General features: G+C 40.5%; 1 protein-coding gene across 1 annotated transcript; it reads left to right on the forward strand.

The window, feature by feature from the left end:
• The first annotated feature begins 13030 nt into the window (after nucleotides 1-13030).
• On the forward strand, nucleotides 13031-60622 carry LOC145413170 (sulfotransferase 1B1-like). Its single transcript, XM_080282897.1, has 10 exons — nucleotides 13031-13207; nucleotides 18535-18686; nucleotides 23734-23935; nucleotides 29293-29419; nucleotides 36417-36583; nucleotides 39910-40018; nucleotides 43985-44084; nucleotides 46852-47002; nucleotides 57908-58018; nucleotides 60470-60622. Exons 1-10 carry the CDS (start codon nucleotides 13031-13033, stop codon nucleotides 60620-60622), a joined length of 1449 nt encoding a protein of 482 aa, XP_080139023.1.
• Nucleotides 60623-144179: the final 83557 nt, after the last annotated feature.

Here is a 144179-nt window from a genome sequence, read left to right on the forward strand (position 1 = left end):
TTTGATGTTAGGGGCCGGGTTAGTGGCATGTCGGCAGTTCTGTTAACACCGGAATCTGAGTATGATCCTCTGAAACAGTTAGAAAAAAAATGTAAAGAAATAGATGCAACGGAAAAAACGAGACCCTGCATAGTAAGGTACAGGTTTCCACGTGAGACTATACACAGCTGTTAGGTTGGTTGCCATCAGCCGAGGTTTACAAATAGTCACCTTACTCAAAATACTGGGGAACTGAGCCACCCAGTAGAAAGTGTGAAGTGAACTGTTACAAACCATGGCGGTCAATTACAACACATGGCAGCGTCATCGTAACGTTTCATGATCTGACTGTAAAATTCCATGTTCTCCAGGAAACAATGATTTGGCCCGGTCATCACCTTGTAATCTATCCCCCCTACTGTAGCTCCTGTCGTCTACCAAAGTCCACCGTCCCACATGCCCTACCCCAACGCCCCTCTTCTCTAGCTCCTAGTTCGACCACTCTTGCCCCCCTTCCTCACCCACCACCCTCCCCTTGTCTCCCAGGTCCCCCACTCCCACCCTGCGGCCTCTTGAGGCGCTACCCCCTGTATGTAGTGAACTTGCTTCGATTTCAGAGGTCTACCAGTGTCAAGTTCAAGGTAGGAAGGATGGACGTCACGAAAATTTTCTGTTCATTGATAGTTGTGGGGAAGCTGATAACTGTGATTTATATGATGAACTGTTAACTTTTGCATGGTTCGTGACTCGAAACTATACCATCATAGAATCCGTGTCATTCATAATAACTGCCATTATGTAGACGGTGTACTGTGTAACATAATTTTAAAAACTTACCATAATCATGACATGCTAGTACCGTATCAGTATAATTTCTGGCGAAACATCGCTTATATAATTATTATCACCTCATGGCTGACATTAAAATTTCGTCAGCTGATGTATTTTCTGCCATCACTGGCCTCAGTACTAACAAGGCATATGAGCCTGATGGAATCTTTCCTGTTGTCCTCAAGAACTGTGCTTCTGTGCTTACACCTTGCTTAGGTAAACACTTTCGCCTTTGTCTTTCAACTTGTACCTTTCCTTCTTGCAGGAAGTTTGCTCTCATTCAGCCAGTCCCAAAGAAGGGTGACCACTCCCAACCCTCTAACTATCGTCCATTGCTTTAACATCTTGTGTCTCAAAAGTTTTCGAGTCAATTCTTAACAGAAAAATTTTAAAGCATCTTTCCTATCACAACCTTATTTCTGATCGTCAGTATGGGTTCCGTCAGGGACGCTCCACTGGTGATCTTCTCACCTACCTTTCAGACTCCTGGTCATCCTCCTTTCGGGACTTTGGAGAAAGCTTTGCCATTGCACTTGGCATCTCCAAGGCTCTCGGTCGAGTCTGGCATAAATCTTTAATTTTCAAACTTCCCTCTTACAGTTTCTATCCTTCTATCTGTGCCTTCATCTATAGCTTCCTTTCTGGTCGTTCTATAGCCGCTGTTGTAGACGGCCATCGTTCTTCTCCTAGATCTATCAACACTGGTGTTCTTCATGGCCCTGTCCTATAACCAACTCTCTTCCTTTTATTCATCAATGATCTTCTAAATTGCACATCTAACCCTATCCACCCGTACACTGATGATTCCACCCTTCACCTTTCCATTCGGTTCCTGCAACGTCCATCTCAGCAGTTACTTCAACAAACAAGGGATGAGGCTATGGCACACCAAATGTCTGACTTGGTTCGTATCTCTGACTGGGGTAAAAATAAACTTGTTGTTTTTAATGCATCAAAGACTCAGTTTTTACACCTATCAACCAGCCATATCTTCCACAGGAGTACCCACTAATGTTTAATAATATCTATCTCAATTCTGCATCATCCTTGAACATGTTTGGGGTTTCATTCACTCGAGGTTTGTCTTGGAAAGATCATAAGATCATATTGCATCTCTTGTGAAATCTGCTTCCAAGAAATTAGGTGTGCTAAGCCGACTTCGTACCTTCTTTACCCCTGCACAGTTGTTGACTTACATGGGTTTTATTCAGCCCTGTGTAGAGTACAACTCTTATGTGTGGGGAGACTCCTCAAATACAGCTCTTCTCAATAGGATGGAGTCAAAGGCTTTTCGTCTCATTAACTCTCCTCCTCTTACTGGCTCCCTTCAACCTCTGTCTCTTCACCGCACTGTTGCCTCTATCTCTTTTCTATCGCAGCTTCAATGGTCAGTGCTCCTCTGAACTGTCTGCTTGCATCCCTCCACCTCTACGGCGAGTGCATAGCACCCGTCTAGCAACAAACTCTCATCCCTTATCTGTCCAGCTTTCTAATGCAAGAGTTATCAGTTACTCCCAGTCCTACTTTTATGCAACAGGTCGACTCTGGAACTGTCTCCCTCTGTCTGTATTTCCTACTTCCTATGATCTCCAGTCTTTCAAACGCAGTGTGTCCAGGCATCTCGAATTGAGCGGATCTTGAATTTGGCTGTCTCTTGTATTAGTTTTGTTTTTTCTTCGAAGGAACTGTTTTGCGGGCTCCTAGTCTTCTTCCTCCCATAAAAAAAAATAAAAATAAAAATAACTGATCACAGCAATGATCACCGCGTTCGGTTCGTCATAGCAATTGAACCAAACCTGGTGAAACTCCAATCCTATTAGTGTTATACCAGATGCAGAGAGTATTACACCACCTCGCTGGTGGGCGAGGTGTTCTTGTTTGATATTTATGTCCGCAACTGTACGGTCTGTAACTGTCCATCCATCCATCTCTCTCTCTCTCTCTCTCTCTCTCTCTCTCTCTCTCTCTCTCTCTCTCTCAGGAGAAATTAAAACAGAAAGTGCTTTCGTATATTGCAGCATCAGACAGTGACAGAGACATGAGGGTGGAGGCCTTGTAAAGACACATTTGGAGGGGAAGGGCACGCAGAACAAAGGGGGGATTTTACGTTTTGACCACTAGAGAAAGATAAGGACTGCAGAGTAGACTCCTCACACCTTTTTAATCTTCTCAAAACATTAATCAGTTTTTTACCTAAATCCTGCTGCTTGTTTAGGTCACACCCCTTACCATATGTTGCGTCACGTCACCCCACCTCGGCTGACCTTACATCCTAACCACAACAATCCAATACAAAGAATGTTAGTTTGGGAGACATAGCTTTACAATTAACTCTGTTAACAATTTGTCACCTTAAAATGGCCATAGCTCATGTTTACATTATTCTCATATGTGCCAGAAATTAAGCATTCCATTTCTTTGTTCGAAGCTTTTTTACTTTGCTAGTATCTTAGAACCTTCCCAATAAATGTGGTGATCACTGAATGCTTTGTGTTGGAGTAAGCCACTATTCTGTTGATCCGTCCTTACACCATATTTATGCTGTGAGATTCTGGTTTCCATGTCGTTTCCAGACTGTCCTATGCAAAATTTATTACAGTTTTGGTATGGGATTATATACACAACACCTGAATTGCTTAATGGAATATTCTTGATTAGGGTTTTCTTGATGGCGTTCTCATACTTGAAAGCTACATGTGCATTAAAATTTTTCTGTATGTGAACGATATGAAGAAAATTTTCAAGGGAAAGAAAAACAAGAGCTCATTTGGCTGGTCAGGCATTTTTCCCTAGTAGTTACCTTGCTGTATTATGACACAGGGTTAGTATGCTGAGTGGATATTTACGTTCCATCCATTTGCACTGAATCATTTGTACATCATCCTGAAATTCGGAGTCTGAAATTCTATATGCTTTCAATTACATAGATATGAAGGCAGATTTGTTTTTGCATTAACGTGATAATTCGAATAATAATGCACATAAGACATTATAGTTGTAGGTTTTCTGCATACTCCTTTATAGTCAGAACATCTTTATCCCTGATGATCTCTACATCCAAGATGGGCAGTTTATTAACCATTTCCACTTACTGAGTAAACTTTATGGGTGGGGCTAAGAAATTTAGTTGAAGTAGAAATTCATCAGGGGGAAGATTGTTAGGCCAAAAGCATAGGATGTCATTACTGTATGAGAGCCAGGCTATGTTTTCCTCCTTTACAGTGGTCAACAAATTACTCTCAAAGTGCTCCTTGTAAATATCTGCCAGTACAGGGGAGACGGGATTGCCCATAGCATTGGCATATTTTGGTGTGCGACGTTTACCCTCAAAAAGCAAGTGATGAATTATCTACACACAACTTAATTAGTTTAATGATATTTTCACAAGGAATACCATCAAAATCATTACTCTGAACTTTTGGCAGAAAAGATAACACGTCTGGAACAGTAACATTAGCGAATAATGATATTCCATCAAAACTACATAGTTTGTAGGGGTACATGACATTAAGGGATTTTAGTTCCTTAACCAGATCCTCATTATTTTGTACAAAGGAGTTAGAAACAGTGCCAACCAAAGGGGACAACAGTGTCACAAGCCAATTGGAAAGCTTATACGTCACAGAACCCACAGCACTTGTGATTGGCCTGAGGGATTTTTTTTTTTTTTTTTAATGAGGCCATACATATACGGTGTTGATGGGATTTGCACTGAAAATTGCTTGATCAGATCCTCTCTCCCTTTCAACAATATCTTTATTTCTTTGTGGAATATCTACATTGTTTTTCAGTGGGATCGTTTATTATTTCACAGTAGGTATTGCTATGTTGTAGGAGTTCTCACAATTCGTGATAAAACCTATGTTGACTTCGTATTTTTCTCCTTATGAATATTGAGATCACTGTCGACGAGGATATCTGTGTTATGTAACTGGTGTTAAAACAGTTCCATTTAATATTAGATTGACCACTGTAATCTTGCACGTCCGTAGTCAAAGCACAAATAGACACAATTATTGTAGTAATTTTCAAACCCAGTACTTTTGAGAGATTCAGTACTTTATCTGTCAATACTTGTAAACTTGTAGCTAAGGGTGCCAGTATGGCCTTATCATCTGGGTAGGTAATTTTACATAGCTGTAGTCCAATTCTACAACCATATTTACACACAGATCATCAAGTACATCATTAATTACTAAAGACAAAAGTAGTAGTGATAATAATACATCTTTTTGCACTACCACGACACTATGATGTACAAAAAAAATTCAAAGAAAAGTCATGCTTAAGATTATTTATAAGTTAACACATTAACTTTATCAAATGCTTTATGACAATAAATAATGCATTAATTTACATTTGAACCTACACTTATATGTAAGAAAATTATTTCCTTCATCATTTAGCAAGATATTGAAGTAGAATTTTTCTCACTGAGGTCATGCTGTCAGTCATTTAATTATACATATTTAGGACATTATTCTGTTGGTAATTTTCAGTCAAACAAGTAAAAAATCTGGAAGACAATATAACTGGTCAATAATTACCGTCAGAGGACTGTTTTATTTCTTTATCTTTAATAAATACCACAACCATTACAAAAGCCATCCTAGTTGCCATTTAGGTCTGTGCAGTTACGGTAGGGAATATCACTCCACTTTTCCGTCGAATATTTAGCAAGCTCATACACGATAATCTGGGAAGTCTGTTGGGTTCCGATGGTCGCACTAATGGTTCCAAAAGTCATCGCTCACTGTCTTGTTATTCATCGTAAGGGGGTGCATGGAGTGAGGCCTGTGAGGTGGAAGCAACTGCCTAGGAATCATCCAAGTCCCATCCTTCCTCTCAGTTCTTCATTCGCAGTCCTAGCCTCCCCAGGCTTTTCATTCAAGAGAGCACTACACATCCACCTAATCATTATCATTTATGTACTTTTGAGCCTACGAATATCCTCTTCTTTTATTAGCCAGGTCTCACTACCGTACAGATTACACTCCAACACATGCCGCATACAAAGATCCCTTAGAGCGGAAGGAATAGCCACAGAATTAGCTCCATCCCCAAGTCCTGCACATAGCTTGTCCCCCAGATAAAAAAAAGAAAAATAAATAAATAAATAAAGTCCTCCTCACACTTTAGGCTCTCCAGCAAGATCAGTCCTTTCACGCTTCTCTGCTTCTGTTTGTCCTCTCTTTACATATCGCACATTCAAAATCAAAATTATTTGGAGCCTACCTCTAATACCACTACAACTCTTATCCATCCACTTATTACAAACTCTGTACAAAATGAAGGTGCTTCACTCATATATAGATATAAACACAATAACACAAATAGATATGTCCAGTGCACGCTGATACACACTGACCCACAGCCAAGGACGCAGACAGAGACGTAAGCACCAACACACACACACACACACACACACACACAGTATACCATTCCATATTTCGGTCTCTCTCTCTCTCTCTCTCTCTCTCTCTCTCTCTCTCTTGCTATCTCTCGCTATCTCCAACACTCACCATGACTCTGGACTAACAATCCATCCCCCCCCCCGTCACTCTAGTCTCTCCCTCATGATTTTATGTACGTATTCTGCATCAGTCTCGCTCTGCCTCCCTTCCTCACTCCAGCTCCCTTCACAACAGAAAATCAGTTCTTATAGCGTGAGTAGTTTTAGTGTATTGGTGGCCTGGATTGTCAATGCTTAAGTCAGCTCCCTGTCATAGCAATAATTGGTTGATGGAGGAGCAACAAACAGAGTGTGAACGCTTTCCACGTACTTCGTTTTTCCCTTATACAGACTATTTTACGATCAGGCAAATCATCATCATCGTCTGCATCATCATCATCATCATCATCATCATCCCATCTTCATTTTCCTAGCTGGAAGTAGTGTAAGGTAGGTACAGAAAGATAGGAAAAGGGAAGGTTATGATGGTGGTAGAACTAATTTACAGCATGATCAGTGAAATGGGCCACACATTCATTCATTTACCCTTCAAGCTCCCTGAATCCTGGCTCTACCTGATCTGCCCACGTTGCTCATAATTACTTATCAGTCAGTCAGCCCCATGACTGACAAGCCCTTGTCATACATTCCGTGCAAAATTTACCAAACAGCTCGATCCCTTTCTAGTTCCCCAGCCTCGTCCGCTTTCAAACCCCTTTCCTTCACGCACTTATTTAACATATTTATCCTCCTTCTTGGCCTACCAAGCCTCCACTCACCTTCAAAGTCACTCCCATGTACTTTTTCACCATCCTATTAATATTTATCATCTCCACAAAGATAGATAGATCTCCGCGTGACCATAACAGCTAAGCACTCTCTCTTCAACTCTATTGTCCACGGACTTCATTATTCTACATCCTTCACCAATCACAGTATTTTCTTTTCCTGTCCACTATCAGCACGCCAAAAGAATCCCATTTCTACCTCTCTAACTCTTTACTATTCGTTTTCATGCCACATCAGAGTGTAACACCCTTTTGATAGTGTGGGTACTAATACTTCTTCAGGCAATTCTCTTGCAACTGCCATGCTCAGATCTCTGTTTCATATCAGTACCTCTTTACCGCCAGTCATTTCCCTTCCCTGTGCCACTCTACTTTCCGCCATCTTTGAACATTTACCTCTCCTTTCTATCACTGCACCCAGGTACTTAACTCTGTCACCAACGATTCTCTCTCCATTCATGAGAACATCACACTGGGAGTCAACTTTTCCCAACAATTATCGCTTTGATCTTTTCTACTCACAGACATCAACAAAACTAAGCAACGTTCTGGAAACTTCCTCTTCATTATCTGCCAGCAGCACAGCATCATTTGCATTCATCAGATATGAGATTGTCTTATCCTTCCATACCCATTGCCACTCTCATTTTTTTTTTTTTTTTTCATTACTTGAGTTTTTTTTTTTTACCTCTCCCACATCCTCATCTGAGTCACCGGGACATCACACATCCTTCTCTTACTCCAACATTGATGTTAAACCACTTGCTGCGAGAACCGCCTACTTTTGTACAAGCTTCCGTACCATCAGAATCAGGGTTGCAGGAATCTCCCGGGAGAATGACTCGTCACAGTGACCATCAAGTCTACCTCACACACCCTGGCCATCCTATCATAAAACGTGTGGGTGCCTACGTCACATGCTATGGCAGTCCTTCAAGTCAAACAATGTTGGCCAAGACAAACACACCCACAGCTCTCTCTCTCTCTCTCTCTCTCTCTCTCTCTCTCTCTCTCTCTCTCTCTCTCTCTATCTGATAACAAGACAATACTTATGGGAAAGTGAGACAATACTGTGGCTCTTCATCCTTTCCACAGCACTTCTTCATTACATGCATCATACTGTAGGCGTTAGTCTCTTGTTACAATTCAGTATTCTGGCTCTGAGCTACATGAAAGAGGCTGCGAAGGTTAAAAGGACAATAGGCCAGTCTCCTTGATCACATTACATGGTTGGGAAACCTCTGGTCACCACTTGGTAATGGAACAAGTGGGTGGTCAAGCCACAAACACAAGTACTGGACATGGTGATTGTAGGAAACCGAAACTCTGGGTTCATATTATAGACTGTGGACAGTGCTGCCTCCACATTATCCTGTACCATATTTATATCAAGGATACCATTTGGTTTTAAGGATACATTGTCATGTATTGCGCAAATTACTTATAAGAGCCATGTTTGTTGTTGTTCAATCCCGGTCCGTCTGATCAAGCAGATCCGTCAACAGCAGGTAAGCAATCGCCCCTAAGGACTTGTCCCATTAGTTCTCCACACTGTTGATGCGTCTTAGGGCCGTACTATAAAAACTAAACGTCAGTACTGACGAACGTGAACGTCTGATGTTCCCATTTTTCGTACCATAAATAATTCTGCTGTTCAAGCCAGGTGTTCGTCACCTGGTTATGGCGTATTTTTAGTACTGGAATGAGACAGGAGGATTAACGCCACCAGAGGTCCCATTTCATCTAACAAACTTAAATAATCATCATCATCATATCCGGACCTAATTCTCACCCAAGGGCGGGGTGAGGAGTAGGCCCCCTTTCATGTAACAAACTTAAATATTCATAATTATGATAGCTGTGTTTTCTATTTATAAACACTGAAGAATGTAGAAACATATTTTTCCTAAACGGGCCCCCCCCAAAAAAAAAAAAAAAAAAAAACGAGAAATACAGTACAAGGCTGCTGATTTTTTTTTTTTTTTTTTTTTTTTTACAATAAAAGTTTTTCTAATGCAAGTAAGCAAAACTTCCATGGTGATGATGCGGCGCATGATGTTTGAAGTTATTATAATAACTGTGTTTCCAAGTTAATTTCAGATTACCTGTGCAATTTCTCAATAGGTTTTTCAAACGGAAACAATCTTAAAGTTTGTATGTTAGCCAGCTCTGTGTATAGTCACATTTGAGGGCAAGCCAATAAGTTTCTGTTTCTTGCCCAGCAATATTGCAACGTCCCCAGTCCCACACTGCCACAGGCTTCAACAGCAGTACTTCAGTATAGGAAGGACGTTGCCCAGTGAGCTGTTTTTCTCATGGTCTGCTTTTTGGTGCGCAACAACGAGATCAGCATAGGCGTTGTAAATATACACTGGCTTCTTAAGTTCGCTTTCTTTTCCAAATAATTACACTTAATGCTTCACTGTTTTCACTAGTACCAGAGCTGTACAGTCTGCACTAACTGCACTGACACTGAACTGGCACTGAACTAAACTCAAACGGAACTGAAAGCTCCTCTAGTCCCTTCCCCATCCTTATATAAGCTTCCTTTATACTAGAATAATCTACTTTCTCGGAGAATCAAGTTACGAAGACATCCAAAATATCCAGAGTTTCCTTACACTACATAACACTCTAAATGCTTTAGCATCATGATTTAACAGTCACATAAACAAAACATTATAGAGAAAAAGAGCAAGAAAATTAATGCATAACTTTACAAGAAAACTCGCTCAAAATAACAGGCTAACTGGCAACTCTGACACATAACGGAAAAACATGAGAGGTACTGGGAACCCTCCAGCACTCCCCATCCAGCAAATCCCAGATCTCAGCAACATCCTTGTGAGACAATCTTGTCATTGAAAAAACATGAAATAAATGTTTTTTTTTTTTTTTTTTTTTTTTTTGAGTGCGTCTTGAAGGATATCATTTGCAGTGTGTATAGCTGATTCCCGCAGCAGCTGCAGTGGTTACTAATAATGAGTCACAGTACTCTGCTGGGTACGGTACTACTTTTCCTCCATATTTCAGGCTAAATTAATACATAAAGTATAAGAAGAGTATATATACAATATTATATTACATGGCAGAAGTCACAGATATTAGGTCAACGTTTGTAAATGGTTAGTTAGGTTTGTATTTTTCACCAGCTTTAATGTTCCCATATACTGTCACTTACAATAACGGGCAAAAAAATAGAGTATATAAATATTTCATCAGTACCGGCAAAGAAATGCAATCACTTCAATTTTTTATTGAAATATGTAGTTCGTTTTCTCACCAAAATGAATTAGTAAGCTGATTTAGGTAAGATAAAATTAGGTAAAGTTACCACAGGTAAGAGTGAACTGGCTGGTTAGGATGCTGGCTAAAATATTAACGCATCTTAACCAAACGCTCAGATTTGAGCATAAGTGTGCTGGTTTCAGTACAATATTTGTCAGTAAAACATTGCTGATTATTTCCTGACACACACACACACACACACACACACACCGCTCGCTGGTGCAGAGGTAACGTTCTCGCTTGCCAACTGGTGGACGGGAGTTCGCGCCTCGCTCAGGTTGCGAAAAGTTTCACTGACGAAGTGGGTGGTTACTGTCCCCCTGGAGCAAGGGGACGGGTGTGTGCGTATGTGAAGGTCACAGCCTTGCCCTTAAATCGGACTATATAAGCTCTCAGCTCCCTTCCGGGAGGGTAAAAGCTGACGATCATGACCATCAAGTGATCCTGACCGACCTGGTGAATTACACACACACACACAAAGGTATCTTCCTATTGTAAGGGCTGATAAATGTAAATAGCTACAGGAGTAAGGAAATGTACCATGCATATATAACATAAAAAATAGTTAATTAGATGGAAATGACTGTTACTATAATGGAGACGTAGATGGGTGTAGGAACGGTAGGGAATATTGGGTGGAAGGGTTATACAAAAGCATGAAAGGAATAATTAAGCAGTGACCGTGAAAAACAGGAAATAATTAGATAAATATTTAGTGAAGGAGATCAGCATCAAGCATATGAACAGTTTGGGAACAAGCTAGCAAAACAGGACAGTAAGCACTCTGAATATGTTTAAAGCAGAACTGGATGAAAGTACTGTGGAGCTGGAATGGTTTTTGGGAATAGAGGTAAGACTTACCTAGCAGTCTGGGATAGAAAAAGAAATGGTGTACCAAGTAACTTCAGAAATCATTACATACTACTTGAAGTGAAAGGTAATAATCAAGAATCCAAATACCAGAGGGGTATAATTACTGAGTTAAATTGGAAATTTACTAGACGTAACTGAGACAGGGAAGGTGACAATAGTATTGAGAAAGAAAATTATAGTCAGATATATGAACACTGAATAAACAACTGTGACAGTACACACATCTGATAACCTGTATTTTCTAACATGGTCTGCTGGTCGTGGCTGGATGATAGATGTGGAAAGAAGTTGCTGGTAAAAATGGAGCAGTGTTGCTGCAACCCTCATGTGATGCTGCTGCAATGAAAGTCACCATTCAACCAGCTTGTTAAAGAAGCAAAGCAGTCTCCATGCTAAAAATAATTCTGCAATTATGTATTTACATCTTGCAATATAAATTTAGGAACATAAGATGTCTTGCTACATGAGCAGAGGTGCACATAATCAAGATACCTGCTTTGTAGTTCCTAACTGGTGGGCTGGCATGAAATATGCCATGTAAGACAATGAAGTATGCAATAATATGTATTCTTTACTCAAATAAACTCAGATTTAGATATCTGCAACAATAATTTCATCCAAATAATGGCATAAAGAGGCTAAATCATAATTCATGTTTAGCCTATACAGTATACTGTATATTGCTCGTAAATGCATCCTCTTCATGCCCTTCACCGTCATTTTTTACCAACTATAACTCATACATACGTATTTCTTACGTAAAAATAACAGCTTAGAATGGGTTAGCGATGTGTCAGTATTGTCAAACAGAGGAAACATTCCAAACTCGCGCGCTGTTGGTGCTCATGCAGTGTATTCTCGCCCAGTCTAGCGACTATCGCGGTATTCAGATGCCTGAACCGAGTTTCGCCGAGGCTGACGGTCCAGATTTTTTAGAGTAAGGATGTTTGATGCTCAGGAACGTTTGACGACTGAACATTGCCGTTCGACCGCCTGAATTCTTGGTTTTTGTAGTACGGCCTTTAGCAGGGCATATGCTATGCAATACTCTAATATGCGTGTTATGGTGTGTCTGAGTCTTACTGAGGCAAATGCTGTGCAGTGCTCCATTATGTGTGTTATGTTGTCATAGTGTGGTATATGCTGTTCAGTGCTCCAGTATGTTTATTATGTGTGACATGTGATGTGTAGCGCACTATTATGCGTGTTATATTATGCGGGCCTGTTATACAAATAGGGCACAGGTCATCTATGATTCCACCTAACCCAAACCTAAGCTGAAAGCTAAGCAGGGCATGGGTGATGTCCTGATCTGAGTCTAGCTTAGTGTCCTCAGTCTTATCTATCAAAGTTACACTCAGGAAAGTCAAGTATTATACAATTGCCCACCAATTTGAACCTCAAAAAGTGGGACAAGTACTTACGAACTAGTAGCCAGAGACTCATCTGTCTGGTAAATGAGTGTGAGTAGGGTAGAGTTGTAGAAGCAGGAGGGTTAGAGTAGGGTAGGGTTGTAGGAGGAGGAGGGTTAGGGAACATGTTGGTTCCTACTTTTCCTTCTGTCCCTACCTCTCTTACAGTTACCAGATATGTGATCATCTAACCCTTGATTTGCTACCACATGTCTCAAGAGTACTTGTTCAAACTGGTGGGCGGAACTTCCTTTGTGCGTATTTGGTGTTACAGATAAATAACGAGCGTTCAGCTTCCCGCCTTACTATTTCCCTTCCTGTCCTTCATTCGGTGTCTGGACACACTGTACACTCACCATTCCACCTGTCTATTCGCAGCCTAGATTGTGCTTGGGTGAATAAAGAAGATGAGTCAGCATCGTCTGGTGAGTGGACATGAGATCGAACTCCTGAACGTTGATGAAATGGATGAGGAAGCAAAGAACCGGTTGATGTATAAACATGGTATGGTCCGCATCCTGCCCGAGGGATGGGTGTACCCAGCTATTGCAACAACCTACCTAGACCGCATCCAAAACATGAAGGTATATACAGCTCCGTTCAAAGCTCCAAGAGACGCCAACATTCAGTTCATCCCACCCTTTCTTGGCGGTTGATCAGGGCACCAATCCACCTCCCCAACGCATTCTGACTCTGAGAATGGAAGAGCTTGATTCGTATGAAGGGCTGTTAAAAAGAGATGAGTGATTCATTAATATTACTGGTCACCCTTACTGCAGACAGATACAGCTAATGTGTCAGTAGCCTAAAACACCATAAGAGAAAAAGTGTTGGAGGTACTGATGTAATATGAGCAAAACTGTTGGAGATACTGATGTCATAACAGAAAAGTGTTGGAGGTACTGATGTTGTACTAGAAAAGTGTTGGAGGTACTGATGTTATACTAGAAAAGTGTTGGAGGTACCAATGTTATACTAGAAAAATGTTGGAGGTACTGATGTTATATGGAAAAGTGTTGGAGGTGCTGATGTTATATGGGAAAGTGTTGGAGGTATTGATGGTGATTTCAGTATACGCGGGAGAACCTGGACGCGAGTTAGCAACAGTATGAAACTAGTGATTCATCAGATGATCGATTGCTCTCATAAATTCGGATAAAGAGGTTTACTGCCATTAACTATGAATGTAGAATATTTAATGTAATGATAATATGTTTCTTAAGTAACTGTAAAGGATGTTCAGTCAATGTAACCATAACCAGGAAAATGACCGTTGATTTGAAGAGAGAGAGAGAGAGAGAGAGAGAGAGAGAGAGAGAGAGAGAGAGAGAGAGAGAGAGAGAGAGAGAGAGAGAGAGGAATCATTTTTCTACTTTATTTGCATAAGGTGGGCTCTCCACCAGTGTTTTCATTTTTTTTTTTCAAATTTGTAAGAAACCGTATGACCACTGTCTGTCAGATCCTATGTGCTGTTTTAACTTGAGAATGAGAGACTGACGAGGAGAGTGTATGTGAGTGAGGTGGAGGGGAGGAGAGGGAGGGGGAGGCCAAGGATGAGATGGAGGGATGGAATGGAGAGGTATATGAGAGAGGGGGGGGGGGTGAGCTGGGAGCAGGGCAGTGAAATGGCGGGGGACAGAGCGACATGGAAGCGATTTGTTTGCGGCCACCCCTTACGGGATTAAGGTGTCTGGCAATAGATAGATAGAATTTATGTGTGTAATCCGAGGCGATAATATTCATTTGAAGTTTATCCTGATGGTTAAACAATATTTCCAAGACAATAAGAGGTACGAGAGTTGTGAAGCCAGTGACTGCCATACCATAATGCAGTCCTCAGGATTAGAGGATGAAAGTATGAAACAAACAAAGGTACTTTCAACTAATCACAGTATTCGATAATGTAATTATGCTGTTTACCTGCTTTCCTTTGCATTGGCATGACAGCTCAAGAATGTGTTCACTAACCAAACTGAATATCGGTATTATGGGGGAGGCGGTGGCTGAATCGGTAGAGAGGCGGCTTGCAGTCCTAATGGACCCAGGATCGAATCTCGGCTGGGGCAGGGAACAGTTTAAGGATTTGAATTTCCTAATAAAAAGCAGACTTTCCTGATCTACCAGATGACCCGCCGACATGTCGTAAAAGTACCCCCGCTAATACCAATACACCAGTCCTGTATGAGACAGCCCTAGCATGTATTCAGTATGGACGGTGGGTGTTAGCGCCGAAGTGGTGACATGTGGAGGTGTAGGAGGACTACTGGGCCTTGGGATAGGCAACTGCCCCCAAGAAATAGGCCCTGAGCCTTTGCCCAGAGTCGGACACATAAAAAAAAAAAAAAAAAAATCCTTGAATCACTAAGTCACAAGTTAAAACTCTGCCTTAACTGTCTCACCACCCACATTTATGACAACCCCAGTTCTTGTCAACTCCACCCATCGATAAATAATCATAATTTCCTCTGAACATTGTGGTAAGATTGGTGTGATAGTGACTCACTATGGTAAAGAGTGATAACACTATTTAGGTGAATGCGTGAAAGGAGTCTGACAGTATAACTGAGTGAGTTTATCTTCTCACTCATTTTTTATTCCTTTGAAGTGTCCAGTAGTATGAAGCTAAAGGAGCCATCATTCACGTCTAAAAATGCCTCCCCCCCCCCTCTCTCTCTCTCTTACAAATCGACAGCCATTTCTCTGGGTATGGTTTCACTGACCTAACTTCATGTACAGTTCACAAAGGATAAATATCAGTGCATTAAGCATTCAATATTCGTCATTAAAGAGAGAGAAACACCTTTATCTGGATGTACGAGAGGAATCAATCACCTGATGAATCACTTTTTTTTTTTTTTTTTTACATGTCCGACTCTGGGCAAAGGCTTCAGGGCCTATTTCTTTGGGGGGCAGTGACCTATCCCAAGGCCCGGTAGTCCTCTTACACCTCCACATGTCACCACTTCGGCGCTAACACCCACCATCCATACTGAATACATGCTAGGGCTGTCTCATACAGGACTGGTGTACTTGTATTAGCGGGGGTATCTTTACTTATTCCGGTCCGGTTTCTCCTGTGTATATTGAAATTATCACGAGTACTGCTAATACTTTTTGTTGTATAACATCAATACCTCCAACACTTTTTCTTGTACCTCCAACAGTACCTCCAACATTTTTGGTCCTATAAGATCAATACCTCCAACATTTTTTCTTGTATAACATCAGTACCTCCAACATTTTTTCTTGTATAACATCAGTACCTCCATCACTTTTTCTTGTATAACATCAGTACCTCCAACACTTTAGCTAGTGTGACATCAGCCTCCAACACTTTTTCTCTTTTTGATTTCTAGGCTACTGATAGTATACCTGTATCTGTCTGCAGTAAGGGTGACCAATAATTATACTAGCGAATTACCCTTCTTTATTTAACGGCCCTTCACAGGAGTTAAGCTGTTCCATTCCCAGAGTCAGAATGTCTTGGGGAGGTGGTCCGGTGCACTGCCCAACCGCCAAGAAAGGCTGGGATGTATTGAATGCCGGTGTCTCTTGGAAATGTGAGAAATAACAATTTTCCCTGTTTTGATTTATTATTATTTATAACTTTCAAAACATATTTGTTCGATTTTTTCTCGTCTTCCCCAAATCTCGAGAAGGTACTTATCTTAGATTATACACCCAAGAGCAAAAGTTCAGCGACAGTTCTCAGCTGGCTTTGGCATAGGAGAGTGTGACATGAGCTGTTTGTATGTGCTAGCAATATGAACCAGATGAAAAGGATTTTGAAAATGAAAGATACTTTGTCGTTTGGGTCGGAATGATAAATATGGAAGGCAACCCACAATGCCTGCAGAGGATTAATGAAGAACTTTTGTTCATGGCTGTACTCTCAAGATCATTGGCAACTTCCTTTACCGTAACCATGACTGTTTTACTGCAGTCTGGCCAAGATTTTTTTCCTTTGCAGCTTCTTTTACGTAGCTTATTGGCAGAATAAGATGACACTGGGACTCTGCTTCCTTCACATGGGATTTTTTCACGACTTACACCATAATCTAGCGTTAATCTCTTCTTGGGATTCGATATTCAAGATGGAGAGATGGCAGTTTCAGGCCAAGGTAGAGTGAACAGACTAGAGATTCACGCATCAAGGTTTGAGATAAGCTTATCAAGATTTCAAGATAATAGCTGCAGTTGCAAGTAATGAAAAGGTGGAGAGCAATGCAGTGTTGAACCTCTGTGCCTGTAGCTGGTTATGCATTTCTGGGAACTTATGACAGTACGTGTGCATCAGGAAGGTAGTGTATAGTGGTTATGATTATGGTGACGGTCAGCCTTCTTGATGAAAATGTAGCAGATGGCAAACATGACTACAATGACGAGGCTGAATTTGTTGGAACTGGTGTTACTTATGACCAAAACATTTGTGGTAATTACGATGATGATGATGATGATAAGGATGCGGTCGGTGCTGACAGTGTTGGTAATATCTAGGATAGCAAGGAAAGTGATAATGATGATGATGATGAGGATGATATGAGGATGAGGATGATGATGATGATGACGTTGATGATGACTAGGATAACAAGGACAGTAATGATGATTATAACTAGGAAAAAATGGATAGTGATGATGATGACTAGCATAACAAAGATAGTGATGATGATGATGATGATGATGCTGATGATATTGATGATGATGATGATTACGATAAAAATGAGTGATAATAATAATGATGACTAAGATAACAATGACAGTGATATTGATGATGGTAATGACTAGGATAAATATGACAGTAATGATGATGATGATGACGATGATGATGATGACTTGGATAAGGACAATGATACTGATGAAGATGATGACGACTAGAATAAAAATGACGATGATGATGATGATGACTAGGACAACAATGACAGTGATAATGATGATGTTGATTAGGATAACAAGGATAGAGACGATGATAATGAATATAACAAGAAAATGATGCTGGTGATTAGGATATCAACTATATTGATGCTGATGATGTCTAGGATAAACGAGGACATTGACGGTGACTAAGATAACAAGGACAGTGATGCTGATAACCAGGATAACAAGGACGGTGATGCTGGTAACCCGGATAACAAGGACAGCGATGTTGATAACTCGGATAACAAGGACAGTGATGTTGATAACCCGGCTAACAAGGACAATGATGATAACTATACCCTATTTGACTGACTGAGGCACCTGAGATGTATGGGGCAAGTAGGGTAGGTTTGATTCGGGGCTGCAGATTGGCAGCCTATGATGTCATCGCAACAGACGCCAGATGATTGCTAATATTTACTTTTAAATACTTTCCTCTTGTGTTCCTAGGAATAAATACTCGGCTGTTAATCAAAAAGACGAAGATTATGTCTCTTATTTCCTTAATCTTCCGTACTACCAAAAGCTTCTCAGAGAGAGAGAGAGAGAGAGAGAGAGAGAGAGAGAGAGTTATGTTCATAGCTTCCCGCACTTGCCATTTGAGTGTTACTATCGACGTAAAGATGCAAGCAGTTATTCCTCAAGGCAAGTACCGGCACTCTTTGCTTATTTATAGTAATTAAAGCGTACAGACCGTTATCTTCTCTAATAGAAGAACAGATACTCAGCTGTTTTTGATGATCTGCTGAGACTTTTATTCCCAGGGACACAACAGGAATGTATATAAAAACAAATATATCGATCACCTGGCGTCTGTTGTGATAACATCAACTGCGGCCAATCAGCAGTCGCTAATCAAACACACCCTATCGCCCCATACATCTCAGGTGCCTAAGTCAAGCAAACAGGGTATACGATAACGAAGGCAGTGATGTTGGTAAGTAGGATAACAAGGACAGTGATGATGTTAATGATAATGATGTAATACTGGCCACAGTTCCGAGCCGATGATGTGATAGTAATGACGTTCCCCAAGAGCGGGACGACATGGATGCAGGAGATACTGTGGACAATGCTTAACAACCCAGACCTGGACCCCAACAACAACGAAGCTGAACAGCTGCTTTGGATCCGTTCACTAGATATGAGGTAATTATCTATGTACAGTTAACAATCCAAACAACAATTAATTATCACTTTGGATTTAACAGTAACTCAAACAACAGCTCATTCTCTGTTGAAATGTAATTATAACCCAAACAGCAGCTAATTATCTACCTAAATGTAACTATAATAAACGACAGATAATTATCTAGCTATAATAACTCAAACAGGAACTAATTATCCGTCTAAATCTAAAACAACCCATACAACAGCAAGTTATCTATCTGAACCTAATAGTAAACCAAACAACCGCCAATTATCTATCTAAATTTAATTAGAAACTAAAACATAATTACGTGTCAAAATCTAACTATAATAAATTGGATAAACATCTATCTACATTTAACGATAATAATCCAGACATAATTATGTCTAAATCTGTGATAACTCATAAATAATTATATATTTAAATCTAACTATAATAACTCAAGCAACGGCTAATTATTTAAATCTTACTGTACATAACAGCCTAAACAACTGCCACTGCTGGTCCTCTAACTGGATACAAGATAATTATTTGTATGTAACTACGACAGTCTAAATATCAAACCTGACAATAAACAAACTAAACAGTTACTATGTCTGATGCCTGCTGGAGTAGAGGGCATTCCGTGGGAAGTACTTCTGCCGCCCTAAGTACTTCGTGAACTATACCCCTTTTACTTTAACTTGGCTTAAAAGTGCAGTTTCTCTGTCTTTAATACTGAGTCATAACAAGAGATTAACGCTAAAATAGGGTGCAGGTCATGAAGAAGTGCAGAAGAATAGAAGCACTGTTATTTTCTGCCACTGACCTGCGTGACCTATGCTGTAAAAAGACAAAAATCTGAGCCAAGCTGGAATTTAAACAGCATCATACCTATAATGACCTGGGTATTTGAAGGAGAATCTGCACCAGAATAATAGTGAACATCACAGATCATGGGAATTCTGAAGAAGCCTGGAACGACTAGAAAGTAGGATCATCGAAAGATCTCTTTGATGTCATGTGCGGCGAAGCTGTAAAATAAAGGTGTTTCTGTAATGTAACAACTCATATTGGATACCTATTTAAGACCAGAGGATAGAGAAACACGCACTCAGCTCTCAGTATTCAGGTGCGCTATGCGAAAACTGCAGTGTTCATGAAGCCTCAGTATCTTGATTTTCACATGGCGTTTGAACATTTTGACTCAGTATCTAGGATTTTTATTGCATATGTTCTCAAAGCCTTCAGTGAACAATGTAACTGAATACCGAGGCACTATGTAAGGATAAACAAGCTGCTATAATAAATCCTTGTGGGCTGACTCTGGGGTGTTTCAAGGCGAAACATTGGCACTTTTTCCATTTGCCTTTCTTCTGGACTGGGTGCAAAGAGCTGCAGTTCTGATGTATATGGACGGGTATCATTTATGAAACAGAATTAACAAATCACTCCAAACCAATACTTGTCTCTCCCAGCTATTCCGAATACTTAGCCTGTTCTGTCTTTAGTAGCTGATTGTGCTAAACCAGATGTTCTTAGAGTAGTGTCTAAATACCCCTATCAAAATGGGTTCATTGGGGGTATCCAGAAAGCCGTCCTAATAAAAAGAAAATAGTTTTGTGTATGAGAGACCAGGTTCTCCGTGCTGGTCCAGATAAAAACAAAGACAGTAGAGGTTGTGTATCAGGCTGGCTTGGAACTGAATCTGGAAGTATCGGGGCTGAAGAAAGTTTAAGAAGCACTGTGCTGAACATGTGGTCAACAGCTTAATTCGTACAGCCTGTGCTTTGATATGAATGGCACTAAGGTAAAAATACTGGGAATTTCTTTAGGGAAATATATAACGATTACTGTCATCTACGCAAATGGACAAATTTGTGAGCTCTATCAGTGCCGTAAATTTGTGTACCTTAGTAGTATAGTTCCTGACAGCTGCAACGAGATCTTCATCTGCCCTGTTGTGCTTCAAGGAAAATGAAGCCAGTCTTTAAGTCTGTTATGGAAACAATGCTCCCGTACAGACAGGCACACAAGTATCTTCACAAAGCGTGGCGAATACACAACGGAAAGAATCAACCCGTCTGAATCATACACCAGTGGAGATTGGGTTTCCACCGTATTTCGCCAGTTGTATATTTTCTTCAGATGTAACTGGCAAAAGAGTTTCTTTGTGCACTGCAGACACATGCACGCTGACGCTTTCACTCGAATGGGAGTTGGACGCCACTCACCCTTCTAGGTTGTGAGTGGCGTTCAACACACAGTACATTGGTCAACACACCTGGGTACTGCAGAATCGTATCAAGAAGCGAGTCTTCAGACACCTAACAATGCCCTTTGTGAGAAAACAATGTGCCAGGCAGGACATCTCACTCGTTCTGAAGAGTACAGGCCCCGTGCAGCTCAACAGGGGTGGAATTCTCGAACGATCGATTCCTTGCCGCAACTTGGGTTTGTTTTTACAGGACTAACTAAAGGCACGGGAAAATTTTGCATTCCCTTTGGAAAATTGTGCATTCCCTTTTACTTTTTTCCCCGGAAACAGCGCCACTTCAGGTGATTTTTCTTGAAACTATTATTTGTAGGAAATAAAAGAAGTACGGAAGAAATCTGCATTCTTCTATTCACTGTTATTCCTGTAAAAGCAAATCATGGTTGCAGCAGGGAATCGATCGTCAGTATATTAGAGACTCCCTGACCAAGACAGCAACAGAGCCTCAGGGACGAAGGACGAAGACGAACAAATCCGACGCTAACTTGCTGATTGAAAATGTGGCGCCCTCGACCAGGTTCACACTGTACAATGCCTGAGAAAACAAACTATGGAATGACATATCTGAAAAGGCAGAAACACTGTGCCTGCAACACTGTAAACATTTTATTGTATAATTACCCGTAAGAGATCCTGTGCACGATACTCAACAACCCAATTCCCTCACTCCAGCAACAACTAAACCAGCCATGCATTATCTAATATACACTAATCTTTTGTGTGTGTGTGTGTGTGTGTGTGTGTGTGTGTGTGTGTGTGTGTGTGTGTGTGGTGCAGCCAAAGCCGGGGAAAAATGATGAAACTTGCCAGGATAGATGCAGCTGGGTCCCAGATGGTCCAGTCTCAATTTCATGTCGACTAATATTTTCTGAGGGGATGTTTTGGCCACTAATAATTGTCTCCACTGGGGTTACATATCGCTAACGAGGAGAAATACGGCGGGGCATTTCCGCGGAGTTTCATGAGAGAGAGAGAGAGAGAGAGAGAGAGAGAGAGAGAGAGAGAGAGAGAGACGGGTTGCACACCTAAAATCCGATGTCTGTCACTTCATTGATGTAGTGAACAGACTATTCAACAGAGAATGGTGGTAGCTGTGGTTATGGTGGTGGTGGTGGTGGTGGTGGTGGTGGTTGCTCTGGTGGTTGTGATGGTGATGGTGGTGGTGGTTGCTCTGGTGGTTGTGATGGTGATGGTGGTGGTAGCTATAGTGATGGTGGTGGTGGTGATAGTGATGGTGGTGGTTGCTCTGGTAGTTGTGATGGTGGTGGCGGAGGTAACTGTGGTGGTGAAGGTAACTGTGGTGACGGTAGTAGCTGTGGTGGTGGTGGTGATGGTTGCTCTGGTGGTGGTGGTGGTGGTGGTAGCTGTAGTGGTGGTTGCTGTGGTGGTGGTTGCTGTGGTGGTGGTTGCTGTTGTGGTGGTTGCGGTGATGATGGTAGCTGTGGTGGTAGATGTGGTGGTGGTGGTGGTAACTATGGCGGTGATGGTGGTAGCTGTGGTGGTAGTATGTGGTGGTAGCTATGGTGGTGGTGGTGGTGGTAGCTTTGGTGGTAGGTGTGGTGGTAGCCGTGGTAGCTATGGTGGTGGTGCTGGTAGCTGTCGCGGTAGTAGCGGTGGTGGTGGGCAGAAAAGTATCTTATTTAGGACAGTGCTTTGTGGCCTGATGGCAAAGCACTTTCTACACAGGGAAGCGACCTTCACAAACGGTTCTCATTCAGATAAGTGCTGAGTGGCCTTATGGCGCCTTGAGGCACTTGTGGGTTCTCTCTCTCTCTCTCTCTCTCTCTCTCTCTCTCTCTCAGACACATGGTGTATATATATATGGATAGATAGATACTGTATAGACATGTATACATATAGGGATATTCATCAGGTTCTTCTATAAATGTCAGGGTAGATTCTTGAGGTTATTTTAAGACAACATTACTCTATGAACCCATTCCGATAACAACGCCGTTGTCACGTAATGTCCATGCAAAATACTGTGGATGTTAGTACCGAAATGGTGACATGTGAAGGTATGTGCCACGTAATACTGCTGGGCCTTGGGGACGGTTTATCAAATGTGTGGCCAAAGAATGACACAATAAAAAGTTAAGGTTGATGTAAATCAGATAATGTTTGTGCTCTGTACTTTTTGATATATCGGTATCCATCCATTGAAATATTTAATTATCTTAGTCCCATAATATGGTGGATTTATTTACTACACCAATAGGTCAAAAGGTCAAACTTGTATCACTAAACCCAAACGTAGATGAAACTGTTGGGCTGAATTTAAACCGTATAGAAAATGACTCTGGAGATTTACTAACCTCCCTTCCTTCACGATTTATTTTAGCATTACTTCTAAATATGTCATTAACAAGATATAAATTTTATACAACAGCCTGCTATGGTGTAATACGCAAAGTTTTTCGTTAAGGAAGACGTGATACGATTCTATGCTACGAACAAAACGTCACAGAGTTACGGGAGAGGATTTTTTTTTTTTCTTAATCTATCAGGGAGAGCCAGGAATCCTGAGGCATGAATTGTGTGTGGATGCTAATGTGACTCATTCAGTTGGGCAAACGTTGGTCAGTACCTTATTCTATCATTTTTTTCTAGCGCTCTGGATTCTACTTCACCTTAGCTTGAGGTGGGGATGGGGGTGTAGATGATGATGATGATTATAATTTATGATGATGATGATGATGATGATGACGACGATGATGATGATTGTTATTATTATTATTGCGGTATTATTATTACTGCTACTACTGCCATTACTACTTTGTGCGTAATGTCAGCTTGGACATGCTTTTCGATAACCCTGCCCACATGCAAATGGACATGGAATCCTTGATGAAGAAGTTCAACGAGGTTTGTCCTGGAAGGAAGGCTGAGGACGGCATGATACTGCCAATGTTGGACTGTCAACCATCACCGCGCGTCATCAAGACACATTATCCTCTTGACCTTCTGCCGAAAGACATCCTCAAGAAATGTAAGGTAGGTCAAAAAGCCAAATTTTAAATATTAAGAGTGTGAAGCTGTAGGCAGGCAACTATTTTGACAATGGACCCTAAAGCACTGGTAGCACACGTCTGTTCACTCGTTGCCGTATAATGTGGAATGCAGACTGGTTACATCTAAGGGTGCGACCAAACTTGCACATGTCTGGTCACTCGACGCACTATAACGTGGGATGCAGGCTGATCACCTGTAAGCGTGCAGCCATACTTCATCCAGACATATGATCCGTCCATCCAGTCTTCAAAGTCGGATACTGCAGCGACTCTAAGCCGGTACTTCGTTTCATCTTGTCCATCACGTTTCTGGGGCAAGTGTGGCCACACCTGATAGTTACCTGTGTACCGCAACTGACCATCAGAATTTACAGGTCTTGCTTACTCCGTCGCACACTCTGGTTTGATAGTGTGGGTGTGACTGTCATCTCTGTCTTGGTCTTCTTAAGTCACACTTCTCTCTAGATCCACTGACCCTTTCAACCTACTGCCCCTTTGGCCTAATGCCCCCTCGATCCACTGCCCCCTTGACCCACTGACCCTTTGACCGACTGCCGTCTTGACCCACTGTCCCCTCGACCCACTGGCCCCTTGAACCACTGCCCCCCTGACCTAATGCCTCATCGACCTACTGCCCCCTCGACCCACTGCCCCCTCGACCTACTGCCGCAAGATCTCCTGAAGATATGCAAGGCATATTGGAAAGAAGGAGGGGACAGATGAAACAGGGGAAGAATTTGGTGGGGAATGCATGCCCCTCTGCTAGTCACCCTAATCTAAGAGAGAGAGAGAGAGAAAAAAAAAATTATTATATATGATGCTCTCAAGCAGTGCAAGGGAGGTCTGACTGTCACAGCAAACTTCCTCTCTTTCATTCTGTTCTTCTTCATCCAAAGGACGTTGTTTGTATTGTATTCTTACTGTTGGCAGGTGATTACTTTTAATTTAGGAAGATTGTCCTAGTAAGAATGGAGCTTGATGTCATTTTCTAACTTATCTAGTATAAAAACTGTCTTCTAAGCTGAATAAAATTGCTTGGGAAAAGATGGAGAAAACACAGAGTCAGAATCGTAATGTGATGTGTGGTGTGGTGTGGTGTGATGAGTGGTTGGTGTGTTGACTACAAACATCCTCTTGATCGTTTTTCTAGCTAATATTTAAAAACAGACCCCCCACAAGAAATGAAAGGCGGACTACTCTTCCCTTTTCTTTAATAACCATCGTCGAGTGGATAGCCATAAATAGAAAGTGCTTTTCTTAATGCTTCCTGACTGTCACCCTTGCCTTGCTATTCCGTACACTAAAGATACACCAGTTCAGAAAATACAATGTTGGCTGTAATATCAAAGATGGGTTTTGGCGAGAAATATAGGGCATGCCAGAACAAATTCTGATCATTTTGACATTAATATTGATATACTTTGAAATTGATGCTGAATATGGAGTGTGGCCAAAACAGGAAATCAAGTGATGACGTGGTCACATACTTCACTTCATCATATTAAGCTGTGTTAACTCTGCCATCCATACCACATGCAATAAACTATAGTCCACTGAACTGTTTACTTCAACACAGGAGCTTATGTTTTATGTAGGAAGCCGACATGCCGAGTGTGTTTATTATATGAAAATGTCTGTATCAAGTTAAGATCAATAAAAAGTCCTCAGAGGAAATGCTGATTAATCTTTAGTAATTCTGACCAAGAATCAATGTCGTATTGACTTTCTATGCTCCGGAAAACGGGTATTCAATATTCTCTCATCTCATGGTCACACAAAAAATAAGCAAGAACAGGCGAATGTGGGCCAGTACAGTAATGGCTGACACAAGTAATCACTGGTTTTATATATATATATAGAGATAGATAGATATATAGATATAGATATAGATATACACACACACACACACACACACACACATATATATATATATATATATATATATATATATATATATATATATATATATATATATATATATATATATATATATATATGTTGTTAGGCGCCACAAACCCGTAAGGGGTGGCCACAAACAAATCGTCTCCATGTTGCCCTGTCCAACGCCATTTCACTGCCCTGCTCCCAGCTCACACCACCCCTTTCTCATATACCTCTCCATTCATCCATCTCATCCTCGGCCTTCTCCTCCCTCTCTCTCTCTCTCCACCTCAGTCGCATACACTCTCCTAGTTAGTCTCTCGCTCTCCACCCTCTCCACATTGTCAAATGTATTTCTCCTAAGGCTTTCTATCAACATTCACATCCACGCAACAACGCTTCTTCACTTCCTCATTTGTCAGTCTGTCTCTCCACATAACTCCACATGCTCCTCTCAAATACAGGAGCTCATTTCCACTACTCTCACTCTTCACCTGTGTCCTTCTAGCAAGGTCCAAGCTTCAACTTCATACGTTAGGGTTGGTATCACAATACTATCATACAACGACTTTTTTTGCTTCCATGCTCACTTCCCCTTTCCTTATCACTGCATTCAAAGAACCTGCAACCTTTCTGCCCTGTTGTATCTTTTCAAGCACTTCATCACCCAAACTTCCATCCTTACTCATCAAACTACCTAAGTACGTAAACGCACTCATATTTTCCATTTCCTCCCCATCCAGCCTCACTGTACATTCAGTGGCTACATTTCTCTCGAAGACCATCATTTTACTCTTCCCTACATTCACCTTATGATTTCGTTTCTTACACACTCCCCGAAACTCATTCATCAAACCCTGCAGCTCCCATTCTTCTTCGCTTAACAATACAATGTCATCTGAAAACAACAGTACAGGGAGTTTCCAAACTCTGCCCTCTCTCACTAGGGTAGCTCCAACACCCACTGCCCTACCTTGTACCTCTTTTATAATCCCATCCATATACAGATTGAACAACCATGGGGACATGACACACTCCTGTTTCAATCCTACGTTCAGATAGAAAAATTCATTCGGTTCACCATCCACACACACTGCAGCCTCAGCCCCCTCATACATACTATCCACGGCATTCAACAACTTCCCATTTACTCCATATATTCTTAATACTTTCCACATTCCTTGTCTATCCACCCTGTCATATGCTTTCTCCAAATCCATGAAGGCCGCATACAACTTCTTTCCCTTCTCTAGAAACTTTTCCACTAAAGACCTATGAATGAATGACTATATGGTCTACACCATGTATATAATAAATGTAATATAGATAAATAGAGACATAGATATACTCGTAGATATATTCTCCATTCTTACTCTAGTGCAGTGTAATAAATCCTGTCACTGTGGTTGGTATAAAAAGTAGAGGAAATGTGTGAAATATATGCTGTGAGTTGATCACTATGCATTTTATGCCACCCAACTTGAGTACTTTGACGCAAAAATAGTTAACTCCACTGGCCTGTGGCAGTGGTGGCTGACGCTCTCACCCGCCGCCATCCACTGCCAGTGTTGTCGCCTTTTTCGGTTACGGTGGTACAAAACCACTCACCCCCGCCTGCCCACCTCCACTCCTTTCCTGTGAACCTGAAGCAGTAGTCTAAAACACACCTTGAAGTAGGAACAATGATGGTAACACAAAACGTGATGATGATGATGATGATGATGATGATGATGACAACGTTAATGAAAAATGAAATTCTAAAATATGATGACAAGGAGAGAGTTCATAACATAAACCATGGTAATTAATAATAATAATAATAATAATAATAATAATAATAATAAATGATACTAATGATAATGATAATAATTATTATTATTACTACCAGCTGCTGTCGGGCCCTGCTGCGGATGTCACTGATTGCATTGCGCAGTTGACCCTTGTGCGGTGTGGTGCGGTGAGGATCTGTCCGTTCTCCCCTTGGGGCTAAGATGCGAATGAATGTGTTTGAATGGATGAGTAAATGGGGAGTGTGTCGTCCTGTCTCGGCTACCTCCCTTTCCTTGGGGGAAGCAGCCTAGGTATATAGATAGATAGATAGACCAGCTGTGAACAGCTGGATGGTATCACTTTCGCCAAAGCGCACAACACGACTCGGTTTGTGTGTGTGTGTGTGTGTGTGTGTGTGTGTGTGTGTGTGTGTGCGCTTGAATTCCTCATTGACTCTTTGATGGATATTATAAAACTTCCCAGGTGAGTTCGTCTGCCTACACCGAAGGTCTTCCACTACATACAGTTTTGCAACCATGATTTTTAGAAAGTCCGCCTCCCCACCAAATTATAGATTCTCAGAAACAGTGAAAGAAGGGCAGATATGATTTATATCTCAGCAAATGCTATGCAGTTGACTCTCATCCATAGTGCAATTTTTGAGGAGCATGTCCCTCTAATGATTCTTAGGGGTCAGCCCCCCTCCCCCCAGCCCCCCCCCCCAAAAAAAAAGAGATTAGATATAGGGGAATCAGAGCACATGGATCCTAAGGAAACTTCTTAGGTTAGTTCGCCTGGTTCCTTGATAATGTCTTCCACTACATAAAGTTTTCCAACATTATTTTTAGGGGAGTGAGCTCCCCCCACCCTCGCCAAAATAAAACTCAGAATTAGCGAAAGGAAGGCAGATATATCTTAGAACAAGTTGTACAATGGACTCTCATCCGTAGTGTAATACATGGGGATCGCTAGACTTGACATTCTCATCTGTAGTGCGATCCCTGGGGAGCGTGATCACCCCAATGATCCTTGGAGGGATCAGCCCTCTCTCAAAAATATAAACCATCAGGAAAAGAAGAAAGATTTTAATAAAACTTCCCAGGTGAGTTCGTCAGGTTATTGCGAAGCTCTTCCACTATTTACAGTTTTCTAACCATGATTTTTGGGTCGCCAGCCCCCTGTCACCAAACTGAATTTGCTCAGAAATAGTGACAGCTGATCAAACATGTCTTTGGTAACTTAGTTGCCTACATGTTGTACAACCGACTGTCATCTGCAATATGATATTTAGGGGGCGTGAGTCCCCCAGTGATTCTTGGGGGGAGGGGCACCCATCCCAATGATCATAAACAGGGGACTGTGAGCACATGAATCTTATTGCAATTGGCGTACGTTTCACAGGATTGGCTATGGCGTTTCTATGTTTTCTCTGAATCCGCAGGAAGAAACTGCACCTCTTCTTCATTGTTTATTATTTTTATTATTATTATTATTATTATTATTATTATTATTATCATCATTATTATTATTATTATTATTATTATTATTATTATTATTATTATTATTATTATTATTATCACTGCTACTACTACTACTACTACTACTACTACTACTACTACTATTATTATTATTATTATTATTATTATTATTATTATCATCATCATTATTATTAATAATGATGATGCACAGGTGGTATACGTGACAAGGAACCCCAAGGATGTGATGGTGTCCTTTTGCCACTTCTTACGTATGACTAAAGGGGAAGGCTATCACCTACCCCAAGAAAAACTCGCCAGAGAGTTGATGAAGGGCAAATGTAAGTATCTATCTGTCTACCAGTCCGTCCATCTATCTACCAGTCTGTCTGTCTGTCTGTCTGTTTACTGCAAGACGCCTTAATCCGGAAAGGGGTGGCCACAAAGAAATCGCCCTCATTCGCTCTGTCCTCTTCCATTTTGCTGTCCTCCCTCCAAATCATACCCTCATCTCTCTCTTATATCTCTCCACTCCATCCCTCCACCTAATCCCTATCTCCCTCCCCCCCCTCCACCACACTCATATATACTCTTCTAGTCAGTCTCTCAGTCTCCATCTTCCCAACATGGCCAAACTGTCTCAGAGAATCTCTCTTAACGCATTCAGTCACATCCACATCACCACCACAACACCACTACACTTCATCTGTCTCCCTCGCCATATAACTTCACATCTACATCAGCACCACAACGCCTCTTTACTCTCTTATTTGTCTGTCTGTTTTTCTATGGAACTCCATACCCACATCAACACCACAAAGCTCCTTTACTTCATCATTTACCTGTCTGTTTCTCTATGTAACTAAATAAGCTTCACTCATATAACTCATTTCCACTGTTCTTGCTCTTACAACATACGTTATTCACGTATGCAGTTTTTACTCCGTCTTTAGGACTGAGTTGTAGGAAAGAACTAACAGTAGAATTATACGAATCATGAATAAGAGCCACAGTATTATATTGCCATGCCAGTGAGCTACTTAAAAAAAATGCAAAATGAAAATCTGTCCGGGTTAAGGTAAAAGGACAATAGTGTTGTTTGGTCCTCCCTGACCACACAAGAAACCAACCAGGCAAAAGAATGGAGTTCATAGCAGGCTACCGTTATCACTTCACCAATGTTGTACCTTCCTGTCTCTTGACCGTACTTGCAGCAAGCCCTGGCGTGATGGCGTCAAGAGTACCGTTATCACTTCACTAATGTTGTAGTCATGAACATTATTAAGGGATCAGGGCAGTCTGCCACTAGAGGGCAGGTTAACTGCACACGTCCATCCCCCAACTCCCCCTCCTTACCCCCACCAAAGCACTGACTTGTTAGGCAGATGGATTGGATATCGCATTTTCCGTGAACATTTTTTTTTCCTCCATGGGTCTGTTTTCCCCATGGACCTATTATCCACCATTGACTTATTTTCCCCTTTGACTTATTTCCTTCTGCGGGTTCATTTCCCTCGAGACTTCTTCCCCATACCCTATTTTGCCACTTTGACCTACATTGCCTGTGGCCGTATTAACATTCATCGACCCATTTTACCCTGAAGGCGAAACACCGATTCTGCACATGAACCTATGCATGAGGGTTGGTACAGAGGAGTACAAGGGAGAGAAAATAGAAACAGACCTGTCGGTCCTTTCACAGTTGTTTGGTATAGAGAAAGTTATAATTAACAAAGCTATTCCATCGGTAAAAGACAAGGATAGAAAAGCAGAAAGGCTCCCCCACACCCATCAAACCCCCTAGCCAAACTCAGCAGGAAATGGTGAGAAGGACCACCATGCAGCATAGGAAAGCTGTCATGGAAATTTCACTGGAAAGAGGGAAAGGAAATCCTATTCTACAATATCTACCTGAAAAGGAAAGTAATTTTAGGTAAATAATATTTATGAATGTTGTTTTGCAGTTGCATCCTCCAGGATCTGAAAAAAAGAAAAAAAATAGAACTGTCATTCAGGAGCGAACATGCTAAGCTGGGGGTTAGAAGACAGATATGTATCCAAGCAATTTTTAAAGGTTAGTAATGCTTCACAGATTACCACAGTGAAAGGTAGTTTGTTCAATATATTTATAACTCTGTTAAAGAAGAAATGCTTAGCTTTGTGTGACTGAAATTGATTATTAATAATTTTTATGCTCATTATCTCTACTATAATTTGAGTGCTCAACTGTATAGTAGTTATCAATAGCCATATTATCATATCGTTTGAATATTTTGAATACTTGAAATAAATCTCCACATAACCTGTTTCAAGTTAAGGTACAGATATTCCAAAATGCTCCTTGTATGGTTAATTCTTCAATATAGGTAGCTTCTCTGTCACCTTTCATAATACTCCCTCAAGTTTCACTATATCCTTTTGGTAAAGAGGCTGCCAGAACTGGACACAAGACTTAAAGTGGACGTATTAGAAAATTATGTATCGTGAGAATGCTATTTTCAGATATGTATTCGCATCCTCTGCCAATGAATCCGATTAGTATGTTGGCTTTCTTGACAGCCTCTGTACACTGTTTGCATGGTTTAGGATCATTTATTACTATAATTCTTAAGTATTCTTCATGGCTGACATTATCTATTTGAATATTGTTCAAATTGCAACTGGATTTCTCATTTCAGTTTCCAGTGTTTAGCACTTTTCATTTACTAATATAAAAATCCACCTGCGATGTTTTGGTCCAATTAACCAGTCGATCGAAATCATTCAGAAGTGTCTGCCTATGTAAAGATGTCTGCTTTGTTTCCAACTTAATATCATTAGCAAATTTGGATATTTTCAAACTAAACCATCATCTATATCATCTTTATAAATTTAAAACAGAATTGGATCCAATACTGAATCCTGTGGCACTCCACTTGTAACATCTTTCCAGTTTGATTCTTTACCATTTATTACGAGTCTGTGTTTATGTCCTGTAAGCCAATTATCGATCCAGCTGAGCACACTGCCTATGAACTCATGTGCATTTAGTTTCTGAATTAATCTTTTATGGGGAACTTTATCAAATGCTTTTTGAAACTCAAGCTAGATAATGTCCTTGGATCTGCTCGTATCATATATATATATATATATATATATATATATATATGTATATATATATATATATATATATATATATGTATATATATATATATATATATATATATATATATATATATATATATATATATATATATATATATATATATATATATACTAAATATATCAGAGTAGCATACCAGGATATTTGGAGACGACTAATTATTCCAAAACACTTGTGAATCTTTGATGAAATAATTTATTTCTAAGTGCTTAAATAATCTGTCTCTGTTAATAGTTTCCAAGAACTTGTAAACCATTGAATTTAAGTTTATTGGTCAATAATTTTCTAGTTACGATTTGTTGCCTTTTTAAGATATTGGAATTACATTTGCTAGCTTCCACTCATGAGACACTATACTATTTCGTATTGATTTACGAACAGCTTACGTATTTCTTTCACTGCTTGCTGCTGGGTGTGCTGAGATATTTTATCAGGTCCGGGTCTCTTATTTACATTAAGTTTGCCAAATGGCAGGTTGTACAGTCGTGGTCATAAATAATCATCTATCCTCCGCTACCCGTTGCCTCAGGTTGGCTCATTTGTGCGCGGCAAGTCGCACTGAAGTAAGAGGGGCTGAGAGGGAGGGGTCAGAGAGAAAAAGGAAGGTGGTTGGGGGGACGAGTGATGGTTCTGGGGTGGGGTGAGGGAGGGGAGGGATTGGAAGTAAGGGAGGGAGAATGAAATGTGACGTGGTGGTCACATTGTCTATTTTCTGTCATTCAGGGCATGATGTAAAGGAGTTAATATTCAGTAGATAAAGTTGCATTACACCTGGTATAGCGGCGTCAGATCACAAGCTTTCGATAGGAGGTGATGTCAAGGGCAGGCTGAGAGAAATATACTGACGTGATAGATCAACATTTGTGCTGAACCATCGAGACTGTGGGCCCCAATTGTCAATGCGTGGGAACCAGAGACAGGGTGGACATGGGCCTGCCTCCTCCAGCACACCAAGGACGAGTGGGAACTGTTCAGACGAAACCAACAAACCATTAACAACACTGTTTCCTTGGTGCCGCGAAAACAGCAAGAGGTGAGGCAGGACGCCACTCGACTAATTACAAAGGCTTTCCTGGTTGCTTTGGCTTGACTTATGTCAGTAAACATTGACACAGGTATATTTGGGGAGTTTGGTAGGATTTTGTTTCATTTTCCTTCTAAGAGATTATGAGAGATATAGTAATTATAGCGACCCACGTTCACAGACATCAAATTTATATGCCTTTTATGCACAATTATTTTCAACAGCCTTTTCATATAGAGATGCCATAAAATAGCTGATACGATATTGACTGTATAGAGGGAGTGTATACCGAGATGATCATATTTACTGTGGACACAGCCATATCAAAGGTTGCACATGCTATTTAGTTCCAGAAATTAATTACATATAAGGGTAGAGGACGTTTCTTTTACAAACATTACGGAAATCTAAGCCAACCAGATTCGATTCTGCGCCCGAAGTCAAAATAGACGGATAAACACTAATATCTGGCTCCGCACCAATGCTTGATGTGTCACGTCAGTATATTTCTCCCACAAGCCAGCCCTTGATATCGCCACTCTAAAGCTTGTTATCTGACGCCTCCATACAAGGTGTAATGCAGCATTATCTACCGAATATTAACTCCTTTATATCATGCCCTGAATGACAGATAATAGACAAATAATGTGACTACCACTTCGCATTTCATTCCCCCTCCCCTTCCTCACTACACCCCCGCACCATCACTCGTCTCCCCACCCACCTTTCCCTCTCTCTCTGGCCCATCCCTCTCAGCCCGTCTTACTCTACTGAGACTTGTCACGCATAAAGGAGCCAGCCTGGGGCACAGGGTACCAGAGGATAGATGATTATTTATGACCACGACTGTACATCATTCTCATTAACAGCAATGCTGTTGATTTTGCTACCCACTTCTAAGGCAACAGGAAAAGCTGGAGGAATAGAATATGTATTTTCAACTGGCATACAGATACAAGGAAAGTGCTGAGACTTCTAACCATCTCCATTTCATCGTCGGTATGCTCTCCATCACATGTGGTTATTGGGCCAGTTGTTGATGCTATTACCTTCTTGTTTTCTGATATAGCTGATAATCTCTAAGGCTGGGCTTACTAATATAAGCAACATGACCTTTAAAGGCTTTCTTGCTTCAATTTATTATTTTTCTCCCGACGATGATTATCATCAGTATTTTTATAAGTTGGATTCTTTACGGCAATTAGTTTTTCGAGTACTTTTTAGTTGATTGGCAACGCTTAAAATCTGTATTCTATTTTGGGGGTTAAATATTTTCAGCAGGCCGTCTGTTACGCATTGCAATACATAACTTGTCTGCATTACTGAGAATATCTGTGAATTATTTCCATGTTTAATTAGTATTACTGTTTGAATCAATAATTCCTTTAATTTTTGAAATTCCCTCTTGTAGTAGGGTACTTTTTCGTAATTAGTCCTGACATTGCTGTCACTGTGTTAGGTGGGCAATGGGTGGAGAAGATGGGTGAGCACCCCTACCACTACCACTACCAGCAACACTGCTACTACTACCATGAGACTTATACCCATGGAGTGAAGTGGCCATGGTAGCACAGGTTCATGATAGGAATAAGTCCATGTGGGAAAACAGGTCATAGTGAAACATGTCCCTGTGAAATTTGGCCCAAGTTGGGATGTGGGTTTAGTGGGTAATAATAGATCCATGCTGGAAACAGGTCCTTTTGCAGTGCACAGGTCCAGGTGTAGATTGGGTGTTTTGCCTTGGATGAAAGATACAGATAAGGCCGCTAAGCCTTTGCTCCTGCTAAGAGCACTCACACCCCAGCCCCCCCCCCCCCCACTCCAACACACACACGGCCCTTGACTTGGACCTGCTCTGACATACCGGGCATGCCCATGCAAAATTTCAGCAAATTCCACCCAGTGCTATGACCTGTAGAGGGTTCCCAATGTCTAGTAAAAAATCGGGGACAAAAGTGCACATGACTCGCGTGCAGCTGCACACAATTATTATATACACCATCGTTGTCAGCTAGTCGTTTCACGACTTTTTCTGTATTGGCATGTCGAAATCCGAGAGTATCCAATGTAGACAGACACACACATAGACAACGGTTATTACCAGCCGCAATAACGAACCTGGTATTGTTTTCAGTTTGATTGTGTGTGTGTGTGTGTGTGTGTGTGTGTGTGTGTGTGTGTGTGTGTGTGTGTGTGTGTGTGTGTGTGTGTGTGTGTGTGTGTATCTGTGTGTCTGTTAGCACGATAACTTCACAACCGCTCAAGATATCGTCATAGAATTTTACAGGTGTGTAGTAAGGAAAAAAAGTCGATCACGAGTTCGAAATTGGTGAAAGTAGGTCAATGTCTGTGTGTCTGTTACCATGATAACTTCGCAACTGCTCAAGATGTCATCACAAAATTTTACAGGTGTGTAGTTGGGATGAAAATCTCCTAAGAGTTCGATATTGGTGAAAGTAGGCCAAGGTCAAGGTCATATTCCGAACCGCGCAGGATATGTATTGGCTCGCGGCTGGTGTGATTCCCTCCTTGGGAGGGCCTCTACTGTGCATACTATTATTGATTTCGAAAAGAAAAAATAGGCCCATTGGCAAATTATGCCCAAGGGACAAAACAGGTCATGGGGAAATAGTCTCAGGAGGGAAAATAGTTCCAAGGAGCGAAATAAGTCTATTTATGGCCAGATGCCATAATCCGGAAAGGGGTGGCCTTTTGTCTTTGAGTTAGTTGTTTATTCGTCAGACTTTGGGAAGACAGTTGTGTCTTTCATTGTACCTTCTTGCCTCCTAATATTAGTGTTGTTGAGGCCTATACCTACTGATCGCACCTGAAGCAAGTCAGGTAGCAGATTTCTGTTCCGTATACTGTTTTTGCATTAAGCTCTAAGTGTGATTTTCCCAGAGTGATCTTTCTTCCATTTCCCTTTTCCTTTCTTTTTACTTTAACATTTCTTAACCTATCCTGACCTAACATAACCTAACAGATTAACTTTACCAACAGGCTAACCTAATCTGATACTAAGAAAACAAACCTAACCTAACGTTGACTTTCCTGGATTTTAAAAAGTGAAAATATGATGCACAGAAGGGAAATTAAGAGCCTGACAGGAGGTAGGATTTAGGAATACCATTGCCAGTCCACTAATGTTGTCACGTTTCCTTCATGATGGTAGATATTCACTGTCCCTACTGGTCGCACGTGAAGCAAGCCTGGCAGGAGAGAGACAACCCCAACCTGCATTTCACCTTCTACGAGGACATGAAGGATGACATCATGGAGGAACTGCATAAACTCAACAGGTTCCTCGGTACAAACCTGACGGAGCAGCAGCTGAGGAAAGTAAGTAAATAACACGGGCGGTTATCATGCATCTCTCCTCCTTATTCTTATTCCCAGACGATTTTGTTCAGCCTTTTTCTGTGTCCTGTTCCCTGAGGCTCAGCAGCCATATTTCGTTATTCACTTCCACATGTCACCACTTTGGCACTAACACCCACCGTCCATATTGAAAACATGTTAGGCTGTCTCATACAGGGCTGTTGTATTGGTACTAGAGGAGGTGTTTCTACATGTCGGTGGGTCTTTTTGTAGATCAGTGGAGTCTGCTTTTAATAATACTCAAATCCTTCATCTGTTCCCTGCCCCGGCCGGCTAAAGAATTGAATATTTTGCTCAGTCAGTTTGAAAAGTTTTCCTAGAGTTAAATACATTCGTCCGTAGATAGCAACAGTTTAATTATGACATCTGCGTCCAGGTGACAACACTATGTCTGACCTTCTCTGCACTGCCTGTAGCTTGTTGTTATTATAGTGTGAATGCTGTGTATTGTCAGTAAGAGAGTTATGTGATGAGGCTTGACTTTACTGTGAACCAAAAGAATTATCGATTGATAAATCAGCGAATATTGTCACAACTGCCTTTATGTGGTGTGTGTGTGTGTGTGTGGGTGGGGGTGTGAAAACCTGTAAAAATATACATAAAAATATATCTCACAGGGATGGAATTTCACTTCGTTAGTTTGAGATCCATTCATTCAATAAGAACGCTGTCTGTGGCGCTACCAATGGGGGCATTATTATTCCAGTAGGTTGGGTAATGACACAATGAACAACGACTCTGATAACCCAGCACACAGTCTTTAAGGCCATGTAGATTTATCAGAATACTGTGTTAGATATTAAATGTCCATCTAAAATGTGGGTATATTTAATTATCCATAGATATACTCTCTCCAAATGAAATCTTGTCATTTCTCCTGCTTTTCTGTCTTCAGACTTTGAAAATTACCGTCTTGAATCCGAAGCAAATGACACAGATGACACAAATCTTTGGCCAAACATTCAGTGTCAGTTGTTGTAAAATCATCAGACTGATTTTCAAATCCCATGGAAAGAGAGATAGGAGAGGCGATAGGACTTTTATGGCCGAGTGTACTGTTCATCCATGGCTAAAACGTCCCATACTCAACACCCACCAGTACCACCAGAGTTCAGAAGTGATTTGGTTGCTGCCTTGTCAGTATACAAAGTAATAATGAAAACTATTTGTCCCAAATCGTCAATGCTCTTGTTCTTAGATTTGCTTTGAGGACGAGTCTATTAGTATTCTTAATAATATGAACACTGTTCCCTCGTGATATAAGGGTGATGTTAGACGCCTGGGTGTCTTATGGGTTAGAGTGCTCCAGTCATAATTATGCAACCTGGAAGGACTGAAATCATATGGGAGGTTGTGTCTTACTCGTACATTATAGAACATAAGCAAAACACAACATGCATTATAGGACACAGATGCAGAGAGATAGTTGTATCGGTAGGCACTGTCGTCACACAACATTTGTCTCTTGGAGGGCAGAACGTATTGGAAAGCAAAAGCATAAGAATAATTTTTCCAATGAAATGCTATTAACACACTCAAAACCAAGAGGTGGTCTGAGGTTCATAGATCATGTGCAATGCCGGGGACATGGGTGTTTTGCCATGTCATAAATGATCGTAACCGCGGTAGCCTTGCCTCGGCCAGATGTGTTCCAGAACGGGTTATGTGGAACGTAATTGTAACAGGCAGTCATGGATGCATTCCAGACAACAACTTGATAAACGGCAGTGAAAGTTGTTGAAGTTACGTACAGTACAGCAATCTCCATAAATCAAGACTTATCTACGATCACGCAATGGGGACAAAATAACATCGCATTATTTAACACTAGGAAAACCAGTTATATACAGTTTACTAATAGACAGATATTGCCTGATTCCAATATTGCCTTCAATGCTACTAATATTCCTATCTTCAAAAGTATTGAAATTCTCGGTATTTCACCTACCAGTGCCCTCAGCTGTGGACCTCTATCACTTGCCAAAACCGCTTCAGTGAAACTTGGATTATTGTACAGAGTGCGTAACTTCTTCACTGACGAGCAGTTAGCTATAATTTACGTGAGTAATGTACGCCCTCAGCTTGAATATTGCTCACCTTTTTGGAATGGATGTGGAGAGGTTACACTAAATCAACTGGACAAAACTCAGAACAAAGCTGTTATAATTATTAATAACCCTACTGTTACAAATGAACTATCTCACCTACAAGTAAGAAGGAATTTTTCCTCATTTGCATTATTTTACAGATACTTTTATGGCAAATATTCAGACATGGTTGCGTCCATTGTGCCACCTCTCCACTCCTTTCCCCGCTCTACATGGGCATCTGGTAGCGCTCATGACTGGAATGGCACACTGCCATATTGCAGAACTTCTGCCTATCAGAATTCTTTTATTCCTCGAACTTCATCTCTTTGGAACTCGCTTCCCCAGAGTTGTTTCCCCCCAAACTTCAACCTACGGCTGTTCAAGTCCAACTGTTACAGATTTTTTTTTTTTTTTTTTTTTTTAATGAATAGAGGACACCTGCATTCAGGTGTATGGATTATTTTTTTTATTCGTTTGTTTTTCTTTCCTGTGTTTTGTTACATATATATATATATATATATATATATATATATATATATATATATATATATATATATATATATATATATATATATCAGCTTTATGACTATAGGCTAGTTATTTTTTATGTAACTTTGCTCTGAGTTTCGTCCTTCTGCTGCCTGTTGCACTAACTCAGTGGCAGGAAACGACAATGTTACCATTCTACATCCTATAGCGACTGGCACTATATTCTAGTGTAAACCTATTGGGGCATGGCAGCTGACGGCCTGCTTAAAGAGTGGAATTTTCTGGCCTTGATTCAGATTATTAGATTAGTTAACCTGCCCCACACGATTTTATTCAGCTTGTATGGAAGGAGTTACTGAAGATGATGACGATGATGATATTGATGGATTATTGTTATTGTTGATGCCGTTGCTGCTACTTACTATGCTTAGGATGATGATAATGGGGAAGATGATGGCGATGATGATGATGATAATGGTAATGATGGTGATGATGATGATGATGGATTATTGTTGCTGTTGTTGATGCCACTGTTGTTGTTAGTAATGATGGTGATGTGATGATGATGGTTTGTTGGTGTTGATATTGTATGCCACTGTTGTTGCTACTGGTAATGATGATGATGATGATGAATTGTTGTTGTTGTCGATGCCGCTTCTTCTTCTTCTGATGATAGTGGAGATAATGACACCAGTGCTCCCCCTACAGATTGCACACTACACCAGCTTCTCGTCCATGAAGGCCCGTGGGGAGCCGATCGACAAGAACTTCTTCAAGAGGGACACACTGGAGCAGGATGGAGGCATATTTAGGAAAGGTGAAAGAGAGAGAGAGAGAGAGAGAGAGAGAGAGAGAGAGAGAGAGAGAGAGAGAGAGAGAGAGAGAGAGAGAGAGAGAGAGAGAGAGAGAGAGAGAGAGAATGAACAGTATGTGTGCGCGATGTATACTGAACCACCATGGCTTTAGGACACACTTTTACCTCACGCCGTCACGAACCAAGTCAGTGAAGTTTTATGTTTGTCCCTACACCATTCACCAAGATTCTCACGTCGTTAACTTCCTCAAAAAACAAATAATATTAATCATCATCATCATCATCATCATCATCATCATCAAAATTACACGACCTGAGTCACCGTACTGTTTTTACTCCAACTTGACCCAAATTTTCATCATTTTTCGCCTTATATCACGTAAATCAGTGGCAGAAAAGGGCATTATTGCGTCTACACATCCACTTTAAAGCACTTCATCGCGACTATCATTGTATTCAAGAGTTAATCTATTGCCATAACTCTGTATGCAGGGTGCAGAGATGGCAATTTTAGGCCAGGTTCTGCAGTGAGAATAAAAGGAGTACAGTGGAGGTGAGTGTTCTCTTCTGGTCATCATCAACACTGCGATCACTTTCATCTCGCTAGGATGATGCCTTATAAGGATATCACACATTAAGGTGGAGTTTAGGGAACAGTGAGTTTTAATCTGAAGTGTGTGTGCAGAGAGATCAGTACGTTTAGAGAATACATATTTGGTGCACAAGCAAATTCACAGATATACGGTACATGGCAAAGAAAGCAACAGGAAATCTGAAGGTAGATGAAAAGTTTAGAGTAATAGATGCAAAGGTAGTTAGAAGTTTATCCCATATATCCTTTTATGGGTAATTAGAGCTGGCGGTTACTTAAATGAATTAAAACCCAGCGTATATGACCAGGCCCCGACTTTTCATTGATAAAGAAGGTTCCTAGCACCTCTTTCTCATCGATTTATTTTTTGGTTTTAGCTGGTTAATATTCTTTTGTACGTTACTTAAGCAGAGTATGGCGATATTAAAAGAACTTGCGAAACAAAAGAAGACGATAATGAGGTGTACTACGCAAATTAATCGCCTAAGAATAGTTGTTAGGGAGCTTTCTTGAATGACCTGATGGATTCCATTAGCCTTAACGTGTGACATTGTCTCATTGTAGGATCACCCTAACACATAAACCAGTCTTGTGGATGTCTGGGAAATCTCTGTATACATACTGTTATCAGCTGACTATGCCATTTGTGTCAATAGTGTGTTTCCGTAAAATGTCTCAGTACCAGTTTTCAAGTTATTATCCACAGCTGCGCCGAAGTTGCACATTTCATCCTATGTATGAACAGTGTGGTATGGATGTGGTATAAATGTAGGCAGAGGCATGAAAGAACAAGGGGAAGGTGGGTCGATAATGTAAGTGAACGTCTAAGAGAAATATGTGGAATTCGGGGAGGAAGCATATTTGACAAAGGAATGGATGGACGGATGAAGCAGGGCCTTGCACACGGTTTTTTTTTTTTGGGGGGGAGGGGGTTTAACCCCCCCATACGTATGGAAAGAATGAAACATTCGAGTGAAAATAATGCTAAAATGCAACTCATTAAATTAATTAACTTGTTAAGAATGTTACAAGGTAGGAAAATAATAGAAACAGAGCTGAAAAGCTCTACAAATAATAAGAACGAAGGAACTGGGATGTTTCACGAAGGTCCAAGAATGTTTTGTTACCGAAGAGAATAAATGGAAGGTAACGGAAAGCTATGGGGAAAAAATGGAAGTTTATAGAACATAATGGAAATTTCTAGAACGTTTCATAAGGGTATATACACGGTACTTGTGTGCAGAGTGAGTTAGTTTAGTCAGAAATCAGCGAGTGAAGAAGTGTTTTCTCTTGTTTTTCCTGTGTTTTTCAGTGAAAGATGTCAAGTAAACGACCGATTTCTTTGTTTCACTTCCAAGATTGTTTAGAGTTCAGTTAATAAATTACCCTGAGTTTGTCCCCTTTCAGTTCTTTAGTCAGTTACAGTACCGGAGTTTACCGTATTGCGTTAATTAGATTAGTGAGTAATTAAGGCGTTCCAATTGTATTGAGCCTGTGCAGGTTTACATCCTAGGGGTGGTTGGGGTTTATTGCTCACGTAATGCCACTTAGGGATGAGTGAGGCTGATCGCTTTCATATTAAATGTGAGAACCAGCTTGCCTAGACCCGGGGTCCTGCGCTCCTCAAGGGACAACACAGGACTAGATGATGCATGAATGAAGCAAAGTGAATAAACTATGTTATGAAAAAGTTGTGCTTTTTTCAATTCCCCTCCCCCTTTCAAAAATCCTACGCACGTCCCCTGAGATAAAGTATGTATGGAGATGTACCGGTTTATGACAAGGGTCGCACCCTTTTTTAACCTTGTAGTCGACGAAAAGGTCTTCCCGCACAGATATTATTAGGTGATATCCTGGGCCTTGGCCAGAATTGTAAGTCAGAATTAATTTTGACCAGTTCTGCAACAATATTAAAAAAGGAGAGTGTGGCCAGAACAGGAAATCAAGCGATGGTGTGGTCACATGTTTCACTTCATCATATTACGCTGTGTTAACTCCACCATCCATATCACCTACAGTAACCTATTGTCTACTGAAATGTTTACTTCACCACAGAAGCCCATGTTTAATGTGAGAAGCCCACCTCCTGAGTGTGTTTATAATATGGAAATGTCAGCATCAAGTCAAGATCAGTCAAAATACATCGGGCAAAACCGTGATAAAGCTTGACTAATCTTGATCAGGTTCAGTTTCGCACAGGGTTTCGGTGTTCGCCAAAACATCAGCCCAATAGTTAACTATGCTTTGTCAAGATTAGTCAAAATATCTCAATTATTAGCGTCGCGAAAACCCGCCTTTAACTCAAGCGATTGTTTGGTCAGTCAACTGGTACTGTGAACATGGAAAGGTTGAGTGATGAGTGGATGTGTGAATGATTCTTACTTCTGTCTGTCTCATCGTTCTCAAGCTCTTCCGCTTTCCTTTTCCTGAGACTGGATCCATCCCACACCATGCGCAACAAGCAGAAGGTTATGATGGTGATGGTGATAATGATGATGGTGGTGGTGGTGATGATGAAGATGATGATGGTAACTGCCTATAATTTACAGTGGTTCCCCTGTGCCTAATTTCGACTAGTGCATTCCTTTGACATATTAAAAATATATATATGTATTACTGACAAAATCAGACTATTTTCTGCAGCTTTCCAGGTAATTTTTCAACTGTTTGGGTTAGATACAGCCTTCAGTAACCTTTCACCACTAGATGCCAGTGTTAAAAGTTGAATGAAATCAGGTGCTGAGAATACAACAACAACACCAAGAACAGAGGTAATACGGTAATAATAATAATAATAATAATAATAATCCATCCATCCATCATCCAGTCCTACGTTGCCCCATGAGGAGCGTTGGAGCCCGGGGCTAGGCAGTTGGTCCCGACATTTAAGATGAGAGTGACCAACCTCACTCATCCCTGAGTGGCATTACGTGAGCAATAAACCCCAACCATCCCTTGGATATAAATCTTCACCGGCTCAATCCGATTGGAGCACAATTATTACACACTAAACCACCAGGCGCCAAAATTTGATTATATGGTTACCACCCAGCGTAGTAAATAGTTTCCTGGTGTACAGGAAACCATTTGACTTGTCACTCAGTGTAGAGTCACCCATAGGCAGAAGAAAAGGGAAAGGATGAAGGAATGAAAGATAGAAGGGGAGTGTAAAGTCACCCGTAGGCAGAAGGACGAGGAAAGAACGAAAGAAAGAAAGATAGAGGAAGATGGAAGGATAGAAGGATGGAGGAGAGGACAGGGCAGACACCAGAGAGCAGCACTACATTGAGTGAGTGATGGTGAATAATAATAATAATAATAATAATAAAAGGTCATTTTAGTGGGGTAAAATTAATGTATCTGTGTTTTTATTCTAGGGAAAAAAGGTGACTGGAAGAACCACTTCTCTGCAGAACTAAGCGAGGAGATAAGCACCTGGATAAGGGACAACACGCACGGCACTGACATCGCGTTGAAGTACGGAAATTAGGCTGATACTTATTGTCCTAAAATTACCATCTCCCCATCTTAAATGCCGTTCTGATAACACATTAACGCTTGACTATAATGCTAGTCACGGAGAAGTGCTATAGGAAGGCTACAGAATCACAGTATCTCCTGTTTCTGCCACTGAGCACCGTGAAATAACCAGCTAAAAGATGAAAATCTGGGCCAAGCTAGCTCCTAAATAAAAGACTAACACTTGAATATGGTGCTAATCACGAAGAATGTTATGCAAAGGATGTAGGACCACAGTACTGTCTTCACATAGATTATCACGTCACGAATAAGTGCTATGGAAAGGCTGTAGAGTCCCGGTATTGTCCTAGATCTAGGCACTTGAATATGGTGATAGTCACGAAGAAGTGCTATGGAATGATGTAAAGCTTCAGTATCACCTTAACACTAAACACTTGAAGACGCTGCCAGTCACGAGAAGGTGATGTGGAAAGGATGTAGAGCCTCATTACTCTTAAAACTAAACACTAGAATATGGTGCTAATCACGAAGAAGTGCTATGGAGTAAATGCAGAGCCTTGGTGGTGGTTATTTACAACAAATTAGCACTGCAAAGTATCTAGTTCAGCTTTTTTTGAGATGGTGTACTTCACCAATGCCGGTATTCAAGACTGCTCTTCACGCCGCCTGGTGCTCCTGCGAGTGTTGTTGGGACGGCCTAGACAGCGACATCAGTGTCTAACTTGTATCATCTATCCATTTCTTATTCCCACTGCCCCATACACGCCCACATCAGCAGATTGAGCCATCCCCGTAGCACACATCAGGCGAATTTCTGGTGAGGAGCTATTTACGGGCCAGCCAGTATCTTCCGTGCATAATAGCCTAGGACTGTTGGTAATGGAATGACCATGTTTCAGTTTTTATGTGAAATTTTGGTAATTCATAAACTGATTTGTTCTTTCAGGCAGCTTTCTTACATGCCTGGAATGGTAACTGTTTGGAATCGGCCACTGTTCTAGTTTACAGCTACGGTATTTAATTTCTGGCCTTTTACCCCGTAGTCACATATAATCCGTGACCCTTGATTATAAGTGGATATCTGACAAATTATTGATGTGTTTTTAGACAGAGTAGCATTTCCATATCATTTATAATACCCACATTTAGTATGGAGTTTTAATAATCTGTCTCAGTCACATTTGCCATTAAAAATCGTAAAAATACATGGGTTTAGAATTGATTCCTGAGGTATTCCGCTGGCTGCTAAAAATTTCCAGGGAAATAATTCACCAGTGTATGTAACCATGTCTCCTCAACGTGTACCTAGCTCTGTAGTCTCATTAATAAATATCATATTACACAGTAGTCTTTAGTAGTATATTATTTTTTTTTCAAAGACTTGTTTAGAAATCTAGGCGTAATGGATCTATTGTATTACAGTAATCATGGACATAAAGTAGTTGATTCTGAAATATCAGCGAATTAGTTGCATAACATCTTCGTATACTACGCCCAGGCTGTGTATAGGCAATTAATTTGTGTTTTTTCTGAGTGACCCAATTTTATGTTATTTTATCTTCATTTACAATAACAGTTTAATGTTTACCTAATACAGATGTTAATTAAGTCAGTGGATATATAAGAATCAGTATATCAACGGTTTCCTTTCTCAAATACTGATCTTCTAAAAAGAAATTTCCACAAACCTGGAACTTCACTTTCACACAGTAATTATCTGAATAATTGCACAAAACATTTTTATTACGTTAATGACATGCGAGAGGGGTGTGTGAGCTGGGAGCAAGGCAGTGAAGTGGCATTGGACAGAGCGACATGGAGACGATTTGTTTGTGGCCACCCCTAATGGGATTGAGGCGTCTGGCAATAGATAGACAAATAGATAATCTGTTCATAAAGTTAACGGCAAGATTGGCTAGACCTAAGGGTGGTGGTGGGGTGGACAGAGCAGTGGGCTGGTGTCTGAAGGGACGCGAGATCCATGCCAAGGTCATGGAGGAAATAATTGCATGATGGGATGTTTGTTCAAAGTTATCCCGGATATATATATATATATATATATATATATATATATATATGATTGGGGACGTGGTGAGATGTGGCCTGCAATTCTAATGAACCCAGGTTCGAATCCCGCTGGGGCAGGGAACAGTTTTAGGATTTGAATTTCATAAAGCAAACTTTACTGATCTATAAAAAGGCCCGTCGACATGTAAAAATACCCCGGCTAATACTAATCCATTACTCTGAATGAGTCAGCCTTTGCATGAATTCAATATGGACGGTGGGTGTTAGTGCTGAAATGGTGACATGTGGTGTGTGGTATGTAGGAGGACTGCTGGGCCTTGGGAACAGGTTGCGAAGGCTACAGTATGCCCAGAGTTTGACATTATTGTACAAAAAAAAAAAAAAAAAAAAAAAATCCACACACACATACCTTTCATATTCACAAAAATTTACACATAAATTTACATTCACACAATTGAAATGCAGTTGTCTATTTTTTTTTTTTTTACCTGTTCGACTCTGGGCAAAGGTTTCAGGGCCTATTCTCAAAGCCCAGTAGTCCTCCTACATCTCCACATATCACCAGTTCGGCGCTAACACCCACCGTCCATATTGAATACATGCTATGGCTGTCTCATACAGGACTGGTGTACTGGTATCAGTGGGGGTACTTTTACAACATGTCGGAGGGTCGTCTGGTAGATCAAAAAGTCTGTTTTTTATGAAATTCAGATCCTTAAGCTGATCCCAGCCCCAGCCGGGACTTGAACCTGGGTCCGTTAGGACTGCAGGCCGGCTCTCTACCCATTCAGCCACCGCCTACCCCAACTCTAGATAATTCAGAAGAGTTCAAACATGATTCAGATAGGGAACCAATGACCCAGTTTTATATGAAGATTATAACCAATGTCAGATTTTTTTTCTTCCAAGGAAGGAGAAAGCGAAGAGGTGAAGCATCTTTTGGATTTTCTTTTTTTTTTTTTTCACTTTCCGGGAGAGCACTTACGAAGCTTGTGAAAGACGAACATACGAAAGTAATTCCTTGACTGTGCAGATTTCTTCACCTTACTTTTTTTATAGGGATACTTGTTTATCCTCTTGCCTTCACTCCTACTCTTACTTGACATTTTTCATTGGAAAGAGACTGAAGAACTAGTTTTAGAATACTTGCTTGCTTATACTCCTCACTTCATTCACATTGTTACCCTGCAACTAAACGAGAAGTTGAAGAATACAAATAATTGTAGTTTCTGTTTCATATTTTATGGAAATTGGCTTATCGATAGTTAACGCCGTCATAGACACACTTTCTCCATTTTTATTTTATATTTTTATTTTAAGATAAAGCCCGATTATTTAATCTCGGCAAGAGATAATTCCAGCAACAGGAGTGTATTTATACTTTTACAATTAACACCTGTCACGGTGGCCAACTCCAGTAACTCTATGTGATTTTGTCCACCGAAGAATGAATGCAGGAATCTAGGGATATAATTCCGTGACAGGAATCTGAAAGTGTACTTCTGACACATATCTAAGAATAAAACTGTGATGGGAATCTGAGAGTATAATTCTGTGATAGGAATCTGTGAGTATAATTCTGTGATAGGAATCTGAGAGTATAATTCTGATGGTAAATTGAGAATATAACTGATGGGAATCTGCAAGTATATTTCTATTGGGAATCTTAAAGTATAATTCTGATAGGAATCTGAGAGTATAATTCTGATAGGAATCTGAGAGTAGAATAATCTGTGATAAGAATCTGAGAATATAATTTTGACAAGAGTCTGATAGTATAATTCTGATAGGAATCTGAGAGTATAATTCTGCGACAGGAATCCGAAGGTATAATTCTGTCATCACTAAAGCTCTTATGGCCGGGGCAGCTCTATCCCAGCCAGCAACGGATAATAATATTCCCCTCAGAAGGAGGAGACAAGCTGAGACGTGGCCGAATCAATAGAAATGTGGTCTGTTGTCCGAAGAGATGCGAGTTCGAATCTCGCCTGGGGCAGGGAAAAGTTTAAAGCATTTGAATTTCGACTTTAGTGATCCACCATAAGACCCGCTGATATTTAATAAAATCCCCCTTGTTAATAACAATACACAAATCCCGTATGAGACAGACCTAGCTTATACTGTATTAATATACTGCAGACTGTGGGTGTTAGAGCAGAAGTTGTGACATGCGGAGGTGTATGATATGCAGGAGAACTGTTGGGCCTCAGGTAACGGGGAGTTACAGCCTATACCCAAAGGAAGAGGTGGTAGGATGCTTCTTAACCAACGATAAATATGGGCCTATTCCGCCGCCTGAACACTTTCAGCACAATGGTGTCTTCTGTATTGTAAGTTTACAAAGCCTTAAGAGGAGTTGTGGAGGCCATGGGGCACAGCATCCAGTGGAGGTCCCTTGACAGACCCACCAGTTCGGGGTATTCATGTGAAAATAATGATACCTTTTACTTTAACCTGACCTAAAATTGCCAACTCTCCACCTTGAATGACAAGTTCTGGAAATATGTCAACAGTAAAATAAGATGGTAGTCACGAAGAAATGCTGTGGAAATCATGTACAGCTGTAGTAGTTTTTTTCCGCCTCTGAGCTATGTCAAACAAGCAACAAAGAGGGAGAGATCTGGGTCAAGTTAGAGTAAAAAATGGTAGCGAGAAGGCTAACGTCGGAAGAGCTCGACAGAACAAACACCCAGCACAGTTTAAATCCATGCCTATCCTATACTGGGCAAATGGCTGTGTCTGCTGCTGTTGCTGTTTTAGTGGCATGCCATACTCAGAGCAGAATTTTCCGTGCCTCATTATGGCCTCAGTAACCCCGTCTTTAATCCGGCCCCGAGTCACCTAAATATTTTCCTTGCTTAGGAGACGCGTGGAAGAACGATCAGCTTGTTTTCATGTGGATGGGTAATTACACAAAATTGCTGGTGATTATTTGTTATGATGTGATTGCTAGTGTGTGTGTGTGTGTGTGTGTGTGTGTGTGTGTGTGTGTGTGTGTGTGTGTGTGTGTGTGTGTGTGTGTGTGTGTGTGTGTGTGTGTGCGAACGCGAGTGAAAATATACCTTTCTCTAGTTTTAGCTGGTTTTCATACTCATTTATTCATTCAGGTGTGTGTGTGTGTGTGTGTGTGTGCGCGAGCGCGCGCATTGTTGTGTGCGCAAGTGATTGTGTGCTCATGGGTATGCGTGTGTGTACATGTATGTGCGTGTGTGAGTATGTGTGCCTGCGGGTGTGTGTGGGGGAGGGTGCGCGTTCACCCGCAAGAAAAAAAAAAATATCCCCTTGTCTAGTTTTTGCTGATTTCAATATTTATTTATTCATTCAGGTATGCGCGCGGGCGTGAGTGAGTGTGTGTGTGTGTGTGTGTGTGTGTGTGTGTGTGTGTGTGTGTGTGTGTGTGTGTGTGTGTAATAAAATAACCCAAATCGTTTTGTCCGATTTTAACGAAATTTGGTGGAAGAATTGGGAGTTAAAAAAGAAGTAAGCATATTGTCTTTGGTAACATTAGGTCAAAGATCAAGGACACAAGGCTAGATCAAAATTTTGTTTGTGTGATTAGATACTGATTCCAAGTGTTTATATTATTCTTAGCATAGGCCTTTCCAAAGACGTTGATGCAGCGTACAGTAAAACAAAAAGGATTGGGACTGAGTTTGAATCAATGTGAAAATAAGCGAACTCCGCAGACACACATGAATCTATTAACGCGGTGCCTCAAAAAATTTACCAGCCAATTTGTCAGGTTTTATGCGTTAATGAGTCCTAATAATTACGAAGGACAATGTACTTATTATCACAGGCTGCCTCATGTTTCACAATACTTCATCCAGTGTTTCAGAATGATTCGTGCGATAAAGGGGCCGATACTTTTTGGGTTGACTGTACATCTATCTCTCTGGTCAAGTGCTTCATTTAAGCCATATTAAGTCATTTACAGCTAGCAAGTATAGATTGTAAAAAAAAAAAGTCACCGTACTGAAGAGACTGAGATATGATTTAGTGTCTCCTGACCAAGGTCAGTATATGTTAACTAGATATCGTGACTCCCCGCCAATTAGCTTCCAAGAGAGCATAGAATATCCAAAGTTGCTCCTCCAGGTAGTAATTTTCTATTCAGAATCACAAAGCAGGAAGTAGGGCTCTGCTCCACCGGTGTTGTAAAAACTAATATGCAAATTTGTCTTCTTGTTCGAGTGTGGGATCCTTGTTACCTCCCGCAAGACAGCTTGTTTTTACTTCCATTGTAATATACTTTTTGGTGAGAAATTAAACATGAAACTGACATACCTCACTGGTGGATAATTCGTATAGATTATGCACAAGATCAATGAAACTTGCAAGTGTCTGAAAACTGTAATGGCTAGGTAAAAACGAACGTTTTCTTCTGAATATTCTAACAACTCCATCGCGTGTTGGATGAGTGTAGCGTGATGAGCGACAGTGCCTGCTAGGGCAAAAAAAAAGAAAAAAAAAAAAAAAACTAATGCTTGGCGATGAGGAAATTGTACCTTTATCGAGCTTAAACATATGTTGTTGATGTAGTTCCTCAACCACAGTTCCCCTTTTCAAGCAGACCCGTCGACCGCAGGTAAGCAACTGCATCTATGGGGCCCTTCCATAAGTTCTCTCCACCTTGATGTTGTGGCTGCATCTTAGTATGGCATGTGCTGTACAGTGCTCCATTATATGAGTTATACTGTGTGGACCTATTCTACAAGCTGGGCACGTGTCATCTGTGATTCCACACAACCCATATCTAGGCTGATACCCGAGGACGCCTGGGTGATGTCCTGATCTAAATCTAGCTACATGGACTCGATCGACTCGGTGTAAGAATATAACTATCTGACGGGTGGATGTTGGGATGTGATGATGGTGGGGGGGGGGAGTGGTTGTAATATAGTGCTGACTGAGGTCCTGAATTGCCCTGCACGTGCAATGAGTATGTAGGTGTGTAGGTGTTTTGTCATTGCTGGTAATATAGGGATTAATATAATCATAGCACAATATATAACACTAGCACAATATGTAATAAACGGGTGAGAGATACGCAAACATCCCCTGGCACAGACTACCAAGAATGTCAAATACATGATGTATCTCACGGACGCCAGTTAGTCACATGACGGAAGCATGCTAGACACTACACACATACACACATACACACACACGTCAGCCAGCCGGAAACCAGGCAGTAATATATACCCAGAAATCAGGCGGAGAGAGTAGGAGGCAGGAGATTCAGTAGAGAAGGAGGAGACTGGGGAGAACACAAGACAGAGTAGGAGGTTGCACAGAGTAAGAGATTAGCTGTCACTCTGTCCATCAATGGGTCGTGTCACTCTGTCACGTAACTGCAGCGGTAGGCAGTGAACAATATAACTGTGTCACAATAAAATCCCCCTAAACCACGAGTGTCTCTACCTCACCTTCACACACGATGCAAGATAGACAGAGGGAGAAGTGAGACTGAGAAAGACCTATTTTGAGACTAGAGAGATAAAACTCACAAATACACAATCTCCACACTATCCAATGTCTCACAACTCTTTACATCTACTGGTGACAAAGGTGCCTCACCATTCTACAACTACAATCTCAACTCCTAAGCTACTATTATTATCTACATTTGGTGGCAGCAGTAACCTAAAAAGCTCTACACTGATGGCAACGATTCTCTGCAATTATCCACTTTCTTTACACTGGTGGCACCTACCTACCTAGATAATTACTTACCTACCTTTCTACTTATCGACACTGGTGGCAGCAGATAAGAAGAGGATTGCAGAGGTAAATAAGAAGATTATAGCAGTAAAGAAGATTACAGCAGTAAAGAAGATGCAGTAAAGAAGATTACAATAGTAAAGAAGAAGAATTACAACAACTATCCACAACAAATATCAACAACGCAACCCTACGAATTACAACTCTACGATTTACAACTCTATGATCAATTACAATTTCTACAAGTAACAAGCTCAACAAGTTAATCACAAGAAGATGAAGAAGAAAGAAGTAAGAAAGTGAAATAAGAAAATACGAAGAAAGAAGTAAGAATTAAGAATATGAAGTAAGAAAGAAGAAGGTAGTAACTGACATATGCACGTATAGGCTGTGTTGACCTGCAAGTGTATGGAGTTTTGATGTATGCAGCTGAAGTAAGCACAACACCTACCTCCAACCTCCACAGCCACCTCTACCACATCCACCACAGCTACCACAACTACTACCACATCTGCCACAACTACCACAACTACTACCACATCTACCACAACTACCAAGGACCCAGGAAGAAAGCAGCGGTGACAACAACTGCTGACAGAAGCTACCACAGGTACCTTCACTGAGTAGAATATTTATTCAAGGTTGCATTATTTTATTAATACTTCATTAATTATGAATATACCTAACTTACGTATATATATATATATATATATATATATATATATATATATATATATATATATATACAGTATATATATATATATATATATATATATATATATATATATATATATATATATATATATATATGTAATATATATATATATATATATATTACATATATATATATATATATATATGTAATATATATATATATATATATATATATATATATATATATATATATATATATATATATATATATATATATATATATATATACTGACATTAATTCATTTATCAATAGTAACGTAAAATCAACATATTGCACTAACAATTACTAACAGTTTTATATATATATATATATATATATATATATATATATATATATATATATATATATATATATATATATATATATATATATATATATATATATATCTATATATATATATATATATATACATATAAAAATATATATATATATATATCTATATTTATATAGATAGATAGATAGATATATATATATATATATATATATAGATAGATAGATAGACATGTATATATATATATATATATAGATAGATAGATATAGATATAGATATATATAATCATATCATTCATTTTATCCATTTCTCCTTTCTCTGAAATTTCCATTCTAGGAGATTTCAATGTTCACCACCACCTTTGGCTCTCCTCTCCTTTCACGGATCCACCTGGTGAAGAAGCCTACATCTTTTCTATCCTTAATGACCTAGAGCAGCTTGTACAGCACCCTACCCGTATCCTTGACCGCCTTGGAGAGAGCTCCGACATGCTTGACCTCTTCCTCACAACTAATCCTTCTGCTTACTCTGTTAATCTTTTCTCTCCGTTGGGCTCCTCCGATCACAACCTTATTACCTTAACCTGTCCTATCACTCCGGTACGGCCTGTGGACCCTCCAGGGAAACGTCGTCTGTGGCATTTTGGAGCCACGGACTGGGAGGCCCTCAGACAGTACTTCTTTGATTTTCCCTGGAATGATTATTGCTTCCATGGCCGGGAGCCATCTGAGTGTGCCTTGCGCATTACGGAGGTTATTCTCTTGGGCATGGAAGCATACATTCCTTTCTCATATCCTTTGACTAACGCAAGAAAGTCTTGGTTTAATCACGCTTGTTCTAATGCTGTCCGCAACAAGGAGAGGGCCTACAAAAGGTACCGGAGTCAACCCACCCCTGAATCACATCATCTTTATGTTTCTGCCCGGAATCGTGCTAAGTCTGTTCTTCGCTCTACTAAAAATAATTTCATCCATACTAAATGCTCTCAACTCTCCAACTCGAATTCTTCCCGCTCCTTTTGGCACCTTGCCAAAAATCTTTCTAACAACTTTATCTCATCATCCTTCCCTCCTCTTTTCTACTCTGATGGTTCTGCAGCTATTTCTTCTACTGATAAAGCAGATCTCTTCGCACAGACTTTCTCCTCCAATTCCACCTTAGACGATTCCGGTGCTGTTCCTCCATCACTTCCCCCCTCTGACTTCCTCATGGCTGACATTAAAATTTCTTCAGTTGATGTATTTTCTGCCATCACTGGCCTCAGTACTAACAAGGCATATGGGCCTGATGGGGTCCCTCCTGTTGTTCCCAAGAACTGTGCTTCTGTGCTTACACCCTGCCTAGGCAAACTCTTTCGCCTTTGTCTGTCATCTTGTACCTTTCCTTCTTGCTGGAAGTTTGCTCTCATTCACCCAGTCCCAAAGAAGGGTGACCACTCCCAACCCTCCAACTATCGTCCAATTGCTTTAACGTCCTGTATTTCAAAAGTTTTCGAGTCAATTCTCAATAGAAAAATTTTAAGGCATCTTTCCTATCACAACCTTCTTTCTGATCGTCAGTACGGGTTCCGTCAGGGACGCTCCACTGGCGATCTTCTCACCTACCTTTCAGACTCCTGGTCATCCTCCTTTCGGGACTTTGGCGAAAGCTTTGCCATTGCACTTGACATCTCAAAGGCTTTCGATCGAGTCTGGCATAAATCTTTAATTTCCAAACTGCCCTCCTACGGTTTCTATCCTTCCATCTGTGCCTTCATCGCTAGCTTCGTTTCTGGTCGTTCTATAGCCGCTGTTGTAGATGGCCATCGTTCTTCTCCTAGATCTATCAACAGTGGTGTTCCTCAGGGCTCTGTCCTATCACCAACTCTCTTCCTTTTATTCATCAATGATCTTCTAAGCTGTTCATCTAACCCTATCCACTCATACGCTGATGACTCCACCCTTCACCTTTCCATTCGGTTCCCGCAACGCCCATCTCAACAGTTACTTCAACAAACAAGGGATGAGGCTATGGCACACCTAATGTCTGATTTGGCTCGTATCTCTGACTGGGGTAAAAATAATATGGTTGTTTTTAATGCATCTAAGACTCAGTTCTTACACCCATCAACCCGACAAAATCTTCCACAGGTATACCCACTAATGTTTAATAATATTCAGCTTAATCCTGCATCATCCTTGAACATGCTTGGGGTTTCATTTACTCGGGACTTATCTTGGAAAGAACATATTACATCTCTTGTAAAATCTGCTTCCAAGAGATTGGGTGTGCTAAGCCGACTCTGCTCTTTCTTTACCCCTGCACAATTGTTGACTCTATACAGGGGTTTCATCCGCCCCTGTGTGGAGTACAACTCTCATGTGTGGGGAGGCTCCCCACACACAGCTCTTCTCAATAGGGTGGAGTCAAAGGCTTTTCGTCTCATTAGCTCTCCTCCTCTTACTGACTCCCTTCAACCTCTGTCTCTTCGCCGCACTGTTGCATCTTTATCTCTTTTCTATCGCTAATTTAATGGTCACTCCTCCTCTGAACTGTCTGCTTGCATTCCTCCACCTCTACGACGGGCGCGTAGCACCCGTCTGGCAGCAAACTCTCATCCTTTTTCTGTCCAACTCTCTAATGCAAGAGTTAACCGTTACTCCCAGTCTTTCATTTATGCAACAGGTCAGCTCTGGAACTGTCTCCCTCTGTCTGTATTTCCTGCTGCCTATGATCTCCAGTCTTTCAAACGCAGTGTGTCCAGGCATCTCAAAATGATCGGATCTTGAATTTGGCTCTCTATTGTATTTTGTTTTTCTCTTGGAGGGAACTGTTACTGCAGGCTCATGGCCTTTAGTTCCTTCTTCTTCGCATAAAAAAAAATATATATATATCCATATCATACAACATTCATATCTCAGTATTTTCCCCTACACATCTACATCTAAAGGTAATGCACACTTTTCACTGATATTTAGAACGTGTTTTATCATTTAAATTTTAAATTAGTGAGCAACCAAGAGAACTGTAAAATGTGATTATTAATTAATGCTATCTAGAGGGTAATATTATGTTAAACCACCATGCTGACATAAGAACCAGCATTAGCATTACCTAATGGCTCTATACAAGTCTATCTATCAATCTATACTCTATATACCTAGGCTGCTTCCCCCAAGGAAAGGGAGGTAGCCGAGACAGGACGACACACTCCCCGTTTACTCATCCCTTCAAACACATTCATTCGCACCTTAGCCCCGAAGGGGAGAAGGGATAGAACCTCACCGCACCACACCGCACAAGGGACAACTGCGCAATGCAATCAGTGATATCCGCAGCAGGGCCCGACAGCAAAGCTGGTTTACCCCTGCCACATCATAATAGACCTATCCCCTTACCCGCACCTGACCTGACTAGCTGATCAGACCAAATGTGGGAGAATATCCCCTCAGAGTTGCGTCATCATTTATTCATTCACAATTTCTCTCCATTTATTTCTGTCATGGACAGCCACTCTTCCTTGCTCAACAGACATCCCTCTCGCATCCAGCGCTCTCTTCACACTGTCCATCCATCCAATTCGTGGTCTCCCTCTCAGCCTTACACATCTCACATCAGATCTAGTTATCTTTTTCACCAATCGCTCATTATCCATTCTCTCCATATGCCCAAACCATTGCAACACCCTCTGCTCAACTCTACCAGCCATCTCCCGAACAACTTCAGTTCTCCTTCGCACTTCATCATTCCGCACTCGATCCATAAGCGTCACTCCACACATACTCCTCAGACACCTCATCTCCATTACATTCAAACTTTTCCTCTCTGCTACACCCATATTCCATGTTTCAGCCCCTCTATACACGTAGTAGCAGAAACCCAGCACAAGGAAACAAATAACCCCACACAAGTAGACAAACAAGTAGAATCAGAACAACAAAATACAGATGAAAATTACTCAGAAGTAAATAATTCTGACGAGTGGTCAGAGTCGTCAGACGTAGACAGTGAGAAGTTTAATCCTTTCATACATACTTATGATAATCTAGTAAATTCAGACAACCTAAACAAGAGAGAACACAGATCACGAAACACATAATTATGAATTATCTTCATATTACAATTGAAAGGAAATACAAGTAAAAATACACAGACAAACAGATAATAGCAAGCCAAAGCAAGTTCCAGTGCATTACGTTCACCACAACACACTATAAATTCGGTACCAGTGTACAGTATGTTCATCATGAGGACAAAGGTCCCAAATTTTCAGGTGACGATAAGGACAGAGTAAATATACAGACAGAGTTAGACAAATGTGAACAACATTTCTTAAGGAGAAACATTACAGACGAGAATGAAAAAAATAACTTTTTTTTTTTCTTTTTACTAGAATAATTCTAGAATGTTGCCCAACTGGCAATTTGCTTAAGTCAGACAAACTTTTGGGAGCTAGAACATATGATGTGTTTAAGAAAGTATTTCTGAAAAAAAATCTCGTGGTAGAAACTTTTTAGTTGGTATAGCCCCAGAATTACATTAAATTAGACTTACTAAAATAAACAATTCTAACTCAGATTTGGGTGATGTAAGCTGACGTGTCTACCATTAAAAGAACTCTGTTAGCTGACATAGAAAATTTAGAATGGGTTAAAGATGATGGTATTGTGTCACCCATACATGTCGTTGACATAATTGGATATTTAGTTGCGCTATGTAAATTGCCTGAAAGAGTTCTTAAAATCACAAAGACTTATAATCCAGGAATATGTTTACTAAATTATGTGTATCAGTTTGAATTACAATGCAATCAGGCTGGTGTGACTGAAATATCACAAAACAATAAAATAGATATGAGAGTAGCAGAGACTGTTGTGGTAATATATAAATCTAGTCCAAGCAAATACCTAAGAAAGTCTCGTCCAGAGTACAGACCAACAGACTGTCAGCAGAACTCAAGGTCTCGCACACCTAAAAACAGGCAGGCTCAGAAACTTGGGCATAGCCCTAGTAGGCGCCGTGCCTCAGAAAGACCAAAATATGTTAAACCACCTTGTAGGTCAAATTCAAGAGATAGACTGTGTTTCTGTTGTGCTAATCCAGGCCACACGAGACCTGAAAGCTACATCAAAATTAAAGAAGACACAGACAAGTCAAAAGGGTGTGGACCTTGCTGTAGGAAACACAAAACTGTCGGTCATTGGACTGCAGAGTGTAAAATGGTGCAAAAATTAGTAGCTGTCTACATTTTGGGGAAGACTACAGCACCACAGAAGACAATACATAAAACAAAGTAAACAATCAAACAAACCAAGAATAAAGATAGCAGTCATAAAATGAAACCACTTTTGGTGAAACTGAAAACATTTCATTATTATTGGATTCGGGCTCACCTATCCAATAACACAAGATAAATTAGAACGAATTTTTAGAAACAGAAGAAAAGTAACATTTATGTGGGAACCAAACTTAGACTTATACACTGTAGATGGTAAAGAAATAACTGTAAAATGTATGACTGAGTTACGCATCAAATTTACAGAGACTACCAAGCACTCACTACTATATTTTACATAGTAAAGAATTTATCAGTTAAAGGAAATATGCTTCATGGCCTATGTACGATAAGGAATTATTTTATTGATGCCACACTTTAATAGTATACAAGTTGATGATGAATTCATAGAGAAAATTTCTTTTTTAGATACTACACCCAACAACTGTAGAAAATCCAAAGTAACAAACGCGATTACATACACAAAAAACGAACTATATGACCTACACTCTCAGAGAAAACGAGCAGGCGCAAGGTCACTCGACCACTCACCCATATTTCATCAACTATGACATAATCTTACCGCCAAGATCATTTATGAAAGTCTAGATAAACAGTAAATTGAAGAATCGCAATGTTGTTGCATTAAAAGAAACTTGCAGAGTGAAAGGTCTATCAATAGAAAGTGTTCTATGTTGGATAAATGATAAAGGGGAAACGAGTGTTTTCCAAGTTAACCTGATGAATGGAGATGTACAGACAATAAAAGAAATTCTATACGTAATTTGGAGACTTGTCAAGCTCCTATACATATAGTAGCAATAGCCTGAACACCAAGCAAAAGTAAATCGACAGACAGAGAGTGCATAAAAGAGCATTTGATTGACTCAGAATATTTTAATGTAGAGAATGACCTACTGGCTTTGCTACAAAAAGACAGAAATGACAGTTGCATTGGCCGGTAAAAAATTAGGTTGTACAAATTTAATACAACACACAATTATCGTCAGACCTGACACACAATATATCTTTGTACCAACATATAGAGTAGCACACTCGCAGCGTGCATTGGCTAAACAATATGTGGATTAAATGCTATGTTTGGGTATCACTGAACCTTCAGTGTCCCCAAATGAAAGCACTATTTTCTTTGTACCTAAAGAAAACGGTGATATCGGGGCAGTCACTGATTATTTAAACCAACAACCGATTTCTGATCGTTTTCCCATGCTCCATCCTCTCCACGTGGCCAAACCACCTCAGTGCATTGCGGCATTTCTCCTAATGCATTCTATCACATCCACATCCACACCACAATGCTCCTTCACTTCCTCATATACCAGTCTGTCTCTTCATGTTACTCCACATTCTTATCTCAAATAACTCATTTCCACTGCTCTCACTCTTGACTTGTGTCCTTCCAACAAGGTCCAAACTTCACTTCCTTATATTTGGGTTAGTATCACAATACTGTCATACAGAGATATTTCACCTCCATGCTCACTTCCCTGTTCCTTATCAGTGCTTTCAAAGAACCAGCACTATGTCTTCCCTGCTGTACCATTTCAAGCACGTCACCCTCTTAACTTTCATCCTTACTCATCACACTACCCAAGTACTTAAATGCACTCACATTTTCCGTTTCCTGCTCATCCTGCCTCACTGTACATTCGGTGGCTTCATTTCTCTCAAAGACCATAATTTTACTCTTCCCGATACTTACTTTTAGATTCCGTTTCTTACACACTCTCCCAAACTCATTCACCAAACCTTGCAGTTCCCCTTCCTCTTCACTTAACAATACAATATCATCTGCAAACAACAGAACAGTGAGTTTCCAAACACTGCCCTCTCTCATTAGGGCCGCTCCAACATCCACTGCCCTACTTTGTACCTCTTTTGTAGCCCCATCCATATACAGATTGAACAACCATGAGGACATGACACATCCCTGTTTCAGTCCAACATTCAAACAGAAAATTTCACTCAGTTCACTATCCACACGCACTGCAGTCTTAGCACCCTCATACCTACTCTTCATAGCATTCAACAACTTCCCGTTTACTCTATGTATTTAATACTTTCCACATTCCTTGTCTATCCACCCTGGCATATGCTTTCTCCAAATCCATGAAAGCCACATACAGCTCCTTTTCCTTCCCTAGAAACTTTTCCACTAAAAACCTATGAATAAATATTTGTTCTACACAACCTCTTCCTTTCCTAAAACCTCCCTGTTCTTCTCCAACTAATTCTTCTGTTATTTCCCAAACTCTGTCAATAAGAATCTGACCATTTACTTTTCTTATGCCACTGTGCGATATGTAAGACATTGTGGGAGAATATTTTCCCTAGTAATAAGCATCATTCTTCATGTAGGTTGTTTGCAGCCACACACATCTCAGTACACAGTGGCAGAATGCCAGCATGGAATGAGCAAGAAAAAAAAAAAGTGCAATCGTGAGCTAAGGCACCAAGGTGATGAGACACGGCACAAGGCAGCAGCGGGAAGAGACCTGGAGTCTAGTAAAGACCAGATATAGCTATTTTGTGATATTTACCTCTAAGTTGTGGGAGGAAAGTACGAAGAACACCAGCCGCCTAGGGGACAAACACCACACAAAATAAGTAACAATAATTAATATACACATTATCAATTATCAGGACCAAAAATTAAGAGAAGAAAACTAGAGAGGATGGTAAAAGCTGCGTGACTGAAGAATGTTTGCAATTAAATTGTTTAAAAAATAAAGGTCATATACCACAGAATTGCTGTAAATCCAATATTCAGTAAATTCATACAAGACAGTGAATCAATTCCTGTGCCTGTGTGCGTGTGTGTGTGTGTGTGCCCCATACGATTTTATTCAACGCAGGGTAGAAGGGGCACATTGGTGAATGTAAAATATTGTTAAGAAGTAAGAGTGTTAGTTGAGTGGTTCCGGAGAGTTCCTGTTGATTCTCGCATTTGAAGTTACGAGTCAGAGTTGTCAGATAGCCTGATGGTGTGAGTGAGGTATTTCGTAAAGTTATGCACTAATTTTTATTCGTTTCCTTTCAATAATGTGTATTTGCAAGATTAAGTAATATTAACATTTAATTTTAGTTGGTATGCTAAAGCATTTAGAGTGTTATGTAATGCAAGAAAACTCTGGCATGTTTTGGATGTCTCCGATTTGGCAACTGTATTTGCTAGAGTAAACTAGAAGATTCGACTGTAATGCAAGATTATATAAGGATGTGGGAGAGAATAGAGCACGTTCTGTCAATTTTAGTTATACTTGTGGCCTTGTGAAGTTAGTGTAGCTCTGGAGTTGTGACTGACAGTATAATTATTTGTTAAAAAGAGGCAACGAACGTGAGAAGCTCGTGTTTACATACAACGCCCAAGCTGATCTCTTATTGTATACCTAAAGGCTGCCTCTAGGAAGAACAGCTGACGGGGCCACGTCCTTCCTATACTGAACTACTGCTGTTGGAGCTTGTGACAATGTGGGATGAGGACGTAACAGTATTGCAGGCCGAGGTCGTCTTTCTATTCTTTTTTTTTTTTCCTTGCACACGAATTTTCGGCCACCGTCAGAGGTTTTGAATTAAGTTTGTTAGATTCTCTTTTTATTTCAACCTGACTCAAAACTACCATCTCTCCACCGTGAGTGCTGAGTTATAGTATAGGTCAACACTAGAATATGGGGTTAGTCACGAAGAAGTGCAACGGAAACGATGTAAAGCATTAACTGATTTACCATAACGCCAACAGAAAGCACCGTCGCTATTGCCATTACGCAACTGCCCAAGTGGTGTCATGTGAAGGTGCCTTAAACCATATATTATCAACGAGTTTTATGATAGCTTGTTTCCCCCCTCTTTGTCTGTCTGTTTGTCTGTCTGTCTATCTGTCTGTCTCTGTCTCTGTCTCTGTCTGTCTGTCTGTCTGTCTCTCTCTCTCTCTCTCTCTCTCTCTCTCTCTCTCTCTCTCTCTTTTTAGGAAGGGGGGGGGGAAGGAAGGTTGTGGGGAGGGGAAGGGAAAGTGGGGAAGGAGGAAGGAAGGAGGAGTGGAAAGATGGTGGGCTGGCCACCGTGCTTTTATTTTTTTTTTAATGGTTTGTTAGTTTAATGGTATGTTTGCTTATTTATTTATTTATTTTATTGTTTATTTGTTTAGTAATTTTATTTATATATTTGTTTGTTGTATTTATTAATTTTTATTTTATTTATTTGTTTGTTTATTGATTTGTATAACTAGCTAGCTAGCTGAATGTTTCGTTGGTTTTTGTGGTAGATGTCGGGTGGTTTGTTGGCGACTAGCAACAGTATTGCAGTCTCTTGTGGCCACTTGTCAGTTTTGTTGGTAGATGCGGGTACTGTTTGGGTAACTTGTTTGAGTTTGTTTTCGTTCCCGTAGAGTTTCATAGGGAGTGTATGGGATGTGGGTCGGTTGTGAGATGCGGGACTCGCTTGCGGGAGTTAGGTCGGGCTGGGATTGTTGTTCTGGAGGGAGATTTAGTAGATGGGGATAGGGTCTGGGTTTTCTGCTATGGTTTTTAGGCTGCTTGGGAGCCATTTGTGTAAGATGAGGTTCCTTTCCTCAGTGTATGTTTTTTAAGGTGTTGTACGTTTCGTTGTCGAATTCTTCGATTTTTCCCCCATATTATTTTGGCTTGGTTGTGTACTCTAATATTTAAGGGTTTGGTTTTGGTGATTGTTTTCTGTAGTTAAGGTGTAGGGGTAGTGTTGGTTGGTTGCAAATCGAAGAGCCTTATTTTGGATTGTTTGTAGTTTCCTTACTTCAGTGTGGCTGAAGGTGTGTGTAGGGATGGGTGGATATTCGAGGATGGGAAGAACAAGTGCTTTGACTAGGTGGGTTTTAATTTTTATTGGCATGTCTTTGAATCTGTATAATCGACTGAGTGCTCCAGTGGCTTTTTGTCTCCTGTCATTTGTGCTAGCGAGGTAGCCTGTTGAGTTGATCTTGAAACCTAGTATTTCCCCTTTCTCCTTAAATTCAATTAATTCGTCATTAATTATTAGTGGCTCTTTTCTTTTGTTTGCTAGTTGTATTACAGAAAATTTGTTAATGTTTGTTCGTATTTTCCACTGATTTTCATAAGCGTTTATTTTCTCAACTTCTTGTTTGGTTCTGGAATTCATAACGTTCCTTGATGGGCCTGGGTAGTTTACGATCTGGGTAATATCGTCGGCATAACTGATATTTATGCCGTGTGTTGCTTGTGGGGTGTTACTTGTGAAGATGGTGAAAAGAGTTGGGGACAAGGCACTCCCCTGGGGGACACCACAACCCAGGGCAAAGCTGGCACCAGTGTAATTATTTATCTTAATTTTGGCTTTTCTATCATCTAAAAAATCGCATAGGATTTTTTCGGTTATTGTAGGGAGGTTAAGGTGGAGGAGTTTGTGTTTTAGACCGAGGTGCCACACCTTGTCTCTCTCTCTCTCTCTCTCTCTCTCTCTCTCTCTCTCTGTATATATATATATATATATATATATATATATATATATATATATATATATATATATGTGTGTGTGTGTGTGTGTGTGTGTGTGTGTGTGTGTGTGTGTGTGTGTGTTTAAATAATAATGCATTTCTGGCTATACTGTGTCATGCATTCATGTGGTGCGACTACTAAGACTAAATCCATCCATATATTCATGTAGTGGAAGCAGCTGGGTGTGTTGAGATTTATAATACGTGCTAAATTTACTCAGTCGTGATGGTTTGATTCGTTGTACAGTCGGCCCCAGGATGAAGTATACCTGTTGTAAGTGTGCACTAGTTACGTGAAAAAAAAAAAAAATGCCCATTTAGAGTAGTGATTCTAAGGTCCACTGCTTCGTCCTTCTTTCTCCAAACATGTTCTCTCCCGCTTCGTTTCCGTCCTGCATCTCACAGCCAACCCGTTGGGCTCATCAATTTTCATAATTTATATGAAGATAGTGAATATACACGATTTGGGCTGGTATCTCTTGTAACCACCAAAGTCGCCTTATCTCTTAATAAAACGTTATCAGACGCGCTGGATTACTTATCTGCGTAATGTTACTCAACAGAATCTACTCCTATCGTCAGCAGTGTGCTAATTACTGAGTGGTATTAAAGCTTCTTAATATGGCCAGGTAGCAAGAAGGTAACAGCTATGTGTGTGTGTGTGTGTGTGTGTGTGTGTGTGTGTGTGTGTGTGTGTGTGTGAATAACTTAAGCACATATTTCTCCTCCCATCTACTGTACTATTTATATACCGTATTTCTTCTTGCACCAACTTACCTTACAACTTCGTAAGCAAAGATTCCACTTCTTTCATGTTTACGTCTTAGGATGATTCTGCTGCGAACCTGCTCCTCACCCAACGTCTTCGAGCCTCTCTGATACGCCAGCTGGGTTATGGTCCTTGTTTGTGTAATGGGCAAATCCTTATATCTGGTTCAGCATTAAATAATACTGTTCTCAGTGGAGTACGGAAAACTAATATATCTTCATTTCTGGAAAAAAAAATAATACATAAGTATAAAAGTATCAGATTGATGAGGGAGCTTCGGCGCACAAACATGGTGCTTGGATAAACTGTACCAGCGTGAACCGAGATCTTCACAGTCCAATTATGGGGCTTTGTTACTCTCCCTGTAATCGACGGTAATGTAACACTTGGTTGCCGCGGTGTGATAGTGAGTAAAAACGGACGGAGGAGTTGCTAGAATTGCTCCCACACGTCACACCTAGCAAAAGATGCCACCCGTATGACAGTAGTGGAAACACTGCTGCGCTAAACATGCTAGTAATGATCAGGGGAAGGTAAATACGAACACAAAAGTTATGAATTAGTGGAGTGAGGACGGGAAAGGATCCAGTAACATGCTGGTTGGATATCTGAAAAAAGTTGAAACATCCCTAACTGTTAGAGATGATTAATATGGTGCAGTTAAGGCATCATCGTACTGAAGTAATTGTTTGTCATGGTTGACTAATTGCGTTTTTATAAGATTACTTTTCTCCCAGTGACCTTGTGATCTTGGCCTTTGACCAACTATTATCAAAGTTGTTCCTCTTTATCCTTGGCTAACGCTCAGTTTCTCCAATAAGTTTGGTTTAAGTAAATCTGAACTGCTTGAGTGACAGTGTCGAGCAATTAGCCTTGTCCGGTGACCATCTTTGGCTGACCCCTTTCAAAATGTAATCCTCTTATCCTTAAATTTTCCTAAAACCTTCCAGTGATTGATTCAGATCGGAGGAAAACTGCCTAAAATGATTCTGCCGTGACTCAGATCGTTCAGGGTTCAAGAAACAGGTAAGCCACTTGCATGACAAACCATTCCATCAAGTACGGTGTATATCATATCAAAACTGACTTTTTTTTCGTCTTTCTCTCTCTCTCTCTCTCTCTCTCTCTCTCTCTCTCTCTCTTTTACACACAGGCTCTTGGGCTGGAATGCACCATTGCCTTGTGACCTTCGTCTTTGACTGACAGCTGTGAAAATATAAACCCTCCGTCATTGCCTTACCTTCTACTTTTCCATAGATTTTGGGCTGAAATGAACCCGAACTGCTTAATCTGACTGCAGTTCTTAACCTGTAGTCACTTTATCCTTGCCTTATCCTGAACTCTTCCACCGCAGTTGGTCTAAATTGGCTGGAAATTGTGCCACTTTGTCCTTGCCCTGTTAACTTCATCTACAACCAATTGATTTGACAACCAGTATGCCAACCCCTTCACTGACCCTCAACACCTCTGCCATGTTTGATCTATTTCAACTCAAGCTTTTAGTTATTGTATTCACACACACACACACACACACACACACACACACACACACACACACACACACACACACACACACACACACACACACACACTTTATGGCCCATTGTTCTCAAAACCTAATCCCTTCGTTCGCGCCTAACCGTCAGCCATTCCGTGAGATATTTCGGATAAAAACCGTTTAACTGACCTAGCCATATCGCTTCTGACTTGGAGCCAGTTTTCTTATTAACAAGGTCTCTTCCCTGGCTGACCTTAAAAAAACACAGTTTTGATACAGAGAGAGAGAGAGAGAGAGGTGATAGCGGAAAAAAGATTAGAGCAGTGAGGCGAGGGATAATGTCTTTGTGTGCCAGTGGATATTGCTGGTGCAAATGTGATGGTATTGAACCGAGCGTGGTGTGGTGTGGTGTTGTACAGTACAGTGTGGTGTTGTGTAGTACAGTGTGGTGTGATGTGGTGTGGCTTGGTGTGGTATGGTGTGGTGGAAACAGTGATGTAACTCCACTTTCTCAATCGCTGTTTTTTGTTCACGTGATTAAGCGCAAAACAAATTTCTCTCATCCTAATTCATAGTCATCTTTAGTAGTGAAGATAGTGTATGAGCTTTTCCTATGAGCCATATTGAAGCGGTTACAACGGAACCAGTAGTCAGTTCCACACATCTAATATACTATAGCACTAGGCGTGTGTGTGTGTGTGTGTGTGTGTGTGTGTGTGTGTGTGTGTGTATTGGGCAGCCAAAGCTACACATTCAAATCGCACCAAAATTGGCACAATAATCGCAACAAATTCGCTGATGTGAAAAAACTTTGGTCCCATCACGATTGAAAAACTTTTACTATATTTAATGCCCGATCACATTTTGACCCAAAAACGTCGCTCCAGGCGCCCGGCATAGGATCCCCGTAGAATTTTTGGCTCATAGCTATAATTAAATATATTATAGCAGCGCGAGAGCCCTCCGCAGGAACAAGTGCGAGGGGCCCCGAAGGGCCCACGAGCACTTGTCCCCACTATAGCTTTATATAGTTAGGGTAGTTTTCTCTGAGATGCTAAGGTACTCGTCGCTGAAACACAAGGACACAATAACTGGACGTGTGATGCAGCGTTAACGATAACAGGTCCCTCTGTATTCTGCTCATAAACTGCAAATTACGGAAAAAAGGAAGTGGGACCCTTGATTTATTGTCTTTTCAGGAAGTGATACTTACATGCTGCTGCGTAAGGCATGCACCGTTGGTGATAATAATATATCTGCATATAATAATCAGGTGTATCTATCTGTCTGTCTATTGCCAGACGCCTTAATCCCGTAAGGGGTATCCACAAATAAGTCGCCTCTATGTCGTCCTGTCTCCCGCCATTTCACTGCCCTGCTCCCAGGTCACACCCCACTCCCTCATATACCTCTCCACTCCATCCCTCCATCTCATCCTTGGCCTTCCCCTCCCTTTTCCCCCCCTCCACCTCACTCACATACACTCTCCTCGTCAGTCTCACGCTCTCCATCCTCTCCACATGGCCAGACCACTTCATGTGTTTTTCCTAACGCTTCCTATCACATCCACATCCACACCACAGCGCTCCTTAATTTCTCATTTGTCAGTCTGTCTCTCCACCTGACTGCACATGCTCCTCTCAAATAACTCATTTCCACTGCTCTCATTGTTTCATTGCAGTGTCTTAGGACAATTATTCAAATATTCCCTTCCCCTTCCGTGCAAAACCAGTTCATATATTATCACGCCACGGATAAAGACATTATAAGACAAAAATGTTGGCGACCTTATTGTCAACTTAAAAATTTACATAATGACATGTTAAAGTTAATTTGTTTGAAGATTTAACACTTTTTCTGACATGTTTTTACATGTTACAGCCACGAGCGACAGCACGGGGGAGTATGTGCTTGACACGGTTTGTCTGTCTGTCTGTCTGTTCGTCTATCTATTAGCAAGTATACCAATGAATACTATAGGAAGGAACTGAACCAAATTTTGCATATAGATGATAAACAGCGGAGGAACAGGTTATTAGTTCTTGGTCGAAAAATGCCATGGGTCTGGGACAATGGTAAAGTGAACTCAAACAATTTTGATCCGATTTTGACCAAACTTGGCGCAAAGGTTGACGAACAGGAAAACTAATAGTGATTAAATACTGAGAAGTGTCGATCAAAAGTAAAGCTCTCAAGGGAAGGTTGCATTTCGGCAATTTACATCCGGTTTTAATCGATCTGAATCAGTCATAGTGGAAAGACTTTAGGAGAACCCAGGATGAAATTAATTCATATTAAACAAGGCGAAAAAAAAAATTGAGAAAGGTCAACTAAACCTTAGATCCGATTAGAACAAAACCTGGTGAATGTGTTGAGGGTGAGGAAAGTATGAATTAGTTGGATTTTGAGTGCAATCCGTAAACGGGTGAAGGGTTGGGACTTACGGCTTCATCCACAAGATCGGTAGGTGTCTGAGGTATCCAGGCACGCTGCTCATGGTTTCCCTGGCACTGCAATGCAACATATTCTGATCAGAAGTGAGGAAGAGGTTTCATATCATCACGTCTCCTCGACTAGCTGCCAACATGATTTGATAATCATACTCCATCACACATGTCGATTGCTCCTGTGAGAGGGTCAGAGTACAGTACGGCGTAGGGGTTGCATTCTATGAAGCCTCTTGTTTATTCATCTGTGTCCATGGGTTTTATTTAGGTTCTTCTTGTTTATTCTTCTGTAGCCATGAATTTTATCTAGGCATGGAGAGCTCCATGGCGGCAAACACTTTACTCGTACATAGCAAAGGCCTTTTCCTAAATCTGAAAGAAATCATGAGGGAGAGTGAAATGTGAGTGAAATAACTGCCGTTGAAAAGGAGAAGGTTATGTGGCAGTTATAACAACGACTACGTTTACTTAAATTTAACACACAGTTCGAATCAGGAAACAGACGATTGATACAAGAACTTATCAGCCAATAAAGCGTTATCACACAGGCCTAACCACTTCGTCAGCAGCAAGCCAAATGCCCCGTGATTTTGAAACCTTCTAATAATGCCGAGATGCATAATAATCTGATCAATAACGGTTACGACTGTAAAGACTTGGGAAAACTCTTGAAGATTAATGGGGAAAAATTTGATGTAACAAAAAAATCGGTTCTAGTTATATCTTATACTTCATGTTTCCCCTCCCACCTTCTGTACCTTTTGTATACATTTTTCTGGTTATAATTACGTTATTATTTCAAGCACAAAAGCTTTCTTTTTCTCATTCCTATAACTTTTCGTCTTAGGTTAACTGTATTGCTAACCTGCATCATACCCAACGTCATGGATTATCTGTAATGCACTGGATGGGTTATGGGCCATGGGTGAGGTAACTGCCACTTCATGAAAAATGGTCGAAAAGCCAAACTCCTAAATGGAACACAGAACACTATTGTGTGTCATTGCTGTGAAATGCAATATTACATAGCCGGTGTAAAAGTAGCAGATTGATGAGGGAGCTTCATCGCCCTACTATGTAGTTCTTTAAAGTACCTAAAGTGTACATGCGTGTAACAATACGTACAAGTCCCTAATTCCTGGCTTCACTAAAGACCCTAATGTCTACGGCAATGTAGCTCCTCCTACCCGGAATATCTATCTATCTATTGCCAGGTGCCTTAGTTCCGTACGAGGTGGTCACAAAGTGCCTCAACGTCGCCCTGTCCCCCGCCATTTCGCTGCCATCCCCTCAGATCGCACACCTCTCTCTCATATACCTCTCCACTCCATCCCCCCATCTCATCCTCGGCTTGCCCCTCTCTCTTCTCCCCCCTCTGCCTCACTTACGTACACTCTCCTCGTTAGTCTCTCGCACTCCATCCTTTCCACGTGGCCAAACCACCTCAGTATAGTTCTCCTAACGCTTTCTATCACATCCACATCCACTCCACAACGGAAAATTGATGTGATAAACGAAGGTGAAAGTCGCACCTACAGAACAAAGTCAGAACAGAGTCAATGTTTTTTTTTTTTTTTTTTTTTTTATGTGCTCGACTCTGGGCATAGGCTTCACAGCCTGATCCCAAGGCCCAGTAGTCCTCCTACATATCATACACCTCTACATGTCACCACTTCGGAGCTAACAACCACCGTCCATACTGAATACATGCTAGGGCTGTCTCATACAGGACTGGTGTATTGTTATTAGCGGTTTTTTTTTTACGACATGTCGGCTGGTCTTCTGGTATATAGGTAAAGTTTGCCTGTTATGAAATTCAAATCCTTAAGCTGTTCCCTGCCCCAGCGGGGATTTGAACCTGGGTCCTGTAGGACCGCAGGCCACCTCTCTACCGATTGAGCCACCGCCTCCACCAAAGCGTGATGAGAGGGTTGGGAGCAGCGCCCCAGCCTACGTGGCGGAGTGTTGGGCTGAAGGTTAATACGCTGTATGGAGTGCAGAATTAAGCTCTTCCGGGGCCTATATGAACTAAGATTTTTGGCACCCTTGTATAGTAATGTCAGTGAACAGCACAAACATCGTCAAAGCTGAACCAAACTGAGTGAACAAGCCATGCTCTTTTCCCTTTCCCTTATCCCATTTCCTATTTACGAAGTTAATGTTAATCGCAGACAGGTATACATATTGATTTTAACGTGTATATACTGAAGGTTGAAAATGAAAAGAGAACAAAATTAATACGCTCAGAAAATCTGGCGATATAGTATGTAAAGGGTAGTAGTACAGAGGAGTGGGGAATAAAAGCAGAAGAAATAAAAAAGTAACCTGTTAAGTATCACGGGAAAAAAAAAGAAAATAAAGGCTAGCCAGTTATGCACTGAAGTTTCAAATCAAATTAGATCAGAGACAGAGAGGATTCGAGGATTTGAAGCAGTGACTATTTAATACTGATAAGTTGTGTAGCTTACATAAATTAGTGACGGTTTGTAGGTAGCAAGATAAAATATATAATCATGAGGAGAACACATTTCATCGCACCTGTTCAAGACTTATTCCATTCTTGTACTCGTGTCTGTTGCATAACCCCCCTTCACAAAGCAGCAAAATATGAACAACCGCCATATATGACAGAGTATTCGTGTCTCAGCAACATCCCTCCTCCTCCACCCTGCAATACTCTTAACGCTTACATAAATAAACCAAATAGCTTTCTTTGTGAAATACTGTTAGATATCCTATCTATCTATCTATAGCCCGACGCCCTAATCCCGCAAAGGGTGGCCGCAGACAAAACGCCTCCAGGTCACTCTGTCACCCACCATTTGACTCCCCTCCCCCCAACTCACCCCCCCCTCCCTCATATACCTCTCAACTCCATCCCTCCACCTCATCCTCGGTCTACCCCTCCCTCTCCCTCCCTCCACCTCACCTACATACACCCTCTTAGTCAGTCTTTCATTCTCCATCCTCTCCACATGTCCAAACCACCTCAGTGTATTTCTCCTAATCTTTTCCACCTTCCTGAAATTGTTCTACCCCGAGAGAGACAGAGAAAAGTATACACCTAACCAGACTGCGATGGGACAATATCAGCACAAAATAAAACTCACAATCTACCACTCCCACAGTGCAATACAGTCCACCTCACCTCAACACACTCACCTCATTCACCACAGTCGCATCATTGAGAGACCTCAAACAAATTCAGAAGATTTCTGGAAGCAACCGGTTGAAGTGGCCGGCAACCTGCAGTCCACAGAATTCACATCAAGATGAACCAGGGGTTACAAGAACAACATGAAGAAAAATATCTGTTAGTCAACCTATCTGTCGACATAACTGATTAGATATCACAGGGTGTCAAATAGCGGTAAACACTTGATTGCTTTGTGTCCACTGATAATTAACTAAAATAATTATCATTAGCTGCGTGTTGCCACAGTCAAGTCCATAAGACGAAGCCCTAAATGAGCGATGCCATGTGCAGTGGATTATTTGTAATGCCTTGATAACAGCTTTGCAACTACTGTGTTTACCTTTTCGGCAGGTATGAAGGCCTGGCAGCATGTAAAGGATTCATTAGCATTTCGTCTCACTTTTCCACACCATCTAACGAGGTAGTGACACAAGCGAATAGTTTAGGTTTTATGCAATTTGCCAGTTTCCTGTGGCGTACAAAAACTGAGTTAAGGGCTGAAATTGTTGCATTCTGAAAGCCCTTTCCAGTTATACGAAATTAAATGCTTATTCTTCTATACAAACGAAATATTCGAAATTTTCTTTTACTACCATGACCTCAGTTTAGACATGAGGGTGTCGACCGGCAAGACGAGGACACACCCTGAGATGAAGACGATTCATTCCACACCTGATCTGTCAAAAAAGGTCCATAACAGCAGCCTCGGGGCGAAAACAAATGGATAGATACTAGAGACGAGAGGTGTTGTAGGAAGTTTGATTCAGATTCGTCTACTCAAGGTCCTGCAGCGAGTCTTCAGGAATTATACCTTGTGAGTAATGAAGACAGGGAGAAGGTGAACTGTTCAGACGATGGTGCCAGCGGTTGGATCTGTAAACGTTTTACAGTTATCACCATTGTACTTTTAACTACATATAACAGTTATGGATCCGATTTATGTTCACAGTATAAAAGGCTTTATTTGGGAAAGGTCTTAATAATTACTTCTGATGTTACGTGTTAAATCATGCTCTCTCTCTCTCTCTCTCTCTCTCTCTCTGAGATACTGTACTACAAAGCAATTTAATCAATCTTTGGGGAGAAAGAGGCCAAGGCTGTAAGTTCTTCCACCAGACAGCATTTCTTCCTATAAATTCTACCTACGAACTGATGATTTATCCTAGCTAAGGGTAGAGATTCTGATGTAGACAGACACAGCATTACTTGTAAGGTACACATCCAAAGTTGAGACGAATGGTGTGCAAAGATATAATACTGAAAGCTCTCATCGTATCTTCAAATGAGCTTAACAGAGCACTAGTTTTTTTATGTGTCTCAGAAACAGGTACTTGGCTGACGGCAGGACTAGACTCTTTTTACTCTTACTTGGACTAAAATCTCCCATTCTCCAACTTGAATGCTCATGATCACTAGAATGAACACAAGAAATTGATGTTAGTCATGGAGAAGTGCTATGGTAAAGATGCAGAGCTACTCGTATAGCACTGTCTTTTTCTGCACTGAGCCATGTGAAGAAAGCTGGAAAAGGATGAGAATCTCGCCCAAGTTAAAGAAAAAAAGAATAATTTTGTTATGTGGGACTCTATTTCCATTGAAGAGTGTTATACTTCCTGTTGAAAAGATGCGGGATCCATCCAGGGCTGGGGCAAGATTCTTGTACATTTTCTATTTATCTATTGCCAGACGCCTTAATCCTGTAAGGGGTGGCCACAAGCAAGTCGCCTCCATGTCACCCCGTCACCCCCCCCATTTCACTGCCCTGCTCCCAGATCACACCCCCCTCTCTCATATACCTCTCCACTCCATTCCTCCATCTCATCTTTGGCTCCCTCTCCCTCTCCCCCCTCCTATATTTTAAACATATTAATTTAGTTAAAAGTATGATTGATCTATTACAAGATCCGGCAACATATTATGAAAACAATCTTGCAATTGCCAGAGCCCAAGTGGTGAAAAGTGAAGTTGTTTTATGCCTTGTGACATTATTGCCTTGGCTATGGTGATATGTATTATTTGTGTGTGTGTGTGTGTGTGTGTGTGTGTGTGTGTGTGTGTGTGTGTGTGTGTGTGTGTGTGAGAGAGAGAGAGAGAGAGAGAGAGAGAGAGAGAGAGGGCATGACAACACGGCCTATGATGGGCTATAAACCCATGATGTAGGATTAATCCGGCTATTTGGGGTTTTACGCTTATATGGCGAGACTATATGACTACAGTATACTGGGTTATATATCAATGTGCTAAGTTAATTATTTCAAGGAGATAGGTATGCATTTTTGTACAGCCGGTCCCAGGTTGAAGCACATACTCTGTCAGGTCTGTAACAGGTCTACTAACAGTAGGAATGAATTGTGTGTACGGACTCATGACGAATTGCAGCCCACCCCTTCCCTCACCCCCAACCACCAATGCTCCCTCTCTTTTCCACGTTCCTCCCTTTCCAGCTCTTCCAGTTTTTACTTTGTACTGGATACTAAGGCCGTCCTTTGGTTTTGCCCTGGGGAGCCACACAGAACTCGCACGCCCACCCAACCACAAAGTCCATCTACCTACCTACCCCACACAAATGCCTGCCCACTCTACTCACCCACTCACCCCTGCCACCCACTCACCCACCCTGAACCCAGCCAACCCACCCACTTGACCGTCCCACCCACTCGCCCTGAACCCATCTCACAAACCTTCCCACCCAGCTAAATGAAACCTTCCACCCCACAAATCCACATCACAGACTACCCACCCAGCTAAATAAACCATCCACCCCACAGATCCACACAAACCACCCACCCATCCACCCCACAGACCCACTCATCTACCGACAAACCCACCCTGCTCACTCAACCAGCCTTGTAATTTAAGGAGGTGGCTATATCTCTTAATAAATCACTGTCAGATACGCTGGATTACTTATCTACCTGATATCACTTCACATTATCCATCTTAATTTGATCATCAATATTTCATATGCCTTGAGCTGCTAAAACCTCTTGACGACGACCGGGTACCGCGACATCGTTAACACCGACGACATGGTTGTCAATTACGGTAGTGATGATAAGGGGAAAAAAAAAATGGGTCCTGCAAAAATCTGAAGTAGCAGCCGTGGCTCAGTGGGTTAGAGCGCTCTGCTCTGACCGAAGGGTCGGAGGATCGAATCCACCCAAGGGTCATTGGTAGACATCAGGAAGGGCATCCGGTCATAAAATGCTACACGCTCCAAACCAAAGTCCTCTACCCAGGGGCAACGCCTTAGCCCTTATCCTAAAAAGGGGTACCTGGCGTAAAACTCACATAAAAAAAAATAAATAAAAAAAAATAAGGCGACAAAACCTGGTATGGATAGAGGTAGATGACCTTGCTCCTCCTTTTATCTTCTGCATCGCTTGTATACTTTTCTCATTACAATAAATTTCCTTCCTCGTCTACTCCAGCTTCTTGCTTCACAAGATGAAGGCTTAACTTTCTCTCATTTCCATAATTTTCCTCCTTGGGGCAATTCTCCTGTAAGCCTACTCAGTACTCAACTCCGATTATGTCTTAATACATTATCTGGGTTATGGTCCATTGGTGTAGCTACAGTTCACTCATCAAAGCAAACTGAAGAATCAAATAAAAACATGCATTACCTATAGAATACTACTGCAGTATCATTATTGCTGCACCAAGCGATAACTACAAATCTTATGGACAGATGCGGGAGCTACAGGGCCATAAAAAGGTGCCTTGTTAAAGTTGATCTCAGTGGTCATGATGCGCTAGGTCCAAGATCCTAATATTGGATCTCACTAAAGTGTTCAGGAGTGAACAACTCCTTTCCAGTCCAACGGTAGTGATAGACAGATGGAAAGAGCCGGTCCCAGTGCCGTATGAAATTGTCCAGAGTTGTGCTGCACTATATGGGTTTGCAGTAATCTGACGAAGTCGTTGACAGGAAACACAAATACACCTGACTTAGGAAGTGATAAAGTCATTTGCTGGTCGGGTACCTGAATAACTGATAATCCTTGTTCTCAAGAGTTGCCTATATCATGTTAATAAAAGCACCGTCACACTAAGTGTTATGTTTGTTTTAGTAAACTGTTTAAATCCATTTTCATGCAATCGCTCCATTTTTCCAGGTGAAATAATACACACAAATGTAGAATAGGCGGATTAACTGGAGTCGAGGTAGGAATCGAAAGATGGATAAAGGAAGGGAGAAGGAGTGGTAAGGAATGAAGGATAGAGGGATTGGTGTGGGAGGAAGGTAGGCTAGTGGACGGTGGAAGAAGAAGAGACAAGACAGACAGAAGGAAGTGAGGCAGGGGAAGGAGGTACGGAACCATTCAGTAACTATGTCCCATTTTGGGACGACGTGGATATCACGGGGTATTACGTAAAGATAACCTAATGACTTTACTGACAGTGGCCATGCGCTACGAATCAGTTTGACGATATTTCTCAGAGGGAGGTGATAAGGTGGTGTAACGTCAGCAAGTCTGATAAGGTACTATTTTCCTCTATACACAGGCGCTAGCATGTGTGAATGTTCGTCACGGGGCACATGATGGGGGAGTGATGATGACCATGAAACCTGATACATAGCAGTTCTGTCACTTTAATCATTGTCCTTTTTCTCTCTAGTATCATATAAAATGAATGCAAACACTATTGTTGTAGCATCCATAGAACAATGCTCATTTTATTAAATGACAAATGACAAACATAATTATTTTTGAGAATTGCATCATCCACACTCTGCCTGAGTTCGTGGCTGGTTCGTTATGAAGGTTTCGTTGAAACTGTTTACTAATCAGAGAGAGTTGTCATATATCTCCACTAGCCACGCAAACTGTGGGACAGAATATTTTTCCGCAACTGTACTACGAGGAAACCAATGACACCTACATTATCAACCAACATGACAAGGACTTTGGTAAAATAGAGGGAATATAAGAAACTGCTTTGAAAACTGGTCGAGAAAGTAAGACAAGGTAAGAAGAGAAGTAGTAGAGGGGTGAGATATAATACTGGCACAGTGTTGGTGGGGATGGGAGAGAAAGTGAGCAGATACATAGAACATTTTAAGAATTGCTGAACATGAAGAAAAAATGTAGAGCAAGAATAAGTTATTGGTGAATGGCTGGAAGGATAAGAGAGGCGAGAAAAGAGGGAGAGATCAGTACTATGGAAGTATTAGAAGCAATGAAGAAAATCTCTAGAATTGATGGAATGTGTGGTGAAAAGGTGAAATAAGGAGATTTTGTGATAGAATGGATATGGAGGATATGCATATTGGCCCGAAAGGAGAGTAGGGCTCCGTACAACTGAAATTCAAATATATTAGTTTCTCTATGCAAAGGAAAATGAGAAAGAAGTGGTTGGCAATCATTTGGGTTTTTGTCCTCTCAGTGCACTAGGAAACTATATGGCAGGACACTTCTCGATAAAGTTACTGAAACAACTGAGGAAGCTATCAGAAAAGAACAACGGAAGGAAACAGACTGCATTGATCAGATTTAATTTCAGGGTTGTTAGTGGACAAGTATCTCGAGAAAGGATAGGAGTATGCAGCGTTTTTGAATCTGTAGAAAGCATATACAGAAATAATAGACATGAAATGTGAAAAGTACAGAAAACGTATTGAGTAGATGAGAATCAATGCATCCTAAGAGAATGTATTAGGACGCTAGGGTTGCAGTGTGTGTGGAAAATGAACAGATCTCTTTGCTCTGAAAGCTGGACAGAAAGAAACAGGGATGTTTCATGGATGCTGTTTTTTTACTGAAGGTAGGGCAGTGGATATCTAAATGTTCTTAGTGAGAGAGGGTACAATTTGCAAAATGTAGTATTGCTATTTACTGACGAAGCTGTATCGTAAAGTGAAGATGAATGGGAGTCGCATGGCTTGGTGAGTGAATTTAGGGTGTGTATGTATAGAAGACGAAGATTAAAAATGGATATAGCTAAAAGTAAAGTTGTGATATTTGAAAGGAATTTAGCCACTGAACGTACAGTGAGGGCGGATAATGAGGAGATGGAAAATGTGGGTGCACTGAAGTTGTTAGGTAGTGCGATGAGTGAGGATGGAAGCTTAGAGGACGAGGTGCAGGAGAGGGTACAGTAGGGAAAAAAAAAAAATCCTGGTTCACTGACGGCAGTAATAAGGAATAGGGATGTGAGTATGGAAGTTAAAAAAAACTGATTTCATTCATTCTTGCCTAACCCTGAACCCTTCCACGATATTTTTCTATATTAGATCAGTACTTACCTGTGAACTTAACATTTAAAGTAGCGTAAAAAAAAAAAAAAAAACTGGTTAACCCTCTGTCTCACCGTACATGGGCAAAACTGGATTTAAAAAAAAAACAGAGTTATACTGATAACAGACAGAAAGAAATTCACACGCTGGGCAAAGCAATACATCCCTTGCACTACTGTGAACGTGAGTGGTATAAACAAGCACAAAAATTTTTTAGCTTATATGTATTAAAAAAAAAAGATGTCCAGAATTAAAGGATGTGTGTGTATATATGTATATGTATACAGTATATGTATATATCACAGGTAATACCAGTATTTCTACTCTCACCTCAGTTGGCTTGAACAGAAAATCATTTAACAGTTTGTTGGAGGTAACAACCCACCAATCCTTTTTTACGTTCAATGGAAAACTTAATATTCAAACAGACGAAGAGGCCGTGAGGTCTCCACTTGGTTCTTCATATGCTAATGCTCTTCTTTGCCACCATGAACAAACTTGGCTTGATATTTGTCCCACTGATTTGAAACCAATTTGGTTTCGAAGGTACTACATGGACGAGATTTTCGTTTTTCGTCATAATTAAAAACCCTGCTCACATTCATAAATTTTTGGATTATATCAACTCCCAACATCCCAACATAAATTTCACTCATGTAGATGAAAAAAATAAAAGCCTTCCGTTCGTGGATATTCTAGCTAACAATCACTTATCCACGAGTGTTTACCGCTAACCTACGAAGTATTTTCACTGGCCTAGGCACAAACTTCGTCAGTGTCATCCCGTACAATTTTAAGATTAACAGTGAAAGAACCTTGTTAAACAGCACGTACATTTGTTGCTCCTCGTGGCTCACTTTCCACTCCATTTCCTATATTGCCAATAATAAGTACCTCATCCATATTTTTGAGAATCTATTAAGCAGGTTTCTAAATTCAAAACTTTCCCCACACAAGCCAGCTCACACTGTCGATAAGGAGCGTCTGTATATGAAGTTCCCATACTTAGGTTCATTAAGTTACGAAATTAGGAAAACACTAAACAAACTTCTTGATTGTCATCCGCAAATTAATTTTAAGACAATCTTCACAAACATGAACATTATTGGCAGCTTTCTTAAACATTCATGTCATCCCACTAACCTCCGTCGAATGTGGTTTTATTTTCATGTTCTGGCTGTCCTGCTAGATACGTGCGGCCGACCTCACGTTGGCTGCTCCACCGAATTCTTGAGCATCAAGGTAAATCATCTCGGACTGGAAGGCTCCTCTCTAAACCCTCTTATATATATATATATATAAATATATATTATATATATATTATATTATATATATATCATTTTCATTCATTCATTGCCAGACGCCATGTATCCCAAACGGGGTGGCCAAGGCTTTAGAGTTAATTGTTTTACAGGGAGGGGCACTAATCCTCCACCAAACCCACTTGACACGTAGGGAGAACGTTATGCCAACAGCATCCGGTGTTCCCAGGCGGTCACCCATCCAAGTACTAACCAGACCCAGCGTTGCTTAAGATATATATATATATATATATATATATATATATATATATATATATATATATATATATATATATATATATATATACACACACACACACACAAATGATAACAAGAAGAAAGAATCATAACCATTGCTATCTACCGTGAATAAACTATAGTAAATCTCCGAACGGTACTTATGAGATCACACACACACACACACACACACACACACACACACACACACACATGATTACGCAGGTAAGGATTAGAGTAGGGAGGTGGAGGTTACAGTCGCCCAGTGCTACGAGATGTTGTTGGTGTGGTGGTGGTGGTGGTGGTGGTGGTGAACCCTGTGTTGTGTGGTGTTTGTGTGGTGGTGACAGTAATGTAAGTCCAGATCAACTCTTGGTGCATTTTGTAGTAGCAAGCTACTCAACAATACACTTAATTCTCTTTATTCTACTTCAATATCCACTTTTGGAAGTAAAGTTGGCAGTGTGCTACCTGTAATATTGAGCCATACTGGTGCGGTAACAAAGGATTCTTTAATCAACTTCATGCGTCCGCATAAAAGGTTACTTTGGTGCTTCTTTTTAAATACAAATTCGCTGATTATATGGCCCACACTAGTAAACAAAGGATACTGATATCTGCCTTGAAATGCAAAAATGACCATTAGAATAAAGTTAATAACACTGTAACCCAAGGCATACTTTGTGTTTTCACGAGCAATGCTCGTATCTAAGCGTGTACTTGTTTTGAGAGCGATACTGCAAATACTATTTGCCTAATGCACTTTATTAGTATAGCATCTTATGACGTACATAGTTATGAAATACATAGTTTTGTTACACAGGCACTTCATACATGTCACGCCTTGGGTACAGAATTTACATTAAATGACAAAAATAACCACTACGATACTGTAAACTTAAAACTCACATAATTACGAACTTTGTATGGACTTCATGAGATCATCTGCCAACAGATTTAACAGTTTCGCTACCATGATGATTTTCTAGTTTGTTTTTATAAACCCAAGCTCATTTTCTTTCTTTTCTTTCTTTCAGTCTCTCTCTCTCTCTCTCTCTCTCTCTCTTAAGGTGAATGTCCTGGTAAGAAAGGCTGAATATAGAAAAGGCGTTCTCTCAATCCCAATGTCAATGCCAATAACATGTAGAAGAAATCATTACGTCGTAGAGGATAACATCATTCGGCGAGAAGTTCTTCCAGGACACTAGTGAAGGCAGTGGCAATCATAACAAAAAATATTTCCTTGACATTGATTTGACTCCCTCACGATCAGCACAACTCAAGCAGTTTTTTTTATCAAACCCCTAAACATTTATTTGTTTAACACATAACTGAATACTGTTGCCTCAAAGAGTTAATGGTGTCAGGAAAGTAATACTGCAATTAGCGACGGACTATGTTTTTCAGCTGAAATTGTATCAGAGAAGACTAAGAGGGAAAATAGTGTCACGTGTAACTCTGTCATGATGAAAATAGATTTAGTTTTTATCTCAGCTGACCCATTGATAATATTACTTAAGAGATATTGCCAAATAGGACCCTGAATGGGTATACTTGTGAATGGTAATAATTTTAGCATTTATCGATGAATGATAAGAAGTCGCAGTTACAGTAAAAAAATAAGTCTGTTTCGGAATTGGTAACAAAGAGTAATGCATGGCAGCTAAGCGTAGAGCCAGAAAGTAGGTATACAAGGCAAAGTCTCAGACTCGAAGACATTTACTGTATTGTACAGCCTAAAATGAGCTGAAAGGAGGAGTGTGGTGTTTAAGGTGGCTACACAGGTGACGAGAGAAAACAGAGTTATCATACGTGAGCATAGTCTGAGAATGATGAAGGAAAGACAGTTGTTGACAGTAAGGATATTAAAGACGCCGGACAGGGCATTATAACCGGTTTCTGAATGAGGAGTTCGGCTGGAACAGGGAAAATTTGAAGTCAGCGGATCCAGTGTTTGGCCCTTGGCTTTGCTGCTGCTGTGAGCAGGGCAATAGGCAGGATGTAGTTGGAGAAAGCGGCGGGTGTGTCTGGGTTGACTGCTCAGATGCTGAAGGCCTCAGGAGATAAGAGAGTGGGTTTAGTTACTGATTTTATAAATTCGATCACATTGGAGTGTGTTGCCCTGGATGGTGTGATGCAGTTTAGGTTTATGTCAGGCAAAGGGACCACTGATGCCATATACACTGTCGGACAACTTCATACAAAATATATAGGAAAGGAAAGTGAGCTGTAGTTTGTTTTTATTGATCCAAAGAAGCCATTTGAAAGACTCCTTAGGAAGGTGGTGAAGTGGACCCCGACAAATCTTGGGATTTAGGATAGCTGGTTAGAGTGGTTGTGGCTATGTATGTGGGTGCTCCTGCGCAGGTGAGAGTGAATGGAGATTTGAGTGACGAGTTTTGCGTGAATGTTGCGTGCATCAGAGGTCAATCTTGAGTGTCTTATTGTTTGTCATAGTGCTTAAAGTCCTCTCATTTGTCCTCAGGAAAGGACTCCCATTGGAAATGTATGTTAATGACTTGATGTTGACTGCAGAGAATGAAAATGAGGCGAAGGAAATATTTTGGAATTGGAGTGACGGAATGGGACACAATGATCTGAGAGTGTGGATAAAACGAAAGTGATTATATTTAGGGCTGGTGGAGGTGCTGTCAAAGCAGAGGGAGTGTGACCCTGTGCAGTTTGCTACAAATGTGTGGGAAGTAACTCAATCTGATGCAGTGTTAGTGTTAAGTGGGTACATGAGAGATATAATTGTATCAAAGGTAGGCTTTGAAATAAGGCTAAGTTTGAGACTGCGGCCTGTAAAGGAGAGAACATACCGAAGGAGAAAGGTGGGGAAGAATTGATGGAAAGTTTCTTGAGTGTATGGAGGAGATTTAGTTTATGTATTTGAAGTGGGGCTGGAGCTAGCTCGGAAGTAAGGGTAAGGTGTGACTGGAGGAAGTTCAGGGGGTTGTTGCCTCTCCTAACATTGAAGGGGCTCAGTCTCTGTGCTAAGGGGCCCTTGTTTGAAACATGTATGTCAGGAGTGTAATGCTGTACGGTAGTGACACTTGGGCACTAAAGGAGGATATTCGTTGGCTCAAATATACAGAGATGAAAATGATCAGATGAATGTGTAGTGTGTGCATTCTTGAATTACAGGCCTTGGTAGAGCTAAGATTATGAATGAACAGCTGAGAGGAGGGATGGAACTTGAATATATATATTATTGATATGATGAGACTGAGTAGATAAAGATAGTTTCGATATGTGGAGATGATGGAAAATAACAAATGACTGCTGAAGGTGAAAGCTATGAACGTTGAGGGCGGTGTTTCAAGGCAAACCGAAAAAGACTTGGACATGCATTGTGACCTGAAGGATAAAGTCCTGAACAGGGAGGCTGTTAAAGAATGAGCTGCGTGAAGTACAGTCATGCAGGGACCAAGGCTGATGTATTCAGTCACGCTGGAGCCATTATAAACGATTTGATACAATATGATACTTCCAGTTACCATAATTTATGCAACTCATGAACTCGTTTCCACTGAGAATAGATTAAAAATAATAATAATTATGAGCAAGAAGTAACATTCAGAAAATGAATGCAACACCCATTTGATCCTACCCTGTGACTCTGACTTTCAGTAGATAATGCCTACACTCAAAGTCAAATGAATTCTTACTTGTCGAATCCTTATCACTTCCACCAGATTTGGGTAAGAGCAGATCTAATCTGTTTCCCATGATATTGACTTCTAACGTTTCCCTGTGCTCTTGACATTATCCTGCTTTATACCTGAACTCTTAAATAAGGATTAGCTTACGCTGCACTGATCTGTTTAAGTTGACTTTGTCACCTGATCTTGAACTCCAACCTATCTACAATTGTCCATCTACCTATCTGTATGTCTGTCAGTCTACTTCTCTCTCTCTCTCTCTCTCTCTCTCTTTATATATATATATATATATATATATATATATATATATATATATATATATATATATATATATATATATATATATATATATTCTTATCATATTTTCTTTCTTATAGCTAGAGCTATGGCTTCTAAGAGAGCTGCATCTGTCGGCGAAGGTGTCCGGCGTAAATACCAGTCTATTTGACCACAGTGAAACCTTCTTGATTGTCCATCACTCTATCACTATGACGGAAAACCCACAATAACCGAATAAGATAATAAACGAAAATAAATGTAACTGATTCATGGCCCAAAAGTGTGAATTTGGCCTAATATCCGAATTTTGACCCCTAAAAATGACACGAAGGAATGGATGCACAAAGTTTACATCGATTCTGTTATTCTCGTTCGTGAACCAGATGACCTTTTTTTTTTTCTCACATCTCCAAACTTTGTGAGTCAGCATTGTTATCACTGTATTTTGTCTGTCAATATGAAATTCTCATAATTAACCATTCCCAACCATCAATTTTTAATCTTGTGAATACGACACTTTTCATAAAATATTTCGTACTTCTAGTTAAGATATCCTTAAATGCTGGACCGTATTATCATTTCAGTTTACTCAGAATTACTGCCTCATTCAAATCAAAAGCTTATTTCTGCAACTGATAATTATCTACTGAGGCAATTTATTAGTGAGTTGCTCATTACGGAGGTTATTCTGTAGGGCGTGGAGGTAAACATTCCTTTCTCTTATCCTGTGACCAATGAAAAAAAAAGAAAAAGGTTTAATCACGCTTGTTCTGATGCTGTCGAGAACAAGGAGGAGGGCCTACAAAAGGTACCAGAGCCAATCCACCCCTGAATCTCATCTCTTTTACGTCTCTGCCCAGAATCATACTGTCTGTTCTTCGTTCTGCTAAAAATAATTCCATTCTTACTAAATGCGCTGAACTCTGCAACTCAAATTCTTGCCACTGCTTCTGGCACCTTGCTAAAGACCTTTCAAACAACCTTACCTCATCATCCTTCCCTCCTATTTTCCACTCTGATGGCACTGCAGCTGTTTGTTCTAAAGATAAAGCAAAACTCTTTGCTCAGACATTTTCCTCCAATTCTACCTTAGACGTTTCTGGTGTTGTTCCTCCAGCATTTCCCTCCTCTGACTTCCTCGTGGCTGACATTAAATTTTCTTCAATTGATGTACTTCCTGCCATTACTGGCCTCAGTACTAACAAGGAATATGGGCCTGATGGGGTCGCACTTATTGTGCTCAAGAACTCTGCTTCTGTGCTTACACTCTGCCTAAGTAAACACTTTTGCCTTTGTCTGTCAACTTGTACCTTTTCCTCTTGCTGGCAGTTTGCTCTCACTCAGTATGTCCCAAAGAAAGGTGACCATTCCCAGTCCTCTGACTATAGCCCAATCGCTTTAACATCCTGTATTTCAAAAGCTTTTGAAGCTGTTCCTTACAAAATAATAATAATAATAATAATGAACAAGTTTCCTATCACAACCTTTTTTCTGATCGTCAGTATGGATCCCGCCAGGGAAGCTCCACTGGCTATCTTCTCTCACCTACCTTTCAGACTCTTGGTCATCCTCATTTCGAGACTTTGGCGAAAGCTTTGCCACTGCACTTGACATCTCAAAGGCTTTCAAGTTAGTCTGGCATAAATCTTTAATTCTAAACCTGCCCTCTTACTGTTTCTATCCTTCTATCTGTGCCTTTATCTCTAGTTTCCTTTCTGGTTGTTCTATAGCCGCTGTTGTAGATGGCCACCGTTCTTCTCCCAGGACTATCGATAGTGGTCTTCGTCAAGGCTCTGTCTTATCGCCAACTCTCTTCCTTCTATTCACCAATGACCTAATAAGCTGTACATCTAACCCTATCTACTCCTATGCTGATTACTCAACTTTTCACCTTTCGATTCGCTTTTCGCAGCGTCCATCTCAACAGTTACTCCGATAAATAAGAGATAATACTAAGGCACAACTAATGTCTGACTTGCCTGATATCTCTGACTGAGGTAAAAGTAATCTTGTTTTTAATGCATCAAAAACTCAGTTTTTACATCTTTCAACCCGTAAAAATCTTCCGCAGGAGTATCGTGTAAATGTTAACAATATCCAACTTAGTCCTGCATCATCATTAAACATACATGGAGTTCCGATCTCTCGGGATTTGTCTTGAAAAGATCATATTACCTCTCTTATAAAATCTTCTTTCAGGAGATTAGGTGTGCTAAGCCGACTGTCTGCCTTCTTTATCCTTGCACAGTTGTTGACTCGATACACTGATTTTATTCGCTTTTGTTATACAGCTCCTTCCAACATGGTGGAGTCAAAGGCTCTTCATCTCAGTAACTCTCCTTCTCTTACTGGCTCACTTCAACCCCTGTTTCTTTCTCACACTGTTGCATCTTTATCTCTTTTCTGTCGCTACTTCAATGGTCACTGCTGCTCTGAACTGTCTACTTGCATCCTTCCATTGCTATGACGGGCCCGCAGCACCTGTCCAGCAATAAAGTCTCATCCCTTTTGTGTCCATCTCTTGCATGCAAGAGTTAACCGTTACTCCCAGTCCATCATGTATGGAACAGGTCAACTCTGGAACTGCCCTCCTCTGTCTTTATCCTACTGTCTATGACCTCCAGTCTTTCAAACGCAATGTGTCCAGGCTCTTCGAAATGAACCGATCTTGAATTTGGCTCTTATCTTTTTTTTTTTTTTTTTTTTTCGTGCAGGAAATAATCTTGCGGCCTTCCGACCTATAGTTCCTTCTTCTTTGCATTAAAAATAAAAAAGTGTTACCTCGTTTCGGGATTGTTTGTGTGTGAAAACCAGTAGTCGGAAGGCATGTAATTACCAGTCATAAATACGTATCTGCGCGGTGACCTACCACATTGACTTCGGTATCTCCATGTAAAATTTCTTTCATCCGCCTGGTCGGAAAGGTTTGTTAAGAGCCATTTGGCGAGATATGATGCAGTAAGAAGTTTATATTATGCTGTAAACAAAAATCATAAAGGCAGATATTTTATGTGTGGTGTTGAATGCACAGAAAATTTTGTTTGCAGTTGTCGGAGAGGAAATATATATACAGTATATTTTTTTCTGTTTCAACACTTTCACTGCAAGTAGGAGCGCATTGTTTTTCCGGCACCGTATGATTTTTCTTAATTTTTCGGGTAGCTTAATTGCAATCAACGCGATTTTACCTACACTAATGAATTAATGCATTTTTTTCATACGACCGCAGTCAGAAGAAAAAAAAAAACAATATTGAAACCCACGATCAGGGAGATTTCATCGTACAGGATATTTTAAAACTCCTGAACAAAATTGGACCATAGTGCTCCTCTGTGGAAGTTGTGTGACACATATGGTATTGATCTGTTTATGATGTAAAGAATCAATGGGAAAAATTATTGAATTTCTACACAGACAGTGATTCAAAGAAGCAAATGAACATCAGGAAAACTATGAAGGATGGTAAGAGTTCTGAGCATGATCGAGTGTTGATGGAATGGTTTCAACAGCGTCGGAGGGATGGAGAGGACGTGTTGTGTTGCATGATAATGAACATGAGTGTGATTATACTGAAGGATAATGGGTCAGAGGTGTATTGTTGAATTATTATACGTGACTTCCGTTAGTTCCTGTTGAATTATTATGTGTGACATATTGATCTCCGTTAGTAGGCAAAACGGTTCATTCGGCAAGGCCGTGAAACTAAGGCTGCAGGGAAATCGATGGTGTGTATTTTATATATATATATATATATATATATATATATATATATATATATATATATATATATATATATATATATATAGATAGATAGATAGATAGATACATATATATAGATACATATATATATATATATATATATATATATATATATATATATATAGATACATCTATATAGATACATATATATATATATATATATATATATATATATATATATATATATATATATATATATATATATATGTACCCCCTCCACAATATGTCTACCCCCGATGTATATATGTCCCCCCCAATGCATACATGCCCCCACTAATCTTGCTAGGTCAGCACCCTTTCCCACGCCTGAAGACGGCGTTATTGCATCAGTTCTTAGCAGACAGCCGACACGGGCAGACTGTTTTACTGTGAGCTTGTAATAAACTCCTTATCTAGCTGTTTGTACACGGAGTTTCTATCACCAAAGTATTGCAAGTTACATTTGGTAGCAGCGGTGTTTCGAACCATCACATTCTGACCGCCTCCTTGGATTTTTAGTGATACAACAAGATACACGACGACTTGCATCTGCCAGCCTCGCCCCTCCTCCGTGCCTCTATACCTTGGCTGTGCTTTTCGAGTGTACCATTTTTCTCACCAGTGCTCACCTCTCAAACCACCGCACCCATACGCCTTGTTCCTGACCGCACGTGTCACCGTCGCCGACCTACGCACCTGTTGCACCTGTTCCCAGCACCTGTTCCGGACTCATCATAGCTCCTGCCCCCACGGTGCCACTTATCACTGTCTGCCCGCTACCTGCCCACCACCATTCTCTGCATTTGCAACTCACCAGCTCTACACCTGCCTTGCGCCGACATCTGGCTCACCACCCACCACCGGCCTCCTCCGTCGCCCGCATCTGGTCTGCATTACGGAGCCTCCTAAGACTGCCAATCCCTGCCGGTGATTCATCGCGGCGTCTCTTCTCCTCTCCGCCCAGCTGTCTCTCCACCGCTGCCCCGCCCCGCCCCGTCGCCCCGCCGCGCCCCAGCCCAGCTACGCCCAGCCACCCTGCACTTCATACATCTCGGCACTCCCGTTTCTACTGTGTAACTATAGTATATCTTTCCTTTCTCTAGAGATTATCCTCGATTTTCTCTACAGATTGGTTATTGTAAATATTCCATCTCATTTCCATTACCCCGTTTTCATCTTCACCTACGTTATTTATTATCCATCTCATCCTTCGCATTTCTGTCAATTAACCAAACTGTGAACAGCACTCTGCCTACTAGAAAATGATGGTATTTCTTTCATGTATTACTGAGTGACAGTGTATTCTACAGAAAATTAAAAAAAAAAAAAAAATGAAGGAAGAACAACAATAGAACTCTCATATCTACTCCTTGTTTATCATGTATCACACTATTATTGTGTAATTCCCATTATGTTTATATATACCTTCGACCCTTACTGAATTTGTACCTATTAATCCTTGTATATCTCATCTGTATATATCGTTCTAATTCCCTCCCCTCAACATGGCCATGTCTCCCCTACTGCCCCTGTATCATACTTATCCCTTGTACAAACCTCCCGGTCCTGCCTTACTACTATAATCAAACACCATTTAACTCCCGGTGTCAGGAGACACCGTCTCAGCTACCCGGGGGAGTAGTGTACCCCCTCCACAATATGTCTACCCCCGATGTATATATGTCCCCCCCAATGCATACATGCCCCCACTAATCTTGCTAGGTCAGCACCCTTTCCCACGCCTGAAGACGGCGTTATTGCATCAGTTCTTAGCAGACAGCCGACACAGGCAGACTGTTTTACTGTGAGCTTGTAATAAACTCCTTATCTAGCTGTTTGTACACGGAGTTTCTATCACCAAAGTATTACAAGTTACATATATATATATATATATATATATATATATATATATATCCATCCATCCATCATCCAATCCTACATTGCCCCATGAGGAGCGTAGGAGCCCGGGGGTAAGCAGTTGGTCCCGACATTTAAGATGAAAGTGACCAGCCTCACTCATCCCTGAGTGGCATTACATGAGCAATCAACCCCAACCACCCCTTGGTATATATATATATATATATATATATATATATATATATATATATATATATATATATATATATATATAGATAGATAGATAGATAGATAGATAGATAGATATAGATATAGATATAGATAGATAGATAGATAGCTATAGCTATATAGATATATTGTTTATATTATCGAGTTATATAAAGGGGTTAGCTGTATATATATTAGGCTATATTATAATGTGGTATGGCGCTGTATATCACTGGCTATACAGTAGATCTATGTGGTGACGCAACGCTAGGTACGTACACTGAACTCACATTGATACTGTCTGATTTTTTGGCTAGGCTGGCCTATGTATTGATGCAGTAAGAGTACTTCTCGTATTATGAACCATAGACCTATATAGTGGTAATTCTGACGGGTATGTTGGGGTAGACATGCATGGTTTTAGGACCTCTAGCTATGTTGGGCTTTGCAGTACATTCTTATGGCGGGGGTGTCCGGGTAAGCTGCCAAATTTTCAAGAAGGTATTTAAAGTCACAGTACAGTCGCCTTCAGCATGAATTACACACAACGTAGCTGGAAGTGTACAATTGGTCTGGTAACGTAAGAAAAGAACAGCACATCTAGAGGCATGATGATTGTGTACTCCACATCTTCCCCCGCCCCAACACTCAAAACATTGCCTCCAATCTCCAAACCTCATCCTGTACCTCACAGCCACCTGCTGGAGATCATTCGTGTTCATGCTTTACAACGACACAGGCCTATACGGCTTGTGCTGGCAGCTCTTGTAACAGAGGAGATGGCTTTATCTCTTAATAAAGCTTTATCAGACAAGCCACTTTACTTATCTACACCATATTACTCGAGAAAATCCGTCTTGACATCGACATGCCCGTATCTCAACAAGGTGGAGTTAAAGGCTTCTCGTCTTATTAATTTAGATAAGTAAAAGTATTGTATGATTATAGTTTTCCTTTACTTGTGATAATTTTATCTATTTTGCTGCGAGCATAAGTTCAGTCCGATGTCTTCACCACTCAGATCTTAGTATATAAAGAGATTCCTCATATATGTGATCGTAATAAATATATATATATATGTATGTATTTATATATATATACGTATATATATATATATATATATATAGAGAGAGAGAGAGAGAGAGAGAGAGAGAGAGAGAGAGAGAGAGAGAGAGAGACTGGTGGAAGGGAGACGGTCTCTCATTTCTATACACGTTTCCAGTATAAATACGTGAGTATGGTGGGATAATCCGTCTAGCTGTCATTCTGTTCCTTGGTGCCATATCAGGGGCGTAGGGGTGAGAGGCTCAGTTACTTGGTTCGGACATTTAAGTTGGTGATGACCTGCGACAAGGATCCTTGAGTCGCACTATATAACCAATAAAATTCAACAACTCTAAGAACGTAAACCCTTCCTGGCCTCATCCGGTTAGTGTGTCTTAACCCACTAGAACACCACTTGCCATTGGTGATTAGCTTTTCTTCCAACGTAGCACATGGATTCCTGTAGCCCCAGTCGAACAGGGTGGTACTCTCAAGGTGGATGGAAAGCTGATGACTGGGAGAGCTGGAGCTCCAGTTTCATCAGCCCTCGGGAGAGCTTCTGACGATCCCCATTTGCTCTACTTTTTCATTGTTTCAGTAACACAGAGAGTAGGCCAGCATGCTCTCCAATACGAGTTCTTCTAACTGTCAACACCAAACTACATGTACATTACACGCTACACTTCCTCTTCAATTTTTTTTTTAATGGCATTCCAACACCAAGCCTCGGAGTCCCAAGAGGGGGTGGGGGTCCATAAAAGTCCACACCATTCGTCCCCTCTCATGGTGACGACCAAGCGAGATGCCTGAAACCACTGTCTGACTAACTTCAATTCTGCAGCATTCACGGCCTTTCCTTTAACTTTCTCTCTGTTGAGCACCATCTCTCCTCCTCTAAACCTCACCTTCTCTTCCTCGCGGAGATTCAGCTGTCTAAGGCAACCTGTTGCAAACCCATCTCTGTATCGTCCTACCCTCTCAATACCAGCGGTTCCCAAACTTTTTAGTGGGTGACCCTATTTGGAATATTTCAAGACTTCGCGACCCGCAGGGTAAAAAAATCAAAGAGAGAGAGAGAGAGAGAGAGAGAGAGAGTAACTGGTATATCGCCTATTGTAGTTATTAAGAATATGCTAATAGTGTAATAAGGATAATTACAATTTCAATTACGTAAATAAAATAGGCCTACGTTGAAAGCATTAGGCCTATTCTATGTCCCTGCCACCCATCAAAATTCCTCTCGCGACCCACCTTTGGGTCGTGACCCATACTTTGAGAATCACTGCTCTATACTAATTTCAAAGCCAATGGTGGCTGTTGTGTATTGTATGCAACAACGTATCTTGCTCTCGTGTTCCTGAACTTGAGTCTTCGGAATTCTCTACTCTCTTGCTTCGGCTATCGCACCATTCTGTGATTAAATATATCTGTGCTCTTTACTTATCCCCTAATTCTACTGACTATGAAAAATTCTTCGACTATCTCACTTCCTTTCACTGATCCATCTGGAGAACAAGCCTACATCTTTTCTTTCATTAATGACCTACAGCAGCTTGTACAGCACTCTACCCATATCCCTGACCTCCTTGGAAAGGGTTCTAACATAGCTGACCTCTTCCTTGCAACTAATCATTCTGTTTACACTGTTAATCTTTTTTCTCCATTGGGCTCTTCCAGTCATAACTTTATCACCTTAGCCTGTCCTATCACTCCAGTAAGGCCTGTGGACCTCCCAAGAAGTGGCAGCTGTGGCACTTGGGGCTGTTGATTGGGATGTCCTCAGGTGGTAATTCCCTGATCTTCCCTGGAATGATTATTGCATTTATCTGAATGTGCCTCATGCATTATGGAGGTTACTCTTTCGGGCATAGAAGCATATATTCCTTTTTCTTATACTGTCAGTAATGCAGGAGAAAAACTTGGTTTGATCACGCTTATTCTAAGGCTGCCCACAACAAGGAGAGGGCCGTCAAAAGGAACCGGAGGCAACCCACCACTAAAATTCATCTCTTCTATGTTTTTGCCCAGAATCGTACTATGTCTGTTCTTCACTGTGCTAAAAATAATTTCATCCGTACTAAATGCTCTGAACTCTCTGTCTCAGATTCTTCCCGCTCCCTCTGGTGCCTTGCCAAGAACCCTTCTAACAACTTTACCTCATCATCCTTCCCTCCTCTTTTCCATTCTGATAGTTCTGTAACTGTTTATTCTACTGATAAAGCAGAACTCTTTGCCTAGACTCTCTCCTCCAATTCCATATTAGACGGGTCCGGTGCTGCTCCTCCATCACTTTTCCCCTCTGACTTCCTCAAGGCTGACATTAAAATCTCTTCAACTGATGTATTTTGTGCCATCACTGGCCTCAATACTAAAAAGGCATATGAGCTTGATGGGGCCCCTCCTGTTGTCATTAAGAACTGTGTGTGTGTGTTTACCCCCTGCACTCTTTCACCTATGTCTGCCATCTTGTATCTTCCCTTCTTGCTGGAAGTTTGCCCTCATTCAGCCTGTCCCAAAACAGAGTGACCATTCCCGACCCTCTAACTATCGCCCAGTTGCTTTAACATCCAATGTTTCATTTTTTTTTTTTTAATCATTTCACCAAAAATTTTTAAAGCACCTTGCCTATCACAACCTTCTTTCTGATCGTCAGTACTAGAGACCTTTTAGAAAGAAGGACTGGACAGCCAATGTTTTCAGCTGCTCGCTAATTGGTCACCCGACAACGCGGCATTTGTGTGCAAATGCTTCATAGCACGGGTGCTGGCTGGCTGGAGATTCGTCTAAAAATACATCTCGTCACCAGCTATGGTACGTGATTGGTTGATAAATAAATATATCGCTTCAACTGCAGGATACTCTGTTAATTTGAGCTAATGAAGATTTCTGTTTTAATCATCATCTCTATGTATGGATTTTACTTCAAAGCACACCTGAACACCGAGGTAATCGCCTAATTATAATTTTGACAAACTAAACTGCTGGTAGGTAGAAAATGGGTTGTGCTCTGTTCTTTTACTGGTGATTATTTTGCCCGTATTAATGGTTTGATTGTGCTGCATTTGGGTGCAGTAACACTCATGGACCTTCTATGTGACCTTCCCAACTCCTTTGTGATCCACCAAGAAGGACATTATGAGATATTAAGGCGAAGAGAGCAAGCTGGTCTGTGAGTGTGTGTCGTCGGCTTTGCTAGGCAAGTTTTATTTACTTTACATATATCTGGCCCACATCCACATACGGAGGTATGCCTAGACAACGTGCTGATGGAAACCACTTTACCACAATTATTGATATCAAGAAGAACAACAATTTTTAAATTCAACCAAAACTCCATCAATCTTAAAAACTGCGGCCTGGTAAGTAAAAACTACTTATGTTAATCGATCTAGTGTCGTCTGGCAACTTGTCTCAGATCTTTTTATGCTTCGAATTAGTCTCGCTGATACGTAAGGAAAATCTGATTATTATACTTGCACCATTTGTGTAAATACAGCATAACAAATGTTCAAAAATGCTTCCTGAAATATGAAAAACAGTTAAGTGGCCGCGTGTTATCTAGCATTGATCACTGATGCTTATACATACTTGAGTGATGCCCAGCAAGCATCCATTCGCTGCACCAAAGTGCTGGCTGCCCAGTCTCTCTTTCTGTGGGTCTCTAGTCAGTGTGGGCTCCGCCAGGGATGATCCACTGGTGATCTTACCTACCTTTCAAATTCCTGGTCATCCTCTTTTCCGGACTCTGACGAAAGTTTTACAATTGCACTTGACATCTCAAAGGCTTTTGATCGAGTCTGACATAAATCTTTAATTTCCAAACCGCCCTCTTACAGTTTCCATCCTTCTCTCTGTGCCTTCATCTCTAGCTTCCTTTCAGGTCGTTCTATAGCAGCTGGTGTAGACGGCCAAGTTCTCCTAGAGCTACCAATAGTGGTGTTCCTCAGGGTTCTGTTCTATCACCAGCTCTCCACCTTCTATTCATCAATGACCTTGTATGCAGCACATCTAACCCTATCCACTCATACTGTGATGTCTCCACACTTAACCTTTCCATTTGCGTCCCACAGTGTCCATTTCAGCAGTTACGTCAAGCAACAAGGGGGTGAGGTAAACGCACACCTAATGTTTGACTTGGCTTATTACGAGCTAGAGAGCGCAACGAGCGAAACAACATCTAATCTACTCTTTCATTTTGGTGAAAAATTAGCGGCTGGACACAACCCAGCCCGGCCCGACCGCAATGGTTTTCAAATGTTAATAACTTTTCTATGTGAGATTGAGAAGAGCTTCTTTCAACAGGCAGTAGATACATTCAGTAAGTTATATTTACTCATGAGACCAAAGAAACCCCTTGCAATTCCAGCTTTCCAAGGCAATGTACCGAGGGCTTCAACTGACATGCTCCACTACGAAATCAAATTAAAAAAGATTTACTGTTGTAACACTATTTTCTTGCATGAATTCTAAGAATTAAATATCGGATATTACGTTGATAATTTTACATGAACGTTTTTTCTATGTTTAGGGGGTGAAATCAGCAAGGGCGATCGTCCCATTTCTGAGTTTTATCATTCTGTCAATAGTCAAGCGTTTACCGATGCTTTTCAATGACACAGCAAGTCGGGAGCAGGGAAGTGAACATAACGCGTGTGATAAATGCTACGGCACGTCGCTACATGCACATCCAGAGAAAACACCTGAGAGAGAGAAAACGCGAGAAAGTAAATATTATAGCTCAATTATTCTTCTGTTATTGTTCAACATCCTCATCAGAAATGTTGAAAGTTTGCACCAAAATGAAATTTTGACGATAGGCGTATGTACAGAAAACCACACCCTCCTTAGTCTTCAAACAATTATTTACATCAATGGTGTCCTATGCCTCCCTGCCATGGATCTGCATCTTATCTAAAACCCACTGTAAACACCTGGCAGGTCGCCCACAACGAGACTCTAAGGCATCATCACTGGCTGTGTCAATATCACTCCTACAATCCACTTTCATACTGATACTAAATTCCTCTCTATCAGAAAATATTTTGATGTAAGAGGCACACAGTCCTATGTGGCAGCCTGTGATAACACACAACACCCTTTGAATTCTATGGTAGATGCAACACAACACAACTCAGCTCATAAAACAATCACCACACAAACACTGCCACACCCTCTTCAAAAACATCCCACAACCTCTTCAAAAACATTCCACCTTCAAACATTCTAACAATAGTAACGAAGAATCACTAATACTCATTTCACATGCAAGGCAGTACAACACCTCGGTCAGAACACTGTACTACAAGTCTCTTCCTCGACATCCACCCATCACAGGTAACCTAAAACAGAGGTGATGGAAATTACCTAGCTAGGCTTGGATCACACGGAACATCACGCAGCCCACGTCATCTACCACATTATGTGTGGATTGGGTGGTATCACGGACATGTGCCTTGCTTGTAGAACTGTAATACATAACATAACCCACATAATTACTGAGGACTACACAGCATATGCCAAACTAATACACATATAATATCAGTAATGTGAATAACCTATGGGACGACCCAATAGAAGCAGTTGTTTTCCTGAAGTCGACTGGGCCAGGCAGACCAAGGCCGAACAACAACAACAGTATTAACTATAGATTGCCAACGTTATTAGAATTACAGTATGGTTATATATGGCAGCTTGTTGACAATGCACTTTTCATTTTTCAGCGTTGAATGCGTGAGAAAAGTAAAAGAATGTGAGAGTTCCAAGTATACTTCATCACTACCCACAAATGTAGCAATGTGCACAACTTAGAGTCATGTTGGTAAGTATATAACTAATATGGTTTATCTTGTTCTCTATGCATTCACAGATTAATTCACTGTCTTTCCCAACAACCATCCCTCAGAAACATATTTACTTCAATTACACTACATCAAGTGAATGAACAAAGAACCAAAAGTAAGGGGGGGGGGGATTCACAGTGTACAGGGAAGGGCAGCAGTTGCGATCAGAGTGAGAGAGAAATGCAAAAATGGTCTGTGGCTATGAACAGGCGATAAGCGGGATTATGCTACAGACGAGCAGATACAGGATGTTAAATGCGAGTGTAAGGAGAATTTTAGATGTACAGAACATAAAGTCAAAGCTTACGGGCTATAACGTACAAATGTGAGCAGGAAGGTGTTAAAAAAAAAAAATTCTGTTAAACATACATTATATTTACAGGAAATTAACACCAACATCTTCACCAACTTAATTTCATCATCACAATTCCCGTTCAACTTATGTGTTATAGTACATAAAAGCAATTCTCTACCCACTCATCACCCACACATTGTCCACGCAGACTAAGATATTTTTCGACAACTATTCTCTCTCCACCCACCGCCTCAAATACTCTAAATATGCGAACTTTGGCCAAGCTTGGAATTACTGGATTGCAGAAATTCTTAACTCTTGGACAGACGCACAAACCTTTGCCAAGAAATCCAGGTCGTTTAGTACTTGGAGTGCACCTATTTTTTTTTTCCTGGTAAGCCATAACCATGAACAAGATGTGCCAGAATGTGTTTGGCTGCTAGTTGGTAACAATAAAGTGAAGCATGGATCATTACCAAGGGGTTCGCTCGGGGATTGGGTAGAAGCAAGCCACGAGGTTGCTGTCTACATGCCCATGGCTCACATAATAATAATAATAATAATAATAATAATTATAGTAATAGTAATAATAATAATAATAATAATAATAGTAATAATAATAATTATAATAATAATAATAATAATAATAGTAGTAGTAGTAATAATAATAATAATGATAATAATAATAATAATAATAATAATAGTAATAATAATCATCATCATCATCATCATCATAAAAATGATAATGATAATAATAATAATAATAACAATAACAATAACAATAGCAATAACAACAATACTAATACTAATACTAATACTAATACTAATAATAAAAACAAAAATAATAATAATAATAATAATCTATCTATCTAACTATTTATAGCCCGACGCCCTAATCCCGCAGAGGGTGGTCGCAGACAAAACGCCTCCAAGTAGCTCTGTCACCCACCATTTGACTACCCTCCCCCCAACTCACCCCCCCCTCCCTCATATACCTCTCAACTCCATACCTTCACCTCATCCTTGGTCTACCCCTCCCTCTCCCTCCCTTCACCTCACCTACATACACCCTCTTAGTCAGTCTTTCATTCTCCATTCTCTCCACATGTCCAAACCACCTCAGGGTATTTCTCCTAATCTTCTCAACCACATCCACATCCACCCCACAACGTTCCTTCACTTCTTCATTCGTCAACCTGTCCCTCCATGTCACTCCACATGCTCCTCTCAAGTAGCTCATTTCCACTCCTCTCACTCTTGACTTGTTCCCCTCTTGCAAGGTCCACGCTTCGCTTCCATACGTCAGTGTAGGGATCACAGTACTATCATGCAGTGACTTCTTAACTTCCATACTTACCTCCCTATTTCTCATCACTGCTTTCAGTGAACCAACAACCTTCCTGCCCTGTTGTACCCTTTCATGCACTTCATCCCCCAAAGTTCCATCCTTACTCATCATACTACCCAAGTACTTGAATGCACTCACATTCTCCATATCCTCACCATCCAACCTCACTGTACATTCTGTGACTTCATTCGTCTCAAACACTTTACTTTTGTTTACATTAACTTTCAGCTTCCTCCTCCTACACACTGTCCCACATTCATTCACCAAACCTTGCAATTCCCATTCATCTTCACTCAACAATACTGTATCATCAGCAAACAGCAACACCGGAAGCTTCCAAATCTCACCCTCATTCATCAGAGCCACCCCCACATCCACTGCCCTACCTTGCACCTCCTTTACAACCCCATCCATGTATATATTAAGCAGCCATGGAGACATCACACAACCCTGTTTCAGTCCCACATTGAGATCAAAGAACTCACTCAGCTCACCATCCACTCGCACCGTAGCCCTAGTTCCCTCGTACATACTCTTCACAGCACTCAACAATTTCCCCTCCACTCCATATATTCTTAATACCTTCCACATACCTTGCCTATCTATTCTGTCATAAGCTTTCTGCAAGTCCATGAAGGCAGCATACACTTTCTTTCCCTTCTCTAGATATTTCTCCACTAAACATCTTAGAACAAATATCTGATCTACACACCCTTTTCCCTTCGTAACTCCCCCTTGTTCTTCTCCAACTAGCTCCTCTGTCATATGCCTAACCATATCCATGAGTATTCTACCATATATTTTACCAGTCACACTAAGAAGGCAAATACCCCTATGGTTACCACATACCTCTCTCTCCCCTTTTCCCTTGTATAAAGGAACAATTATACCCGATTTCCAGTCCTCTGGAACCCTTCCCTCTTCCCAAGCCAATCTACACAACTTCCATATCCACTCCACAACAATCTCACCTCCCATACCTCAGCATTTCACCACACACTCCATCAATTCCTGGGGCCTTTCCCAACTTGATCTTCTTCATCGCTTCCACTACTTCCGCCCTACTGATCTCTTCCTCCCTCTTCTCATATCTTCTTCTCCCAGCCATTCTCCAACCACTTACACTCGCTCTGCTGCCACTCTCTACATTCAACAAATCCTCAAAGTGCTCCTTCCATCTCCTCAATTTCTCTCTCTTCTCCACCAACAATCTATTATTCCTATCTTTCACTCCCCTAATATTTCCCCTTTCACACTGCCTTACTTTCTTTACCTCCTTCCAAAACAATTTCTTACTCTCCCTCCATTTCACACTCAGATTCCTCCCAAACTCTTCATCCACTTTCTTCTTATTCTCCTTCACCAGTCTCTTAACCTCCCTTCTCCTGCTCACATATACCTCTCTCTTCTCTCTCTCATCTTCTCCCCTACCTCTACTCGCCAACCATTCACCATATGCCTTCTTCTTTTGTTCCACAGCTCGTTTCACCTCATCATTCCACCATGCTGTCCCTTGCACACCCTTGCATCTCCTCCTCACTCCACAAACCACCTCATAAAATTGTAATAATAGTAATAATAATAATAATAATAATAATAATAATAATAATAATATAATAAACAATTATAATAATAACAAAAATTAATAACAATAATAATGATAATAATAATAAAAAAATACAACAACAACAATAATAATTATAAAAATAATAAGTAACAATAATAATAATAATAATAATAATAATAATAATAATTATAATAATAATAATAATTATAAAAATAATAATAATAATAACTACTGCTACTAGTAGTAATAATATTAATATACTCCTCCTCCTCCTCCTTCTCCTCCTCCTCCTCCTCCTCCTCCTCCATTTGTAACAACAACCATTAACCAGTTGTATACTATTTTTTATTTGTGTGGGATTGTGGAAATATTGCTGCAAAATGCCATCTACCCTAAAGGCCTGCCAGGAGTGTACTGGTCGCTTTGCGGCTCAGTATTTTTCAAATTACTTTTCGATGCCTGTGTGCAAACTATGCATCTTGAGAAAAGATCTAGAAAATGGTTTAGCTGAATCGCAGAGAAATTACAGGGAACTCAAGGCAGAGTTTGAGACACTGAAAGAGTTTGTAGTGGCAAATGTAGGAGTCAGCAACAGCACTCGAGAAGGAAGAAGCGTACAAACTGAGCTCGTACAAGCCCCCGCCCATCAGGCAGTCACAAATAATAGTGTATCAGTATCTTCCTCACCCAGCGATTCAGTACGTTCCTCGCCAAACGAAGTCCCCTTTACTATGGTAAGAAATGGCGCAAAACCCGGAAAAGATTCGAGGAAGCATCTTCCCATAACTACGTATAATCGCTGCCAGATCCTTGCCGAAGCAGTAAATGAGACAGAAGAAACAAGGCTTATTGGGGACTCTATTGTACGCAGTCAGCTGGAGGAATTTTGTGGACGTGCCCCCATCAGCAGAAAGAGGTACTGTTTTCCAGGAGGTGGACTAAGTGATATCACAGAAGCCTGCGATGAGGTCACAAAAGACGCAAATGATCAAACTCTATACGTTATCCATGTTGGTACAAATGATCTGAAGCGCAGTAGATCAGAGGAATTGCTAGCAAAGTATCATGAAATGATCAAACGATTCAAAACTAAGTCCACAAATGTGATAATATCTGGTATACTCCCAAGGATCAAGGCAGAAAATAGTTTCTATGATAAGGCCTTCAGCACAAATAACCGGCTCAAATCTCTCTGCACGCAAGAGGAGTCGACTTTGTCAATCTGTGGGACCAGTTTTATGAGCAACATACTCTATTCCAGAAAGATGGTCTCCATTTGAACTCAGTAGGAGCGGCACGGCTAGGTAGACTTCTACACGATAATGTTGCCCTCTTCAGATCAAAAAACGCGGCACGTCCAGGAACAGTAACCTTAACGTAAATACCCACAAAGTCAGATCACCAACTGTTCGGAACGGAATTAGAGTCTGCTATGCTAACGCACGTAGTCTACGTAACAAGTTTGAGGATTTAGAATCTCTAATTTACCTAGAAAATTATGACATCATTGGCATCACAGAGTCCTGGATTAACACATCTGACCGTGACTTTCTAGCTGAATACTCACTAACAGGGTACAATATTTTCAGCTGTGAGCGACCACATCGAGCTGGTGGCGGTGTTTTACTATATGTGAAAACTAGTCTCCATCCCCTTGTGCTATCCAAACCCAGTATTACCAACATAGATGCCAGTTATGTTCAGCTAAGTATTAATTCACACAAAATAAATATATGTCTCATCTATCGTCCGCCAGCACAGTCAACTGAGACAGATGAAAAACTTTATGATCAAATTGCGGAAATTTGTTGTCAAGAGGATAGCGTAATTTTTGGAGACTTTAATCTACCGGTAACAAAGTGGGGTGAACCACTGACAGCACACTCAGGACAAGAGCTTTATACGAATCTTCAGGAAACGCCCTTTCCCAACACGTAGAATACCCAACGAGGAAACAATATCCTAGACATCATCTTGACTACAAATGATAACCTAGTCAACAACGTTGAAATAGGACCTGAGTTTAGTTCCAGTGATCATCGAACTATACAGTTTAATATTACTACTGAAAAAGTAAAAGAAACGGAGAGCAAAGAAAAGGTCCCAGATTATCGTAGAGCTAATTTCAACAGGCTCAGAGCGCTACTTGCAACTGCAGATTGGAATCAAATGTCTGAAACCGATGACATAAACCAAGCATGGGAAATATTCACCGAAAAATTTAATGAAGTGGTAAAGTCATGTGTGCCACTACGTAACAGACGTCCAGCTGGAAATAGTAAACCAAAGTGGTGGTCCAGTGAAATAATAAGTAACTTAATAGCCAAAAAACAGGCATACCATAAATATAAAGCTACACAAAATAATGATGATAAATTACAATACGATAATCTACGCCGCACATCGAAAAGACTTATTAAACAAAGCAAAAGAGCACTGGAGATCCACATTGCTAATACGTGCAAATCAAATCCTAAAGAATTTTACAGTTACATTAGAAAGAAAAAGGTTATGACTACATCAATAGGTCCTCTAGAAACAAACAATGGCAGACACACTGAAAATGAGGTCGAAATGGCAAACATTCTTAACGATTACTTTGCGTCTGTTTTTACAGTAGAAAACACCACCAGAAACCTACTGTTACCCACAAACCAAGCAAATAGCACAGTCCTTAGTAACTATGCTATCCATAATAATGATATCCTTTCAGCCATAAATAGTACGGACATAAACAAAACCCCTGGCCCCGATAAAATATCACCGAGAATTCTCAAAGAAGCAAAACATGAGTTACTGCTGCCACTCTCTGTCTTATTCAATAAATCATTAAGTACTGGGAAAGTTCCACACGAATGGAAACTAGCAAATGTAACACCAATTTTCAAAAAAGGAAATGAGTCGCACCCAGGAAATTACAGACCAATCAGCTTAACATCAGTAGTGTGCAAGTTAATGGAAAAAATCATAAGAGATAAAATAGTTAATTATCTAGAAGAAAATAATATAATTAAAGACTCGCAACATGGATTCAGACATCGTCGTTCATGCTTAACTAACTTACTGGACTTCTTCCATGATGTTTACAAATCATACGATGACTCAAGAGCAGTAGATATAATTTACCTCGACTTTCAGAAAGCATTTGACACTGTCCCTCACAAGCGTCTCATGAGAAAAATAGAAGCACATGGAATAAAAGGAAAGACGCTAAAATGGTTACAAGACTGGCTGTCAGACCGAAAACAGCGAGTTGTGATAAACGGAAAGGAATCCAAATGGCGTAATGTGATCAGCGGCGTTCCCCAAGGCTCAGTACTTGGACCGATACTTTTTATTATCTATATAAATGACATTGATGAGGGTCTAAATTGTAAAGTATCCAAATTTGCAGATGATACTAAAATAACCAGTAAAGTCACTTCAAAATTACAGTGGCAGCAGTTACAAAATGACCTTAATACTTTAGCAAGCTGGGCAGAAAAATGGCAAATGAAATTCAACACAGTAAAATGTAAAGTACTTCATATTGGAAGTAACAATGTCCATGCAAATTACAAAATGAACAATATTCAGTTATCAAGTACAGACAGTGAAAAGGATCTTGGTGTGATAATATCAAATGACCTAAAACCAAGCAAGCAGTGTACCGATGCGGTAAAAATTGCAAACAAGCTAGTGGGTTTTATTGGAAGAACTTTCGAGTTTAAATCGGAAAAAGTCATACTTGCCTTGTACAACTCGCTAGTGCGCCCCCATCTTGAGTATTGTGTGCAATTCTGGTCTCCGTACTACAGAAAGGACATTGAAAAATTAGAGAAAATTCAGCGAAGAATCACAAAAATGGTACCACGACTTAGAAACAAACCATATGAGGAACGCCTTGAAGAACTTAAATTATTTAGCCTAACGAAGCGCAGGTTAAGAGGGGACCTTATTGAAGTTTTCAAAATCATGAAGGGATATGACAACTTAGACATGAATAAATATTTTGATATAGACCGGTCGAGTCAAACCAGAAGTAATGGCTGCAAAATCATGGGAAAACGATTCCAATCCCACGAAGCAAAATACTTCTTCTTTAACAGAGTTGTAAATATCTGGAACAGATTACCCTCAGATACCGTGAACAGTATCTCAATTGAGACATTCAAAAACAAATTAGACAAGTATTTGCATGAAAATCCTCAGCTGACTCTTTTTCTGTCCGAATAACTTGCTTTTATAGCTACGGTACATGTAAGTTCATGCCCCCTTAGTCTACAAGACACCCCGTAAACAATGTACCCGTACATAGTGTTGCGTCACGATATTATACATTTCCAATTTATTCGGTGCAAACAAAGCAATATAAGCACAGATTAGGATCTGCACAGATAACCCTGAGTTAACTGTCACTACTCTTACTTTCGACCTGTGATGGGCTGTGGATCACTGAGGGTCCCTGTTAGTCAAGTGACCACCATCGGGATTCCTCTAATGTACCAGGGGTCACTGCTTCAGGATGAAACTTGTGTACTGTCCCACATGGGAGAGTTCCTTGTCTCAGTGGAGTGAACGGAGCTATTGCCTGATTGACTGCTGCCTACCTAAAAAGCGCCAGGGAAGGTTGCCGCACCACCCCTAAACATCCACTCTGTGCATTGCACATCCACACTGTGCACTGTGCAGTCCCCTTTATCTGAGACACCCGTCCTATATACTTTTCAGTCTCCCCAGCGCAAAGAAAGCAATATAAGCACAGATTAGGAGCTGCACAGATAACCCTGAGTTAACGGTCACTACTCTTACTTTCGACCTGTGATGGGCTGTGGATCACTGAGGGTCCCTGTTAGTCAAGTGACCACCATCGGGATTTTTTAATGTACCAGGGGTCACTGCTTCAGGATGAAACTTGTGTACTTGTCCCACATGGGAGAGTTCCTTGTCTCAGTGGAGCAAACGGAGCTAGGGCCTGATTGACTGCTGCCTACCTTAAAAGCGCCAGGCAAGGCTGCTGCTGCACCCCTAAACATCCACACTATGCAGTGTGTAGCTTCCACGTTATGTCCACAGACTTCCCATTAACTCAATGTAACTGGTTTATAATGTCATGCCGTAACTATTATTTTATTTGTTTACTTTCTCTTTCAGGTTACTCTATCGGGTAGCTTATAGATAAAGTATTATAGAATGTGACTTTTCCTTTCCAATGTTTCCTATAAAATTTCCATGTCAGTTTTTCCATGCTGCATGGTGGTTTTTCTCACTTTTTCCTGGAGGGTTTGGTGGTGGGGGGAGCCTTCTTGCTTTCCTATCCTTATCCTTCAACATGTAGAGTTAGATCTTGTAGTCATAGTTTTCTCTAACAAGCAGCCTCGAAAGGACCATAAGGTCTGTTGCTGTTTGCTTTCCTGTGTAATCCTGTGTAATCCTCCTCTTTCTCCTCCTCCTCCTCCTTCTCCTGCTCCTCCTCCTCCTCCTCCTCCTCCTACTACTACTACTAATGATGATGACCATGATAATGATGATAATGATGGTGACGATGACGATGATGATGATGATAATAATAATAATATTAAAAATAATACTAATGATAATGATGATAATCATACTACTACTACTACTACTACTACTGCTACTACTACTACTACTAATAATAATAATAATAATTTTTATTATTATTATTATTATTATTATTATTTTAAAAGATAATAATCATCATATTATTAACAAATAATAATAATAATAATATTAACAATATTAATGATAATAATAATAATAATAATAATAATAATAATAATAATAATAATAATAATAATAAAAACAAATAATAGTAAAAAATATTACAAATAGTGATCTATCTATCTATATACCTAGGCTGCTTCCCCCAAGGAAAGGGAGGTAGCCGAGACAGGACGACACACTCCCAATTTACTCATCCATTCAAACACATTCATTCGCATCTTAGCCCCAAAGGGGAGAAGAGACAGATCGTCACTGCACTATACCGCACAAGGGTCAATTGCACAGTGCAATCAGTGACATCCGCAGCAGGGCCCGACAGCAGAACTCGTTTACCCCTGCCACATCATAACAGACTCATCCCCTTACCCGCACCTGACCTGACTAGCTGATCAGACCAAATGCAGGAGAATATCCCCTCAAGGCTGTGTCATCATTTATTCATTCACAATTTCTCTCCATTTATTTCTGTCACGCACAGCCACTCTTCCTTGCTCAACAGACATCCCTCTCGCATCCATCGCTCTCTTCATACTGTCCATCCATCCTATTCGTGGTCTCCCTCTCAGCCTTACACCTCTCACATCAGATCTAGTTATCTTTTTCACCAATCGCTCATTATCCATTCTCTCCATATGCCCAAACCATCGCAACACCCTCTGCTCAACTCTACCAGCCATCTCCCGAACAACTCCAGTTCTCCTTCGCACTTCATCATTTCGCACTCGATCCATAAGTGTCACTCCACACATACTCCTCAGACACCTCATCTCCATTACATTCAAACTTTTCCTCTCTGCTACACCCATATTCCATGTTTCAGCCCCATATAATGCAGTCGGTACCACAACACCCTCATACAGCCTTCTCTTTACATCCCTTCTAAGCGAACGACATCCAAACACCTTTTTCATTCCTCCCAGCACCTTTCCTACTTCATTCATTCTAAACTTCACCTCTGCATCTATTCTTCCATCCACAGCAACATGTGACCCTAAATATTTAAAACACTCTACCTCCTCAAGCAACTCACCATTCAAACCTATACTCATCCCCCTACCATCTACCAACCTCGTACACTTCATCACTTTACTCTTATTCTCAATTACTTTCAATTTCCTCCTTTCACACGCCCTTCCAAACTCCTCTACCAACTATTTCAATCTCTCCTCTGAATCAGCCACCAGTGCAGTATCATCTGCAAACAGCAGCTGCTTCAGATTCCACTCTCCACCATCAACATTCACCAGACTCAGACCTCCACCTAAAACTCTTGCATTCACCTCTCTTGCAACACCATCCATATAAATATTAAACAACCAAGGCGACATCACACATCCCTGTCGCAGCGTCACTCTCACAGGAAACCAATCACTCATAGCATTTCCCACTCTTACAGAAGCTCTACTATTTACATAAAAACTCTTCACCCCTTTTAGTAACCTACCATCAAGTCCATACAATCTTAAAACAGTCCACAAAGCCTCCCTATCAATTCTATCATACGCTTTCTCTAAATCCATGAATGCCCAAAACACATCCTTGCCTTTTGCTAAATACTTTTCACACACTTGTCTCACAGCAAACACCTGATCCACGCATCCTTTCCCTCTCCTAAAGCCACACTGCTCATCACCAATCACTCCCTCTGTACCCCCTCTAACTCTCATAATTAACACTGTACCATACACCTTACCTACAACACTCAAGAGACTTATACCCCTAAAGCTAGTACATTCATACTTATCACCCTTGCCTTTATACAACGGGACCACACAAGCACTTGCCCAGTCAATTGGCACCATACCTTTCACAAAGCACACATTCAACAATCTTACTAACCAGTCAACAATAGTCACTCCACCACCCTTCAGGCATTCCACGGCACACCCATCCATACCTGCAGCTTTCCCTGTTTTCATCACCTTTACTGCCTTCTCCACTTCCTCCTACGTGATCAAAGAATCATTCAACTCTCCCAACACATTTATTCCTTACACCCTTCCATCCGCCACAATCTCAGCCGCCACCCTTTCCTTCTCTACATTTAACAATCTTTCAAAATACTCTGCCCATCTCTTCCTTACTGCATCCATCTCAGTTAACATCCTTCCATCCTCTGCTTTTACTCGCTCTTCCTTCCCAGACTCTCCTTTTCGCACCCTTTTCACCTCTTTCCAAAACATTTTCTTATTCTGTTGAAAATTCTCAGTCAGCCGCCTACCCCACCTCTCATCTGTTACCACTTTAGCATCACGCACAGCCCTTCTCGCCCTATTCATCTTTTCCTTATATCTCTCATATGACACCTCATCCTTCCTCTGCAGCCACACTTCATATGCACGTCTCTTCTCAACCACAGCCATACTTACTTCCTCGCACCACCATTCACTTCCTTTTCTTACACCACCACCCACACGTCTCACACCACACATCTCTTCTGCATGCCCGACCACAGCACTCTTAAACAACTGCCATTCCTCCTCCACATTGCCATTTTCCTGATCTTTCACTGCATTCCACTCATCTTTTAATTTCTCCCGATACTATATCATTTTCTCCCTTTTATGCAACTCATTCATTTTCAAAACCTCCCTGCCACACCTAACCCTCCTAGCTCTCACCCATCTCTTGCCTACTCTTAACTTTCCCTCCACCAGGTCCACCAGGTAGTGGTCAGACATACCTCCACCCTCCCCTCTGAGAACTCTCATATCGAACAATCTTCCTATTACATTCCTAGACACAACCACTTAGACCATCAAAGCTCTATCAACAACTCTTCCACCCTCCTGTCTCACCCATGTATATTTATAAATATCTTTCTTCTCAAACAGCGTATTTCCAATCACCATCTCTCGCTTAACGCACATCCCTATAATTCGTTCCCCATTTTCATTTCTTCCAGGCACGCCATGCATACAAACTATACCTTCAAATGCTACATTTCCCACTCTAGCATTCAGATCTCCCATCATTACCACATTCACATTCGCTCCAAAACTCTGCAGACACTCATCAACATCATTCCAGAAAGACTCCTTCTCTTCCTCATCCCTTTCACTCCCAGGTCCATATGCACTCACAACACCCACAACTCACGTTCAAATTTCGTTTTCACCCACATCAGTCTCGATGACACCTCCTTCCATTCAATCACACACTGCTGTACTTCCGGACTCACTAACAAGGCCACACCTTCTCTTGCCCTTCCTCTATCAACACCTGACAATCTTCCATTCACACTTCCAAACATAGTGATAATACTAAATTATATTGAGTAAAAGACTAATTATCAGAGACAGTTACTGATCTACACTATGAGAATAAAATAGCAGTATGCGCTCATTGACCCCAGGAATGAGGTCAGAGGTCAAATTTGACATTTTTTTTATATATTGGGTACATGTTTTGGGTAGCTTACTATAGCGTGTTATTACCTCACATGAATTTTTCTGGGTGAAAATGCTGTCTAGGTCGAGTTTAGACAGGCACGACTTACTTGTTTTGTAACGATAAAAAACCCTTGGTCAAACTGCCACTGAAAAGTATAGAGACATGGGTCAGGACCAGACAAACATTCTAGGGCTAAGAAATGCTTCATATTTATTTTGGTTTCTCCTCCATGGAAGAACAACTGAAACGTGAGGTGTCCAAAATATCATAATGTCATGCATGAATGGATTTTTTCATATTTTTTAAAATATTTTTTTATTTTTATTATTATTTTATTATTAGTATTTAATTATTTTTTAAATATTTTTATTATTCTTGTTTATTTTTTATTTTTATTTTTATTATTTTTATTGTTCTTTACTTTTTATTAACCTTATGATTATATTTTATTTTTTAATTATTATTTCATGTATAGTTATTAATTAGTATTAGTATTATTGGTGGTAGGTGGTGGCGACCATCATCCACTCACTTGATGTAGTGCTGCCTACTTCTTCCTTAGCCTTTATCATTCTTTTTCTATGCCTGCCCTCCTCTCTTCCTATATCTCCCATCTTTCCTGTCACTTCTTATTGCTTTTCTCTCCGTTACAGGTGGCTTTACATTGAATGACAAGCCAAATGGTTTCCTGTAAGCCAAGAAACCATTTACAGTGCTGGGTGGTAACCATATAATCAAACCATACGTGCTCCCTACGTGTCAACAAGTGGGTTATTGGAGGGTTAGTGCCCCTCCCCGTAAAGCCAATAAGTCAAAGTCAAATGGCCACCCCTTACGGGATTATGGCGTCTGGCAATAGATAGGTAGATAGATTATTATTATTATTATTAATATTATTATTATTATTATTATTATTATTTGTAGTTGTTGTTATAAGTATTATTTGTTATTATTATTCTTATCAATGAAATTTGTTAATATTATCATCTTATAGTTGTAGTAGTAGTAGTAGTAGTAGAAGTAGTAGTAGAAGTAGTAGTAGTAGTAATGTAATTTCTCTTATTTGTTATTATTATTAGTTCTGTTATTATTTTATAATTTTACTATTATTATTATTATTACGGTATTATTATTATTATTATTATTATTACTAATATTAATATTATTATTATCATTATTATTATTATTTTTTGTTAATATTAATATTATAATTATTTTTTGATATTACCATCATTGTTGTTATTATTATTATTATTATTATTATTATTATTATTATTATTATTAATAGTAGTAGTAGTAGTTGTAGTAGTAGAAGTAATAGTAGTAGTAGTAGTAGTAGTAGTAGTAGTTTCATTATCACTATTATTATTATCTATCTATCTATCTATCTATTGCCAGACGCCTCAATCCCGTTTGGGGTGGCCACAAACAAATCGCCTCCAAGTCGCCCTGTCCCCCGCCATTTCACTGCCCTGCTCCCAACTCACACACCCCTCTCTCATATACCTCTCCACCCCATCCCTCCATCTCATCCTCGGCCTCCCCCTCCCTCTTCCCCTCTCCACCTCACTCACATACACTCTCTTCGTCAGTCTCTCACCCTCCATCCACTCCACATGGCCAAACCACCTCAGTGTGTTCCTCATAACGCTTCCTATCACATCCACATCCACACCACAACGCTCCTTTATATCCTCATTCGTCAGCCTGTCTCTCCACGTGACTCCACAGGCTCCTCTTAAGTAACTCATTTCCACTGCTCTCACTCTTGACTTGTGTCCTTCCAACAGTGTCCAAGCTTCACTTCCGTACGTTAGAGTTGGTATCACAATACTGTCATGTAGTAACTTTTTCACTTCCATGCTCACTTCCCTGTTTCTTATCACTGCTTTCAAAGAACCAGCAACCTTTCTTCCCTGCTGTACCCTTTAAAGCACTTCATCCTCCAAACCTCCATCCTTACTCATCACACTACCCAAATACTTAAACGTACTCACATTTTCCAGTTCCTCACCATCCAACCTCGCTGTACATTCACTAACTTCACCTCTCTCAAAGACCATCACTTTACTCTTCCCTACATTCACCTTTAGATTCCGTTTCTTACACACTCTCTCAAACTCATCCACCAAGCCTTGCAGCTCCCCTTCGTCTTCACTCAACAACACAGTATCATCTGCAAACAATAGTACAGGGAGTTTCCAAACACTATCCTCTCTCACCAGGGCCACTCCAACATCCACTACCCTACCTTGTACCTCTTTTATTACCCCATCCATGTACAGATTGAACAACCATGGAGACATGACACATCCCTGTTTCAACTCAACCTCCAAAGAGAAAAATTCACTTAGTTCACCATCCACACGCACTGCAGCCTTCGCACCATCGTACATACTCTTCACAGCATTCAACAACTTCCCATCTACTCCATATATTCTTAACACTTTCCACAATCCTTGTCTATCCACCCTGTCATATGCTTTCTCCAAATCCATGAAAGCCGCATACAACTTCTTTCCCTTCTCTGGAAACTTTTCCACTAAAGATCTAAGAATGAATATCTGATCTACACAACCTCTTCCCTTCCTAAAGCCTCCCTGTTCTTCTCCAACTAATTTCTCTGTTCTTTCTCTAACTCTGTCTATAAGTATCCTACCATACACTTTTCCTATTATACTAAGAAGACAAATGCCCCTATGATTACGAGTACCACACACTTCTTTTCCCCCTTTTCCTTTGTACAAGGGAATAATTGTACCTGACTTCCAATCCTCCGGGACTCTACCTTCCTGCTAGGCCAATCTGCACATCTTCCACATCCATTCTACTACTATCTCTCCCCCATGCTTCAGCATTTCACCACACACTCCATCAATTCCTAGGGCTTTCCCCGATTTAACTTTCTTCATTGCTTCCACAACTTCTGTCCTACTGATTTCTTCCTGTCTTCTCACCTCCCTCCTTCTCCCAGCCATTCCCCAGCCACTTATACTCGCATTACTTCCATCCTCTACGTTCAACAATTCCTTAAAGTGTTCTCTCCATCTGCTCACTTTTTCTCCCTTCTTCACTAGTAATCTACCATTTTTATCTTTCACTCCCCTGCTAACTTCACTTCCACCCTGTCTTACTCTTTTCACTTCTCTCCAGAACATTTTCTTACAGTCCCTCCACTTTACACTCAAATTCCTTCCAAATTCCTCATCCACTCTCTTCTTACTCTCTCTTACTAATCTTTTCACCTCTCTCTTTCTTTCCACATATAACTCTCTCTTCCGCCTCTCAACTTCTTCCACGCCCCTATTTCTCATCCATTCATTGTATGCTTTCTTCTTTTGTGCCACAGCCTGTTTCACCTCTTCAGTCCACCACGCTGTTCCTTGCACCCCCCTCCGTCTTCTCTTCCTTCCACACACCACATCACACGTTGCACATATTTCATCTGTAAATATCCTACACACATCTTCCACGTCTCCCATCTGCTCCCATTCATATTTGCCCAATCGTTCCTCCACTTCCCTCTTATACTCTGCCTTTTTCTCATCCTCTTGTAACCTTTCCACTCTCCTTGCAACTACTCCTTCCTCTCGTCTTTCCCTTCTTCTATTCCTCCATCTTACTTGCATCCTAATTCTGGCCACCACCAAGTAGTGGTCAGAAAGTCCACTCCCCCAACCTCTATACACTTTTGCATCCTTTACACATCTTCGCATCCTTTCATCCACACACACATAATCAATCATTACCTTCTTTTCATTCAGTTCACCACCCACCCTTCTCATCACTCGCCATGTATACCTGTGGATCATTTTATGCCTGAAGAGGGTATTGGCTATCACCAACCCCCTCCCAGCACAAATGTCCACTAACGCACTCCCATTCTCATCTATCTCAGCAGGCACACCCCACTCACCAACTATTCCATCCACCTTCACATACCAACTTTACCATTCATATCACCAATCAAAAACACTCTCCCATTCCTTTCAAACTTTTCCATGCACACTTCCACATTTGTCCAGAACTCTTCTTTCACTCTTCTAGCACGATCTTGCGTTGGCGCATACACACACACAATCGCCCACATTTGTATTCCAACTTTCAACTTTACCCACACAATCCTTGACCCAACTGATCCATACTGTCTTATGCTCTTCTTCCATCTTTTACTCACAACTATACATACTCCTTTCTTTGCCCTCTCATTCTCACCTACTCCTGCACATATACCCCATCCATACTCCCATTCTCTCACACTTTCTCCTCTCCATTTTGTTTCAGTTATTCCACATACATCCACTTTCGCACCCTCAAGCACCTGGACAATCTCTCTCTCTTTCACCTCATCATTCGCTCCTCTTACATTCCATGTACTCATTACCAAGTCCTTTGTCCGGTCCTTGGTCGTCATCGTTTGGTCAGTCCTTGTCCGAGGCTTCTTGTTTGTTTTTTTAGTTAGTTGTTTTCCGGGGAGGGGCACTAACCCTCCGCCAACCCTTTTAGTCGCCTTTTACGACAAGCAGGGATACTGGGGGAGTATTCTTGAAAACCCCCCTATCCCCAGGGGGTATTATTATTATTATTTTTATTATTATTATTTTTTTATTATTATTATTATCATTATTATTATTATTATTATTATTATTATTTATTAATATTAATAATAATAATAATAATAATAATAATATTATTATTATTATTATTATTATTATTAATATTATTATCATTATTATTATTAGTTGTTGTTGTTATTATTATTATTATTTTTATTATTATTATTATTATTATTATTATTATTATTTTTAGTAGCAGTAGCAGTAGTAGTAGTAGTAGTAGTAGTAATATTATTATTATTTTTATTATTATTATTATTATTTTATTATTGTTCATTATTATCATTATTATTATTATTATTATTATTATTACTAGTAGTAGTGGTAGTAGTAGTAGTAGTAGTAGTAATATTACTATTATTTTAATTTTATTATTGTTATTAGTATTGTTATTATTATTATTATTATTATCATTATTATTATTGTAATTACTTTTATTTTTTTTAATATTATTGTCTATTAATCTCCACCTATTACCATAGGTGGAGATCTTGGTATCCTTTATAAATTTTTTTATTATTCATTCCCTCATTCTTCGTCTCCGATTTTCATCATACGAGTACAGTACTAAGGACATACAGCATCATGACCCTATTAGAGTGACCTTGTTTCAGTGACCTTTACTTTCTCTCCAAGGACACAGGTCCAAAAATTTCCCCAAATCATAAATTTTCTAACCTCAGTTTATTCCAAAACTATTACAGGTACATGAACATAGAAGGAAATGCCTGGATAAGTTATTTTCCAAACACTTGTGTGGAAAAAAATTGAATGTCATTCATGTATGACATTACAACAATTGTGGCACCCTATTTTTAAACAATTTTCAATTGCTCCTCCATACAGGAAAAAATCAAAACGCAAATGAGGCACTTCTTGACCTTAGGGGTTTTTCTGGCCCTGGACCAGGGGTCGAATACTTAAAACGAGCCTTTAGTGACGGCGCCAGTTGATGAATGGCGCCTTGTTGTACGGCCGGTCAAAGGCGCCTTTCATAGAACTCCCGATTCCCATTCTCAAACAATTTTAAAGGCACCTTTGGCGTGCCTTTCCGCAGAAAGGCAACTTTCCCTCCGAAGGTGCCTTCTAAACTCATTCACCAAGCCTCGCAGTTCCCCTTCGTCATCATTTAAATCAATACAGTATCATCCGTAAACAAGAGAACAGGAAGTTTCCAAACGCTGCCCTCTCTCACTAGAGCCACTCCCATATCCACTGCCATACCTTGTATCTATTTTTGTAACTCCCTTCATATACAAACAGAAATTATGGAGACATGACACATTCCTGTTCCAATCTAACATTCAGATAGAAAATTAACTTAGTTCACCATCCACACGCACATAAGCCATAAGACCTTCATACATACTCTTCAAAAGTTTCCCATTTACTTCATAATTTTAACATTTTTCACATTCCATATCTATCCACTGTCATATGCTTTCTCCAAATCCATGAAGACAGCATACAGTTTCTTTCTCCTCTTTAGAAACTTTTCCATTAAACACCATTGGATGAAAATCTGAACTACACAACCTCTTCCCTTCCTGAAACCTCCCTGTTCTTCTCCAAATAATTCCTCTGCTATTTCCCAAACACTGCCAATAAGTAACTTACCATACACTTTCCTTATTACACGAAAAAGACAAAGGCCCCTGTGATTACCACACACTTCCCCCCCCCCCATTTCCTTTGTACAGGGGAATAATTGTACCTGACCTCCAAACCTCAGTGGTTCTATCTCCCTACCAGGCCAATCTGTACATCTTCCTTATCCATATACTGCTCTCTCCCCCCCATGCTTCAGCGTTTCACCACACACTCCTTCAATTCCTGCGACTATCTTCATTTTGACTCTCTTCAGTGCTTCCACTGCTTCCATCCTACCGATCTCTTCCTCCTTTCTCATCTCTCTCCTTCTCTAAGCTATTCCCCTGCCACATACACTAATGTTACCTTCTTTCTCTATGTTTAATAATTCCTTAAAGTGTTCTCTGCATATGCTCAATTATTCTTCCTTCACCAGCAATCTTTTTTTTTTTTTTTTTTTTTTTTATCTTTCACTCCCCTCCTACCCTCTATATCACCTTGTCTTACTTTTTTAACCTCCTTCCAGAACATTTTCTTACATCCCTCCACTTTACTTTCAGATTCCTTTCAAACTCCTTAACGACTGTCATCTTACTCCCTTATTAAACTTTTCACCTCTCTCCTCTTCTCTACATGTAACTCTCTATTCCATCTCTCAGCTTCCTCTATGACTCTGTTTCCTAAAAACTCTCTACATGCTTTCTTTTGTGCCTGTCTCACCTCTTCATTGCACCATACTATTCCTTGCACCCCCTTTCTTTTTCTCTTCATCCCACACACCACCTCACATACTGCACAGATTTCTTTTGCGAATACTATGCACCTCCTTTTTCATTCTCCTACAGCTTTTTTAATTCTCCTACAACTTTTCTACCCTCTTTGTATGGACTGCTTCCTCCTGTCCTTTTCTCCTTCTTTTCATCCACCGCCTTGTACCTTGACTCTTGCCACTATCAAGTGGTCAGGGAGTCAGCATCCCCAACCTCTGTATGCTCTCGCATTCAGCACATATCTTCTCATTCTCTCAGCCACACACACATAATCAATCATTGCCTTCCGTTCATTCAGCTCGCCACCCACCCTTTTCATCGCTTTATCACTCGCCATGTATACATTTTGATCATATTGTGCTCACAGAGGGTATTGGTCATCACCAATCCCTTCCCCACACAATTGTCCACCAGAGCACTACCGTTCCCGTCCACTTGTGCAGGCACACTTTGCTCACCAACTGCTCCATCCACCTCCACATTCCCTTCTTTTCTATTCATATCCCTAGTCAAAAACACCCCCTCACTCCTCTCAAACTCTTCCATGCAAGCTTCCACACTGGCCCAGAATTCATCTTTTACTCTGCTTGCATGGTGCATATATACAATCACTGGCACTTGTAATCCTGCTTTCAATTTTACTCACACAATCCATGAACGAACTGATCCATTCTCTCTTATATTCTCCTTCATCTCCTGCACACAACAATACGAATACTGTACCTTCCTTTGTCCTTTCATTCTCACCTACTCCCACACATATACCCAATCCATACTCCTACTCTTACACACTCTCACCACACCGTGATATGGTCTCAGTCAGTCCTAGTATTTCCACTTCTGCATCCTCAGGCACTTGAAGAATCGTTCTCTTTCACCTCACCATTTGCATCCCTCACATTCCATATTACCATCCTCGTCGTGCCCCTTGTCCGGTGTCAAATTGTTTCCTTCATGGTTATCATTCAGTGCAATAAATGTTTTCCAGCGTTAATAGATAATCGCAAAATTCTTTAGTCAGTAGACAAACGTCTGAAAGTACACTGTATAGAGTGAGTGGATAATAATGTTCGTGCATTATCACTTGAAATAGTTTTTTATGCACAGAAATGGAAAAATTGATTTAGAAAACTGCCATCTACAAATGAAACGTGTTATTTATGCACATTTACCCAGAAAACAATAAACTTGTGGCACATCTAGGTAGCCAGCTTGATTATAAGTTGACAAATTTTTATCTGCATTACGAGTGGGATGACAGCAACAAACACAACTGATTAGCTGTCAGTCTTTTCAGACATGCATACCTTCTACCTCCAGCTTAATGGCCACGCCTTTTTGTTCCTTCAAAGTTCATTTACCTTTTTACTAAACCTTAATCATATACATTTTCTGTAGCGATCTTACCATCCAAGCAAACTTAATTCTCCCCATATGCAATGATCATTGTCGTTACATTCTTAAGGTATGCTGTATTTACTTTAACACTTGATCACTACCTTTCATCGATCCACGTCTTACACGAATTTCTCTAATTTTTTACTCTGTCAAAGCTCACCTGCATAACACAGCAGTCTCATTTCCATTGCTGTCACTCTCATAAGATTTTTAATAATTACTATATAATATTATCATTACAACTGACAACAATATACCCTTTTCTGCGTGTGATTTATGTGTAATATTACCGATTGTGGTCTACACAAGTGAAGCGAAATATCCATGTACTGAAAGAAGACAATTCTATTGACAGGTGATTCACAATGTAATGCACATGGTGTGTTGACAGGTGTGTAGACAGGTGTTCATATTGTAATATCTGGTGTGTTAACAGATGGTCAACATTATAACACAATAATCTGGTGTGCTGACATGAGGTCCAGTGTGTTTTACAATGCCTAGTATGATGACAGGTGGTACATAGTGACGTGACAGTAGTAACATATTATAATAAAGTGCCTGGAATGTTCACAGGATCTGGTGGAGGGAGTGCGATCTGGCAACACAAAGCAGGTGGAAGAATCACTGAAGAATGGATCTAACCTCCATACTGTACTTCATACTGACCCCGACACCCCAGGCGGCACCCTTCTTACCCTGGCCGCATGGACAGGACACTCGCACATAGTGACCCTCCTACTGAAGGCTGGTCTCCCTGTGGATGCCAAAGGTCACTTCATGTTCACACCGCTGCAGGTGGCTGTAGACAGGGGACACGAACAAGTGGTCAAGGCTCTTTTATCGAAAGAGCCAGATCTTAGCATAAAAAATGAATTTGGTAAGCCTCACAGTTAGATTTCTGTCAATAACATTTTCTTGTCATCTTCAATAATTATCACCACAAGAGACCTCACTGGTTCTGTAAGCTTTCATTTTTACTTATGTTATGCCTATCCTATTATTTCTTGGTTGATTTCAAGTCGGTTTTCATGCATTCTCATTCATAACACCTTATTTAAAGCACTTTGTTTGATCACGCTTGTTCTGATGCTGTCTACATCAAGGAGAAGGCCTACATAAGGTACCGGCGTCAACCCACCCCTGAACCTCATTTCTATTATGTTTCTTCCCGGAATCGTGCCAAGTCTGTTCTTTGCTCTGCCAAAAGATAATATCATTGGTACTAAATGCACTAAACTCTCCCATTCAGATTCTTTCTGCTGTTTCTGGCATCTTGCCAAAAACCTTTCTATCAACTGTGCTTCATTATCCTTCCTTTTTCTTTTCTGTTCGGATGTCTCTATAGCTGTTTCTTCTACTGATGAAGCAGAACTCTTTGCTCAGACTTTCTCCTCCAGTTCCACCTTAGACGATACTGGTGCTGTTCCTCCATCACTTCCCCCCTCTGACTTCCTTATGGCTGACATAAATATTTCTTCAGTTGATGTATTTTCTCTCATCACTGGCCTTAATACTAACAAGGCACACGGGCATGATGGGGTCCCTCCTGTTGTCCTCATCAACTGTGCTTCGGTGCTTACATCCTGCCTAGGTAAACTATTTCGCCTTTGTCAATTTGTCATTCCTTCTTGCTGGAAGTTTGCTCTCATTCAGCCTGCCCCAAAGAATGTCATCTATCCCCAGTCCTCAAACTATCGTCCAATTGCTTTAACATCCTGTATTTCTAAAGTTTTTAAATCCATTCTTATATAAAAAAAAATGAAAGCACCTTTCCTATCGCAACCTTCTTTCCGACCGTCAGTATGGGTTCCGCCAGGGACGCTCCACTGGTGATCTTCTCACCTGCATTTCAGACTTACGGTCATCCTCCTTTTGGGTCTTTGGAGAAAGCTCTACTATTGAACCTGACATACCAAAGGCATTGGATCGAGTCTAGCATAAATCTTTAATTTACAAACTGACCTCTTGCAGTATCCATCCTTCTATCTGTGCCTTCCTCTCTAGATTCCTTTTCTGGTCGTTCTATAGCTGCTGTTTCAGACGGTCACCGTTCTTCTTCCAGGGCTCTCAATAGAGGTGTTCCTTAGGGATCAGTCCTATCATAAATTCTCTACCTTATATTCGTCAATGACCTTCTAAGATGCATATCTAACCCTATCCATTCATACGCTGACGAGTCCACCCTACACACCTTTCCATTCGCTTCTTGCAGCGTCCTTTCCAGCAGTAAGTTCAGCAGACAAGGGATGAGGCTATGACACAATGTCTGACTAGGCTAATATCTCTGACTAGGGTACAGGTAAGCTTGTTCTTTTAATGCATCAAAAACTCAGTTGTTACATCCTTCAACCCATCAGAATCTTCCACAGGAGTGCCCACTAATGTTTGATAATATCCAGCTCAATCCTGCACCATCTTTGAACATCCTTGTGGTTTCGTTCTTTCGGGATTTATCTTGGAAAGATCATATTACATCTCTTGTAAAATCTGCTTCCAAGAGATTAGGTGTGCTAAGGTGACTCTGCACCTTCTTTACCCCTGTACGGTTGTTGACTTTATATAGGGGTTTTATTCACCCCTCTGTAGAGTACAACTCTCATGTGTGGGGAGGCTCCCCACATAAAACTCATCTGAACAAGATGGAGCCAAAGGTTTTTCGTCTCATTAACTCTCCTTACTGGCTCCCTTCAACGTCTGTCTTCTCGCTGCACTGTTGCATCTTTACCTCTTTTCTATCGCTACTTCAATGGTAACCGCTCCTCTGCTTTCATCCCTCCACCACTACAGTGGACGCATAGCACCCGCCTAGGCAGCAACCTCCCTTTTCTGTCCAACTCTGTAATATTAGAGTTAACCGTTACTCCCTGCCCTTCATGTATGCAACAGGTCAGCTCTGGAACTGTCTTCTGTCTGTATTTCCTACTTCCTATGCTCTACAGTCTTTAAACGCAGTGTGTCCAGGCACATTGAAGTGAGCTAATCTTGAACTTGACTCTCTGTTATCTTGTTTTTATTGTTTCTAGGTGAGGACAATCTTGCTGGTTTCTTGTTCTTGACTCCTTCTTCCTTGCATAAAAAAAACAAATTCTGATATAAGCTGGTAATTGAAAAGTTCCACGTAGGCATAAATGTGATTACCGGTACTCTCTTCCCGATTTGTATGAGTTCAGGAAGTATATATGTGCAGAGATGAAGTTTAAGAACAATACAGGTGGGAATAAAAGGAAGAATAATCAACAAGTTGGGGTGAAGAATGCTGATGAGAAGCTTTTGAAATACACTGGCCTTAAACAGGATCATACTGATGATTATGGTGATATACTGGATGGTATACAGTATTGAAACGGAATGGAGCAGAATGTAGTTGTGTCTTGCTAGATTTGTTATTATAGCCATCATGGTAAAGATACAGTAATACATTTATCTAAAACTAGACACAAGAATCCAAGAGGAACACCCCTCTTCATCCCTTGCATCTCTCATTCATATACCTCTGCACCCTGTCTCTCAGCATATTACTCCCTCTCCCACTCTGCCTCCTTTCTCCTCATTCACATATACTTTCCCAGCCAGTCTTTCACTCTTCATTCGGATATCGTGGCAAAACCATCTCAGAATTGTTTTGGTATCTCAATATGAACAATACAGTTCCATAGCTGCCTCTCAGCTTACTCAAATATATTTTAATTACTTCTTACTTGTGTCTTTCCGCCATCATCAAAGGCTTCATTTTCATACACTGGTGCTAGGATCTAAATCATACAACTACCTCATTATTTTTCATGTTCACCTTCCATTTCCTTGTCGCCGTCCTCAATATACTTGCAGATCTCGTCACGTTCTGTATCCGATCCCCTGTTTCATCCTGTACTATCCCATATTTTATCTTTGCGAATACATATTCTCGTACTTCATATTGCTCATTTCCTTCATTTTCTGATTGTTCAGTTATACACACACACACACACACACACACGTTTCATATATAGGCCTATATATATATATATATATATATATATATATATATATATATATATATATATATATATATATATATATCATCATCATCAGCCGTTGAGGTCTACTGCAGGACCGGCCTATCCCTACCGAAGCAGAGACGATACAAGCCAATGTATCTCTACCCAGTGGCTTAGGCTGTCTGGTAGAGACTGTATGTAGGGTGAGAAGTGCTTGTAAGTGTAATTGTAGTGTTGTAGTGGCTTTGGATGTGTGTGTAGTCTGTGTACCAAGTGTAATCGGCCCGCCTAAAGCCGATTGGGTGCAAGCATACTAGTATGCGACACTGGTTCAACCACAGCACCCCTTATGTCCGCCAAAGTATCAAGTGGCTCAGTGAACGATTCCCAAAGTTTTTACAACTCTGGCGTGAGGCGAACCCTCGTTCACCAGCATGTGAAACGCACACTCTACCACTGTACCAGAGAGGCTCCATATACTGTATATATATATATATATATATATATATATATATATATATATATATATATATATATATATATATATATTGTTACGGAACAGAGAAAGATAATGTACACTTTAAGTGAGAATACTAATAATCACTACTGTCCCGTAAAGGTCCAGGTTCAAAATAAAAGAGTTAGGTAAAATTACAAGTTAAAGTTTAATGCTCAAACTAACAACAAAACATTCAGGACTCATAAGGATAATGTAATGGCAAAAAACAGGTTAAATATATGGTTAACTGCAATAGCCTCTATTAACACGAAATTAGCAAGAGTAAATTTACCTAAGTCAGCCCTGATAAAATGAAAATACACTGGGTAATGCTCAGTTAATGCAAGATAAATTATTACAGATACAAAATATTATTAAAAATGATGGCTGACATAAAGAACCTCTACACAAATTACAAAAACCTTACTAGGCCTAAGAATCAACCTTATGCTACACAATACAAGAAAAAATGCAACAACAGTTATACTCAAATTACACAGCTGTTAGATGGTTGGAGACTTCCTGAGCACTCAATAATAACTGTACAGGGGAGGACAGAGATGTGAACAATATGAGGAGCAGATCTAAGTGGCAATGATGCAGAGACTGAGCTCATTATATAGGGGCCGGCAGAGCTTGATACAACTTGTAAGAAGGACACGCAAATGAAGCCATGGGGACAAAGAGTTGACAATCCCGCTCTGAACAACAGAAAGGACGACTTACTCTACTATAACGGTAGAAGGGGGGGAATGAGGCAGAACACGCTCGTGATCAAACATGCAGCATACTGTGCGTTAAAATTACACAAAGGATGATGAAATCATAGGCTATGTAACAATATATATATATATATATATATATATATATATATATATATATATATATATATATATTGACAGACGCCTCAATCCCGTTTGGGGTGGCCACAAACAAATCTCCTCCACGTCGCCCTGTCCCCCGCCATTTCACTGCCCTGCTCCCAACTCACACCCCCCTCTCTCATACCTCACCATTCCATCCCTCCATCTCATCTTCGGCCTCCCCCTCCCTCTTCCCCTCTCCACCTTACTCACATACACTCTCTTCGTCAGTCTCTCACCCTCCATCCTCTCCACATGGCCAAACCACCTCAGTGTGTTCCTCATAACACTTCCTATCACATCCACATCCACATCACAACGCTCCTTTATATCTTCATTCGTCAGCCTGTCCCTCCATGTGACTCCACAGGCTCCTCTTAAATAACTCATTTCCACTGCTCTCACTCTTGACTTGTCTCCTTCCAACAACGTCCAAGCTTCACTTCCATACTTTAGGGAGTTGGTATCACAATACTGTCATGTAGTAACTTTTTCACTTCCATCCTCACTTCCCTGTTTCTTATCACTGCTTTCAAAGAACCAGCAACCTTTCTTCCCTGCTGTACCCTTTCAAGCACTTCACCCTCCAAGCCTCCATCCTTACTCATCACACTACCCAACTACTTAAACGTACTCACATTTTCCAATTCCTCACAATCCAACCTCGCTGTACATTCACTGACTTCACCTCTCTCAAAGACAATCACTTTACTCTTCCCTACATTCACCTTTAGGTTCCGTTTCTTACACACTCTCCCAAACTCATCCACCAAGCCTTGCAGCTCCCCTTTGTCTTCACTCAACAACACAATATCATCTACAAACAATAGTATATATATATATATATATATATATATATATATATATATATATATATATATATATATATATATATATATATATATATATAATATATATATATATATATATATATATATATATATATATATATATATATATATATATATATATATATATATATATATATATATATATATATGCCGACTCAGTACCTTCTTTACCCCTGCACAGTTGTTGACTTTGTACATGGGTTTTATTCGCCCCTGTGTAGAGTACAACTCTCATGTGTGGGAAGGCTCCCCACATACACCTCTTCTCAACAGGGTGGAGTCAAAGGCTTTTCATATATATATATATATATATATATATATATATATATATATATATATATATATATATATATATATATATATATATATATATATATATGCCGACTCAGTACCTTCTTTACCCCTGCACAGTTGTTGACTTTGTACATGGGTTTTATTCGCCCCTGTGTAGAGTACAACTCTCATGTGTGGGAAGGCTCCCCACATACACCTCTTCTCAACAGGGTGGAGTCAAAGGCTTTTCATCTCATTAACTCTCCTCCTCTTACTGGCTCCCTTCAACCTTTATCTCTTCGCCGCACTGTTGCCTCTTTATCTCTTTTCTAGTGTTACTTCAATGGTCTCTGCTCCTCTGAACTGTCTGCTTGCATCCCTCCACCTCTACGATGGGTGCGTAGCACCGGTCTAGCAACAAACTCTCATCTCTTTTCTGTCCAACTCTCTAATGCAAGAGTTAACCGTTACTCACAGTCCTTTATTTATGCAACGGGTCACCTCTGGAACTGTCTCCCTCTGTCTGTATTTCCTTATTCCAATAATCTCCAGTCTTTCAAACGCAGTGTGTCCAGTCATCTCGAAATGAACAGATCTTGAATTTGGCTCACTTTTGCATTTTTTTTTTCTTGGAAGGAACGGTTTGCGGGCTCCTGGCCTTTGGTTCCTTCTTCTTCGCATAATATATATATATATATATATATATATACATAAAACGTGTGTGTGTGTGTGTGTGTGTGTGTGTGTGTGTGTGCATGTGTGTAATCATAATAATTAAACAATGTTTACTGATAAATACAAGCAGCCAGAGGCTAAAAATATACAGTATGTACTGTAGATATACAATTTATACAATTTAATAAGAAAAGTTGATGCCTAGAGAAGTAAAAATAAGTGTGTGCAGAAAATAAGCTCATTCAAAGTACAATAGGTAGGACGTTATCTGGTGGCAAATAATTACACAGATATAGAGTACAAGCCAGGTATTAAGGAAGTTAACGATTTTTGGACTTGTGCTGTTTGTAATGGTCCGTTCTGGCTCTGGCTCTGAAGAATGCTGGCACACTGGAGTGACGAACAGCTCTGTGATAATGGACAGCCTCAGGGAGAAGCAGGTGTTTATGGCGTAGGTCACTAATTTCTTTTCGAACTCTTGGAGTTGGTAACTAATAATGAAGGTCTATGATAGATACAAGGTTCAGCTGGGTGAGAGTTTCATTGTAGTCAATGAAGTTCGAGCCGAGGATGACTTTCACTGCTCACATCTGAACTTTTTCGAGTTTGCATTGCTGTGCAATGCAGAGGGATGAGAACCAGGCTGGAGAGGTGTAGTTTATTTTGGGAAGAATTGAGTGTAGCGTACAGATAAGGTTCTAAGCGGGGACATCTAATTTTTTCAGCGTGTGTAGTATGTGTAGTCTGTAGGAAGCAACAGCAACGGTTGAATCTGTGTGAGTGTTCTAGCGAAGTTTGTCATAAATGAGGATGCCCAATAGTTTGGTGGTGAACACTACTTCCAGGGTGTGGTCTTCGAGCTTGAGAGTTGGAGGTGGTGTAGGTTATATGGCTAGGTCTATATGCATGACAACTGTTTTGCTGCTGTTAATGGTAATATGGTTGTCTCGAGTCCAGGCCTTAAGAGTGTCAAAACTGTCTTAAAGGAAAGTGTAGTCTGGTGAAGGATTATCGATGAATGTAATAATGGTGGAGTCGCCAACGTACTTTCAGCGTTATTGTTTGACTTGTCAAGAATGAGGAAACATAATGGGTCCCATACGTGTGTCCTGAGGGACACCACACGAAAGGATTTGAAAGTTTGAGATGGTACCCCTATTTTGTACGGCTTGTTGACGATTATTCAGGAAATCTGCCAACCAGGACCTAGATGTACAGCTTTGACGATAATGTTTGTGTGAAATTCTAGATCAAAAGCTTTGATAAAGTCGTTGAAAACTGCTGCAGCTGATGCTTTACGTCTGTCTAAATTTTTGTGTGTGAAGTCAAGAAAACTGTTCATGAAGTGGTAGATGATGATCTTACATTGTCGTACTGGTGTATGTTAGATTTACTTTATATGTCTGAGCAGATCCAGTCTGCAGCAAAGTTATCTCGAAATGAACAGATCTTGAATTTGGCTTACTTTTGTATTGTTTTTCTTTTCTTGGAAGGAATTTTTGCTGGCTCCTAGCCTTTGGCTCCTTCTTACTTGCATTAAAAAAAAAAAACAATCGGGCTAGGGATAGGTGTAATAACAGTGGGTCGTAGGTCATTGAGGGAACTTGGGTTGAGTGATTTAGGAACTGGTGTGATGTAAGATGATTTCCACATATCTGGGCACTTAGATTGTTGGAAAGAAGCACTGATGATAGATGTAAGAGGTTTAGAACATTTGTGTAACCAGGCATCTCTACCGCCCTCTCATATTGGTGCCATCTCATGAAGGCATTTCCTTGACAGCACCACGAGTTGCAGTGCAAGTGAGTTAGCAGGTGCTAGTTAAATAGTGTAGGAGAAAAGAGTAGGTAGCTTCGATTGCATGAAGTCATGATAATACAAACGGTAAGGGAATAAAGCTGAAACTGTGTGACATCGTGTGAGTAAATGAAAGTATATGGAAAAGAAAATTTGTGAGCATGGTTTATGTAGTACTACATACTGTAGACCTATGAAGGTGTGAAAATGAAGCATAAGATACATAAATGCCAGAGTGAGTGAGGGAGAGAGTTTGTATACGTGTAAGAGTAAGTTTGAGAGGGGAGTGAAGTGTGACTGACCTACTATTAAATATAATAATAATAACAAAAAAAAAAAAAAGACTGGTGACACAACTGCCAGGTTAATATGCTGCTAGATAACAAGATAAATGACGTGAAAAAATTTTGTGTACAAAAAAATATATATCCCCATAAATAAACAAAATACTTAAAACGAAAATTAAATAACTTAGTAAATATCAGTCATCAGTAAAAGTGGTAGGAAGCCCGCCTTCTGAAGAAAACCAAAAACATCAGTGAGATAGCTGTAGGCTCCTTCATGCATCGAGAAAAGACAGTAGGCACCATTTAACCCCTTATGCCTATGGAGGAATCTCTGACGTTGGTGCCCCAGACTCAGACACTCGACCAGCAGGTGACGGGCTGTTAGGGGAATATGGCAGTCATCACAATACGGCTGAGTTCCAACAAACATCAGGAACCCATGTGTAAGCCGTGAGTGCCCAATGTGAAGCCAGGCAACATCTACCTCCAATCGCCGAGGCATGAAAGAAAAAACCCTCAGCACAACCACTCTTTGAAAAATTTCCTTTAATTTTATGAGCAACAGCACCCGAATGTCTCTCCCAACAAGCACGAATAGCATACTTCAAGGAAAGTGTCATATCAGAAGTGGGAAAAGGGTAGTTGGTAGCGGGCCGTCGGAAAGACGCGGCTTTAGGTAACGTATCCGCACTTTCATTACCCTCCACAGCAACATGCACGGGAACCCACAAAACTGGACAAGCTTACCCGCCTCTGTATCAAGAAAAGCCACTCAAGAACGGCAAGGACCAGGGGATGTGTTGAATTAAAGGACTCAAGAGCCAAAAAGGAACTTTGAGAATCAATAAAGATCTTAAAAGAAGCCTCCTCGTGTGTTAAAATCAACTGAAGAGCTAGAACGACAGCAGTTAGTTCTGCAGTAAAAATAGAGGAATCTAGAGGAACACATCCTCCCCTTACAAAATTTGAGAAAATCACCCCAAACCCGACACCAGTGTCTGACTTTGTGTTATCTTTATATAGAGCGACGGAGCCTCCGCGAATGGACAAATAATCCAAAAATAGGTGACAGAGAGCTAGAGATGAGATAGAAGACTTGATACCTTCAATAACTCTGCACATTTGCACCTCTGGTAGGAACCATGGATCTATCCTTGAGAGCTAGACAGGACAGATAGGCTCTACGGATGGGCCTATATCCTCCATAATCTGCCTGATTCTGTACCCAGAGGGATGCGGAGTGCAAGGATACAAACCATATTATTATAAAAATGACTGTTGCGACACACAAACAGCAGTGAGTGAGTCTGACATACGTCTCACATTGTTCCAGCAATGAATGATAAGTGAAGTGCACTGTAGATCTAGGGGAGGCACACCAGCCTTGACCAGCAAGTTAGGAATTGGGGATGATGTGAAAGTGCTGTACCAGTAGCAAGACGCAAACCAGCATGATGCACAAGATCGAGAATACGAAACCGTGGCACAGTAGCAGAGGAGTACACCTAGCAGCAGTAGGCAACTTTAGATCCCACTAAGGCTTGTTACTGGTGCAGGAGTGCCTTCCGATGAGCACCCCACGAGGTGTGAGACAGCACTCTTAACAAATTCGCTGCTTGCAAACAAGATTCAGTACTCTTATAAATTTCAAATGCGAAACCCAGTTAAACCAACAGTAAAATGTTAAGCCAAGAAAATTGTTCTCCATGCACAGTAGCCAGTGTCCACTTAGAAATAAATCAGGGTCTGGGTGAACTCTCCTTATTCTACAAAAACTTAAAGCCACAGTCTTGCCTGAAGAAAGACGAAAACCTCTCTGTTCCGCCCAGTTAGCGACCTTGTCCAATGCTAGCTGCATTCTCCTCTCAACTACACACATCCGGGATCCAGCAAACCTTATCACTAGATCATTCACATAAAGGGAAGAAGACACCCCGTCAGGCAGGGAACCTATTATGCCATTTATGGCAACAGCAAATAAAGGAACACTAAGCACAGTCTCCTGTGGAACACCCTCCTCCTGAACTCGAGGGACAGAGTCTGAGGAGCCCACATGGACTTGAAATTTGAGACTTGATTAAAACTCGTAAAGAAATAATGGCAGGCAGCCATGCATCCCAAAACTGTGACTGACTCAGAATGCCATGGCGCCATGTCTTATCGGATGCTTTTTCCAGGCCAAAGAACATAACAGCAAGATGTTGTCCAGATGCAAAAGCCTCACATATTGCTAAATCAAGTCTGATGAGGTTGTATGTTGTAAATCTCAGTCTAAGAAACCCATTTTCTGATGGAAAGAAGAAACCATATTTCCCTAGGAACCTAACGAGCCTGGCGCTAACCAACTTCTCAAGGAGTCTGCACACCCAAAACGTCAAAGAAACTGGACGAAAATTTTTGACATTAGAATGATCCTTTCCTGGCTTAGGACACGGGAGGACTATTCCCATGTTCCAAATAGCAGGGACTACACCTTCGTCCCATGACCTATTATAAAGCTCTGATAAACACAACAGAGACTCATACGGCAGTGGTGAAGGGGGTACTCTCAATAATGATATGCTGATAAACACTTCAAAAGAAAAGATCAGAGAGTTATCACGGGTCACGCTCCTCACCTTCTTAGTTATGCAGCTGAAATTTAGGCGTAAGGGTTATGACCCACGCGTTAAGTCGGCAGAGTTGGGAAGGTGACGGCCGCCGGAGATTAGTGTCCACAGTATGGTGCAACTAACCCCCCTCCGTCCACCCCCCGCTACTCCCTCCCTCCCTTACTGACGGTAAAATTTAAAAACATGAGTCGCCTAGATGTTGGAGCATTTATAACCGTAATAAAATCACCTGAAAATGAGTGAAATACAATCCAAGCACAGTCTACATTTCGACGAGCTACTGATATCCGATATGATGATGATGATGATGATAATAATAATAATAATAATAATAATAATAATAATAATAAAAATAATGATGATAATAATAATAATAATAATAAAGATAATAATAATAATAATAATAATAATAATAATAATAATAATAATAATAAAGTAAGCATCTTGGCGACCCATTCACATTAGTTGGCAGCTCATTTCTGGGTGGTGACCCAGGGGTTAATAACCAGTGCTGTCGGCTAATACTGTTACTGTTAGTGATATTAATTGGTGTTGATATTTTTTCACATTTAAAAAAAATTCCGTTCCTAGCATTATGTCATTTTTTAACGTACTGTACTTGTGCTATCCCTTACTGTTGCTCTGATTTTTTATTGTTGTCACTGTTGTTTTGTAATCATTGGTATGTTGACACCATCGTCTCTGTTATTATGGCCTTCAGTCTTGTTGTCAGTCATGGGTTTTATATATTTTTGAATTAGTTTTCTGGTGTCGCTGTTGTTGTTGTTGTTGTCTTTTTCACTTACTTTTACAGCTAGCAGATTTGTGGTTCTTGATGCTACTTCTGGTGTTCATGTCGTTCATGTTACTGATGGTGTGACCAGTGTCGACTCTGCTATTTGTCTTCTTGTGCTGGTTGTGTCGTTGATGGTTTTATTATTACACCCACGCTCCCCAGTGAGAGCAGGGCAATTATTTTCACCGTGTGTGTGTGTGTGTGTGTGTGTGTGTGTGTGTGTGTGTGTGTGTGTGTGTGTGTGTGTGTGTGTGTGTGTGTGTGTGTGTGTGTGTGTGTGTGTGTGTGTGTGTGTGTGTGTGTGTGTGTGTGTGTCTGTGTGTTTGTTTGTGTTTGTGTATTAATAAAACGACAAACAGTTTATATCTGATTTGGACCAAACTTAGTGTAAGGGCTGAAGGGTCTCCCCGAGGTTGACCTAGTACTCTTGAGAACAATAAATCAAAGGTCAAGATCACATGGCGGTATCAACCTACGCGATTTCTATTAGGTTTAAACCAAACTAGGTGGAAAGGTTGATGATAAGGCAAGGACAGTGACTCAGCTTTAAGAACCACCAGTCATACGGCAAGGTCAAAAGTTATAATTATGGACCAAATACCTCTCACTCAATCTGTCAGTAAGGACAAAGAGAGTCACGTTTGAGAAGAACAGGTCAGAGTTCAGCATCATAAAGAAGGTTAAACTCAGACATGTTTCATCCACGTCAGACCTAACTTTGTGGATGTGTTGTTGTTGTTTATTGTTGTCTTGACGATGTTTGGTTATGTTCTCATGTTGGTCATATAACTGTTTGTTGATAATGCTGATTTGCCATTACTGTTGTTGATGGTGATTTATTGTTGTTCGCTTCATATAATACATTGCAGATATGACAGTTCTTCACCTGGCGGCCAAGCAAGGGTGGGATACGTGTGGCCAGCTGCTGATAGAGGCCGGAGCTGATATAAACAGCAGAGACTGTTTCCTCAGGACACCACTGCACTATGCTGTCATTGCCAACTGCAGGGCCCTGATGCACCTCCTTCTGTCCGCTGGCTGTGACGTGACCCTCAGCGACATCAGCGGCGACACAGCCATCACTGTCGCCCTGGATGAAGGCAATGAGGAGGCCGTCCGGGACCTGATAACCTGGGGTCTGACGCCACAGCAGAAGGTACTTCAGACTTCAGTCAGAATTTACTGGATTTTTTCAAACCAGACAGTTATGTTGCTATGGATACTAAAGCAACAGTTTTGAAAACAAAACGAATGTGGTGTGACTGCATCTTTATAATACAGACTTTGTTTCTAATAGAGGCTGTCTCCATCAAGAAGATAATATGAATTTACATTAAACTTACGCACTTATACAATTCGATATTGATATTCTGGTATATTAGTGAATTCTTGGTTACCTTATCCGTTCAGAAATTTATGTTCCCTCAAAATAATATTCAATCATTTACATGGAATTAACAACTGTAACCTCAGAAGTGAAGGTTTTTACATTGCTTTCACTCACGTTAACGTACAGCCTCGCTATTTTCTACTTAATACAATATTGTCAAATCAGTTTTTGAAACATACTCACTCGTTTTCCGAACTATTCAGAAGTGAGGGGGAGAGGGTGGTCGACGGGTATCTTGGTCCACTGTATGGGGTGGAAGGATAGAGAGGGGTGGATTGCCAAGGTATGGAGTTAGGATAGGGTAAAAGACCAGGTGATTGAGGAAGAGGGTCTAGAGGGATGGAGGTTAAAAGGGTCGGATATACCCACACCAATGGCTTGAATAAAAGGTTCTTCATATCGGTATTATTAAAATTTCAGGTCAATATTCAGTCAGTTTTTCTACGTGTTTTTTTCACACATCTGTATCGCATTAAAGAATGTTTTCTACTTGACTTTCGCGTCGCAGATGCTTTGCTTAGTAATTCGTAAATATTAAAGTAGGAGATTTTAAAGGTGCCTCGTCCATCCATTATCATATCCATGTTATCATATCCATATTTAAACTAACTTAGGTTAGCTTCAGATTGGGTAGGTAAAACTAATGTTCGGTCAGATTGGGTCATTTTAACGTAACTGTGATAACCGGAAGAGCTGGAAGCTGGGAAAATCACCTCTTCTCTATGTTTGCTAAGTAGTAAGTAAGCCATTTGCAGTAGAAAAATATATAAAAACCCAACCACCCTATGTTCAGTCCTCCAAACACATAAAACCTGAGAATGCAGTATGACATGAAACTTGAAAAATCCATCCATCATCATCATTACAGTATTGTCATCACCGTCTTCACACCGACCAATTCTCCCACCTAAGAATAGCATCAGGTAAAGTGCGGAGAGCAAGAAAAGAGGGAAAATTGGGCAAAGGTGAAAAGTAATCACCAGCAAGGCCAGTAAAGTCAGCCACACAATCACACACCATTGAAGCTCCCTGAATCCTGACAGCCTTACAGCCATAACCTTTACACAGCGGGGAGAGAGCATTTCCTTACAGATAAGTTTTATGTTCATTATCAGACAGAGTTAATTTGACGAGATTAAAGTTAAAAAAAATGTCAAACACTTGTCATGTTCTGCTTCATACATAATTATTTCATCCAAGCTCCTTGGACCGGTTCTGGGTACATGCGATACAGGTGACCGATTCTGGCCCTTCATGTCTCGAGAGTGCCCCCAAGTATAATAATAATAATAATAATAATAATAATAATAATAATAATAATAATAATAATAATAACAACAATAATAATAATAATAATAATAATAATAATCATAATCATAATCATAATAACAATAATAATCTCTACATAAATTAGAAGTTAACATTCATTTCGCTGAGCAATGTAATTAACTAATAAATGATGTAACTTACATACAGTATATAAAATTTCAACAGCTAGTCGTATACTAATTACTTTTTAACAATTATAGTGATAATGACTTGATATTACTATAAAGCTTACATGGGTTTAAAAGGCACAAGGTAAAATGCAGATGGGGTACATTAGGAGTCCCTATATACAATCCTGTTCAAGTCCCCCAGAAGGCTAGAACTGATGTTGCTTGAAGAGATATGATCTCTTGTCAGTGCCCTCGCCTCGTCAATATCATACCTTGCCTTTTTCACACACTCATTTGCCATATCCGTCCACATTTTTCATGGCATCTCCCTCCGCACAACATCCAGAAGCTCACTCACATGAAGGATTTTCACCATTTTTCTTCACTCTTCTTCATAATATTTGATATGTTTTCTGTGTTATTTGGATTCTGCATAGCTTTAAAACACTGGCATATTTATATACAGAAATTAGGAAATAAAGAGGACAAAATTACACCAGTCACCACTTGGTCTGCAAGGGAAAGGGACGGCCAACTAAGATTTCCAGTTAGACTGTGCTTTTGCGATTCTTTGCTAGCTTTTTTAATTGGAAAGATTATAATGTAAACTATTCTTACAACGACTTTCATCATTATGGAAATAATGATAACGTACTAGACTGTTCGGCAATCCTTGTACGGTATTTTCCAGATTTTATAGCCTAATATAATATCTTTCACAGTTGGAAGAAAAATGGGCTTTTCTCCAGATCAGAGCTAAATTCTTTAGCTATATTCATGTAAATGTATTAATATCCGAATAATTCTTGTCCTTTACTGGACAAAAGCAAACTAAGGATTTTCACACAGGCTACAGTAATGCTTGTATAATAAAACATGACGTAACAAAGCCTTGGTAAGAAGAATATTCACGCAGATGATGACAGTCAGTCGACTGACTGTAGATAGCAATTATCTAACGCTTGTATAAGGCATCTTTTGCTTTATCTTGCCTTATTTGCAAATTTTAATATTCAGAGGTCGGCAATAACTGGCTGATTTAAAAACAGTCGAAAGTTTGCCGTAAGTCTGCGACTTGGGTCTGACTTTGTAAAGTCAGACGAGCTTCGATTTAGCATGTGGCCAATTCAAGCTGGCTGAGCCCGAAATGAGGAAGCCGTGAATCTGGGCTTGGGACAGTCCCGGGCCCGACTTCCGAGTCCGGCTCAAGCCTCCTTCTGGTATCTGGGCCTTGGTGATTAAGTCGCAGTCCTTGGGTTAAACCTAACTTGATACCGTCCCGCTGCCCTGACTTCTGGTGATCCATGTCATTCGACAAGATTTTGAGATACAGCAATATAATAACACTAGGGCCCCAAAGGTTGGCAACCTGGGCTCAGGAGCCGCATGCGGCTCTTTTAGGACACTTTTGCGGCTCTAGTAGCTTCATAATCATTTATTCTTACAGAACGAAGGCATCATATAACTATATTAAAGTATACTGAATAAATTACAGAACACATTATTATATTTTAAATCGCTTTGTGAATATAAGTAGATGGAACAATATCACCGTAATGTTGTTTAGATATAGAAGTACTGTAGATTTCGGTTTATGAGACAATTTTTTGTACTGCGGCTCCGAGAGTACTACATTTTTATGAAACTTTAAAGTAAATGACTCTTCTATCTTTAAGGGTTGCTGACCTCTGCACCAGACCATCAAAAATGGCTGTATATATATATTTACAGGTTACTAGTAATTCACAAGATATTTCGCAAGAGCATCAGTAGGTAGTATGTCAATATTTAAAGCTGGCCTGATGTTGAGGGAATGAGTGACAAAGAGACCTTCCTTGTAACAGCTTTAGGGAAGGTACCGGAGGCCCCAAATGTAAGGACATTTTTACCTACCGAGAGAATAACTATATTAGGGCTATTTCACTGCTGTTAGTAAATCATGCTAAGGGTGGTGATAGTGATGATGAACATTTCAGGCACCTCGACCTGTTTAACATATTACCTATAAAAGGAGTCTAAATCGATTCCTAGGATCAGTAAATGCCCCTTTAAGGTAAAAGCTATATTGGTTGCACCTGTTTGTCTGTTTGGTATGCGACCACAGTTTAATCCGATGTGTTATTTTTTTTCTGTTTATTTTCATTGTATGTACTGGTTTTTCGGTCTTTATACGGATGTTTTATAATTGCGAGCTAAAATTCTTGAGACCCTTTTAAGTGATCAATATGAATTTGTTTTTCTTCGTCACTTGATAGTGACTTAAATCACAACCTTACTGACTGTTCTCTTAATTACTCTGTATGGGTCTTCAAATTTCGGTGACAGATTATTGTCTCTAGTGTGAATGATGCCAAAGACAATGTCACCTGTGCTGATGTTTGATTCTTTTGCCTTCTCATCAAATGATTCCGTCATTCCTTCCTTGGACATTGTTAATTGCTTCTCTAAGTTTGTGTGTGTCTCTTGGAATTCGCGTAAACGAAGTTTAGGATAATCATCAAAATTGTTTCTGAGCATTTGTTCGCCTTCTGGTATCTCGTATGGGAGACATTAATTTTGTCTGTCTCGTATATAGTGAAATGAGGCGCGTCTCCTGTAGACTTGTTAATTCCACAATTAATTGATGCTTCCACTCTGGGGATCCAGTCATCCCAGTTTGCGTAATTCTCGTTGAGAATGTCCCGTAGTACATGCAGTACTTTGTTATTCTGTTTGTCCACCAATCCATTGGAAGCTGGATGGTATGCTAAGACATTAACTTTCTTTATATTATATTGTTTACATATTTTTTGCAAAATTTCAAAGTTAAATTCACCGCCAGTGTCACTTATTAGCACCCTTGGTGTGGTGAACCTACAGATAACACTATCATTAATTTCCCGTGCGAGTGTTTGTGCTGTTTTACCCTTAACACATTGACTCCCAAAGTTCCTCTGCGAGGGATTCTGCTGGAAGGGTGATAGGTGTACCACCCTCCGCCTGTCGGCTCATAGTCGCAAAGTTCATAGGTCCCTTCCCCGGGGTTCCCTTAATTAAATTTCGAGAATGCCCAGTTCCATCCTATATTGAGGACACTGGGCGCTAATAGGTTAACTGAAACCAATATCGCATATCGTGAGAAATGATCAGTAACGACAAAAACATATGATTTTTAGGTAAGGGCAGCGTAAGTCAATCAACTGCGACAATGTCCCATGGTTGGTTCGGGGTATTTTCTTATAGGTGCAGGAGTTAACGTGTAACCTATGTGTCTTGCACATGACTCGTATCTCTCAATGTGATCGTGTATGTCTTTTCGTAAAAATGACCAGTGATATGACATCTGGGCGTGCCTTACTGCCCTATCGTTGCCAGGATGCCCTGCGTGTGGATTATTGTGTATTATCCTCATAATATGAGATATCATTGCATTAGGTATAACTAACTGCCTAAGATTTCTCCTAGGATTTTGTTGGCCTTGATTAACGCTAAATATGGTACTGTTTACTACTGTGAATTGTTTAAGTTGTACATGTATCCTGGGTAACGGTATCTCGTCCCCTGATTCGAGATGATATATTAGTTTAGGCCATACTGGGTCCTCTCATTGTTCCTGTGAGATTTATTCATTAGTGGGGATTGGTTCACACTGTTGGAGAGTGATTCTCTTAGACTCATTATAGCCTATACTTACTGTAGCCTATACAGTACTTGTAGTAGCTTTGAGTTACTATGACAGGTCAAGGATTGCCAAGAAGTTACTCTTCATGCCATCATATTTACTCCGTCAAAGAAGTTGGAGGAGGTTATGTATTCATCTATGTTTGCTGTTTGTTTGTTTGTTTGTCCATACAATATTTCCAAAAGTTCTCAATGAATATCAATGAAATTTGGTGGAAAGGTGGGCCATGGGCCAAGAAAGAATTAATTAAATTTTGGGGCGGACCCTGATCTGGATCCTATGTATCCCTCACAGTATCTCCAAAAGTTCGATGTGAATTTTTAAAAATGTGGAAGAGTGGGCCATGAGTCAAGGAACAATTGATTAAATCTTGGGGAGGATCCTGATCCTATGTATTCCACACAATATTTCCACGGATCTGGATCAGGATCCTTTTTAATAGCAATGGCATTGGCGGAAGCATGCGCTCTCTGAAAGTTTTCTAGTTTGTATCCTGTATTTGACATTCCAGTTTTTATTAAACATGCAGTAATATCTGATGTAATCTTGTCATTCTCCAAAATGAAGAAGAAATTCGATCCATTAATGAGACTCTGCTTGTGGTGGTTAAAATGTCAGACCAACAAAACCAACCCCTTAACTCACTTTCATCCGAATAACCATGTATCTCAAGCCTTCTCCTCAAGCGATGTGATTTCAGTTGTTTTCTGCTGGTATAATGTGCTATAAATCCAGTTAAGATTCATGAGATCGTTGCTTTCTGTGACGGCAGAAAATGCAACTTTCATGTAATGCAATATGTAGTGTTCCAGTTGGTTCACAGTATAATTCGGTACCTGGTGTGTTGACAGGTGGCCTTTAATGTAATGCAATATTAGATTTTTGTCCAGATGTCCACAGCATAATTCAATACCTGGATATTGAGAGATGGTCCACAGTGCCATAGAATACTTGATGTATTGACAGGGCCTGGTTGAAGTAGTGATGGCCGGGAACACAGAGAGGGTGGAGGCAACACTGCAAGACGAGGCTGGCTTCCACTCTATGTGGCCTCGTGAAGCCCCAGACGGCATCCTCCTGACCCTGGCTGCGTTGAAAGGTCACGCCCACGTGGTAACCATTCTACTTCAGGCTGGTGTCTCCATGGCTGCAAAAACTTACTTCAAGTACACGCCATTGCGGGTGGCCATGGACAGGGACCACGAACATGTGGTCAGCGCTCTCTTACCTCAAGAGCAAGATCTGAACATTAAGAACGATGAAGGTAAGTCTGGCACTCTTGACTTTTAGAGATGATGTCGAATGCATGATTAAGACAAACTGTGAAGGAAGGACTGTCCGGCCCAGTATAAACTCACCTTTCATTGCTTCAGTAGGAGTGCATGGAAAGACATGCTGCATATTACTTGTCAATGTATATGACTGATGATAGAGTCTGAGTCCTCTTTATATCTTTATTAATTGCCCCCCAACAAAATGTAGTAGTAGCAGTACAGCAACCCCAGTCTTTGTGACTGAGCAAACCCATCAACTGCCGGCATGCAAGCGCCACTGTAGGGCCGCCCCCTGCGCTGAACCGATGTTTCCTTGCGGTGGACAGCACCTCCCCACATCGAGATGAGGGGAAGAGTGTGGGAATATGATTCCTGGAAAGACGCCACATTTGCATCCCTTCACCTAGTTAACAGGAGCACCATTGTATGCTTCACATCATCCTGTTATTTGGTTATTGGGTAATCGCACATCACAGGTGCTTTTGTCTTCTTAGTGTAATAGGAAATATACGGTAGGATACTATTGACATAGGCGGAGAAATAACAGAGGAATTAGTTAGAGAAGAACAGGGAGGTTTTAGGAAGGGAAGAGGTTGTGTAGATCAGATATTCATTCTTAGGTCTTTAGTGGAAAAGTTTCTATAGAAGGGAAAGAATTTGTAAGCGGCCTTCATGGATTTGGAGAAAGCATAGGATAGAGTGGATAGACAAGGAATGTGGAAAATATTTAGAATGTATGGAATAAATGGGCAGCTGCTGAATGCCGTGAAGAGTATGTAGGAGGGTGCTAAGGCTGCAGTGCGAGTAGATGGTGAACTAAGTGAATTTTCCTGTGTGAATGTTGGGCTGAAACAGAGATGAGTCATGTCTCCAAGGTTGTTCAGTCTATATTTGGATGGGGTTATAAAAGAGATACAAGGTAGGGCAGAGGATGTTGGAGGGGCCCTAATGAGAGAGGACAGCCTTTAGAAATTTCCAGTATTGTTGTTTGCAGATGATACTGTATTGTTAAGTGAAGACGAAGGGGTACTGCATGCTTGGTGAATGAGTTTGGGAGAGTGTGTAAGAAACGGAATCTAAATGTGAGTGTAGGGAAGAGTAAAGTTGTGGTTTACGAGAGAAATGAAGTCACTGAATGTACAGTGAGGTCGGATGAGAGAAAATGAAGAATGTGAGCTCAGTTAAGTACTTAGGTTGTGTGGTAAGTAAGGATGAAAATATAGAGCATGGATTGCTTGAAGGGATGCAACAGAGAATGAAGGTTGCTGGTTCTTTGAAAGCAGTGATAAGAAATATGGAAGTGAGCATGGAAATAAAAAAGTCGCTGCGTGATAGCATTGTGATACCAGCTCTAACGTATGGAAGCGAAGCTTGGCCCTTACTGGTAGAACATAAGTGAAGCGTGAGAACAGTGGAAATAAGTTACCTGAGAGGAGCATGTGGAGTTACATGGAGAGGAAGACTGACAAATGAGGAAGTGAAGGAGAGTTGTGGTGTGGATGTGGATGTGATTGAAAGAGTTATGAGAAATACACTGAGGTGGATTGGCCATGTGGAGAGGATGGAGAGCGAGAGACTAACGTAGAGAGTGTACGTGAGTAAGGAGGAGAGGGAGGGGGAAACCGAGGATGAGATATAGGGATGAAGGGGAGAGGTATATGAGAGAGATGTGTGTGTGATCTGGTGGCAGGGCAGCGAAATGGCTGGGGACAGGGCAACATGGAGGAGATTAGTTTGTGTCCACTCCTTACGAGATTTAGTCGTCTGGTGATAGATTGATAGCAACGACATAGCACGTGAATGATTTCCTTGGTTACAAGAAAATCACTCAGTGTAGTCACCTGAGCAATAGGTAGGCAGCACTACATCAAGTGAGTGGATGATCACCACCACCTACCGCGTCAAATAAATCTAAAGCTGCCTCAGTAATTCTGTTATCACATAGGCATCTAATAACAGACCATTAATTATTTGTCACATCACAGCTCCTTCCTAAGTGGAGTTTTCAGCATCAGTAGTTTGGAAAACGAGCGTCCCTTTAACCCGCCCCGTCCCGACAACGTATGGGTACGTCACCACGATTTGCATTTGCCAGTCCCGGCGACGTACCAGTACGTCGTGCAATTGCAAGGTACCTAATTTGCACAATTTTCAATTTTCGCACGTGATTTTTCGTATGTATACACAGGACACCTTCCTCTATTCCTGTACAAGATACCAAGCAGGGACAATGCCTTTCACTGCATAACCTCCCCCCTCCCCCCCTCACGCCATTGTCTTGGCAAAGGACCTGTTACCAGTGACCTGGCTAGTAAAGTTATTCAGGGCCAGAGTGATTCCCCAATCGATGACAATGTGGAGGACAATGTTTACATAGCATTAGAAGAAGAAACAGCCAGAAATAATGATCAGGTAGTGTGGCAAAAATAGGTCAGGTATGGTGATTAGTTAGTGAGTGAAACAATGCTTATAATGCCTTTATTACTGCTTGAAAACCAATATACTGTCATACTACATATACATTCGTACCAAGTAAATAAATAAACACCATTTATGAGTGGATAAAATAGTTACCCTCCCATAGAACTCGTTTTCTTTGGTGCCAGCATGTTAGAAAACCCACTCAGGTAAGGAGGAACTCCTACCTGGATTGGGCACTTTAAACCTCAGGTGAGCGATTTCTCTATGAATTTTCGATGTTTCTCACCAAAAGCGAAGGTTTTAGCCAAAAAAAAAAAAAAATCGAAAATACCTCGGGACTGGGGGATGTCGGAGGTGCGGAACACCTCGGGACGTGACGGGTTAAAAACACAGTAACTGAAAATTGTCGAAAATCGGTGAAAAGTAGCTGAATATCGGCCAAAACTAATTTAAGATGGCCGTAAAATAGCTGAAAATCGGTCAGAAGCAGTTGAAGACAGCCCAAAAGTAGGAATAAAGTAGCTGAGAATCACTGAAAACTATCTAAAGATAGCCCAAACGTAGGCGAAAAGAAACAGAATATTGGACAGAATTAGCTGAAGATAGCCCAAAAGTAACTGAAAATCGATCAACACTAACCGAAGGTAGCCAAAAAGTAGGCAAAATGTAGCTGCAAATCACCCTTAAAAATCAGTTGAAACAGTTCACGCACTCCAGTGTGGTGGGCTTGTGTTCGGAGCGGATGGTTGAGGGCGTTGGGTTAGGAGTGGAGGTGCATGACACCGTCAATTGACAGTGTGATGGCCTGTGAGTGAGTTAATGGATGGTGGGCTATATTAGTGTCACATGGTGATAGTTAAATGAGCCTGAGGCTTTGCACCCACGATAGGTTATTTTAAGATCACTGCTATTCTTGATATGTTTGAGGTGAGCCTGAGTCAAATGACTGGTCAACCACTTAGGTGGAAATGTTTGAAATCGATGGCCATCAACTGCTAAAACAGAGTAGTGCGGGGCCGTATTGTCTTAACCTTAAAGACACCAAACAGCTTTCCCTGACTCACTTGACTCCAGCTCCTCGTCTCCTGAAACTCAGACTTGGCACTCAGTTCAGAACCGATTGTCTATCCATTTAATTTATAAAAGGGAAAAAGCTATTACTTTCATCTTTTTAGCTTCCCCTTAATAAAAAGATCGTGTTCCTTGACAACATCGAAGATCAAGGACATCTGGCAAGATCAAAACGAAATGAGGCCTTTTTATATAGGGACCTTTACTCTGACAAACTAGAAAGCACTCAGAGAAAGCATACCTCCGCCAGTGCCATTAAAAAGGATCCGGATCCAGTTCCGTGGAGATATTGTGTGGAATACATAGGATCCGGATCTGCCCCCAAATTTAATCAATTGTTCCTTGACCCATGGCCCACTCTTCCAAAAAAAAAATTATTGAAATTTATTGAGAACTTTTAGAGATATTTTACATTGGATCCAGATCTGGATCCACACCAAAATTTAATTAATTCTTTCTTGGTCCGTGGCCCACTTTTCCACCAAACTTCACTGAAATTCATTGAGAACGTTTGGAGATATAGTCTGGACAAATGTACAGGCAAACAAAGGTGAATACATAATCTCCTCCAACTTCGTGGCGGAGGCATTTATCCGTTAGAGGATTTTTTTTTACGAAACAAAATCACCAGGAGTTGCAGAGGATGTCAGAAGTCACAGCTGTCGGGTCACTCTTTTCACGTGATTATGGAGATGGCGGACAAGTTGGGTGATGGTGTTCAGAGCCGTTTGTAAATTATCGGTAGAGGTAAGAAGTCTTAATCGGTTCAGGTTCGGTTGCTGTGTAAGTATTCAGTTATGCCTTGTACTCCTTCAGTCTCACTGGTTACCTTAGCATCCAGAGACCATATATATATATATATATATATATATATATATATATATATATATATATATATATATATATATATATATATATATATATATATATATATATATATATATATACTGTTAACTTGCTTAAAAGCCGTCTTCGGTGGTCTCCACTGAATGTCAAAAGGCCAGAAATGAGTCACGACTCGGGAATCGGTGACCCAGTTGGACTGGAAATTGTTTTATTCTTCAAGTTAGAGCATTTTAACTGTACCTTGCTCTAACAAAAATTGTGCTACGTTGCACCGTTTTTGCTATTTTACGGTAACAAACAAACCAACAGACATACAGAAATCGGATAATTATAATACAGATAGATGAACTGGTCGAGGCCTTCGATTTTGGACATTGCTCACGGACCCTGTATAACTCTTGCTTTCCGTTGCTAACGAGGTCAGTCGCTCTTTCAGTCTCCCTCTTAACCTTTTCATTAATCAATGCATTTACATTAATAAACTTGTGAATAGTAAGTTCGTTTATTTGCGTCATGTCTGCAAGCAGATGTTCTACACCCTTTCAGAGCACAATATGCAGACTGTGGGTCTTCGTCTCAGTCTCACCTTTAACATGGGTTTTAGTAACAGCATCATTTGGTTCTAGAGGCTGGGGAACGTTAGCCATCCTCTTGTGGATGATATCGAAGTTACCTTCATCATCAAGAAGCTTAAACCCCACTCCAGGAGGACCCCGCTGCCCTCATTGCTCCTGGTGCACTTGAACGAGGGGTCCGATACCGATGTTGACACTCGTTTAAGGTGGAAAGTAACCCGAAATTCTTCGCAGTCAGAGCACAGAGAACACTAACCATAGATGGCCGAAGATGAGATCAATTAATTGTTGGATGCAGCAGGTTCAACAGAGAGTAACTCCAAAAGAGTCGCCCTATCGTCGAGGGTTTGTACCAACACGTCCAATGAGTTCCTAGACCAGGGGTTCTTAACCTGGGGTCCATGGACCCCCAAGCGGTCCATGGATGGGCTTCAGGGGGTCCGTGAAGGTCAGAATAATTGAGAACAATTAAGCGATATTGCGTGATGCCGTTTGGCATAATTAGCTGCCCTCTCCCCCCTCCCGAAAAAAAAAAAAAACTCGAAGAGTCTTCAAGAATTCTAGAGTTCATTGACACAAGCCTGCCCTCGTCTTGCAAAGCGAGCTATGGGTGCACTGATTCCGTTTGCCACTACATACCTTTGTGAGTCAGGGTTTTCAGCGCTTGTTTCTATCAAAACGAAAAGTCAAAATCTTCTGGATATCAACGATGACATGCGTGTTGCCATGTCAAGGACCACTTCACAATTTCATCTTATTCCAGGCAAACAACAACCCTCTCATTGAAATGAACTTTTGGGCAGAATTAAAGTTTTATTTTGTTTAATTTGCACAAGTTGGATGCACTTCATTTTTTCGAGTGGTCATTAGTTTTTGCGTGAAAAAGAGTAAGAAACTTAATTGTTTGTAAAGACTGTTTTATACTTTGTCATAAACTGCGTGAGGAAGTTTTCAATAAAATAAAATATATTCATTGCATGCAAAATGCTGTGTTTATGTGCTTATCTGCATTTCTGTAGGGAAGGGGTTCATAGCCTTCGCCAGATTCTCAAAGGGGTCCGTGACTCAAAAAAGGTTAAGAACCACTGTCCTAGACCCTTAACTGAATAGAGATTCGGTATACTGCATTCCTGTTCCTTAGGAGATTTGGGTGAGGCATCCCTTATGTGTATCCCCGAAAAGGATGAATTTGAAGCAATTTCGCGAATATCATCTAATCGTGCTGACTTAGTGCTTTTGCGGGAAGTTTAACCATTGTATGGTTAAAAAAGAAAAAAAAAGAAGAAAAAAAAAAAAGCCCTCTGCCACATTTTGGGTTGTAAGGTTTTAAACGGAGACCATTCCTTTTCTCCTGCATTGCTCGATTGTGTCGCTCTAGTTCTTCTAGCTGTTTATCAGCCGATTTTTTTTTCGTTAACAGTTAGCAATGGAGCTAGAACCACCAACGAGAGAACCAAGGGCACCGGCTGCTACTGCTGCTAGTAAAGTTTGAACAGAAATGAGGAAGCCACTGTAGTCAGATAGCTGCTATACCTGATTCCTGCTCAGTTTTATGGTAAAAATACTTTTTTTTTTTTTTTTTTTCGCCATTTGTGTCTGTGTCAGTAGCACAGATATATTTCCATTTTTTTCATGGATCAGTCTGAAGGGACACAGGTAGCTTATTATGCATGGTGTGACTACTTTTTAGCTTGTCGTTGTGCCAGGTATATTTTATGCTCCATTTTTCTGGAGGAATAATATCTTTTTGTACTTTCACTGAACATATCCAACCGTAAAAGGTCATCATTAATGGCATGTAACTCATTGGTGACATTCGTGTTGTCAGCCTGCATCTCTAAAAATTATCGGTAGACGATGTCGGTCGAGAGGAGCGTCTGGATTCGATGGGAGAATAATGAGGGTTCTATACCCCTCACCAGTCTTCAAGTATTGAGTTTGGTATACTAACTCGACGATTTAGATAGATTTCATATATCAGGTTTGCTGTATTTGGCTACTTACGTCCCTTGGTTGCTTTGCCGCTGTCACCTGATTTTAAGAATGAGTTGGTTTTCAGCATAATTTTCGTAAAAGTGTCACAGTTCTCACCTGATACCGGTCCAGGATTCTTTAGGGTCACTTGTCTCTGCAATCCTTCCGTACCTAGGTAAGTTGTACCATCAGTAATGACAATTTCTTTCATTATTTATGTCATTTCCACCCAGTGTAAATCCTGAACTGTCCTCATTGCGTTTTATACCATAGGCATGATCATATTC

Source organism: Coenobita brevimanus, chromosome 95, assembly GCF_032717465.1.
Source record: "Coenobita brevimanus isolate Jiangsu-jjx chromosome 95, ASM3271746v2, whole genome shotgun sequence".
Taxonomy (NCBI): domain Eukaryota; kingdom Metazoa; phylum Arthropoda; class Malacostraca; order Decapoda; family Coenobitidae; genus Coenobita; species Coenobita brevimanus.

Excerpts from the sequence above, each read along its gene's own strand:
- LOC145413170 (XM_080282897.1), top strand. The coding sequence starts at position 13,031 with ATGAGTCAGCATCGTCTGGTGAGTGGACATGAGATCGAACTCCTGAAC. Across the intron at positions 23,936-29,292 it reads ACATCCTCAAGAAATGTAAG|GTGGTATACGTGACAAGGAA; the intron begins GTAGGTCAAAAA and ends GATGATGCACAG. Across the intron at positions 29,420-36,416 it reads AGAGTTGATGAAGGGCAAAT|ATATTCACTGTCCCTACTGG; the intron begins GTAAGTATCTAT and ends TCATGATGGTAG.